This window comes from Sander vitreus, chromosome 8 (assembly GCF_031162955.1).
Source record: "Sander vitreus isolate 19-12246 chromosome 8, sanVit1, whole genome shotgun sequence".
NCBI lineage: Eukaryota > Metazoa > Chordata > Actinopteri > Perciformes > Percidae > Sander > Sander vitreus.
Genome location: NC_135862.1, coordinates 15,159,381 through 15,271,960, shown reverse-complemented (window position 1 = coordinate 15,271,960; position 112,580 = coordinate 15,159,381). Strand labels below are relative to the sequence as shown.

Below are 112,580 nucleotides of genomic sequence, written 5' to 3'. Positions count from 1 at the left end.
CAACTGAGTGATGTTGAATTTAGCTTGTGATTATGTACTCGACTCTACATGCATGATAGTCGTCACTTTCACGTCATAGGATAGAGTAGTTGTCCTGAGAAGGCTCTTATGCCTTCAAATTATGCAATAATTCAACATGTTCTATCAATGAGTGTTGGGTAGCCCTCTGTTCCGTGGTGGTGTGCTGGTGAGGCAGCACCAAGGCGGGGGAGGCAGGCAGGATTAACATACTGGTGAAAAAGGCTGCCTCTGTTGTGTGACTGAACATGGACAGCCTGGAGGCACAGGCAGAGGGAGGATGACGATTAAATTGAACTCCAGTTTAAACAACATCTCCTACCCTTCTGTGAACTGATGCAGCAACCCCCCCTTACAGCCTCCACCCTCTTTCTGCAAGGTGCCTTACAGAGCACCTTTTAGTGCTCTTTTGTACCAACAGACTTTACAAAAGCTGTTTTCCCCCAAGCAGTCCGATTCAGTTCACTTTACTTCGTTAGAACAGTTATTTTTGCATTTCCATTGTAAAGAATTGTGGCTGGTACGAATAGAACTGCTCCGCTCTGTCCTGTTTTTCGACGAGGTACCTACATTGACATATATATAATGGACCTACAGATCCCGTTGCTCTGGACGGACACCAGTGAAGGATATTAGAAGCACTTTTCCGGTGATGGCTGAGCATTACTGCGCAGCCTCCAACTGAGAGAGACGAAGTAAATGTGATGTGAGCAACCTGTCTGAAAGTTGTAAGTCTTCTGGTAGCTGTGCCAAGAGAAATCTCAATCATTCCCAATCTTGCAGAGGCGGAGAGCGTAGGTATATGTAAGGAGATAACATAGGCACAGGCTAATTATTGCTAACTAAAATGCTAGTTAACATTAGCAATTACACTTAAACAGCTAATGTGAGTCGAAACTGCTGCTTGCGCACTTCTCCTGTACTGTACGGTAATTTCTCTATTGTGCGACAGTAAGTCGCGTGGTTATGACACAATCGTTAGCCAATTTTTACAAAAACGTCTGCTACGGAGCCATAACATGACATACAAGGTAATGGAGCCTTTTATACATTGTCATATCTCTTTAGAAATAAACAATGGACAAATAGAGTCTTTAAACGCTTCAGATGTAAAGTTATTCGCAGTCAAAGTGGCGCCAAAATGAATGGCAGTCAATGGAATGCTAACGGGAGGTGATGGCTTGGTAGCATCAAAATGGCGCCATAGGAGCTACGCGGTCCGAGGAGAAGCTTACCCCCTTAATATATAAGGGTACCTAGCACACTAATCCAATACTAAAAGGTAGAGCTAGAAACACTGCAGTCCGTTGATTGGTGCAGACATTCCTCTGCATCATCGGTGAAGAGGAAATACAGCGAGACATGAATGGAGCAGTGAGGAATAAAAACGTTTTTTCAGCCCGTTTCACAGCGTAAGGCTGTCCATGTTTTCCATTGCACAACCAAGCAATGCAGGAGGAAATATAAAAGCTGAAAACAACACGCTACTTACGTGACTGATGCAGCAATTACCATCCGGTAACAACCCCGCCTACCCTTAAAGGAGAATTCTGGCCAACTTTTACCTGAATCTTGATCGCTATATGTCTGCGAGTACTGTCGATAGGAAAAAAAACTACCACAATCGGTGCTAGTAAACTGGAGTTGCTGCAGCTACGTCCAGAGCTCCCAGTTAGCTAAAATGCCAGTTGTCGGGGCATCTTATAAAGAGTGCCTTTGTGCCTCTTAACAGACACAAATGAAATTAAAATGTCTGTGCAACATGAACAGGGCCCTTACGTGACAACAAGATGCGTTTTCAACTCAAACATTGTGAAGAAACCGTTTAAATTCAAAGTTTGTACTGTCACCTAGCCTACCTTGTCTTGATCCTGCCGGTAGCTAGCTCAGCCTAGAAAACAATGGCGTCATTTTGTCCACTTATTTAACTGTCTATGATGTTTCCTCGTCTTCCTTCCAGTCTAAACTTACTTGTTGAGGACAGCTGCATGGCACAATTTATACAAATTGTCCTGGACTGCATGGGTAAATCTGTATATTATTATTTATATTTAAAATAGTTTGTGGCCCAAAAAGTAAATAAATACAATTTAAAAAAAACTTCCATTTAGGCAATGTCACCACAGTGTTGCATGACAAGGGAGATTACTGTTGGAACTTCGATTTTGAATTTGTTTTCCAGTCCAGAGAAGCGTAACTGACTCTCGATCAATATTGAACCACAGCAGTGCAATTGGGATCTAAATATTTTGGGATGCCATTTTTCTTTGGGCCCTCTCTGCAGTCTATTCAGTGATTAGATTGAATAGGTTCAAACTGTAATTTGACAGTCAGTGCATAGTATGTTCAGCTCATATTCCCTGATTCAGTTCCAAAAGTGCTAACCCTAGATTAACCTTCTATTTATATTGTGAAGTTTTAAGATTAGCTTTGCTAAAGCTGAAGCATGCCTATTAATTCCAGCTTGTTTCCATTACTGTACACTTGACACTGAAACATGAACCAGTTCCTATTCAAATCTGCACACATTTTGATGCTAAGCTTCCAGGTTAATTTAACAATTTGTCCCTTTGTCTCTTTCTGTCCTTTCAATTGTCAATTGTCTGGTTAAACCGTTGTACAGCATTTTGTTCTCCATGTACAAAACAAATCTTCATTCTTTAAAATAACATTTCTTTGTAAAGAGTATAAAATGCATGGAATACCATTCACAAATAGTCCTCTCAACCATCTTACTGTATCTAATCAAGGTTTTGTCGCAGGAGATTCCAAACTTTTGAACTACAGTGTATGTGATTCCTCACATAAACAGCTTGTACATGTATGTACATATCTGAAAATACAAGCTGTTCTCACAAAGACATTAGTAAACTGAGCATAAATCACCTGCACTTCTTAATGTTCATTTTTTATATCTAAAGCTACCGTAGGCAGAACAAGATTTAGTTACTACTACTACATTACTACTTAAAGGCACTAACATTTTGGGAAATATGCTTATTCACTTTCTTGCTGAGAGTAAGATGAGAAGATCCATGCCACTCTTATATTTGTCTGTGAAATATGCATACAGCCAGGGGAAAGTTAGCTTAGCTTAGCATGAAAACTTGATGCAAAAGTAACAAAATCACCAGCAACTCTAAAGCTCATTAAGTACATTGTCTGTGTAAACATCACAGTTTGTGGTTTTATGAGGAGTTATGTGCCAGACTATTTCTTGGCCGGGCGCTATGACTTCTTGGAGTCTTGTAATCACTGTAAGGTTGCCAGGCAACCAACGGAGTATCCCGGAAATCACAGTGCACCACTAAGAATTAGTCTTACACAAAACCCCACGTAGTATAATTGATATTTTTTGATGAAACGAACAAGATATATAAAATGTAAATTAGGGAGCCCCAGATGTGTTTTAAGGTGGATTTTGACCTTCAGACTGAGACAGTCCCCCTATTTCCAGTCTTTGTGCTAAGCTAAGATAACTGTCTGTAGCCTTATATTTATCATACAGACATAATAATTGTATTTGATGTCAGAAAGACAATGTGTTTTTCCGAAAATGTTAACCATTTCTATTAAAAAATAAGGCTCCACTCAACATACCACTGATAATGACAATGACAAAATGAAAACTTCAAGAATAAATTAATCAGCAAACAGCATTTTTAATGGTAGAAACCAAACTAAAATGTGTTGAGTTCATGTTCATTGCATCATCTTATCATTCACCTAAAAAAGAACAACCTGTTCTTTTTGGGCTAAAACTAAATAGCCAACATTAACCTTTCACAGTAAAATAATTGTTTTGACTGAATAAAGCTGGATGATTTTTGAGACTATTATGTAACAGGACCAGGGACATGTGATCTTATCTGTACATGTCCCAGGTAATTATTTGACTTTCACTCTTTTCCTGAACAGCCAGTATCATTTGTCCTGTCTCATGTTTGCACTCTGTAGCCTATGTCTGAGGGAAATGTTATGACATTAGAGTCTTGATGATAAGAACCCAATAACACTGTAACAAGTATATCCTGCTCAACAGCAGCCAGGTCACACTTTGTAACAATAACAGGCAGTTTGGACTTGTTTACTTGTCTCAGCTACGCCTGACTGACTCATTTGACCTCATGTGATTACTGCATTCATACATGCTGTACTTGTTCTTTGCCCTCTTCAGTCAAAGCAAAGAAACAAGGAACAATATTTAACCTGCAGCCTATTGTAACACCAGCACATGTGAGCCACATTGTTAAAGAGAGTGGGTGTTAGGTGTCCCTGTTGTATTACTTGAACATGTTTGCTCTTTAACACCTGTGTCTTCTGTCTGACTAATCCTCTTTTTTTCTATACAGGTGAAATTGCAACCTGTTTTTTCATCATTAGTCATTGGGCCCAACTGTTGATTTGTCATCGAGGATGAGTAAGCTTTGTAGATCAAAAAAAATAAATCATACTACTGATAAGTGACCACACTATAGCACCATTTGACCACACTATAACACCATTTATTCTGTAGTACTCAAATAACTTGAGTTTATTTTAATCAGTGAATAAGTGTCTCTGATTTACATGAAACCACAAGTTGAATCTGTATTATTATCTTATAAGACAATAACAGATAAACACATGGCATTTCCAGTAATACTGGCTCCACAGTAAAACACCCTGATGTGGTTTATTACGTCTTCAGTTCTGATAAGCATTTTCGTTTCACGGCAGTTTTACAAGTCATGCCCTTGCAACGTCAGCACTAGATTAAATGAATCCCAGAAGGAAGTTCTTAGTCAATTAATATGTAAGAGAATAGAAAATAGGTCTGGTTTGAATGAGTAAAGTTGCATTTTAATGTTCTCAGTCATGCTAACAGTGATCCCTTAACTTTCAATCTAGAGTCATTATCAGGTCAAAATTTAAATTTGTTAAATAATTTAGATAATGACCAAATACCTTCAAAACTAATGACACTCTTTTCAAACTCAGCTGTACTTTGTGTTTAGTGCTAATTAGCAAATGTTAGCATGCTTACACATCAGATGATGAACATGATAAACATTAAGCCTGTTATACATCAGCATGTTGTCATTGTGGCTAATTAGCATCTAGCTCAAAGCACCATTTTGCCTATAAAGCCTCACAGAGCTGCTAGCATGTCTGTAACGTTATGTTTTAGTCATAGCTACTTAAAAAAGTAGTTGCACATTTTTATGAAATACGCCTTTTTACTTTCTTGCCGAGAATTAGATGAAAATAAATATCACTCTGATGTCTATTGTCTATATTGTAAATATGAAGCTACAGCCAGCAGGCGCAAAGCTTAACTCAAAGAATGGAAACAGTTAGCCTGGATCTGTCCAAAAGTCTACAAAATATGTTTACCACCACCTGCAAATGGCTGCAAAACTCACGACATATCAAACTCAGCTGTACATTGTGTTTAGTGCTATTTAGCAAGTGTTGACAAAAAGTCTTGTTAAAATATGGGTTTGTTAGCTTGTTTGTTTTTTACCTTTGCAAAACTCAAACTAGGATTTTGTTTTGAATATGAAAGGAAGTCTAGTCCTGCGAGTGTGTGGGTAACATTACAAAAACAAAACAATAAACTGCTCTGCCAAGTTGACAGCCCTGTGTCTGACTCAATGTTTTAGCCAAATGTGGGGATCAAACTCAGGTCATAATCCAGAGGTCAGCGCCCTCCACAGAACATCACCACCTGCTGCAGAAAAGAGAAAACTGCCAAAAATCTAAATCCACTTGTGGTTTCATGCTTTTATAGTTCTTTGTTTTGTACTCTTTTCTGCCTTGAGAGCCTGGCCTTGACACAACAGCCCTGCCAGATTGTTATAGTGGTCAGGCTGTCCTGTGCTTAAAGAGGATCTCTCCCATTACAAACAAAAGTGAAGAGGCCAATCACACTGCTGTTCCTGCCTGAGAACGTTATGTCAGTGCCAGACAGTGTGCCGTTTGGAAACTGGGGGTTGGTGCTGGGATTTGGGAACATACAAAAGGTCTCTTGAATCATCACATTGCTGCTGGAGCAACAGAGAGTGAGATTTTTTTTTTTTTTTTTTAAATGATCACTTCTACAGCTGCTTATTACCTTTGGAGAGATTCAGTTGTATAAGCTGCAGCTGATTTCCTCACTGTCTCTTTTGGCCTTCTTGTTCTTGACGCCCAGTTGGAGTTGATAAACACTTGCAATTTCTACACAGCTCTGGGAAATAACACTGTGAAAGAGGAACCATGCCCTCTTGTTGTGCTCTTGTTAGAAAAGATGGCCAAAGCACCACATGAAACATAAGAACACCATGTTTTTGTTGTGAAAGAATATGTAAAATAATACAGCCAGATGGCCTTCTGAATGTCACATTGCCTTGCTCACACGGAACACTGGGAACTTTCTAGTGTGTGCTTTTGTGCACAATGCTGAAAGTGTGCATTCATTCTCACAGGAGAGCATCAGCTGCAGCAGGAAAGCAGGTCTGATCCTGTATCGGCAGAGTGCAAGTTTGTTCTTATTGTAAATAAATTTGCTTATTTTTGTTAATTGGGCTTGGTTGGATAAATAGATGAAAAGCTGCAGTGTAGCAGACACTGATCTCAGGAAACATTTTGTTTTGTTCCTAATCTGACACAAATGTATCCAGAAAACTTCTTCTGTTTTCTTCCTGGAAACAGTGGGGTTAACAGGGACATTCAAGCATGTCCTTTGCTATACTAATCAATAACATCAGCCGATTTGTAAGCCAGGACTTTGTAGCTGGCGACATGCTATTTTACACACCCAAAATGGCTTATGTGTTTGGAAATCTTTGGAAATGAATGACAAGTTTTATGGGTTTAATTCCAGGTATCTGATTATATGTTTACACTGACCAGCTGTAAAACTAGCACCACAATACATAATTGTCTAATAATGACAACAAACTTCATATCACACAGTTTTGACTCTTTCCTCCCAATAATGTTGTCACTCGCCTCTTTGCTGGAGGATAAATTGAAGAAGACATAGATTTCAACTGGCAGAGACTACAGAGTTGCTCAGAGGAAGGTTTTTGAGGTAAATTGCTAGTTTACTGAAAGGAAGCCGCCATCGTCTAAAAAAAAGTTGATGTTACATTGAGCAGAATATTTCCCTTGAAAATGGGCCATAATCACAAAGCATATCAACTCCTGCATGCCTTTTTGAGTTGTCAAAAATGTAGACTTTCGTTTTCTCTCGTCATATATGCATGTGTACATTAAAAATAAAAGTGCATTAGAAAAAAAATAGTGCACTCAGGTAAGACTGCAATACAGTAAAAAGTAGAAGCTCTAATTAACAAGTTAGAACAAATGTATCAATTATTACCTTGTCATGTTGTCACCGCTATCCCTTGTTGGACTAGAATATAATTAAAAGCAGGCTAAACCAATAATTTGGCAGTTGGGGGCATTCAAGCTCTTTGCTGGTGCATGGACTCATTGGCCTGAGGTCCCCAGAGTGAGCTGAGCGCTCCTAGAAGGTGACATAATAATATTCAAAGTATCAGGGAAATCTTTCTGATGATAAACTGCAGCCCATTTTTGCAGAATAGACACCTCACTTACCACAGAAAAGTTATTTTGTGACGTGTGCTTTTTCTTTATCATTTTGTTATTAGTGATTGATTATATGTAATGGTAAGTCAATATGGCTTTTATTGAAGTTCATCTTTTCAGATTAGTTTGTGAAAAATAATTTGCACATTCAGTGTATAAAGGAGAAATTGCTCAATTTAGTACTTTAACACTGACTTCCCATCAACTAATAACTTTAGAAGGCCAGACTTGCTTTTTTTTCTTTAACCAATAGAATGACTGAACCAATTGGTCAATTAATCACGTCGTGGATCTAAAAAAAATTATTCTGCAGCCGTTTTGATTAATTGAAATGTTTTATATATTTTTTATATTAAGTATTTATATTAAGAGGATTTGTAACCTTTTTTAAAAATCATTGTAAAGTGAATAACTTTATGATTGTTTATGATTAATCAACTAATAAGCAGAATAATAAGAAATTAATCGTTAGTTGCAACCCTAACCAATAGTATCCAATATATGTTTTCAACAAATATTACAAAAGATCTCAGTGTATTCAGGCTTGACAGGATGCTGCAGAATTACCCTCCTCCAACCCCAAAATATTGCATGTATTCTTCCTAAAGGTCTCTGCAGCGCATACCTGTGTCGCCTGTGAGATACATCATCTGAATGCATGGAGGCAACCTGTGGTGAAACTTCCAAGTAACTCGTGTTATTCGGTGTATTTGGGGACAAGCAGCACCCAATGAATGAACGGCTACTCTGACGGTGCTGCTGAGCGCTGCCGGTCGACACGCCCCCAGCATGGATAGAACCAGCAGGAACAGACGCTCGGGAGACACACTCACTATGCTGGAGAGTGGTTGAAGCCGCGATGGGAGTTAACACATCCAAGTTTGTAGAGGTCCTGTCACCAGTGTCGTTGCACTAAACAAAGACTTTGGGTTTCCTTATTTTTTCTCACTGAGGGGCTTGCCTGCATTTTTGTCCGAGGCGTTTCTCTCACAGGATGGTGATGATATTGGAAAGCCGGGTAAGATCATAAAGTCAGTTCTCTCTGATGAGAACGACCTCCTCCTCACGACCACACAAAGGGAACCACGGAACAAGTTTTTCTCACGCCATCATTTTTATTTTTTGAATGTCATTAAGAAGCAGAGGGGGCTGTTTCAAAGACAAAATGGATCACTTTGCTGCAGAGTGCCTTGTTTCAATGTCCAGTCGTGCAATTGTTCACGCTCAAGGGAATAGGGAGATTAAACCAGAAACCCCGTCCTCCTCAAAGAACGGAGAGGAAATGAAAGAACCTTTGGTGAAAGATAACTCCTCTATTTTTGTGGTGGCGCGGATTTTGGCGGATTTTAACCAGCAGACTCCCAACAATGTTGCCGAGCAGGCAAAAATAAAGGATGAGAGCATGCCGAACCACATAGATGATGGAAACTCTGCCACACCTACCACCATCTCCGATCCTACGCTCAAACAAAGAGGCAAAAGATCGCGAGGTCGAACTGAGCCAGAATCGCCTCAGAAAAAGCACAAATGCCACTATTCAGGTTGTGAAAAAGTTTATGGCAAATCATCGCACCTCAAAGCCCATCTAAGGACACATACAGGTCAGTTTCATTGGATGCAAATGTGTGTTGCTGTGAACATGAGTTCCCTTGCCTATGAGAACGAATGATTAAAACTGAGAATAGCATACTGATAAGAAGTGTGGTTTCGCTTACATTCAAACCGATAATTTGTACAGAGGAGGGTCACTGACTGATGTGTTTCCTCGAGTCAAAAAACATTCACGGATCCACCCTAATTGGAAATAATCGGCACACACAGTAGGCTACAGAAAAAGACAGACTTTGTGCATAGTTTAATAATTGCATTGTTCCTTAAGTTGTATAAACTTCGATTTCCCTTTAATTTCGGGGAAGGGAGGGAGTCATAAATAGTGCCACTCCCACTCAAGTCTCCGAGCTTTGTCACTGCTTTCCTCTTGTTACCCCCACCCCCCGCATTGGACAGTATGTAGCCAACAAACCGAAACTGCAGTGCAAATGCAGAACAACATGACACAGATCGGGTTTCCAGTTTTCTTCTGCGCGCATTAATTAAAGTCAACTTTGGTGACATGAGAAAGAAAAAACAAAAACATGTAGGCCTAATGCGCACATCATATCATGATCATCAATCCAAGTAGGCCTTTGCACTCACATTGGCATGCAAAAAGTTTACAAGATCAATCCAGTGAGTGTACCTTTACCCTGCAGAGTAACTGGCTATCAAATGAGCTCCAGATCAGCAGAATTCTACGTTTGACTTATCATATATCTCCATATTTGCTCATTGCATTCCGCAGGGTAGGCCATTGAGAGAGAGGGGGGGGGGGCAAATATGTAGATCGACTCAAATTGAGGGGGTTGATAAGAGCTGTGCAGTCGCCTTTCTGCCCAAAGCTCTTTGTTGTGATGTGCCACACCCCCGCTAGACAGACTGCCAGCTGATCTGGCCAGCAACAGACTCTGCTAGCTGAGCCTCGACTGAGGAGCCTCTCCTTCCCTCTGCTCTGTAGACTGCAGCTCACACTCCCTCTTCCCACCGCTATCCTCCATTCTTTACAACACACACACACACACACACACACACACACACACACACACAATAAACGCCTGGTGTGAACTTGACCCATATTTGAGTCATGTTGAAATTGAATTCCACAGAAATATGTGCAAGAAAAACCCAGAATTCAAAATATGTAGAATACCTCTTGAAATTGAGCCCCCCCTCATAAATTAAATGATCTATGACCCATCCTTACAGGGGGAAATTCTTGTCTTGTTCTATTCTTTTCGCCTGCCTTTGTACCAGGACACACTCCCCTGTCTGGGCTTGTGACTGGTTTGTGTCCTTATATCACTAATTTATTAGCATTTAGAATAATGCCATAGTGATTAAAGAAAAACAAAGCATAACTATAAAACTGTAAGTACACCTTGTAGATGGTGGATAATCCTGTATTGATATTGTTGTATTTTATTCAATTTGTATTCATTTTTATTGTGCATTACATAAACACTGCCTTTTATTTATCAGCTGCAGCTTGGTGCAGTGGTGTATACTCAGTGTCTGTCAAGAAGAGGAATGAGACTGATTTGACTTATGCATGTACATAAAATAGGGTTCCATAATATTCCATCATTACTTGAATGGCTTCCAAAAGGGAATAAAATGCCTGTGTCTCATACACCATGCATTTTAGTGCTGTTTTATTACTATCATCCATGCCCTTGTCTCTTTGCCTATTAAGCTTTTCCTTTCTTTTGTAGTACACTCCTGCGTATGGCTTTGTGATTGGTTTGTGTACTATGATTTCTGATAATGAGGACAGTTTCTGCTTATTTGATTGGATAGTAACCGAACGTGAGTCATCACAGTTCCACTGCCTTGTCTTAGCCAAACTTGCAGCAGAGAGCCAGCCTCCAGCGCTCACTGTGCTTCCCTTCAGCCCCAACCATGTGTTTTTAGTGCAGTTTTATTGCTCCGTATAAGCCCTGCCCTTGTCTCTTTGCCTATTTAGCGTTTCCTTTCGCCTGCCTCTCTGTTTGGATATGCTCTGGCGTCTGGCTTCACGATTGGTTTGTGTCCCATAAATTCTGATAATAATGTCTCTTTCTGCTTATTTGATTGGATAGTCCCAGAATGTGGGTCATCTGAGTTCAGCCAGGCTGCCTCAGCCAACCTTGCAGTGCTTTCATAGAGCCAGACTCACGCAGTGTGCTTCCCTTCAGCCCCTACTAGCAGAGTCATGAGAGAATGGATTCCAGCCCAGTCATTCCCAGCCAAACACCACTATCTAATTGAGGGGGGGGAATCACAGTTATAGACTCTAAACAAAGAGCCAGGGACTAGGTGTCCTCACTTCACTTCTGTAACGCCCAAAGCCTCATTATCCCAGCTTTTGCAATCTGTGTGTGTGTGATTTGTCAGAGTGTAAAAGGAGGTGGAACCTGAGCTACATTTTATTTCTTATGCAATGTCTATACACAAGAAAATCAATCCCGTTACTAGCTCAAAATGAACTTCACCCACTAGTAATGTCTCATGAGAGGCATCATCATTTTTATTTTAAGCCATAGAATAATTATTTTTAGGTTGATGTTATGATGCTGATGGTGACATTAGCTATTAAGGAGGATTTTTTTGTTAGATTCAGAATCACTATATTGTATATGATCTTTTGCGAACTACTGAAACATTTTAAGGGTCAGTTTTCCTTAATTACAAATAATCTTAGCCATGAAGACAGTTTCAGCTTCATTTGTCTAGGATCCTCTGATGAAATTTGTCCTGCTACTCCAGCATAATGGAAGTGAATAATGTATGCAGGATAACTCACAGACCCGGCTGTAATGAACAATTTTCATTAGAAAAAAAATGAACAAGGCCTGTGGATAATCCAGTGTAACTGGGAATTTTCTCTTTAAATGTATTAAAACATTCCTGGTTTAGGGTCCCCTTAGTGGAGACTAAGTGGTTTCATTTAAGGTTTCTTCTCACAGCTGTCTTCTCCGACATAGTGTAAGAGGGACACCAGGATGTAGCAGACATGAGGGACCACGCTGAATTTAAATTGCTCATTATACTTTATTGAGTTTGATGGCGAAGAATCCTTCACAGTTTAGGGGTCTAAGGTTACCAGACAGCTTTTGTCTGACCTCCTGGTGTGGGAGGTGGGGCTTCTCTCTTTGACACATATACTTATCTTACATTATGGCAAATCCAGTCATGTAACGCAGGTCAACTCAGTTTTAAATGGTCCAGGTCATATAAATTAAACTGCTTTTGATTCTTTCTAAGGACCTTTCCCAGCACCAGCTGGTTTCTTTTCATTTATTCTTTGTTTGTCTTAAGAAGCATAACCCACTCTAACGATGAAGACCCACTTTCCCAAGAGGAGTCTTGTGGTCATGAAGTACATGGTGTTCTCTGTGAAGCCTCATTACTCTGCATTGGTCGTGTCATGCAAACTGCGATCTCTAAAGGAGAGATGGCCCCTGACAAGCTCATTACAAGTCGTGTCTTCTTCAGAAAGAACAGCCTGGGCCTTCTGTGCCCCCCACAGTTGGGCCTCACAAAAGGCCATCTTGTCAGTGTCCGAGACCTATTTGAAAACTATTTGAATCACCGGGACGAACAGGGTAAATATTTCACAAAGACAAAGAGCCTAATGACATATTTTACAGTTGGTTTGATGTTTTGTCTGGACATCTTTTGTGTTCTGCTGGGGGTACCTCTAATACTGTGAGATGGCTGTAAACCCCTCTTCTGTCTGTCCTAAAAAATAAGTGGTACCACCTGGCAGCACAGTTCCACTGCCATGTAGATCCAGCTATTCATGCATTCTATTTTCAGCCGAATAACTGTGGTTAATGACACTTTTTTTAACATTAAATTATCCCAAATTCCACATGGAAAAAAGAAGCAGGAGTCTCTGATTATATACATATACTGCATCTCTGCCAGTGGTTTTATATTTGGCTGCACTGCTACACACAGTGCACAGTGTTCCTGTGTGGCTGGTGGCAGTGATGAGGTAGCAGGGTAGAGATGGGGTTTTCCTGCTCTTGCTTGAGCATGACCTTGGCACAGCAATGGGTGTAAATTCTGCTGGGGCACAAGAGGTCAGTTTGTCTACCTGCCACACGGCAGGATTTCCACCATCCCACCCAGTTGAGCCATATTTTTCCTGATGTGTAATAAAACGATGACTCCTCTGTTAGGAGATGCTCACAGTTTCCATTTGTCCCCATTCTGGTGACACAATGTTTTAGCCCTGCTAACAGGGTGTCGGTCAGGCAGTCCACACTGTGGCGCAGAGAGAAATATGTTAACAAATATTTGGATTGCCATGATTTTTTTTTGTTTTATTTTTGTTTGTTTTTTACAGACGTTCATGATTCACAGAAGATGAATCTCACTGACTTTGGTGAGCCACTCACTTTTCTTCTAGTGCCACTAGCAAATCAGTTTTTACTTATCCAGGTGAATCACCTAATAGATGCATCATCACAAAAACTGGGATGGGATAGTGATGTTTGGTCGGTTAATATTTTGTACATGCATGGTTCCCAGATGATGAATCCTAAAGACTTTGGTGATCCCCTGACTTTTCATATTGTGCCACTATGAGGTTGATATTTGCTGTTTTGAGTGAAATGTCTCAACAACTAATTGATGGATTACCATAAAAATTGGTACAGAAATCGGGTACATGTTTCCTTCTGAATGAATTGTAATAACTTTGGGGATCCTCTGACTTTTCATTAAGCGCCATCATCAGTTCAAAAATGTAATTTGTCCAGTACTTTGGTTTATGACAATTCCATCAACATCAACTGCACTTTGTGTTCAGTGGTAATAAGCAAATGTTAAAAAAATAATAAAATAAGCCAGTGTCAAATTCCTTGTATGTGTTTACTTGGCCATTAAAACTGATTCTGCTATTAGCGTGCTAACACGCTAAACTTTGATGGCAAGGTGGGTAAACACCGCCATGTTAACATTGTCATTGTGAGCATGTTAGCATGCTGAGATTAGCAATTAGCTCAAAGCAACACTGACCGTAAGTACATCCTCACAGAGCTCTCAATCTTTATGTTGTTATAAATCAATTTACTGATGTATTTTCTTCTGCTGTAAGATAAGACGTTTTCCTTGTGAATGAAATCCGGTTGGCCGTGAAGGCAACGTGTAGCAGTACAGTATGTATCCAATGGAAACAAGGTATTAGTTAAATCTACTTGATCCATGGGTTGTAAATAAAACCAAAGTGGAGCCACCATCTTGCCTGTTCTAATCCTTTGGTGCAGTGTTCCTGCTCCATGAAAGACATCTCTGAGGCGTGTGCTGGTGCACATGCTGTCCATATGCTATCCTATATGGCCATGTAAAGCTCACAGTGGGATAGTTCCTCACTAATGCTGGAATGTAAATGTGATTTAACTGTGATTAAGCAGCCAAGCATGCATGGTGGATACTCCTGACACTGAAAGGCCCCTGTCAGGCAGTTCCCTGGCTGTGTTGCTTTCAGTGGCCCACAGGGCTCATGTATTCTTCTCAGCTCAGCTCAGGAGTAGTTTTATAAAAGCTGCTCTGTCTATTTCCCCCCACCAGCCCCTCCCATACTTCTTCAGCCTGCATAGCAAAATAGGTGCTGAAGCGTGTTGTGTTGCGAGGCCGAGCCCCGGCCATGGCTTGTGGCGTGGTGTTGATTACCGTACGGCAGGAAGAGAGAGATACAGACCTGTGGAACATTGTGCATTTTTTCACATCTCCTGTTCAAAAACCACCAACCGCATCTCGCATGCAAGGGAGGGATCTGCAGTACAAAGACGGAGAATATACAGTGCAGTAGCCAGGGTGGGGGTGGGGTTAGATACCGGGATATTCACTGTCAATGCCCTCCATTGATGTAGGTCATTTATTCAGCTGTATCTGCAGCTAATCTGATTATCGTTTGAAGGGCTGCATGTTTGACCTCTGCAGCAGTGAACACCCCTGTCAGCCCAGCACTCACAGCATCCCATCTAACAGTTAGACTCTGACTGTGTCCACTGTGTTGTGTTCAGCTCAGCTTGAATAAGAGAAGAATAGCCGTGGGGCTAATGTCAGAGGGAGTGTTTTGTCTATGGCTGGGCTGTTTATGTTCCCTACGGTATGTAAGGTGTGTCTGCGTGATAAATCAGACTGTGGCAGACCACGACACACAGGGGTGTGGCCCTCGGCACAAGATGAGGAGTATTTTGTGGAGTCTTGGGGGAAGGAGGGCATAATAATTTTCTCTGTGAGACATGAAAACATTTCTCTCCCGGAGAATGAGGTTTAACATTGGACAGCTGGCACTATCTCCAGCCTGTACCTCCTCTTATCACAGTGTGGTGAGGTCTCTCATGATCTGGCAAGGCTATGGTTCTTTGTTTGGTTCTGGTTAGTAAGGATGTCTGTCATATTAGAGCTATAGTGTCAGGACTCCATCATTTGAATGAGCTGGCATTGTACTGCGGGAGTGAGAGTCATGGATGATGGGGCATCCCTGCCCCCACCTGCTTTTGCGGACCAACTGTAAACACCCATTAATGGCTGCAGCTGTTTGCATGTCCTTAGTTAACCAGGGTTTAAAAGATACAGAGACACATCAAGGCAGGTTGTTTTAGCATGCACTCAAGGCTGAAAGAGAGTGCCCACTCAAACTAATTGAGGCAAATGTGATGAGCTGGTCAATGCAGGCGAGCTACCCGTACCTTTCCCTTAAAGAGTTAAGGGGATGAAGTAATGTATGGCTAAGTGTGTGCAGGAATCAGACGGTCACACTCGATCCCGCTGCATGTATCCGGGTGAATGTCAATAGCCCTGTGCAGTGCAGACCAAGGGGAGTGAGTTACGGTTAGTACGCACAGCCGGTCTGATTGAAATGCATTACAGGAGTGCCTCTCCTGCTGTGAGCGAAGCTGCTGCTATTGTTCACAACTTGACAGCTATAGGCCTACAAGGGGAGGCATGCTATTCAACGCCAAGCAAGGTCCCTCTCAGTATAGACAAAAGATGATAATAGATCAAATCCTCCCTGTTTTCAGAGCTTTCTCATGACAAGTTTGAGCCGGTCATCAACACGAGCAACTGACCCATCCAAGGCTCCTTTATTATTCCTGCATATACAACTTATTCTTGTTTCTAACAAACTCTGAATGGACTCTGAGTGATTTTCTTTGTAATTTGACTCCTCTCCCACTAAGTACATTTTTCATAGACGAGCAGCCACGTAAACCGTTCTGATCTCAGATATGTTTCAAATCAAGCAGTGTCTTTTTTCCTTTTTACAGACCGCAGAACTTTGTAAGCCTTTGTTGTTATTTTTCCACAAGCGAAGCTTGCATGCACTGCTGTGTGAACAACGAAAAGAGGAGCTGCAAACGCCTTAATGTATATTCATTTTCTGCACACACATGTTAGTGTTCAGATCATCTTGGCACGTGATGGTGAGTTTAGAGGGAAAGGCTGGGTACGGTTGGGTTAACCCTGTCTGCTCCAGTGGTTAATGCTGATGAGGGACTCAGCAGTCATTTTAGTATTACCCCAAATCCCATGGATTGGATGGTTGTCTGCTGGCTCCTGGTTGGTTACAGGTCATAGTCTGTTGTAAACATGCAACCAAATTACAGGATTGTACTGAGCCCTACCACTGGAGTTAGTGGTGTCCCTCTCATTTCATGTTGCCAAGCTGACTGTGCCACCAGGCCAGTGCTGAAGTAATGAGCTGTGATTAGTCTTTTACTTTCCCTGCTCGAACTGTTTGCTTTTAAAAGTCCATGCAGGTTTATTGTGCCCCTTCGTTCTGAGCTCTGTAAAATATATTTCCTGTTCTGGTTCTCACTGTGTAGGCAGAGCAAAGTCAACTTCAAGGTGACTATCTGTTTTTTCTCCCCTCCTAAACCTGCAGATATATTTACTCTAGCTCTCTTATGGCAGGCTCACATGAATGTTTCAGCTGCACACTGTGTGAGTTTGACCCATGTCTGAGGACACACCAGGAATGTTATCTACTCTTGTTTAAAATGCTGGTAGCTGTTGTTGGAGCAGGTGACTGAGTTGAGTTCCTATGCCGCTGCTCACGTCAAAACGAGTTTTGATCTCCCTTTTGCAGACAGCATCCCTCACACCAAGGAGATGAACTCAGATTCTATTTCTCATAACCATTTCTGCAGAAACCGAGGAGCCAAAGATTCTTAGATATGAATGAGAGAAGGATGGTGGGAGAGGAGCAGAGATGAATGCTGTTTATTACTGACCCAGGTAGAACAGTTATATAACAAGAGTACCTGTGACATAATCACATCGCACACTAGTGCTTAGTAGAGATAAAGTTTACGTGCATGATGTAATTCACTTTACGGGTAACTGGGTCACTGTGTTCGTTAGGGAAAAGCTTCCCTCAATCCCCCTGCTTCACCCTCTGCATCTGACACATTCTAAGAAACACAAACCACACCCTGGATGTGGATGCTGCCAGAGATGGGATAACCAACCGGTGGGGCCTCATGTCACGATCGCCGCGGTGCCCTGCTGTGACGACACTGGAACTAGATGGGAGTTAGAGCAGAATAAGGGGAGTAGCTTGCAGCTTTCTTCTTTCAACCGAGATGCTGAATAATATCTGCAGTCTATTGAGATATCTTGAAGAGTGACACCCTATTTCTACAGAGGGTAATAACCCCTATCATCATTTCCACTCAGGATCAAAGCGTTTTTTTCCCTAAACCTCCTCATTGTTACCAGAAAATTGGTTTTTACTGCCCTCATGGAAATCTCAATTCTCATGTTACGAAAGAAGCACAATTAATTGGGGCTTAGCATGTTTTTCCCTTCATGTAAGTGAACCTTTCAATGCTGACATTAAAGCAGCAGGGCTTTTGATGCATATTCATGTCGTTGACCCAAATGCCAAAGGCAGTTTAGCATTTTCTAAGAAGTCATGGAGCTCTGCATAATTTGATGCATCTTGGTGAGTTGCTGTTAGCTACCTGATGCTTCCACGATGGCTGCATTACTGTATCAGGGCAGTTAGACTGGATATCTCAGCCTAGCTCTCTGGTGTCTGGTTAAATATTAATGCAGCTGGATCCGTTACACTGGTTATTGAGCCTTAAGCAGTCCACAGAGCTTAACTCATTTTGCAGTGCCAGGTGGCAGCTGCTTCTCTTGCTAATAAGGTATGAAATCAGACTATCATGAGTCTTGTCAATGAGAGACAAACAACCACAGCCTCCTAGTTTTTATGAATTATAACTCATCCAGGGAAGATTGTTTCTTTGTGTGTTAACTCTTGCAGCAGAGTGAGAACATTATAGATGTTTTGGGAAAAAGGAGACAAGGCTGTGTGCAGTGTGTGTATATACAAATATCTATATGTCAGTTACAGAGTTTACATACACTGAGCCTGCAGGAACTGTAGTGGGAAGGGCTGACTGAGTTCAGTCTGGAGCTGAGGTGAGGCGTCAGAGGCATGAAAACAGACCAGGCTGTCTAGACTTGCTCTGTCTGTCTGCATGTTTTGTAACCATGCAGTATAGTTGGGGGGAGGGACCGAGACTAGTAGTGCACCGAGTTCTTGTTTTTGAGACTCACTGGCATCAGGTAGCATATGACTGTTTGATGCTCAACAGCACTGATTCCATTGTGGCCCTGAGGGAAACCACGGAACAAAGAAAGCGTTTGGCAGGCCTGTTCTTATGTACTTTTGTCGTGCCATCTATAAACATTCACGCATCTCACCGTCCATTCCTTTTCATACTTCAAATCCCTGGCGTAGGCATGCACATAATGATTGAATATTTTTATTCTCAGGAAAGAACCATAACATTAAAAGACGTGCCGCCCTTTTCCTATAGCACTGCATGGTCAGACTGCTGCATGTAGCTATTGTCATGCAGAAACTCACTGAAATAAAACTAAATGGAATACAGTATTTTACATATTGACCAGTGGATGCACAACGCTGCATTTAGGTGCCAAGCACACTGTTTCCACATTAGAATGGAAGGAAACCACAACATATATAGTACCATCTGGCTTTGGGTAGATTTGTTTCAAAGCCCACTTTTATTGCATGATGGAGGGGGGAAGGGTGTAATTTCCCATGTGCCGATTCACAGATAGTTGCATGTTGGAAAATGGGCTGGGTAACCATTGTGAGTGTGATTAGAATATATAGCTTAAATAAAAAACTGTGTCTGCTCCTCTAGCACAGCTCCAATTTTTAAGTGATTTACCCCAAGTCCCACATCTCACTACAGCCTTTTTTGTCTCTAGTTTACATTTTGAAGATCTCTTGGGTGGTTTTGATATCCTTCCTTTTACTGACCTATCAGACCTAGCAATAACCTTGCGATCATTATTCCTTGAGTTCCTTGATTATTCCAGAGCCTACTACGTACAGGAAACCACACAGTCTTGTTCAGCAGGCCTGAAAAAAATGTCTGTGCTTGTTAACCTGTAAACACCTTATAATGAGTCACTACTCTCACTGTGGAGAGCCATTTTCACTGAGTTTTATTTGTTTCATGTTGCACTCACTGACACTATCAGTATTGGGAAATGCTTATTGTATATAAGGGATTGCCATTGTAAACAGTCCTTCAACCTAAAGCACATAATGGCTGATTTTGCATGTTGCACATTTACTACAAATCACACATACTTAGTGTGAAAATTCCAAACTTTCTTCAACCACGGGCTCCCATTCATCTCAGTACAGTGTTAAAGTCAACTTGCAGACACTTAGAGTTAGTTTGAGATAAGTAACTCATTATAGTGAACTCGGGTCTATTTTTATTTCTCTGAAAGTCACAATGTTACTATTGCATGTTAAAGCCTGGATAGATTTGAAATGTCTGCACTGCAATACCACACAACAATCATGTAACTTTGGCAAAAATAACTGCAGACATGATGTTCACTGAATAGCCTACCTCACAGTAGCCACCTCACCTCAGGTTTCACATCTTTGCAAGTAGATTTTCATATGAAACTGAAATAAGTGGAAATCACTGGCTACTTGGAATGTAACAAAAGTGTGGTGTATTATTTTTGTGTGAAAGAAGGTCAACGCTATATGGCCTAAAACATACAAAACATGGAGAACATTATGCAAAGACATGTGGAATATGGTCAGCAATAAGGCAATGATCAAAACTAAATTAGCTCAAATAAAGGCTTGTTCTTAATGCCATGTTGCTATCTTCTTGTGTGATTTAACACTGGTGTCTCTCCTTCCCTCTGTGTGTTACAGGAGAACGACCTTTCCCATGTACCTGGCCTGACTGCAGTAAGAAGTTCGCTCGCTCTGATGAGCTGGCCCGCCACTATCGCACCCACACGGGGGAGAAGAAGTTTGGGTGCCCGCTTTGTGACAAGCGCTTCATGCGCAGCGATCACCTCATGAAGCACGCCCGGCGCCACTCAGATTTCCAGCCCGGCATGCTGAAGAGGCCCCATGGCAGCAGCAGCTCCACACGTCCCAGCTCCCTCAGCGACTACAGCCGCTCGGATGCCTCCAGCCCCACCCTCAGCCCCGCCCTCAGCCCAGCCAACTCGCCTTAAACTGAAACCCAGTCGCACTTTCTGTCTCTGACCTGCGAGGCCTGTGTTTTTGTCATAACACTTGTGTTGCACGGTTGTCAGCAACCCCCCCCTCCCTTTGCTATTCCTGCGCTTGCTGTGGTGTACCATACTGTACATAACTGCTTATTGTAGTGCAATTACTCGTGTGATCCTAAAAAAAGGTAATGCCTTTCCCAGATGGCAATATTTACATTCTGTACCATATGTCTGTATTTTTTTAGCTTCTGGTCATGGCTAGTTGTCCAATGTATGTTCACAGTCAGCTAAACAAGGTTTAGAAGAAGAAAAACAGACACCCTGACAAGTCTTATCAAAAATGGGACTTTCTTTGTTGTTTTTTTTTGAAAGGGTGAGGAGAAGGGGTACACACACACACACACACACCTCAGGATTGAAGACAGTTGCTATTTCTGTAATACCACAGTACTTCAGAGTACTCACATTGACTGCACAATATACTCATCACTTTACTCTGAAATTCAACAGGGGTTGAATTTTACGCCCTGCTCAGGGATGGCCTTGTTAGCTTGAAAGAATGAACACGAGGAAGAGAAACATACAGTACATATATAGCAGCCTTTACACTCAACACAATTTGCACTCTTTGTTTTTTTTTGTTGGTTTTCACATTTTGAGGAAACTAGCTCAACGGTCATACAGTCTACAAAATACAGTACACAGAACTCATGTACTCGTGTTCTCGGGGGGGTTCACATGTATTGTAATTGCTATGTGTTAACAAAACGATCCCCAAACCTCCACCTCAGTAAACAAAATACATCATTTCCTCCACTGCAACATTAATATGCAGTTGCCATTACACTGGGTTAAATATGTACTTCATTAAACAGCTGTGTGCAGTATATACTGTGTAAATCTGCATTGTGGGAGGATCAGGGTTATATTGGGTTAACAGTTTTTAAAAGTATACTCAGTTGAAGAAACTTTAGAACCTTTAAATAGAGTTAAGTTAAGTTTCAAAGCAGCTGTTCATGTTTTTTTCTTTTTTAAAGTGCTGTATCATCAGGCAGTATTTCACACAAAATGGACACAAAGGGACTTTAGTTGAAACAATGTTTATCCCTCTCTGAAGCACATAGGAAAAAGTACCAAAGAGAGTGAATGAAAGCTTTCTATTCAGTCTTGTAAGCTGCCCTTCATTGAGGCCTGGGGCTGGTGGTTGGCAGTATCACAGGTAGAACCAGACAGCCTGCACACTTCCCTCCTCCTGGCTTTGCCTTTTGTGGCCTCCCTTGAGGAAACAGCTGCATCCCACAAGAAGCTATTCACAGCCCGCAGGAGGAGTGCTAACATGCCATTCCTGGGGAGTCCTCCTTCGCCCATCTGGCTCTACCTGTCCAGTGGTGAAGCTCCAACTCTGCCAAATAGCTTAAGGTGGCCTAACTTGGGAGGGGGGGGTGAAATGTAGGCCAGAGTGTTGGGCAGAACCGGGCTTGGCTGCAACATGGTGGAGCACAGAGCGAATAAAGCAGCTATCTGCAATAGCCAGGCAAGGGAGGGCAGGTCCTGATAAAAGAGGAGAGGTTTATCATGAGCTGAGCAGCACAGAGGAGGAGACACCTGGTCGCAGACACCCCCGTCTCCTCCTCCTTCCCCAACACACTTCAACTGTAGAAACCATGAGCAGTAACATGTCTGTAATTAGTGGGTTGATCCAACCTGTAGGATAAGAGTAGAAAGAGAAGTGTATAAACAACAGTACTACCTAGATAACGCTAGCAGTGTGGGTGGGACGTACCCAACTCCATCCTAAGCACAGGGAGAAATCCTCTACTGCTGGAGAGTCAAATTACAAAATGCCAAGGAAAATGTCGCTCCAAATTCATACTGATAAACCAGAGCGCTCAAACAGCTGCTTTCAAACTTCTCTCTTGCAACAATGGGGGGGGCTTTTAAACTGTTGTAAAAACATTTGAACCAAAACGAACATATCAGCAAAGTGCAATGCTCACCAGCCTCACGTCGTCCTCCCTGTGAAGCTCAGATGTCCTGTGAGAAAGCTGACTTGTGTTTCTAGACAGACATGCCTCAATAAGTCAGGCAAAAGGCACAGTAAACCTTCCATGGAAGCGGGCACCACTATCAAAACTGCTGCAGCACCGCCAGTCTGTGTTATGCCTACATTTTCTTTGAATGCTTCAGCACTACGGCCGAAAATAGTTTCATCCATGTATTCGGTCCTGTCAGACCCCTCCAGACTGTTGTCACCATGAATTGCATTTGCTAGCTTCATTCTACCAGCGAGTCTTGCCCTGCAGTCCCGTGCTTCACACTATATGCATGTTAACAACTGCGCCTTGGAAGCGTAGAGGGTTTTTTGAGGCGGTCTGGCAGGTGTAAGTTCATGAATGACTGGCCTTGTCCCTCGTTCTCCACAGCAGCCATCTCTCTTTAAAGTTGTGAAGAATCAGCTCACATCAGTCACATCCTCCAGAAAGAAAACATCCCTTATTTAGATCCAATGCAGTAGTTTCCTCAAAACACCACGTTTAAGAAAACAACCCTCTGTAAGATGGTAAAATAGTTTCCAGACTGCAAGATGACACTTTGAATGCCACTGATCAGCAGCTCTTTATGAAAGAAGCATCGAGAGGGTTTAACTTTTAGCATTTCTAGAAAAAACAACTTTGATTTTCACTAACAAATTCTTGGAACAGCTGTTTTTGTGGTATCTATCCATTTGTTTAGTTATAGTCAGTTTTTGACTTGGTTTGTAGTTTAACTTTCTCTTGCAAACCCGCCCCATTTCTGATTAGCTCACCCTCAAGCAGGTTTCATGAATCACTTTTTAATCCATATTCTGCACATTTACCTCAGGGTCGACATCCGCAAAGCAGATATGGGACAGTTTGTGGATTTTGTTGTAACATCAGTTGCTGCACAGAAATGTCTGCCAGCCTCCCCACGGTGTTCCTGGGTGCTTTGTGCTCACTGCTGGTCAGTGTCCGACCACACTGGAAACAGGAACGCCGCCATACGGGGCCCAGCTCCTGCCTATAATGTCTTCATAACATCCTGCAGTCCTGCTGTGCGCCTTAGTAAGCACGGGGCACTCTGGAGCTCTTTTCAGTGAAATGCCCCTTTAAACACCTTTGACCCTTAGTGTCAGTGGACTTACAGTAGGCAACAGGAAGCTCTATACCACCTGAAAATAAACCAACTGTGACAGTGTAAACATCCCAGTCTATCCATCCATCCAGACTGCACCGGTGACATATATAGGCCTCCACAGGCATAACTTTTATTCTCACTGTACCAAATTTACTTGAATAATTCAACACAAAAGGCCATTGAACACAGTTTTGTACATGTCCATTTTTACTGTACTTGTGTTTGTTGTCAAATGATTATTAACCTTACTGGAGAAAGGTGTATAGTCTGTTTCAATTTATTTTGTTTTGTTTTTTTCTGGTCATTCTTCAGGTCATTTCAGCAACTCTTTCGAATATATCACAGCATTAAGGTTGACTGTTTTTGTCGGATTGTTTAAAGGAACCATATTTTGTTAAAAAGCATAGTTTGATCCCTGTTAATGGGGGTTACCCCTTTAATTAAAAACACTTAATACTCTGTTGATGTCAGGATGCAGGTTATTCCAGTTAGCCTGTTATCCAAAAATTCATGTCAGAAAACAAAAGGATTGTTTGGGGTGACAGAAAATGTAAACCTCCTGACCTCTGTGTTCGGCTATTTCAAATGGAGTGACTCATTTTTTTTCTTTATTATATAGATTATTTTGAAAGTTTTCCATAAGAATAGAGACCACAGCATTGTGAGTTAGCAATGTAGTCATACTTTTTATTATTGCTTATTACTTATATTTGTCTCATATGAAATGTTTGTATATTTTTCAGAAATCATACCTCTTGAAATATTTGACTTTTGTTCTACTTTCATATCTTTTTAAAACATCCATCATGTAGCTTTGTTTGCTTGATGAGTAGCACAAATAATTGGTTGTTTTATTTGTCCCTACTTGAATGAAGAAGGAAAGAAAGAGACTTTTTTTCTGTAAAAAAAACAACAAAAACAAAAAACACTGGGCTACATTTTATATAATCATCCCATGTTTTCAGGGTCCTCAAAAAGTAATCTTTCCAGGAAATAATGAAACCTTATTTTTTATTATTTTATGTTACAAAAAATATTTAAAAAGAACCCGTTCTCTACTGAGCTCCATATATTTGTCTGAGTTTAAACATTTTCTATATGTGAGGGATGATGTCAGCTGCAAATTACTATGAAACTCCACTTCAGCATTTTTTTATCAAATCTTTCAATTGTAATCCCACAGAGATTACAGTTATTGACATCTGTCAGAGAAAAAAGGAATTTAAACACTGACAAAATGGAAATACAAGGTTTCAACAAGATGCTAACAGTGTACCAGTTAATATTTTGTTCTGCTTACTGTAAAAATATATTAAAGTAGATTGGTTGTTGCTTAGTATGTAAAGAACTAACATTAACCTTATTTAAAAAAGAATCATATTAATAACATGAATATATCACTGATATCGTCTCATCTTCATGGTCTCAGCGTACAAGCATGAGAAATGCAATTGTGTGCCAAAACTATAATGGTAACTTCTTAAAGATAACAAAAGTTGAGGGTAAAAAAAGAACCTGGCTACTATCAGACATTTAACAAACTTGTACAGTTTTATAAAGTGTGACATGTTTTTTTTTAATGTAAAGTACAGGATTAAATGAAGCAGCTCTGCATATTTGATATGCAAGTGCTCCAAGTTAAATATTGCTTTTCTGCTTTATGTAAACATTTTGATTGTGTAGCTTTGTTTTCATTTGGTTCTTGTTATTTAATTTGTACTTCTTTTTTTTTTGCTGTACAATACTCAAGCAATGTATAATGGCTTATTACAGGTATTTTTTTGACATAAACAATCTTAACGATGATAAACGCCCAACCATTCCAAAGGATTGATAATTGCATTTGCTATAAATGTGCTGCTTACATGGACCCAGTGCATTTTTGTAGGTTATGAATAGAAGTCTGTCTTGACTGTGAGATTTTACACGTTGTGAGTTGTGCACAAGGTACGTTTATCATTGTCAACATTTCCCAGGTTTAATCTCTCCTTTCTCCTCTGCGGGCTCTATGTGTAGGCTAAGCCAATTCGAATAAACAACATACATGCAATATTTTAAAGTATTATAAATATATAATATTTAAAAGATCAGGACATACTGTGCATGTCTTCCCTCATGACAAAAGCCTGAGGCTTGGGGGATAATGTTTGAAGAGGGAGCCATAGATAGGAGAGAGCAGTTCTTGAGCAGTGAGAAGAAGCTTTGAGTTCATCAGAGACTCCACAGTTACAAGTTGTTACCAAAGGCTTTGAAGGGAAAGATGAATGTTGCAGTAATTTTGAACCCAACCCAGTTTGGACCCCTGGGTTCAACTTTATATGCTCTTAAGTGTTGATCAATGGATGTCGTGCTTGATATGGACCTTTTTCTACATCTCACATAAGCAATTTTCATTTTGAAAATCACTTGAATGAACAAAACCTGTTTGATTATTCGAGCAAACTAATTCTGACTGAGTAAAAAGACGAGAAACAAAAGAGACTGAGTGAGTAGGAACATGCAGTGTAGCAGACCACATCTGTCTGTACCCTTCACTGACCATGTGGTCCCGCTTGACTGCCTGAACTGACACTGGGCGGCATTTTCTCTTTACTGTTGAAATGCACGCTGACTAAAAGTCTTTTGCTCAAGCTTTGGATATGTTTGCCCTTAAAGAATTAGTGTGTTCCCGGTTATGCAGCACTAAGTGCTGTGAATGACCTCCCTTTAATTACAAAGAGAGAGCCTCTTACCAGCCTTTTGGTTGTTTCCCGTACCTGTTTGTCCACAGTGTATTGTTGCTCTCTTGATACCTCTCCTCTGTTTCTCCTCTGCCCATCACCATCAGTTGCCTGTTGTAGTGACTCCATGGTGCTGCTTCCCCTTTCAGCACCAGTATAATCTAATCTGTAAATAACTCGACTCAGCTATGGCCAGTACATTCTCTTGTGACCTCACTCTAACCTTCAGGTGTCATTTTGTTTTTTTCTCTCTCAGCAAACCAAAATCACTACATACAAGTATTACAGTTGTACAGTTCCTCTGATTCTACACACATTTAATGTGCTGGTCTTAGCTGCTCTGCTGTACCTTTTTATGGCATTATTTTGTACATGTTAGACAATATATTGTGACCATGTCCTATGCAAATATGAAAAATAACAGATTGTTGAATAATGTATGTTGTCATAACTTGTATGCATGAAATAGTGAAGTTTACATTTGGAAATAAATTCATAAAATAAGCAGCTACAATTGGTTTTGTGCTCATTTCCTTCACTTCATCCACCTTCTGTTTAAGTGACACTGGGACTTTTGCTCAACAGCCGCCACTGTGGCCACAATGAACACATTATGTGGTTGTGATAAATGCTAGGCAAGTAGCAAAAGAAGAGAGGAGTCATTAAAGCATTTTCTACAAAGTAGACAAATGAAATGATGCATAAATGGTAAACAACTGGTAGGAAAATGTTGTTAGCTTTGGACAGAGCCATGCTAGCTGTTTCCCCGTTTCCAGTCTTTATGCTAAGCTAAGCTAACCAGCTGCTAGCTGTAGCCTTAAAGTTATAGATACCATACAGACGTGAGAGTGGTATTGAGTGTTTTATTGATACATTTTAATTTTAAGACGAAGAGTGTGTTTTTCTGTTGTTTTTTTGTCTCTTTAATGTCTGATTTGTATCAGTCGTTTATAGGGAAGTTCCTCGTTTATGAATGTAAAGTATTTTAAACATTAATGCAGAATTCCAGCTGAGAACAGTATAAATGGGTGATATTCCTCAGTTAGACAGCCTTTCCTCACAATCATGTGCTTCAGTATTATTCTTGCAACAGGAAGTACACCTTGTTCCCTCATTTCACCCATGCAAATAGTTACAGTAACTGCTGGGGTATCAACAATGGGTGGAGCACCGAATGCTGGGGACTCCTTCCTTCCTTATTGTATTTCAGGCAGAATAGACTGATAAATTGTGTGAAGTTTCCTGTATATACCCAGTGTACTTGCAACTTCAGAAGAACAGATGATTCACTACAGACTGCAGCCGCCCCCTGAGCAAAGTTTACTTTTAACTTCATGTGACACACAAAAGCAGAGTTTCTCACTCCATCTGCATGTGCTGTTCTGCAAAATCACCGGTAACATGCCTTTATTCCTATCTTAAGCTGAGTGTGCCCACCAACACCAGCAGCAATCTCCTGCTTCACAATAAATCATGCAATGTGGAGTGAGAAAGGAAGGAAGACAAATAAAGAACGAAGCAATTACAATTCTTGATGAGGAGCCTGGTGTTCTCCCTGCTCAATCTGTACACCTCCTGTCTCCAGGCAGGTTGGAACTACCAGCACACCATGCTACACAAACAGACAAGCTGCCACCCCTGGCACTACCACACAACTTGGTGTGCCATCACAGCCGGCATGTTCCCAGAGCTTGTTTTTTCATATTTGTGTGGCAACATGAGGGACTTCTGCATAGTTATTTTTCATGTGTTAATATTTAACTAATTTTTTTAATTATGCTTGGAATGTTGGCAGGGAGCTGAAAATTGGGCTCCTAAATATACAAATCCTGTGTCTTTCCTCGGCATGATAGTGGATAGTGGAGTGGTCATGCAACAGCAGAGTCTCAGTAGTGTCCCTCTGCAGATCACTGACCGTGCTAATTCACACATATCTCGTCGTATTCCAAGAAATATCTGGTTTTGCTGGTTGTGTGGGTGAGGCACATATTCAGTCTGGGTTGCACGTCTTTCAATCACGTGTTTATTCTCAGGGTGACACATTTTCTCCTCTGTAGTGAATTATATTGCTGCAGATGCGGGACAAAGTGTAGAGAGTTATATGAGCAGTGAGTGCACATCTCTACCGGTATCACCCTGCATACAGGATGTGGGGGCGGAGGAGGTGGTTTTGGTTTGACTGATCATCTTCAGTCACACCTTTCCTTTGGATTATCAGCTCTTGAGCACCCAGTCTTAAAGTGAAATTGCACGCAGAATAAACTCAGGTAAATTTACAGTGTGGCGAGAACCTCAACCATGAGTTATTTAGAATGCATTGTCTGAGGGAAAGTACAGTACATTGTATAAGAGAGATTGAAGATGAGGATGAGGAGATAGGTGGGTGGTGATACCCGCTGCTGATTGGTGCACCCAACCTAGACACACTCAAAGTCGAGAGCGTGGGAGGCTTTGTGGGCTGGAAAGGGTCTATGCTCCACTGAGGTGTGTGGGCATCACTGACTTTGAGACTCAGTGGAATAAATCCACATAAAAAGAGGGAGAGATGTGGTCAGCAGCAGCAGCAGCAGTAGCAGCAGTGGTCTTAATCACACAGAGGCCTGTGTGTGTGTGTGTCCCTCTTCCTCTATGCCAAGCCCCAGAAGGCAGGCTGAAGGGCCATGTGATGCCACCCACTCTTGAGTGCAGTGCATGGCAGGGCTGGCGCTAGATCCTGCAGAGCGGGTGGGATGAGCTCAGATATGGGAGGCTGGCACCAGCTGAGAACAAGGCTTAGCTAAGGGAGGTGGTGGCATCACTGCAGCAGAGACATCAAAGGCACCAACCTGCTTAAAACACAACAGCACTTTAAATACTGTCAGGTAGAGTGCCTTCCAATCTAGTAAACAAAAATAGTGCTAAGAGGAACTAAATATTCAGTTCATATACCCGTGGATATGCATAATCGTCCAACATTTTAATTTCACCATCTTAATGAGACAACTGCTTACCATCAAAATCAATATTTATGAACTATTGTGTTGCATTAAGGCCTCTAATGGTTTCTTAATATGTGAGGAAAGAGACAGATGCATCTGAAAGGAAAATAATAAAAAATAAAACAATACTGTATCCTGGTGTTTTGTTTTGCATTAGTCTTGGTTTAAACTGAGTTGAGTGAATGTGACTACATGGAGACTGTGTTGAGAGGATGAGAGGCCTGCCAAAAGACTGCTGTATGCCTGATAGAGGTCTTTGTTGCTTTGAAAAGCAAAGGGAGGTCCTTCATGCAAAGTCAAAGGAAATTCTGAGAAAAGGGGATCCAAGAAAGAAGACAATACACTCTGTCTCATTCAGTACTTATTATGGAGGACGCAGGATTTAAGAGCTCGGATACATTTCTGGGAAGAAAGGGGCCCTCTTGTGCCATTGGTTGACAAACATTAGACATCATGTGGAGATGTAATTCATCTTCAAAACTTAACAAGTCATTCCATATTATTAGCAGCTGCAGTCCACAGACGTGACTTGAAGTATGGGGCAACAGTTGGAGAAGTGAGTCTAACCCACTTTGTAGTCTCTAGTCACGAGACTATACTCACAGTCAAAAGTATGCAATTCATCCCACACAGGACAGGCTGGTGCCCACGAAGCAACCTTTTCCTCACTCTCACTCCACCAACTCATCCAGCTTTTACTGTACAGACTGTGGCTTCTCGAAAAAAAAGAAAAGGCTAATTTTATCTTAAACTTTTTTATTGAAAAATATGTATTTTTTTAAACCCTCATGAGTTTTGTGTTTTTTTGAGAGTTCAGACAGACAGGGGATTGGGGGATTGATCTGTTTACACTTGTGTTTACTGTACATCTCCTCACGTTTTAAAATCTGTAGCTGCATAATATAATAGTCTATCAAGACCTTAGAGTCCTCAGCCATGCTAGCAGCTCTGTGAGGCTGTATTTCGGCACATTGTTGCTTTGAGCTTAATGACACTAACATGCTAAAACGTTTAAAATATTCATTAGCTAAATGTTAGCGTGTTAGCATGCTAATATTGGCTAATTAGCACTGAACACAAGTACAGGTGACGCTGATGGGACTGCTATTAGTTTTGCTTTCGTTATTTAGTCATAAAGTATTGGACAAATTCATATTTTGACCTGATTATAACACTAGAGGAAACACCAAAATTATTACAATTCATCCTGAGGGGATTTACCAAATCTAAGGGCAATCCATTCAATTGTTGTCGAGACATATCACTCAAAACCACAATGTGAATCTTGTGGCTACAGGAGAAGTCAGAGGATTGCCAAATGTTTGTACAAAATGTTTGTTGAAATCTTTGACCAGCTGGTTGCGCTAGATGTAAAGTCGAAGGATCACTAAAGTCATCAGGATTCATCCTCTGGGAACCATAAATGTCTGTCCAAAATTCCAAGACAAATTTGAGATATTTAAGTCTGGACCAAAGTGGTGGACCAACTGATCGACTGACTAACATTGACGAGACTAGAGCCATGCCGCAAAGACATTCTATATTTTCTTAATCATTACTGCTTGTGTAAATCCAATAATGATAATCTGGTGGAAGTCTTTGGTAACACTGTTTAACGTGCTAGAATGAAACCCTTCTTACTGTCATTCTCACAAGCTGATTTTCTCTTCATTTGAAGATTAAATTAGGCTCTAATTAAATTCATTCTTACATATCTACAATGACACATAAATGATCAACCATCTCTTTGAATTTCCTCCGAGTCATTCTTATGTAGTGTTTAATACCGTTTGTATTGCTCTGTGACTTATGCTCACATGCTTACAGCATGTCTCACCAGATTTAACCATGGCAGAGGACACTCTCGCATGAATGCACTTGCAGATTTACTGCTGCTTTTCAAAGGCCTATTTCGCTGCGTGGCATCTCTGGAGGAATATGGCAGTTACAGCTCTCAGTCTGGAATGCTGCCCTTCTTGGCAGTTCACTCCCAAGAATCTCAACTCTATAACCTCAGAATGATTTTGGTGGAAATGTTCACCTCATTCTGTTTAGTTTGACTCATTCCAAAAGCAGACACAAGATTAATTACCTTTTTCCATTAATGCTGAGTCTTTTAAATAACCATCTAAAGAGCCTATTCCAGAAATCTCAAACAACCTCTTAAAGGAGCATTGCACTGATTTTACACATGATGAGCAGTTCATGGGGAGTACAGTAGGTACATTTCACTTCCCTTAAATTGCATCTGCGGCTCCTCCACTTGCCTCCCTTCCTCGCGTCTTAGTCCGTCCCACCAAGGAAGCACGGGAGAGGCGCGAGGAAATTATGGGAGGAGAGAGGAAACAAGGAATGGTGTTTTAGAGGGATGAGACGTCTTTTCCTCGGAAGCGTCACATGAATTGGTCAACTGTATGGGCGGAGTTAGCAACGGCTTTCAGTGGCAAGGCTTCTGGGAAGGCTGCTCTCGTGTATCCTCACTTATAGAAATAAGAGCTTTGAGACGGCCTTCATGAAGGAGGGACAGAACAACTTCCGGTTCAGCCGAGGACCAAGGAGCTATTAAATAAGGGAAGTGAGATGTACCTTATATAATGTCTCCTGAGGCTCTGAAGAACCTTTGTCAAGTCTGAGAAATTAACCCTGGTAACGTCATTGTGATGTAATGTAAGAGTACCCCTTTAAGGATGCTGCTAAACTCTTCTAATCACAAATTCCACTTTGCAGGAAATAGTGGCACTTCAAATACAAATACATTATTGATTCGTTTTAGTACACTAATACAGTAATTTCAACCTGTTATCTATGTCTGCTTTTAGGCCTCACTAGAAAACAGAAAAGATGAAAGCAAACGGATAGTACAAAGTGTATTGTAGTGTATGTGGATCATCGTCCATCATTTCTTATAAAATAACTGAAAACTGTCAGAACATTGTATTGATTAAAAAGATCCTCAACCTTAAATCTATAATCTCTACGGTTCTCATGATCACCTCCTTGAAGTGAAGAAATGACGCAGACACACCATGTTTGTAACAATAAACTATTTTTTTCATATTTACATCTGTACCTAATGTGCAAATTAATAATTTAAAGTAGTGTAAAACTCTTAAATTAATACAAAATCATATCTTACAGTCCTAACATGGTGAAAGTCCATGAACCTGTCACATAGAAACAAAGAGGAGCAACACTGCAGTGTGTACAGGAGAGACAGAAGCGAACCCAGGGAGCAGTGGACATCCTTGGCCAGGACACACTTAGTTAAGGACAGCATGGTACATTATCCAAGCATCACCAGAACAAACAGCAACACAAACACTGCGTCTTTACAGTAGTTATGTCGAATGAGCAGAAAGCACTTGGAGGCCCGGGGTTTTACAAACCCACTGATTGGTTAAAGCACTGATGATCACAAAGGCTTGAGGTGCTCTTAGCAGCAGGTGCTTCTTTTAACGTAATGGCCTCTAGATATGGAAGAAGAACAGACAATCTCACACTGGACCGGTGACACATCTACACTGCAGGTCACCACATAGTGCTAATAGCATGATTGCACATCGTATTTTGTGTTTAGAGGGGAAGAGACACGTAATCACACTTCAAACAAATATGCATCAGCCTGCTCTCACTACCCACAATTCTTCTCATCTAACACATTGACCGAATAGAGTAGTTAACAGGCGACACACCATAAACACTGCATATTTGAAAAGCAATGCATCCTATGCACATTGTTTGGTGTTTGCCACAGCAAACATTTGGGAAATTTGAATTGTATATATTTTTTTAAAGGAAGCCAGTTTGGCAGTGCTTGTGGTCTTTAGAAGGTCGACTACGGGCAAAAATGTGATATGATATCTTACACATTATTTTGAGTCCAATTCTGACACAGGAAACCCTTGCACCGTGGTAAGGACAAAGGTACACTTAACAAATGAGATAGTTTTACATTGTCATCCTAATCTGACATTACAATCTATAATGCTTACACATTTTAATTCCTGTAATTCAAATTTGTTTACAAAAGCACAACGTGACAATCCTTACAATTTACAAGACACAGTTAACCTACAGTAACTATATTATTGGTGCATAGACAAAATTGGGAGAGGGTGTAGCAAAAATCACCAATTTATTGCTTTAAAGTCTAATATTAATCTCCCATTCAATTTCTTTTGATTGCAAAACAACTACAAATATTCCACAGAGATTTTGAAGAACCAAGCAGAGGTATTGCATTCAAACTGATTAAAAGAGCTAAAATGTTCCCTCATGATGCGATGCAAATCTTTTGTACTTTAAAAAATAAAGAACTTTCCCTCACATACAGAAAGTTACATCACAGAGAGATGACTTTTACTCTAAAACAAGTAAAAGACTAACTTCAATGAGACAGAAAAAAAACAAAACAGCACAATTTCTGGCCAAAGCTGCTCACTGTTTCAATTCTGCTTCCCCCTTCATAAAGTAATGCTCTTTACTAACAAGGGAAGGGTGACAGAAATACAAGAGCATTCTTCAACAAAACAGGAAACTGTTTGCCATCATGTTATTCTAAATGCAGAGTGCGAATGGTGTTGTTCCCTCAAGTCTCCTGTGGCCTTGCTGACAAGTGGCTGAAGTGGCTGTGATGGCTATGCAGGCCTCTGCACTTTGCTTTCCCTCTCCCTGCGTTTCAGCTCCTCTCTGTAGCAGTAGGAGCAGTAGTTCTCTGTCTCTGGCCTGCCGTAGAAGGAGCAGTTCTCCCTCTTGCAGCGGCGCTGCTGAAAGCAGTACAAAGGGCTTCCAGAGCTCCGCCCTTTGGTTTTATCTTGGTTGAGCCAGGTGTGAGACGAGTTGTCCTCATCAGCAAACTCCAGGCAGTCCTGAATGTCTCCCGCATCGAATCCATTGGTGTAGGTGTGGGACTTGTGTTCGCCGGGCATGTTGTAGGACAGGGTCTCTATGGTGTTAACAGTGCGGACCCCTGACAGGCGAGCAGGGCTGTAACTCTGGGATGAGAGTGTGCGGTTCTGCTGGGGGTAGGTGGCGCATGTCTTTAGGGTGCCCACCACAGGCTTATAGGGATCATCTTGGAAGATGGAGGATTGCATGTTGACATCTTGTAAGTGAATCACACTGTGCCGCTGGATGGGCGGTGTATGGCTGTAGTGGGCAGACACAGGAACAGGCCCAGGTCTCTTAGCACCAATACTGGGGGAGGAGTAAGGCGCAGGGGTTGGGGCTGGGTGGGAGACATGGTGGGAGGCAGTTGGCGGGGTGAGAGGCGGAACTGGGACAAGAGGGGCTGCAGGAGTGGGACTGTTCCTGCCCTGCATCTTGAGACCCAGCGGGGGCTGTGAGTTGTGGTTGTAGGTGTGGGTGTGGTGGGGCAGGATGGGAGAGCAGCTCTCCGGAGGCGAGCTGTCCGATCTCTCCCTCTGGAAGACACTCTCATGCTCAGGCTTCTTCGCGGCCACATCATTAGTGGCAGGGGGCTTCTTCTCGGCCTCCTTCCTCTTCTGCTCCTGCTCCTGGCTGAAGCGCTCCTGGGCATTCGTCAGGTAGTAGTTGATCATCTCCTCGTGGAACTGGTGTCGATGGCTGGTGAGCAGGAGGCCTGCAAAAATGAACTTGCGCTCCCCCTGCATGGCAGCCCGCAGGATGTTGAGGCTGAGCTTGACATCGGTGCTGTATTTCCAGTTTTCCAGGGTCTTATCTCTCCCTGCACTGTCCTGTCTCTCGGTGGGGGAAGAGCTGGAGGGTCTGTCTCTGTCTGTAGGGGATGGACTAGTGGCCTTCTCAGAAGATGTTGAGCTGGCAGACTGGCCCGACTCCTCCTTGCTTCCCTTGGTTTTAGACTCCTTCTTCTTTGCCTTTTCCCCTCCATTGTCCCCACTACGACCTGAGCCAGAGTTAGATTTGTTCATTTTGCCGTGCACAAGGCCACCCAGACCACCCATGTTCTTTTTCAGCTTGATTCCCAAGGTTTTGCTGAAGCTACCTAGTTTGTTGGCTACAGAATCAGCCCGGCTCTTGTCTTTGTCCTTGCGCTGCTTGTCTTTGTCCTTCTCCTTGCTGGGCTTGCCGTTGTTTACGTTAGAGTTGCTGCCGACAGATTCGCGGTCAGAGTCCATGGACTCAGCTAGAGACTGGACGTCCTCACCTGCAGAGGCAGTGGGAGACTCTGGCTGAGCCAGGGGAGCCTGCACAGAGATACACACAAACACATACAGCAATGAAGAAACAATAATATAACACAAGCAATGGTGTCCCAGGGACATTTCTCAGGGACTCCCAATGTAATCCAGAAAAATTACTCAAAATTACTAAATTAACTTTTGCCTGATTTTTGGTGATTTATAATCTGTACAAACACATGAAAGCCTAGGATTATTGCATTCTGACAGTAAATAAAACTGATTTAACTATGTGGTTTCAAGAACCTCTGGAATGGTGGAGTCTCTCTAAGACTAAATTAACCATGACAAACCAGAAACACGTGTGAGAAGAAGTTACCCTTGTTTCAGATGGAATTCGGATCCATGTTACATTCATGTAGTTGTGCAGCAGGTTGAGTTTGGCCTCCAGAGACAAGATGAGACTGTGGGAGAACATGTATTCACATTTAACAACAGTGGTACAACATATTTACTAGAACATATGGCATTATATACTGTATAGCTTATCTATGGGTCTGAGTATGACATTTATAAGAACCTTTTGACATCTATGAATGCCTGCAATGCATTAAGGGTAATATAAAAAGGTGGTATTAGGCAGTGGCTTGAGCATCCTCTTTCTGTATATATGCATTGTTCACACTGCAGCTCGTTAAAGATAAGCTAACCCCCTGAACGGCAGGAATGTGAAACAGAAACCCTTACATAAACTCTTCTCTAAACTCAGAGAGGGTGTTGCTGCTTTAGTGAGGCCATTCCTGGGAAACCCTATGTATGACTGACGTGACTCACAATTTGTTCTCTCTCTGCTCACTCTTTGAAGTGACCTGAACCCAGAGCCCATAATCAGAGTTAAATCCCCCACATGCAGACTTGTAGGTAGACCACCAGAACTGCCTTGGCCTGCAGTTTTTACTCTCTCACCCTTCATGGGGCTGCTTTCATAGTCAGCGCCTCTGTGTGCTTTGTTGATAAGCATCAACACCCTGTGATAGCCTATACAGGACTTACTTGGCCAGCTTGGTATTATCGTTGTCGTCCCTCCCCCACTCCCAGTCCCTGCCAGGGTCCACAGCAAAATGGAGTGCCAGCAGCTTGTGCTCTGAGTCAGTCAGAGGGATAACAGCTGGAAGAGATGAGATTATCAGGTTAGTTTTGTCTAGCTTTACCATTGGAGACAACGCTGCACACCACCCATTTTCTCACATGGCCACCGTGGTGTCAAAGCTAAGTGACCCCATAATGACAGACTAGAATAATGTCATGTTAATTATCCCAGATGCCTATCAGCGTGGGGTAAAGTATACTGTGGGTGCATTCTATCTGCCATCCATTTTTTAGGCAGAGAAGTGACCGTGACCAGTGAGTGTCACTCATGCTGGCTCATCCAGACGGAGAAGGGCCTCAGTTGGCGGCTTTAACTTGGTTGCTCCTCTTATTACACAGACTAGTCCCTATTCTGGTTCTTTGAGCTACTGTACTAGCCTTTCTCGTCTAGTGCAACCACGGAAATTAAAGGAATAATGTGGTTTATTACAACTTGCGTTGGAGCTGTTCTGGAGCTTTTAATTGAAATCATATGGTAACAAGCAAAATCTCCAAAACAGCTAATAAATGGACCACGTTCCAAGATTTTGCTTGTTTTGTTTGAATCCTAACTTTTGAACCAACATGGATGAACATACAATTCTGACAACTCCATCCACTGAGGAAGACGGTGTGATAAAATTGAAAGCTAAAGAATGGCTACTAAATGGACCTTTTGATGAGACCGTTTTGTTTCCGAGGTCTAGAATGAACTTTCAATCCTTACTTTTAAACACAAATGAGATGTCCTTAAAGTCCTTCTGGTGAGACTAGTAGACTAGGTTTTGACAAGTACTGTTTCCAAGGTCAATGATTAATTATTAATTCTCAAACTGGGTCTTATTCTCATCTCTCATCTTTAGTATCAGCAATAATACCACTACACTCACCAGAGATATTACTGAGATCTGGGACATTGCTACAGCAAAGTCCAGTGGGGAAAGACAAACGAGCATTTAAATGATATGACAAGCCAACAGTTTAACCAGATTATCTAAACCTTTTTATTATTATTATTATTAATTATTATTATTATTATTATTATTATTATTATATATTAATATGATTATCTAATGATCCCTTAAAGCTGTGCGTAGTTTCTGTTGCTCCCATGAGGAATTCTAAGTAATGATACAACACTGTTGGCGCGTCCACACGATACAAGCCTTTCGTGATCGTGCACTGCCCTCACCTTTCCTCCAAGCAGTTACTAGTAGCCAAGGAGGACACGGAGGATTAAAAAAAACATGATGGACTCTTCAGAAGAGGTAATTATGTTCACATGAGTTTCTGCACAAGAAAGTCACCGGATGACACAATCTTCTGAACATTACAGAGAGAGTTGTGTAGCGCTAATAGTCTTAATTAATAGTACTTTGTAGCAACTCATTTGGCAATGGCTTGAATGTAACGGACGTTCATTAATATAAAAAAGTTACGCACTAAAGCTTCAATTAACAGCAATACTGTGTGTGCACAACTATGGTTAGTATGTTAGGTCAAAGTTGAACTAGGAAGTCAGTCTATAAACTGTGATGATTGTTACAACTGACAGCTTGTCTTTGTTTTCTCTTCCAGATAAGTTTGGCTAACCTGGGTGTCTGTCCCATGACTTCTTTTTTAGCTATCCCAGACCTCTGCTGTCACTTCGCTGAGTACAGTGTTACCATTACCAACAGTAGGAGTGATGAAAACTATGATAATAGGACCCAGATTGTGACAAACTGGAACCATCCCTTAGCTAATACTAGAGGAAATGGTGGCCTGAACTTGGCATGATGATTTACATCGAACTGAGTAGCTCCACAGTTGATCTGGACTGTATAAGATCATTTAGTTTAGTAATAGAGTGCAATCAGACACAGGAGTACAGAAAAGAGAAGGAGCGCCAAAATAATTTAATTCATATCCCGCTGATAGGATCAGCTACTTACAAGCAGGAAGAGGTTTTCAACACTAATCACTGGACGGAGCACATAAAACAGACACCCACCCGGGCTTCCTCTCGTGGGAGGTGTGCTTACAGTATGTGCACAGTGCGGGTGTGTTCGTGTTTGTGTGTGAGTGCATGGCTGCATTTCAAAACAAGAGTGTGAGGAGGACTAGCTAGACCACTGGCCCACATGACAGCTCTCCTCAGGCTACCTAGTGCGGGGGCTGTCAGCAGAGAGAGACAGGCTGTTCAGGCTGAGGACATTCCAGCATTCACTGTCAGCCCCAGATGGAAGATACAGTCTCCTCCCTCCCTCATCAATTCTTCCACTGCCAATGTGCTGCTCTGCAGGCTTTATAGAGACATAGACACCAGCAGCAGCAACGGCCCCTCCTGTGTCCCTGATGAAACTGCAGGTCAAATACTCACTCTTTCCCCCTTGTGTCTCTTTCTGAGTGCCTATGCGTAGGTGCAAAGTACACTATTAATCATGATAAGTGTCAAAATAGTGGTGGTGGTACATGTATAGTGATGATGCCTTAAGTTCTTGAAACAGAATTAGTGCGGCTACACCCATGCTAGCACATTCACCACTACAAACATGATCACTTATTTGTATTTGACACCATTAGTTGCTAAGCAAACAAATTCCATCAGCTGAGCAAATACATCACTAATAACTCTGCTGACAAACTAGGCTTGTCCAGAGACCTGTCCTAAAATGTCAAGGTTGCCTTTACATCATACCTGCAAATTGCAATGCATTTTACACCATCTATCTAAAAAAAAAAAGAAGAGGCATAACTAATGCCTGTAGCCACAGAGACAAACAGTAATGAGAGAAGTGGCCTGGCAGCCCTGAAAACTGGGAGGAAAAAAGAGAAGAAGGGTCTTTCCTCGAACACTCTTGCCCAGAAAAATTCTGTCATAATCACAAACACACACAGACAGACAGAAGGCAGCAAACCAGCTCCCACTCAGTTCCCACTCGGGTCATGCAGCAGGCAGCGGAGGTCTGTGAGGTGGCGTCCTGGCTCCCACCATGCAGCTGTCCTCCTTTCTCGCCATTCCAAAGTGCTGTGTGTGTTGTTGTTCCCTCTTGGGCCTGGTCCAGATTCAGAGATTCAACACTGCCAATTGAGCTCTGGGGGACTAAAGTGTGCTGTAATGTATTTACTCTCCCTGTTGGCAGCCTTGTTTTGTTGTCCTTGAATGACCGAGTCCCATAGCTTATGTATGAATGACATCATAGCCCTCCATGGTATGCGAGCTGTGTACTCAGCAACATAGCTGCTAGCCTGCCTCGCCTTGCTCAGTTTGCATCTTTAGTTCTACGAGTGGGGGGATACAGGGAGAAGGAGGAGGAAACTTGGGTGTAACCTGTGAGGAAACCTGTTGGAAATGAGGTAGATAACCTTTCTAAGCATGTAATCACATGATTTAATTGGACCTAAATATCTTTGCTTTGTCTTTTTTTAGTTTGTGCAAAGTGAACACGTCAAGCATATCATGTCTTGTGTCGCGAGAGCAGAAAAAGAGAGGATCCTCTCTCCTCTTTCACCCCCTTCAGTGGACAAAGTCACCCATTACAAGCTTTGATTCACAGCAGGAACACTGAGCCAATGTTTCCTCTGTTTGCGATTCAAGAACAATTTGTACTGTCTTGAAACTGCACAAATTTGAATTCCTGACTTTAGTCACTCCGCACAGCTGCAGATTTAAAGGGCTCAATTCACCAGAGTAAACAGCAGTTATGCATATAAACAAGCCTGAGCTTTTTTGCCACAGATTTTAACAGCATAACTATTGTGGTAATTACAAGAGCATCACATTTGAAGCAACACACAAACCACAACAAATGGCATTTTAATTTGGACTGCCATATTGATGTAATTACGCTGACTGCATGGGGAGTAATACACTGGGTGTCTTTAATAGATAGAGAAGTGAAACCTGGCCAGAGCTGGATGGTTACACAGCATGTTATGTAGGTGGTCTTTGTGTAAAATACAACCATTTACTTTATTCAAATGGGTGTTAGGGGGTTGATGATGTGATGCCAAAGACAACCTGGAAGTGTTTTGGTACTAGGACCAGAGCTTGAAATAGCTCCAGAGTTTTTTTTTAAAGGGCCAGTTCCACTCATACATAGTTTAACCACAGGAGCACAAACAAGCTGATAAAGGACATGACCAATGGCATCTACTGAGGAGCCAATCATTATCACACAGCAGGTGAGCAGCAGTGAGTTGACAGAAGATATACCTGTGCACAGGACTCTGGGTTCACCTGACTACCTTACCTAGAAAAACCACTTGATTGCTCTTTTGGGATATGCTCAGAGAAAACAAAGGAAATAAAGAAAGTTTTGATCCTTAGCAGTAATCTCTGATGTCAGACACCCCTCCCTTGTTGTTGTTTTTCACTATGCACCATCAATAGAGCCCCAGCAGCCATAGAAGGGTCAGTTGCGTGATGTGTCAGTGTGATTTAGAATCAGGTTACTGGGGGGGGGGCTGACTGTCAGGAGAGAGGATTGGTTTGTTGGGGCCCCAGCCCGGGACCCTGCCCATATGTGGGTATGTGGTGAGGGCTTAGGGGCCGGCTAGGGCTACTCTGCCCTAATTGGCAGTAGAAAATTAGGTCTACCTGTCTGTCTGACCCCTCTGCCTGTCTGTCTGGCATCTGTTCAGAGATATAGTGTGGCAGCACTGTACCATTTCTTTAAACTTAAAGATAAGAAAATGCAAACACCCATTACTTATAAAATCATGCAAAAACATAAAACTATACCTCTTACATACATAACAATAAAGAAAACATAACAGGAGCAGCACATATTTGTATCATTGCTGTGTTATATGATTCATCGCATGACATACATACTGTATGCACCAAGCTAAGTGTACGTGTAAGTGTTTTCATAACATCCTGGAGAGAGAGACTGCAGACTGATCCTATCACAGGACACAGTGTACCAGAATGAAAAGTAGAGTCATGCAGTGGTGTTGTGATACAGCGGGTTCTTTGGACATATGCACCATCTGGTGGACAAAAAGAGAACCCCCTCCATACTCTGCCACACTAAAACACCCAAATAAAAGTGGGAGTGCTGAATAGTTATGTGCTGTGGAGTAGGCTGGCTTTGATGTGCTGCTGTCATTAAAGGGAATGACTTCAGGGCAGGGACTGCAGGTTAGTAATCATGTCTGTCTGCTAGTCTGCAGTGGTCGTACCCAGACTTAATAACTAGGTTGGTGTTTACATGCCGAGAATAGGAAACTTACATGCTCAGAAAAGCACAAGAGTAGGAGGAAGATGGAGAGAGGAAAAAAGAAACAGTTTGCGTAAGTGTATCTGTGTTTGAGTGTGAGAACAAGAGGCAGAGAAGAGGAAGACAGAGAGAGGAAGAAAGAAACAGTTTGCGTAAGTGTATCTGTGTTAGAGAGTGAGAAAACGAGGCAGAGAGAGAGTTGGCCGGCAGCCCACGCAAATGACAAGTGAGTTCCACCCACTGAGTCAAATACAGTAGAGTTCCGTGACTAAGACTGGTTGTCAAGGAGATCCACTCTATTTGTCAATTAAAGGAACTCCTTGTGAGGATTACTCTGACCTCAAGAATAAGCAACACATCCGGAGTGGGAGCACTGGCATCTGAACGGGCAAAACAAGACAAAAACAAGAGTCACCCAAACTAAACAGAAAATCAACACTCCCTCGCCAGAACATAACACAATCAATATGCTCCATACAGCACCATATCACAGATTCCTGTGAAAGAGGCAAACTCATAAACAGACACACCTACTGTAACAAACTAAATTCAAACGGTGACTTCGGAGTGAAAAATGTAGACACACAATAACATACAGGCTTGAATGATTTCAATGCTCAGTAAGTCAGCTAAAGGGGCCTGCTGTCCACTTTCCCTGCATGTTGGCCACTCCCTGGATCCTGCTGCCAACTGGCCTGTTTTAATAATGGATCACAGGTAATTAGACTGCTGTCTCATACATTATTCACCTCTTGCAGGACAGGCAGACCACTCGCCCTCATTCTCGCAATCTACACTCTTAAAGTTAAAGCAAAGACTGGCTAACTATTGCCTAACTTAACTAATGCACATTACAGCAGGCGACACTTGGATTTTTAAGAACGGGAGGTCAAGAAAAGGTTGATGTCCCACAGCTCAATCTGCGGATGCCACCAGATTTTCTTTCCAGAATATCTAAGTGGTTTTATGATGATGCACAGGTTGCTTACCTTGCTCTCGCTGCTGGTCTCTCTGCTCCATGGACACCAGTGCAGAGAAGTGAGCCTGATCGTAGGCTAAGACCAGAGGGGAGCAGTGACAGCGGCTCGGGGGCACCTCCAGAGGCAGATAGAGGCCTCCAAACGGGATGGGGGCAAACGCTGGAACACCATATCTAGTGTCAGTCCATTGCTTATCCAACTGTTTTGTAGAAGATCAAGGCAAGATGCAGTCAGCCTACCTTCTCCTCCTGAGTCTCTGAGCATCGTGTCAGCCACCACTACAATTGGCCTGCGTAACACGTGGGCCAGCACAAACACATGGAACTCCTCCAGACTCTCATAGACCGGATCCTCAGAGTTATCCACCCTGCAAAAAAAACACAACCATGTAACACAGTGGGATTATGGGATACTATGACAATTTCCTGAATTGGTATTGACTGATGCAAAAACATCTGCCAAAAAAGTAAATGTTCGTGCTAATAATGTGCCTACATAATCTAATCTGATCCATTTGGATCCATATTGCCCTCTGACTACCTTTAACAGACATTTACAAAGATCCATCTGTTCGTACATGTGTTTTAATGAAAGAGGAGGGGAGGAGAGAGAAAGAGGGAGGGAGGGTGAGACGGGGAGAAAAAGCAGAGGCAGAGCTCTCAGGCATGCAACCACCAGGGAACCAGAGGATGTGCAACAATTAAGTTGTCAGCCACACAAACTGCTACGCTGCCAAATTCTGTCTAATAAAGAGCCTCTTAATATGTGAATCCCACTCATCCCATTTAGGGGCTCATCTCACACTAGGACCATCAAACATCCCTAACCTGATTACTGTATTACAGTCAAACTCAATGAGAGGTTAAAATTACCAGAGTGAATGAGTAAATTATGTTCTTTAATGGGATATTTTCAGTGATAGAGGGCTTTCGTACTGGACAAGTCAATGCTGGGAAATTAATGTAAAACGACGATGCAGAGACATGGGTTGTTTTCAGATGCTGCTGTCAAACAAAAGACTGTCTGTGTATGATTTGTTATGAGGTTTTTGCATTTATCTTTTAATCAGCGCTGAGTGCAGGCAACCACAACCTGCTTAAATCACATTTTATGTAATTAAATGAAATTTCAAGCAGAAACCTCAATGAGTTTTTTTTCTGTTCATCATAGTTGTTTTTTCTCCACCAGATGACTGTACATGTGAAAGTATGTATGTTTATTTTCAAAATGGAAACAAGAGACAAACCACAAGGTTTTGTGCATAGGAGGAGGAAACCAGAGTTAGTTTCCAAACTGCCTCTGTAGCCTGAGATAAACCCACTCTTAAGCTTGTTTATGCAAAAGAAGGGGGGTGGGGTGCTGTAGCTAAAAGCAACCCACAGCTTAGTCACGAGAGGGTGTTTCAGAAATGATTAATACTAATGGCAGCCAGTAGATGGCACAGTCTCACACACGAGAGGGGGGGGGATAAATGTGAGTCGAACAGCTTACCCTCCACTGGTGTTGCCGTTTTTGCTGAGGTGAGTGCGAGGCTCACTGGAGGCCAACTTCAGCAGTTCGTTCCACTCTCTCTCCCACTCCTTCTCAGTGTACACCAACCCCGACTGCACAAACACACACACAAATGGAAATTCTGTCAAGCACGTGCTTATTATTATTCATTTTCACAATTTTCATCTGCATCTTCAAGGTTATCTCCTGAAGCTTTATGCATCTACAAATGTGGGTAGTTTTTTTTCATATGTTCTGCTGTTAATCGATAGCTAGTTAAAAGAGGCAGACAGGCATTATGGGTAATTAGAGAAAGGTGGATGACATGCAACAAACCAGGACGTTGCATTTACATGGGATGTGTCTTAGATCACTGGGCCACCAGGATGCCCTAGGCATTTATTAAAACATAAGCATCTGGACTACTTCTTTGCCTGAGCTATCTTTGGTGACATAATTTTTCTAATAGATTGGCAATTACTTTAATCCATGAACATCAAGGGAAAAGTGAGAGGAAGTGCAGAGGATTTGACAGTATTAACACGGCTACTTATGCACACTTGGTATCATATAGAAAGACTATTTTCATCCCAGAAAAAATCCAAATGTGCGATCCAGCAAGGAAGCTAAAATCAGCGCCTCGCTTGCTCTTATTGATTTCTTAATGTGTCATTCGTGAAAGAGGATGTGATGCATTTACTCTCCCAACCTCCTTGTTCTGTTGGGTTTGCTGCCATCTCCACCTCCTCTTCAGAGCGTCTCTCTCCGCTCCACTCTTCATCATGGTATACAGGGATTTCCTTAGCATCAGGTCTCTGTCATGGAAGCCCCACATCCCTGATCAACACAGATGCACAACACTGTTACTGCATGTTAAGATTGAGGACATAAAACAGCAACAAAGCCATTGCACCAAACTATATAATCATTCTGAGATAACCTCAGCTTTTTAACTTCCTGTCTAAAAATGTCTTTCATCACTCATCAAAGGGCCCTAGTTGTCCGACTGTCAGTGTAGATTACATTAGCTCTGGTGCCTCTAACCCTGACAGCTCCTGCTCCAGCAGTCCTCGCACTAGGGAGTCAACAATCTCCTTCGGCACGGACCTGAATACGCTGTCCCTGAATCCTGCAGCTGACAGTTTCCTGAAATGTATAGGTCAGTTATCTCCCTTCCTTGCTTCCTTCGCTCTCTCACTCACTCCCTCCTCTGGATTCAGCAGCTGTGGCGCAGCACTGACACTGTTAATACACACCGACTTGCACAGTTGTTATGGATGATATGGTCATATCGTATGTTAGATATACTGTAGTGTACATGAGTAGCTCACCTAAAGAGGCAGCATGCAGAAGGCAGTTCCCGTCCCCTGTGGTGGCCAGAGGAAGCAGCTTCTTACAGCTGGTGCACATGGTGGACCACCAGTTCAGACGACCTGCACACACATACAATATGATATGACCATGAATTCTGTAGAATTCTCTACAAAACTGAGAAACAGAAGGGAGCAAACACATTCAGTTTAAATCCATTTTCAATTCAATATTTTCTTAATTTACTCAAATTGAAACAGACACACAAATGGTAAAGATCCCTGAGTCAGATTTATCGGGATACTCCAATATAATGTCTCAATGGGCTTTACAGGCCCACAGCAACATGTATTCCATTGCTCTGTCTACTCTGACAGATATTTACAGGAGCCTTCAATTGTGCGTCTAAAGAGTTTGTTACCTCGATTCAAATGTAGCTTAAAGGGGTGATAGAATGATTATATAGGGTATTTCACACTGTTCCTTAAGGTCTCCTAATAGGGTATGTAACATTGGTTGGGCTGAAAATTGCTTGAATGCTATTTAAGGGTCCTTAACTACCCTGTGAATATGGCTCTATTTATAACAAGAGCTTTTCTTCCAAATATTTAGTTGAGCTGCGCGCCGATTGGTTTGAGCGAACCACATACATATCCATTGGAGACTAGACAGCAGGTCTCATATTTCAGATACTGCAAAGTTATATATTTATATACAAAATATACAGTTTGTCTGCTATTTCGTTATTAAATTCACTTCTGAGACTTTTTTATGCGAGAAATCAACTATATAAAGCTCAAATATGGGCCGTTTTACGAAAATCTATGGCAAATTTGGTAAGACGTGTCGGACTTCAGGAGCTCCACACAGTCTGACGAGAAAACGGCAACCTCCATACCCAGTGAAAGTCACCGTTTCTCGGTTACTGGACTACCGGGGCTCGGGGCTGGCTGGCTGCCAGCTGCCGGCATAACTAGAGTATATTTACAGTTTGAATTTCGTCACGCAACTTATATAACATCTACCCCAAGGTCTTATAAAGCTAACAATGATGTCCGATTTCAATTTAATGCATTTTTGTGAACATTAGGGATTTCGTTAGCTGCTACTGTCCCTTCAATCCTATGGGTAAAGATCGCGGCTAGCTGCAGGCCCTGGAACCCTCCATCAGGGCCTCGGCATTTTGTAGTCCAGTAACCCAAAAACGGTGATTTTGCTCATCGGGTATGGAGTGCCGCGGGCTTCCCTTCGTGACGGAGATCCAGCTAGCTCACAGTGAGCCCGAGTCTATGAAGTAGGACACGCCGGGCGGCGAGGCAGCACCGGCCGCTGTCACGTAGCCTGCTGAGCTCCTGCTGAACTGCGACACACAGTCGGACAAAATTTGCAATTAGCCATCAATTTTCGTAAAACGGCCCATATTTGACCTCTACATAGTTGATTTCTCACATAAAAAAAATCTCAGAAGTGAATTTAGTAATTAAATAGCGGACCATCTGCATGACCTAGCTAGATTCAGAAGACTAAGCTGACCTCAGGTCAGTGGTGTAGCCTATGCAAATGTTGGGGCCTGACAAAGACTAGGAGTTGGGATGCTTACGTCAACTTTTAGTTTTGTTCAGATTCGCCCCTTTTCAGCGGCAGTTTCAAAATGTGAGATTTGCATAGTAAAGGGGTATCAATGGGATTTTGAGCTTCTATGTATGTCCTATTTACCCACCGAACTGTCGTTATTCAACTATGACAAGGTAAAATCGGTTTTGCATTCTATCACCCCTTTAATGTTTTTCAGTCTCACAGTACTGTAGCAGGTACCAGTGACGGCCCATTGAGAACAATTAGCCAACAAGCATAATTTGCCTCAATAGCTACACTTTGAAGGCAATGATTAGCGCAGGCCATATGCTTTGCCCACACCCTCAAATACCCAGCAGTCTTTCAGAGAAAAAAACAAAAACACTCTGAATATTTTCCTCCTCAGCCTGACTTTTACAGTATCTCCAGTTTCTGCTCCATCACCGCCCTGCCGGTGTCCCTGAGGGAGAGACGACTGCTTCACAGCCCTGGGCATAGCACACTGCTTTACTGCAGGCAGCCTCACCGCTCTGAGCCTGGGCTGATCTGACTGCATCATTTATTAAAACAACAGTAAACACAGATGAGGCTCTGAATGATTACCCCATTTTTTTTACATGTTAGATGTCGAAGGTAATTTTCTGGAATCATGCCATGGACTACTACATCTCAGTGTGTTCAATGCTGTTATAAAATATATTTATATTTATGATATTATAATGTTATATCCAAGAATGATTAATATGCTGGTGGAGATTTAATCACCCATATTAAGTTAAGCTAATACACAGCTGCTTGTTGTACTTTATTTTACATGTGCTTAATTGCAGAGATACATATTTAACAGGAAGAGTTGTGATGCATAATTTGGCTTAAATTAATGACAGTGCTAAGATAAATCCTCCACTTATCAATTGAGAACAGATACCATCTTCTGGTTGGTTAAGTCACTTTTAGAAATGTTCTTCTTTGATGACTGTTCCCAGATTTTGAACAGCATGAGGCGAGAAAAGCTTTACAATCTCTGTGTGGGAAAATCTGCAGAAAGATTTGAAACTTCACTAACTAGTTTCTCTCCGTTAATTCAAAGCTTCAGCTGGGAGATGAATCCTTTGGGGTCCTGGATGCTTTAAATTAGTTGTTGTTGTCGTCCTGCTTCCAGATGATGCTGCTTCTCTGATCTGCTCTGTCTCTCCACTCTCAGTCTCACCCTCCAAGTCTCTGTCTACATTACTGACTTTTAGTGGCAGCACCAATACGAAATTGGTGCTGCTTTGTGGGCCTCCTGCATTGCAGTGTAATCTAAATAAAGAATACACTGACATGCATAGGATTCCTTTTACATATCTCATATCCGTAGTAGCAGAAGCACTAAAAGAGAATGTATCATATTATATAATATTCTGTAGTACTCACCGGCCTGCTCCAGAGCCATCATGGTGGACTGCTCGATCAGGTCTCTCTCTATGAAGCACCTAAAATCCTCGCTGTACACGCTGAGGTCTGGTAGCTGGAATGTGTAGATGGGCATGTCAAGAGGGAACTGCTCGCTGGTACAGTCGTTGGCCACCTGCAGCCGCGCCAGGGAGACGATAGCAGAGCTGGCGTGGGAGATGCCGCGGGACAGACGCTTCTCTAGAGGAAAAAAGGAGCGAGAATTGAATGGATGAGTGGGAAGAAAGTAAAGAAAGACACAACTAGTGAAGTCATTTGTGGTGGCAATATGATGTTGAGGTGGCCCTCGTACCTTGTGCATTGTCCTCCTGCTTCTGTGCACACGGCTTGTCAATCTTGCTGACATGGGTGGGCGTGTCACGCGTCTCTGGATGCTTGTAGTAGCGGCCCTCGTTGAAGACCTGCGGCAGGTTGGCAGTGTGGACCTGCCTGAGCTCTTCGTAATCATTTAGAGCAGCACTGAGGTCCCAATTTTTACCTGCCGGACACAAACAAAAGGTCTGGTTAATTATACATCAACACTGATTATAAACACAAGTATAAATGTTGCTCACAGTGTACGGCTGTAATTGCCTTGATTTTTTTCAGATTTTCATTAAAATTCCAAAATGTCTGAATTGCTGAGCTGCGGATGAGGGTCTGGCTAGTCCACACAACATTCTGGTACGGGAGAAAAACATGCTCTGGTTTATTGGCATTTCTTTAAATCAATCACAATCGTCATGGGTGGCGCTAAGCTCCCCACGGGGCCACAGTGCAAGCAAAATAGCCTCAGGAAGGAACTTGTTTTGGTGGAGCGTGTACGTTCAAATGTTGTTTTAGTCGCACAAGAGAAAACTCAGATTGGACAGATAGTCTAGCTAGCTGTCTGGATTTACCCTGCAGAGATCTGAGGAGCAGTTAACAATAGTCATAAAACAACCGGAGTTTAGAATGCCAACACAAAGAAAGCGGAAAGTGACAGACATCAGGCCGAAAATGAGGGACATCCGGCACAACCTCTGGCGGCACCGGAAGAATCCCATAAATGAAAGTCGATATAGAATATCTCATGGTGAATAACACACAATATGCTACCAATAGGAAAAAGGGAAGAGGAAAATGGGGGTAAAATGCAAAAGATCTTTGCATCTGCAGATTTATGGATTACTGTCTTATTTTAAATACTGATAAATTCCCAGCTTTAAGTATTTTAAATAATGAGCCCCAACAATAATGGTTTATATTGCCCATATGGAGCAATGCCATACAGTGTGTTTGTCTTTAACAGAGTGAAAGCAATATCCTGATGTGCAGGAGGGACCCACACACTGATAACACATACACGACATGGCATGAACGCACACACGCACGCACGCACACACACACACACACACACACACACACACACACACACACACACACACACACACACACACACACACACACACACACACACACACACACAGTCTCCTCTGGGTGCTGTGTCTCTAACAGAAATACCTTCCAGGTTTAAGAGACACAAGTCAAGCACAGTCTTCTTATAACTCAGTGCCTTCTCATGATGCCACAGGAACTGTCTGCAAAACAGTCTTTATAAAACTCACATCAGTGCCTGCATGTGATCTGAGCATGTTTGCGCAGACAGGGTCAATTAATGGACTCCCTGTGTTAAGAGACCTAGAGGAAGTTGTCTTCTTCCTGACTTCCAGACATGATGATTCTCGGCAGTCTGAACATGAAACCTGGCACCACTAATCGTCTCTCACACCGATCAATGCTAAACTGATTCTACTTTATTGAGCTACACAAATCCAGGAATACAACTTAAGGTCCAGCAACATAGCCACTCAGCACCTAATGCATGGCCTTTAAATGCTTCTACATCAGCCTATTAATACTGTAGCATGGAAGGCATTGTTTTAGCTCCCTCATTTGTAATGGCTGTCGTCAGCAAAAGGAACACTCATAAATTCACCTGCAATATGAACATGCATTATCCCCATCTATTATAAACACAGCAGCTTTACCTTTTTAAATAAAGGACTGAATTAAACCAGGTAGATAGGAGGATTTCACTACTACGTGTCTGGAGAAAGGTCCTTGTGACCGAAATGTCGACCAAACAAATAAACCAATGCAGAGGTTACAAGTGTGTGCAGAATTTTTCTTTATTTAATTTCTTTAATTAAAAAAAATAATTACTAAAATTAGGTTATTAGCCTCATTTTCTTTTCTGTGGAAATTTAAAACCCTAAGCCCAGAACTGGTCCTGGTTCCAAAAGAATGTGACCACATAGGTCAAAAGAAATTCTTCAGTACATGAACCGGCCTCTAGGGGGAAGCACCACATGTGGCACTGTCATATTTCTGCTCCTCACACCATCCTGAGTCAGACCAGAGGGTCACAGAGCCCCTGATTGATGCCATGGATGCATTAGGAGAACGGATTGATGCAGGTCTGGAAAGCTAAGCTAACACCAGAAAGAAGCAGCAGGCATTTCACTGAAATAGGACATCCAGGCCCACGTCTGTCTTGTCTGAGTGCAGTGTCTTGTTTGGTGTAACAAGAATGCCCCTGTGGATTTGTGCCAAAGCAGAATCAGAGGAGAAAAAATGACTGAGGGGGAGACAGCACTAATTATTTTATCAGACTAGACACCAGTTGCATAATATACACGCAGCAACAAAAAACATTTCCAGGACACACTCGACAAGAAGTTCATCTCTTAATGGAAGTCTTATTTGTGTGGAGCATGCTTTTATTCCTGTAAAGTAGACAAAACTAAATCTGCATTTAGAGTTCAGCATTTCTTTACTGCAGTTTGAGCAGATGCTGGAATGCAATGTGAAACTGTTCAAGACACACTTGTGAAAAAAATGAAAATAAAAACACACTTTTACTGTCTCTAGATATCAAAGCCAATTAAACTCATCATCAACTGGATTTCTGTTGGCGTGTGCACTTTGTACCCCCCACCCGAAGTGGCCCTGTATGTAAGCTATACAAGTGCCAGTAGCACTCTGCCCCTCAATGAGTTCCGATGAATGGGCACAAAGCTCTCCCTGGGGAGTGCACTCGTAAAACCGTCACACTGGCCTCTAAATCAGCGAGCTTGCTCACTGTTGCAGGCCCCATTTCTCTCCTTCCCTCCTCTGTTTCCTTTCTTTTATTTTCCCCTCATTTCCTCTCCTCTTCTGTTCTTTCCTGTCCTCTGCTCGCTTGCGTGCAACCGCAGCGCAACAGGGAGCTGATCAAAACACAACTTCCCACATATTGAGTCCTCTACATATAACAGTTTGGATGATAGCCTCTAATTTCAGAGGTGCAGGACAGTGTTGGTCTCTTACCTTCCAGCAGGTCTCTTGCCAGACCCGGTTCTGCCCCTGTGGACCGAACAAAGTCTGACAGGACCGCGTCCATATCCAGAGTCATGTGATCATGTGTGTGCGCTGCCCAAGGTGCAGCGGTGGCCTTGGTGGACGCCAGCCTTCACGTTTTCATCTGGAAAAACACAACATTTTACAGTAAATCCATTTCAGACACACTTTTAAAAACCCACTCACTCACTGACCTCTCTCTTATTCTAATCCCAGCCAGCAGTCTAGACCTGCTTGTACTGATGTGCAATGCTTCATAGAGCTGATAGTTATGGTACTGTGACCAGCACTCCACTCCCAGCGCTCCTCCCAGCTCTAGCTAACAGTCATAACATAACATATTATCCAGCAGCACAGATGGGGTCGTATCCAGGACACACCTGCCTGTCTCCAAAGCCTTTGGCCCACCGCCCATGATCATAACAATACTAACCCTCTTTCTAACCCTGAGTGTCAACCAGGGTGTGATCCAGTAGCTTAAACCACACCAGGACTCTGAGCTGGACAGCAAGGAAGAATGCAACTGTTTTTGGAGTGATTCAGTGTCATGTTATTTAGTACGATCCTAGCTCAGAACATGTTAGCATCAGGGCTCTAATGAACAACAAGGGCTGCCTTGTTAGGTCATAAACAACACTTGATCTAAGATGCACAAGTGTTCCCTCCCTTGGCCCATGGAATGAATGAGCTCATGCATAGCTTTCATTCCACTTGAGGCTGTGTGGGTGACACAGGAACGGAGTTCAGAGCATTGTCAGTGAAGAAACAAACACCCACAGGTATGCAGCTCTGACACCGGGCCCCTGTGTGCGGACGGGAGGTTCGAAGGCTGCTAGAGGTCTGTGGCTATGACCTAAAGAGGAGTGAGCACATGCTGGAGACATTCAGATACTCTGCCCACGTCTCTGAGCAGAAAGCCGAGGCTCCAACTCTGTGTGCCACATGACATAAGCGTCTATCAGGTTTTGGCTCTGTGTTGTGAACCAACAGACACTTTGATCTGGAAATAGAGCTAAAGCTAAACAAATGCTGTTGTTTCTTGCTTTTAAAGCTGAGGAATATAAGTGGCTAGGACATCATGGCATATCTTTTCCTGACCATGATAGAACAAGCTCAGAAATGTCCTCCCAGTCAGTATTATCATCACATGAAAATTAAAAGCTCACAACAAAAAAGAGGCCGCTGAGCACTGCTTGATTGTTGGAATCAGAGAGAAAAATATCTTTGTTCAAGACCCAGCAAATTTTGTCTTTATCGTATGCATTATTAATGAGTCAAAGCTGCACTTAAGCTGTAGTTTAGCTGACCTACTTACTGTCAGCCATTTGCATTGTGTTGCATGAGCATTATTGTACTGTAACAATCTAAGCACATGTAAATGACAGAAAACAGGATGGTCAGCTGGAGCAGTTACAACCAAAGGTTTGTCAAAGATCACGAGAGTATGGTTGATGCATATTATGTTCAGATTGAAGATGACCCAAAATGTATAGCTGGAGAAGATTGTTTTCTCTTCACTGCCACTTCAGATATCAACTAAATATTTATATATCAAAAGGCGTGGAAATTTAAAAGGCTTGAAAGTCTGTCTGTGAGGTATAAAGAGACAACCTATGTGTGCATAATTACACATCTAGAGGTAGACACTTAACTCAATACAGAATAATAGGCTGCCCATCAAATTAGAATCACAGTATTGCTTTGCAGGGCAAAAAGCCTTGAGTCGTGAAGTGGTATAGAGCGAGACACAGAAATAGCTGATTATTATAAGTCATGACCTCGTCTTTTTCCCTTAAGACGTTTTTTCAGATCGCTTTCCCTGTGGGAGGTAGTTATGACTCAGAAACACCCTAATACATGTTTTTCTATCTGACATAAATCCTGGAACTGTCCAGCTTCCCTTTAGTCATAACGTAAATTTGCATATTTGTCAAACGCATCATGTACATGGCAAAATATGAAGGCATTATAGCAGCACAGTGAACTAAAAAAAGATCTACTTTAAAAGACAAGGCTGATGTGTTTCTATATTTTTCTTATTTTTAACAAATACCATGAAAAGACCAGAACCAACAATGCCTTAGTCTATGTATTAAAACTTTCCGTTCTGTCTATTTGTTCCAACTAAATATAAATCTTTTTAAAATGGCTCAATACTATATAGTTTATTTTTTTTACAAAAGGCAAAGTCATCTCCTAAAACAACTGGGCAATTTAGTTTTCCGCAAATGTTACTCAAACTGGAGTAAATAGGGACTATCCTCAATCGCGGATAAACACACATTCGGTGTACTAGTAGAGCTGGTTAGGTACTATCGGTACTCAATACTGTATCTTTAAGTTATAGACCAAAATAACCCTGTGCTGAGATGTATTGAAACTTCTCCAGTTATATGATACACCGCATTTAATTTTTTTTTTTTTAAATATGACTATATGTATGGCTTTGCTTGCAGGCATCACCCAGGCAATCACTGCAAGCGTGACATGTGATTGGCCCATTACCACTGCAGCTTACTTAACTTAATGCTTTGCTTCACATGATGGGTATCAAACGAAGTAGAAAAAAGATATCAAATGTAGTACTCTTTTGGTATTGGTATCACTTTAAGGGTGCGTGATATTTCTTTTCCTAGGATGGCGAAGGCACGACCAGCCCAACAGTACTCTGCCTCTGATTGGCTCATTCTGGTATTCTTAACTGAACCCTAACCAATCTCACTCCTCGTGCCTAAACATAACCAATCCAACCAACGAAAGCAACGAGTACTAGCCAATCAGAGGCACAGCAGGGCATGTCAATAATCTGACCAGGATGTATGTGGGATTGACTCAGTGCATGTTCCATCATTGTAAAGCAACATGTTACCCAGTGCAGCTGTGTGGCTCATTTGTGTGTTTTTAATAGTTTTTGGAAAAGAATGGCGGTCCATGGCACAAAGTTATAGATCAGTCTTTGCCTACACAAGCAACACTTAATAATCAAATCAATTCATTGTTTGTTTTGGTCTTTTTATGTGATTTGTTGTTTATCAGAAAAATATAGAATATCTCCAGCCTTATCCTTTTAATGTTGTTTAGTAGCTGTCAGTGAAAATGTGGATGACTGTGATTCAACTTCCTTCAGTTAGTTATCACACATACTTTCTGTATTTTCGCTGAGGGTTGTTGAGAAGCCATCTGATGACCATGGGACTGTCAGGACCAGACGCAGCTCTAGTCCATGGCTTCAGAGGCAGCAGAGGAGAGGATGCAGAGAACCCTGAACAACATACATACATATTAAAAGTTATCATCCTGAAATAGAAAGTTATGGCCCTTAGTTCTGACTGACTGATTTCAATTAGAAACTCAACCGACAGACACCTGGGACTGCATCAGGGTTAATATGCAAATTCATAAATTACCCCTCAAGCTATTACTTTCATCATGTGTCATTTAGAAACCACTTGGTCTACTGACTACTCATAGAACTGACAGATAGTATTACTCTTGAACAGCCAACATTAAATTACTGATTGAAAATTAAAGACTAATTTCTTGATTTCACATAATTTTCACTAAAATGTGAAATTGCCTTACTTGATGACATGCTTGAGTATTTTTAGAGCAGGGTTTTAATCTGCCTTGTAATGTGTGTGACTACAACTGTCAGCTACTGTATAAAGCTGCTTCATTTCTTCTTCATAAACATTTCCCTAAACAGCTCAAAAAGTTTAGGTATCAGCAGCACTTAAAGGTGCACTATGAGTTCACTTCACAAGTAAATTCCAAACAAAGCAGAGCAAGCTCGCCCCTCCCCCCATGTTTCCGTAACTGTCATGACTAACTGACTGTCACTAATCCCCACCCCCTCCCCCAACCATCTTGTCGGTGATTGGCTGGAATGTGGTTTGTTGTATTTTGGTGCACAGCCTGTGCCTCTAGTGTTTGTTTGACGTTTACGACCCCTGTGTTGTCTCCCGAGACCAGGCTTTTTCACAGTGTATTCAGGGGGTAGGCAGCTAGCGGATCAAGGAGAGATGCCTACGATTTGAGACAAAAATGAAATTGCGCTGAAACCATGCAGGAACTCGTAGTGCACCTTTAAAAGCAGCACCATTTTTTGAAAGACCCCACCTTCTGAAAGCGTAATCACATTTTCAGTTTCTCACACTAAGACGCAGGTGTTTATGTGACACCAACACTGACGTGATAAAGAAAGTGCAGCGCTAGCCTCACAATCTTTGTTTTTATGTAACCAAACGCAAACATGCTGATGCCGGTAAAGGCGGAGAAGGTCACTGCTGGAGTTATTGTGTTCTAGGATGATGCTGCGTGATACAGCAGACAGAGAGACAAACACACATGGAAACAGTAAGAGAAGAGTGTGAGAGCAGCCACATAGAGCAACCGAGGAAACTCAAGAGGATATTCTGCAACTGTCCCCGGTGGATCACACCGGCCGACGCCTCTCTCCACCCTTTCAGCCGAACACTGGCTGGCTTGTGCTGAGGAGTAAGCCTCCAAGCCCTCCTAAGTGGGACTGAAATATCCTTCAGTGTCATGCATAATTCACATGAACAGTAACAATATTAATATACTGTATGTGTCCTCTGTTTATTTGAACTTTAACCAAAGCACTATGGGTTCACTTTGAAACCAGAGCAACTACTCACTACTTAAAACGCCAGCAAACCAGTGGACATTGACTCTTGACCATAAATTATATGGAGTTTGATGGATTGATTGTTAATATTATTTGGCCTGAACCATCACCAACAAGGGTGGAACAACTACGACTAGTTCAATCATTGCTGCAAGGCCAACATGTCAGTGATGACAATAACAAAAGTAATTTGAAGGGCTGGAAATAACACAAGAATATCACACTCAAGCAGAAGTTACTTGACTAATGTTGTCCTCAAGTAAAAGTGAGATTACTTGTGTTGTAGCTCTGCAACTATACTATACTGTCGGCTTCTGTCATTCTTTTAGTATTAGTATTCTTTTGGTAAGTACCTAAGTACATTTACCCAATCCTGAAGTATTTGTACTTTACCTGCGAATATCTATTTTATGCTACTTACATATACTTTTACTTCACCACATTTCAAAGAGGAAACTTTAATTTTTACTACACTAAATGTATCTAACAGCTGTAGTTACTTTTCTTATTCAGATTTTACATGTAAAACATGTGAACCGTTTTATAAGTAGCATTGTTACAGATTAAACTATAACTATCCAATAATATAACTATATAACACTGACGGGGGTTATTGTGAAAAAAAAATGCACTTTTACCTTTGCTACTTGTCTTTAGGTACATTTTATTGCCAATACCGGCAAGACTACTACTTAATGGAGTATGTTTACACTGTGTTATTGCCACTATTACTTGAGAGATTACAAAAACCTATGAGTAAAAGGAGTATAACAGATTTTAGAGTTTACCAAAAAGCACTTGAAAATGCTGCTCAAATACAATATTGAGAGTACACACTATGTTTCCACACTCGGTTAATAGTCAGAGTGTGGCTGCTAGTATATTTGGGTCAGAGATGAACACACAATGTTCACTATAGGCTGCATCTTTGATCTTGTGCTGTCAATACAAACGCTTAAGCTTTAAGGCCACGGGGGAAAACGTGTGGCCTTGCATTGCAACCAGCTACTGCCTCATTTCCCCTCAGCTGCTGAGCAGCAGACGTATTAGTAACAGAGCAGAGTCAAGTTTTGTATTCTCCTTATTGTATTCACAATAGCACTTACACACACTGCATCATTTGCCTCCTATGGTCCTCCTATGGACCTGCCCGCAGGCCCTTCATATTTACAAGGGCCTGTTTGTAGACAGTAAAAACAAAGATGATTGTTTCTTAATCATCTGCCTGGTCAAACACAAGAGCATGGGCCACGGAATTCTCCTCCGGCATCAGTTTACACAACAGCACTGGTCCACAGACACTATACAATCAGATGTAGCCTTTAGCATCATGGCATAAATGAAACACCTACAAAGTACTTAGTTCAAATACATTTCTTTCATAAATTACAGCTATAATTTGGATGCAAGCACTAAAGCAGAACCGACTTTTATAAATGAGCCACCTGGGGGGCTGTTGGATGTACCCCGCTGCGAGCCGTACGCTGCTGATGTTTTTAATTTAAGGACCAAAAGACAAGCTGCTTTTTTATTAAGTGACATTTAAAATGTAGTATCTGTGCCATGTGTATATTTAACAACTATTATCACTATACTCAATCAATCATTAGCAACTGTCAATCAAGTTTTATAAGTACACTTTACAACACAAGACAATAAACTTACCTGTGCGAATTCTTCAGCTGCAGGGTGTTTAAATCTAATTAACCTTTTGTCAGAAATCTCTTGTGAACTTGTGAAACAATAAAAAAAGCTTACCGTTTTGACTCAAAAATAATTAAATGCAACAAAAAAACTACTCTATGCATACTGAATGATGCTGTACAACAGCACCCCAACTACTACTTCCTTTTTTAATGTTTAACACTATTTGAAGTCTCTTAACTTGAAACCACAAGTAAACCAGTTGGCTGATTTAAATGTGTGAAAACATTCTTTTCCATGATGTGAGTGTATATACGTAGTCATTCTACAATAATAGGATGCATTATAGCTGAGATAATTGTCTCCATAGTGAGCTGTGATCGCCCACATGCAAGGCAGATACACACAGCAGGTGGGAGGTGAACATACTGTACAAACACTTAGATACCACTCTTTGCACTGCATCTCTTCCGTACCTGAGTCCTATACATGCACACCAATGTTAAGCAGTGTATACCTTTGCATTTATTCTCTTAAAATAAGCTTTTTAAATGGCAGCTTCTATTTTACAGCTATTATATTTTATGTATATGTCAGAGTAGACTGAGTGCCCCAAATGTACTGTATAAATACTGATGCTGTAAAGGACAAATTATGTTTATTGCATTACAAAAGTCTTATAATTGATGTTTTTTTTCTTTCCATAAACCTGCTTAAACAAGTGAGCTTAAAAAACATTTGCAAAATTCTATGAGTTTATAAAAACAAACAAAATGGCATGAACACAAAGTGAATCCTGTCATCACACCCTCATGAACTGTACCTTTTTATAAAGGCTGGATGTCACACATTGACGAGCTGCTTCTGAACCTGCCAGTGGCAGAACATCTGGTGTCAGACTGTGACCCACCTCCAGGAGGGTTCTCCAGATTGTATCATTCTTAAATAGGCCTATGTGTATAAAAACGATTAGTTGATTGACAGAAAATTGATCTACAACAAATATGCTCTGCTTTCTCTCTTTCTTTCTATTATATAATTTTTATACATGTTTTATTTATTTTGGTTGCTTACTTGTTATTTAGTTTTACACACAGATATTGTTATGTTTATTTTCTTTTCTGTATGTGTCATGAAATGCTTTAATATTGTCTGATTAAATGTTGTTTTGGACCCTAGGGAGACTAGCTGCTCATCTAGACGCCAGGTAATGGGGATCCTTATAATACAATTACAAAAAAATTGGATATCTTTGGGTTTTGAAGACATCACTTAGGCTAGGGCATAGGGAGCTAGTAATAGGCATTCTTTAATATACTGTATATGTATAGTCTTTTGACATTTATTTGTTTGTTTTAATTGCTTTGGAAGTTAATCAGTAATTCTTCTAGCCCTATATGTCTTGGATTGATTGTGCCATATGATCTGATCCAAGCAATTTGTTAATATTAAATACATCAAACGTTTTATCTTCAGATTAAATCATTTCTCTGCCGATTTTTGATTGTATGATGCATCCTAAAAAAGAAAACCCACAGATGACACACGATGATCTCTAATAAAGGCTTCATACAGAAACAACACATTTGTCAGCTTGTAGTTGTAAATCAAAATGACCACAGAATGTGTTTGAGAAAAAAGGAACAATATCAAAACAAAAGAAAACATTTATGAAAGATACAGTTGATCTGAGTGACTGATTCAATGCATTATTCTTGTGGAGGACTAGCTCACTCCAGCTTCTGAGTCTAATAGGTGGCACTAGTCCAGACAGTCAAAAGGACTGTTAAAACCTGAAACCTGAGCCCAATTTACAAAATAGTGGCAGGGGACTCTTGTCCAGCAAGGGTCGGACATAAGATGCTGGCTTGTCGGTTAAACACAAACTAAGTTAGCACCAACAGGCTAAAACTGCTGTGCTCAACACTGGTAGATAAAACACCCTATGATCGCCCTCTCTGGAGTGCATGAGTGTGTGAGTACACAAATGTGTGTGAATGTGCATCAGTACTGAATAATCGACACAATACATTAGCGTGCTTCATAACAACGTGCACGTAAGTGGCATGGAAAATTCATGTAATGGGATATTACAATGTCTCACCAAACTACAAACTAAGCATTTCCTCTCTATTTCTCAGTCCTTGCTTGAGAGCACAATATTCAATCAGTGAATTTAAATGCAGACTAGAAGCACCACTTGCTATTCAGCCTTCATATCAGTCAGTCAGCTTCAATCTCTGTCCCTCCTCCTCCTCCTGCAGCCACAACGGCAAGCTTGTACTTGTGGTGGTTGTGTATGTGCCTCACTAGTGCTCAGGGCAGCATATGTGTGCGTGTACATGTTTATACGCCGCCATCTAGACGATATTATATGCGGGCATGTGGAATGTATGACGTGTTTTAATCAGTGCCTGGGATGATGTATTCAAGCGAGGGCTCTTCACCTTGCACTGGCTCATCAAGTTAAGCCATTTTGATTTTTGAGAGCTCCATCTACGTGTCTGTCTTTCTCTCCAGTCACCACCTGGGAGTGTGCCGAGTCCCTCCTTATGCCTCCATTATGCTCTATTACTAGTGGGACTTCCCCTGCCTTCAGGACCCACAGACAGCATGTATTTGCTGTGACACCCTGAGAAATCAACTGCTGATCCCCCCCTTCTAGTGGCAATAAGATTAAGAAGCAAACAGTGAGAAAGCCAAGAAGGTGGTGGAACAGACACAGTTACATGTCAGTCAAACACTAACCACCCTTTGACACGAAGCAGGAGAGTGTACCACCCTAAACTCTTGACCTCTAGAGAGAGTGTGTGGTAACTGCACAGAAACCTTCTTTCTTAATCCTTCTCTGGACTTAAAGAAAAGCCAGACGTCTGGGCAGCCCCCCCCCCCACATACTGCAAGAAAGATGCTGCTGGAAGCAATAATGTCACTTTGCATCTCATTGCTGCGCTGCACACTGCCAGCACAGCATATGCATGGAGGGAAGAGTTGTTGTCAATTTGCACTAAATGCATCATCACATTAATATTTGAGGTAAATTTCAATTAATGCTGCAGTGGGCAGCATGAGCTCTGCACTGTGTATCTACCTAAGGGACATGAGTGTTCCGAGAAAACCTTTCAGTTTTTGTAAGACAGTTTAGAAGCTCAGGGAATTAATTTGCAATCAAAATGACACATATTACAGCTTCATCTGTGTTTGATTATTTACAGATACAAAAACAACAGAATGCACATCATATTTCCTAAAAAGCATTGTTTAGTATTTACACTACAAGCAATAAATCCATGTAACAGAGCAACTGATCATTCTTCTGTCTGACCTCAAACCTTCAGTTCTAACAGAGCTGCAGCACAGCTGTGTGTGCAGCGTGCACCCAAACAAAGAGATGGTTGCGGAGGGGCACAGAACAAGATCGTAACCCCTTAAAATGTCAGTCCCCCCCAGCCCCCCTACCACAGTGGCCAATACCTCTTTTCCAGACTGGGCCCTTTTCGACAGAATGCCACAAGCAGACAGCTGTGACTAGAGACCAAAGGCTCACCAAAGAAAAAGATTTCAGCCTTTCTGTTGATTTGAGAAGATGCCAAAGAAAGGTAAAAAAGCACGATGTCTGTGTGTGCTAAATTACACAATTACAATACACAGTGTCAGGTGTATTAATGATAAGATAAAAAGGGGGATTCAAGCATGGAAGCTGGTAGGGGTGCACGATTCAGAAAATGTCACGATTCAATATTGATTTTTAGGCTCAAGATTCGATTCATAAACGATTCTCGATTCAAAAAAACGATTCACAGGATGTAAATATAGTTACCTTTCCCATGTGATTGCAGTAAACATAAAAAAAAGAAAAAATGATATGTATCGATTCTTGAATCAGTAGAGCTTGAATCGCGATACGAATGTGAATCGATTTTTTTTTGCACACCCCTAGAAGCTGGGATGTTGCATATACACAGAAGAAACATAAAGAACTTCTTGCTTTCCAAATTCTTATCTTCTAATCCCACATAGGATTCTGGCTAAAGCCAGCTGGTGTTTCCTATCTGAGTTTGTGCTGAGGGAGGGTGTCCTCTCAAGTGTTGAACACACACAAATCTTTTGCTTGCTTCGCCTTCCACCGTCCTCGCCCGCCACCTCAATGACCTACATGAAGCTTGAAGATAGTAGATTCAATCAGAATCATGGCACTTGATTTTAATGGCCAAGTACACACACACACACACACACACACACACACACACACACACACACACACACACACACATATAGCTTGGCTAAGCAGCTATACAGTACCTCATGTTCTCTTGTCAACCTGATTATTTCATCTTGATACCATGAAAAAACAACAACTGTAAAACTGCATTTACTGCAAAGCAGAGCACAATGTGTCAGGTTGGCTAGATCACTTACAGTGGTAGCTTTTTTTAAACAAGCATCTGAGATGAACAGAGATATCAAGGAGCTAATTGTATTCAGCTGAAACTCTGCTTCAATCATAGGGTGACTACGATGCCCTACAATGACCCCCCAAATATAATAATTATATTATCTCCACAGATCCAATAAGAAAGGAAACGCTGGAAGAGATTGTTTTGACACCTGTTATATCTCGGCTCTACATCTCACAATACCTGTATTGTTCAGTGTTGGATTAACTGTATGCGTGGGTATACTCTGGTAGGTGGTGAGGGCAAAATCACATAACCTTGTTCTTAATTTAGTATCTGAAGAAAAAGACATGAAAACCCATAAACCCGTAGGTTCCTGAATAGAAAAAAAGAGTTTTCTGGCTTTACCACAAGAATGCTGTGGTGATCTTTCACCACTTAGTTACCAATTAAAACAAATACTAAATGGGTGTAGCTCTTCCTTCAGTCTGCAACTGCTTTCGGTTTGTCTTTCAGCAAGATACTTAAACCCACTAGCAGTGGTGGAATGTAACTAAGTACATTTACTCAAGTACTAGTACTTAAGTACACATTTGAGGTACTTTACTTGAGTCTTTTCTTTTCATGATACTTTCTACTTCTACTCCACTACAATTCACAAGGAAATATTGTACTTTTTACTACACTACATTAATCTGACAGCTTTAGTTACTAGTTACTTAACAAATTAAGATTTTTGCACATAAAACACAAGTAGTTTATAAAATATGTTTTATCAGAAATTAAACAACTCAACAATATTACATTACATTACATTACATGTTATTTAGCCGACGCTTTTTTCCAAAGCGACTTACAATTGCTATATATGTCAGAGGTCGCACACCTCTGGAGCAACTAGGGGTTAAGTGTCTTGCTCAGGGACACATTGGTTGATGTATCGCAGTGGGAATCGAAACCCAGGTCTCTCACACCAAAGTGTCATATCCACTGCGCCATCACCACTACCACAATATATAGGCCTACAAGTACAGCTGAACTGATTAGACAATTAAACACTTGATGTTTTGATCGTTTTCAGTTTCTAAAATGTGAGTCTTTTTCTGCATGGAGTACTTTTCCTTTAAGTACATTTTCCTAATAATACATACTTTTACTTAAGTAACATTTTCAATGCAGGACTTTTACTTGTAACAGAGTATTTTATTTTTTAAGATCAATTTTTTATTATTTTTATATTTTTGAACATACAACATACAGAACAAACAAATACAACTGAACAAGAACAAAAACCCTCTCCCACCCCCCACCCTCTGCGGTCTCGAGGAAAACCAAACAAACCGAAAGAGAGTATTTTTACAGTGTGGTATTAGTACTTTTACTTAAAGTGCTCATATTATGCTCATTTTCAGGTTCATAATTGTATTTAGAGGTTGTACCAGAATAGGTTTATGTGGTTTAATTTTCAGAAAACACCATATATTTGTTGTACTGCACATTGCTGCAGCTCCTCTTTTCACCCTGTGTGTTGAGCTCTCTGTTTTAGCTACAGAGTGAGACATCTCACTTCTGTACCATCTTTGTTGGGAGTCGCACATGCACAGTAAGTACTGCTAGCTTGTCAGTTGCAGAGCATGAGGGTGTGCCATACTAGCAGCTAGGCGAGCATTATAACTTGTGTTACAAAGTGACGCACATTTGTCACAGAAGTAAAGGCTGGACTACAATAGAGCTGTTTGGAGCAGTTTGTGAACAGGGTTTTCTCTGGAAGATGGTAAGACTTTGGTCTTTTTCACTTTGTAAACCTATAATGTGCACAAAAAGATATATAACACAATAAAGAAAAGGTGAAAAGCCAAAAAGCACAATATGAGCACTTTAAGTAAAGGATCTGAATACTTCTTCCACCACTGCCCACTAGAGATCTACATAGCAAAAGGGGAAGGCAAGTCTGAAGGATCCCAACACCTCTGGTGCAATTTGTAGTTGGGTGAAGTCACTTTAAGGTAATTTAGGTAAAATATATTTTATATATATATATATAAAATAGTCCTCGTTGCTGAAAAAAAAAATATTCTGAACCTGAATCTGAATTACAACACATAATTTAAATCTAATAATGGCCACAGGCCACTTTATTCTCATCAGAGGTAATAGAAAAATGCTCTTAGGCTAAAAGATTTTTAAGACTCAAACAATCTAGCCAGTAAATAAAACTTTGCTCAAACAGACAGACTGGAATTCAAACAATGTTTTGAGCACTGTGCTACAATATTAACATACTTTTACCAAGCAGAGGAACAGGACTGAATGCACTTCTTACTCTACCTAATCTACTAATTACTTAACTGCAATAGTCAATTTTATGACAACCAAACTGTGCCTGTCGATGATACTTGATTAGAGAACAGTTAATGTGGGTAATCCACAAAATCTTTTATATAAACTTTTACGTTGGCCACTTGGATGAAAAAAAAATTGCCGTGTGTTCTCCAAACCAGCCATAAGTGCATCCACAAAGAGAGCATTTAGTGGGTGTGGCTGCATTGTGGAGGAAAGATGTCATACTCAGACCAGTATCAGTAATTTAGACCAAACCAGAATCAAACTTAGAAGTTTCCAATAACACAATCTACATGTCAAGTGACCTTACACGGGGTCCAGACCCCACAGTTGAGAAATTACAGTATGTGGGTGGGGGGATGGCCGATAAGTTTATGAGAGTGCTTGGGAGAGGCATTCAAAAAGCAGTGGGAGGAAAGTAGTTCTAGGGTAAATAATCTGAGCAGACCTCCACCACATATTCTTGTGAAATGAATACAACTCTGAATGCATGTACAGTATTTGTAACTGTATGACTGTTAACAAAGGTTGACATCAAAATAACTTCCCTAAAAACCTTTATAAGATAACTATATTGTACAAAAACATAAGCCTGACCCTCTTAAGTCATCTCAGATCTCTTCTTCATCCTCTCATAAGTAAGGAGACAACAAAAATGGGCAAAATATTACTACAGCTGAGAAAGGGCGAATTTTCTCCCCAACATTCTGTGAATGAGTTTTGTCAAATGCTTGTTGAGATGTGCTGCATCTTATGGAGATGAAAGAAAGGGCAGTGACAGTGACAGACAGCAGAGCATATGTTTTATCTACTTAAGAAAATGAATGACGCAAGCTGAACAAGTGCACTATTGCTCTTCTCAGGGTGGCGCGTAACCTGCATTTCACTTTTAATATCTCCTTCAACGGAAATAAACTGTGAGACAAAATGGAGATACACTCAGAATCCAACAAATGCAGCGGGGTTTTTCAGAGAGGCCTGACCTCTTTTTCTGAATGAATGAAAATGACCTACGCTGTGGGCTTGCATGAATCTAAATTGAGTCACCAAGGGTATCCTGTGCAACAGCATTCTTTTTGATTTAGAAACTGCTCCCTTGCTGATTCGAGGCAGGGCATGGGATGGCTGTGCCCATTGGGCCTTGTGGAGAGAATGTTAGAATGGCAGACGTCTCCAGCAGCCAGCCTGCTCCCAGACTCAGAACCAGACAAGTGAAGCAACACAAATGCAATTAGCTGAAGGAGGCGCAGACACATGCATACACAAGCTATGTCTGTCACAGAAGATATCTTCTTGGCAAAACATAACATTCAACTCCTGTTGCTGCCTGTGTCACATTTGGATAAAGACTAAGAAAAAGCTCTGTCTGTCACACATAAACACACAACCTGTGGTCTCTTTCTGTTAGAGGTTGTCACTCTCTCAGTCTTGATGACAACACCTTGTCATCAGTGATGACAGTTCAATCTCAGACAATGTGTGCAACTGTAAAAAATATTTATATGCCAAATCAACTCAAATCACCAAACTTTGGTTGCCATAAAAATGTTCAACAGAAACATCATCTATTGCAAAACTTTTAACTGAAACTTCAGCTATCACTATGTCTGTTACACCATAATAGCCATAATCACACATGCTACATGGTGTCTTCAGGGGTAATACATTGTGATACATATTATAATAAACCTTTCTATTATATCACAATCAAAAGTGAAATGTGCACATAGGCGGTGAGAGTTCATGGAGCTCTATGGTGAAGCATCATCTTAAATGTAAGTTAAATGTATCAAACAGCATTTCATTTAGGGACTTGTGTGCTCAACAGGTAGGTTTTGGTTTCAGCATATGGAAGTGTCAGATAAAAAAATTACTAGATTATGTTCTGAAAGGTTCATTCCCACTTTTAGAAATCAAACAGCGGCCATTATGATTGAATTCTGATGCCAATGCACCTTAAAAGTGCCTTAAAACAGACTTCCTCTAATGACTATTAGTTAGATTAAGGAAAACTTCATTAAATGATTCATTGGAAAGACTCCTAATTCTACATTATAATATATAAATATATTTTATTCTAAAGAGGATTGTGCCTTAAAAGCTAATGTCACTTTCTTTCATGGTTTAAAATAAGTGTTCATTAGGACAATGTTATATCCTGAAAGAGAACTATGCCCAATCCAGATTTCCTCATTCTAGCTCTAGGCTCTGGTACCTTACAAAGATGACAACAAGCTAAAGTCCAGGCATTCAAACATCCTTTCAGAAACCTATTAGGTCCCTTTGATTATGGTTACAAGACATGTATGATCCCCTATCTACCCTTCAGCAATTTAGACATAAAAAAACACAAGCTCTGACCTTGCAAACATTGCCAAATCTAGATTTATAGAAAGTCCATAAATCCTGATTGAACGGTTTCTGCAGTAAACGTATTACAACACTTCTGTGGTTGAAACATTTAGCCTACCACAGCATGGCAGGATATACTGGTGTAAGGATTTATTACAGCTTTATGGCACAAGGCTTACAACTTAATGTGTCTGTGATTTGGAGGTATATTTTATGTTGCCACATATTCACAAAACTCTTTGAGAAAGGCTTGGAGACAAATTTCCCCAATACGATCTGTCCAACATCAAGGCCTGCGTACAGACTCACATATGACCACAGTGCAGTGACTCTGGGACCCCCCCCCCCCCTAATTTTGAGCCCCTGTGCCTGTCTCTGTGGCCTCTAGCTGACCTCCCTCTGCCTGCAGACAGAACACTTAACATTGCTACCCCACCTGTAGAGATGACTGAAGAACAGGCCCCACTTCAAAGCCCTGCAGTGATTGGGTCATGATTACTATGGGCACTTGACTCATGTCATGCCCACTGAAGGACTAAACTTTAGGGGAATCAGGCATAGAGACATGGAATTTTTTGCAGGTGCTTTTCAGGGTCCACAAGATGATTTATTTTGATCGTTCTTTTAGATTCCTGCCTAATGATACCAGCGGAAAAACACAAGTCTTATTCGTATAATGCAACCAATGTTTTTTTTTCTCCATAATAGCTAATGAGTGTAATGTTTTTGTCTTAGTTTTTTAAATCGGTAGTGGGCAACTGGCACAGATGTTTGCAAAGGAATGTCATTTTGTATCAGTCGAGAAGCACTTTGATACAGCGGCACTGCCACAGTGACATGAAAGCCTTCTGGGTTCACCAACAACCGTCATCTCTGCTCTGCTTTTCTGGAGCTAAATGCCAGTGACAGGAACAGAATTCACTGTGGTAACTGATCAGGTGCCAAGCGCCCTCTCCCCAGTGCCCTGCTGCACCGAAGCCCTCTGTGGAGCTGGCATGGCCTGGCTTGGCTTGGCCTGGCAGCTACGGGCCCTGCTTTGTATCTCTGCCCCGTCTATACAAACTGTCTCCAAATCAGATAGACTATTGTCAGCGGCCCGTCTCGCATGCCCAAGTGAAGCATTCGGACAGGGTTAATAGGTAGCAGTCAGAATAAGTTGTAATGGTAAGACAGCAAACAACAAGTTGGTTTGATGTAAATCATCCTCTGCCAAATAACCAGGAGGAAAGTGTTAATTTCACTAGTGTACCCATGCAGCTCAAATATAATCTGATATTAATGATAGATTAAAGGTTTTCTTATGTAGCCTAGGTCTTTGTCAGGGGACATGAATATGCTTTTAATACCATAGCAAATAATTGTCCTCAATATCTTTACAGGCAGGCGTAGTTGGTAGATATTGTGAACCAGGCCAACAAGAAATTTAACGTATATGGGCATCAGAATTAAACCAGACAGTGGTAGGCTATTTGCAGTTATTGTAAGGCTATGTTTTTAATGGACAGTGAAAATGCTGTGATTTACTATATCAACAGCTGTTATGAAGGCTATTTCAACACTATTTACATGTTAAGCCATCTGGCCCAAAATACACTGTGATGATTAATATTCCATCTGTAAAAAGGAACCAAAGCCTTTAAGGCTTTATAGCCTCAATAGGCTAATATGCTATTTGTTTTAGGATAAGCCACCATTACAAAATACACTCAGCTGTCTCATATATATATTACATTGCTACTGTATGTTCCTACATCACAAAAGGTCTGTGACTAAGCATACAAATTGAAGACCACATCCATGTTTACAGCATTAAACTGTCAGACTCGTGTCATCCCAAACCGCCGATGAGATTTGTGGCCTCGATGCATTCGCCTTCGACCTAAAATAAAAGGTATTCGCACGGAACCTAAAGTTGAATGCATCGAAGCACGTACTCGCATAAAGACAGGTGCACCTGTCTGCAGTGATAGCCTATTGTGTTCACTATCAAATGAGCCATGAATCGGCCCTGTCGCGCTGAATGTGGAGAATAAAACGAAAACAGGTCTGTCTCTTACCGTTCTGTTTTCAGTCATTACTCCCCATCCTAACGTTTTCAGTCCAGACCTCTGACGAACCGTTAATTCCTATCGGGCAGTCTCACTCTCTCCCTCTCGCTCATCCCCATGTCATATTTCTCCGCTGCAGCAGAACAAAGCCACGCCTCCTCCGACAGCCGCTGCCGCGTGACGTCAGCCGCTGAAGACGTTTGGCTCACGCCCTCGGATACACATCCGGGAAGGAGCCGCGAGAGGCCGCTGTGCCTTGACAAAAACAAAACACTTCAGTTCTTTTTTTTTTTTCTTTTTTTTTTACCAAAGTCTGAGGTAAGTGTTTTAAGACTTTATAATAATAAATTGGAAAAGAGATAAAAAAAAAAAGATAATAATAATAATAAGAAGAAGAAGAAGAAGAATAATAAGAATAATATTTACATAAATTTACAATTTACATAAATCAGGCCATATCTACCTAAATTAACGTTAACGTCATATAGCCATAACGTTAGACATTTTATAGTAATTGTAGTGGCAGTTGTTTGTCAGGTATTTTGGGTTGACTGGTGTCATGTTTTTAGGTTAAACACATGCATCAAAAGCTTTGCAAACAGACTGACACTGGGAAATGATATGGTGTGATGGTTTTAGCCCATTACGTTAAATGAATCTATCTATCTATTGTTACACAGAAATGGGTTGCTCTCTCCTTTTCTTCTAGGATCATTTACTTAATGCTGACCGCAGTCCACGCTCATTGTCCAGTGCTTCACTTGAGCGAACTGGTCCTGCAAGTTATATGTGGGCTGTGTGTCACAGAGCTCCATATCGATCTGCCAGCGTAGGCTACCTGCTGCACGGACACTGCGTCTTTGGAGACACCTGGCTGATTGTTGTGTTCTTACTTCCAGTGAAAGTCCTCGGGAACAGCCATGAGGTCCGTCACCGCGTTTCTGCTCTTTCTCTACTGTGTCGGATTTATTGGGTGTAAACCCTCAACGGCCTGCCCGAGCGGACAGTTTATGCTGAAGAACCAGTGTGTCCTCTGCCATCCCTCCTGCTCTGAGTGCGATGGGCATGAGCTGTTTGAATGCACTACCTGTGGAGTTGGTGAGTAGAATTTTCTGTACACGGACTTTTAACAAAGCATAATCCTGGATGGCTTTTCCAAAGGAAAAAGGCGAATTCTAGGCTATATTATATTATTTTATTTTCCTTATAGGCTACTACGATGCACTTGATTTACCCAAAGAGGGATTTAAAAAATAATGTTTTGTACAGCCTAGTTTTGCAAGAACAACAAATAAATCACCGCCACCGCTTCATCAAAGTCATCAAATGTCCTTACCATCAAATGACATATTTCACGTCTGCATTTCGAATACTTTCTGCATGAGCTGTGCAAATATGATCAGTAAATTACTTGCCATTAGCCAATATCATTTCTCTGTTTGGATTTTGTTTGGCTCCACAGATGCCTGATTAAACTCAAAGCCATGTCACAGACTCATTCATCCAGTTGAAAGGGAGGTGGAGATTTTATTTTAAAGCAGCACTATTTAATGGTTACCAAAGCAAAGTTGTTTAAAGGCTTTTGAATTAGAGGAGGAGCATTCCTCTCTGGTTTATCATTTACCCTTGTTAAACAGTCAGAGACTCCTGTAGAACTTGTTGGTTTTTCTGTCACACAGGCACTTTTCAAATAAGTAAGAAATGAAGGTGTGATCATTTGTCTGCCAAGTGTTCACAGTGTAATCTGATCATTTCAGAATGGGACCTTTGTTAATCAGAGGGAAAGAAAAAAATATCCCCTTGGGCTAGAAGTATTAGGCTACTGTTGTAGTTCAATGGGCTTAACCTGCAAACCCTGCAAGTCTCTCTTTCTCTTTCCCTCACACACCCCCCTTTCTTTTAATATATGCATTTCGACATTGCCACAATAATGAATTTCAATTTTCACTAACTGTATTTCAATGTGCATTGCTGTTATGATGATATATTTTCTTGTGTAAACTTTAGTATACAGTAGCATTTGATCCCAGTGTGTATTTGGGTGATGTTCTTTTTGAATGAACATCAAAAGCCAAAAGTCTCTACCCTTTTCCTCATGCTATGTGGTTTGTTGTCATGTAGAAGTCACATTTCTCTGTGCGTGCTGAGGTTGAGTCTCTGGGAAGAGGAAGTGGAAAGACAGCAGCAGCAGCAGCTTGTGGCACCCTCCTCCCTGTCTCACACATGTTGTGTGCAGCACTGAGCAGATGAGACAATGCAGTAACTCAGCTGCTTCCAGAGATGCCTCAGGTGCCACAGCTAGGCTAGTGGCAGGTGGCAGAGTATTAATCATTAGGGCCAACAGAAGACTGTGTCTCTGCCCACAGCTCTGATCTCTCCTCTGCCTCTGATTGCCCTTGTTTACATTAGTTGGAGCATCATCAGTCATGAAGTGATCTCAGACTGTGATCTGTCTGTTATTTGCAGGCCTACAGCCAACATCCTGGGCTGCAGCCATCAGTTCATGATGTTTTTCATGGTGTTGACATCCATTTGTTCTGCCACTATTTTCTGTTTTTAATAAATATGTATGTGTAATGAAATGTATGAATCCTCAGTTTCCAGATAATTGCCTCTGAATTACTCATTGAGACACATGACATCTCTCTCCTTTTTAATCAAACAGTTTTGATGTCTGCAATATGTGGTAATGCTGTTATCTACTGAAGGCAGTGAACTTTCACACAGTTGGCAGCATGCCCTTTAATCTTTCCTTCATCCCATGTAATTGTCGAGCCCATTTGGCTCTACTGCTGTATTTATTATGAGAAGCTCATTGATTTTCACTTTTAGAAAGTCCAGATTTTTGGAAAAGGTGTTTCCTGGCAGGAGTTCTGTATGGCTAATGGCATCTTCCTCAGAGGAGAAAATAGAGTAAGCTTTATGTTAACAGGTCCCCTGTGTCCTCCTCCTCAGATGAAGATGGACAGGAACGTTTCCTCCACCAAGGTCGCTGTCGGACACACTGCCCCCGGGGACTATATCCTGACAGGGGTCACTATGCCTGTCTGCCCTGCATAGCCAACTGTGAACTCTGCGCTGATGGCAACATATGTGCCAAATGTCGGGAACACTACAAACTTCAGAATGGGGTCTGCCAAACGGCATCCTGTGACATAGGTAAATGTAAAGCAGAGTTTCTGAGTTGGCTGCAGGTTGAGAGAAAGACATTCAGTCTCATTATGCTGTGTGTCTGTGTTTCAGGGCAGGTGCAGGACCCTGATACAGGAGAGTGCATTGACTGTGAGATGGGCTGCAAAACATGTTCCACAGGTAAATCACATATGCATGCTGTATTAGGCTAACAACACCATACTGTTCCCTCCCTAATGGAAGGTGAATCAGCAATGTATTTTATAACCCTGGTTATAATGGTACACAATGCATTTTGCTTCTCCCTTTGAATTCTAATAAATCACATGTTGTCATTTTTACAGAGGACCCTGAGATCTGCAACAGCTGTGTGGAAGGTTACTTTCTGTGAGTTTTTTTTCCTAGTTAGTTATGTTTTATTTCTGTGTCATGCCAAACATTTTGGCCCATCCCACATGGGATTACAAGACACCACAAATTTACTTATTTAACAAACATCTTCCTGTCGCATATACAAATCATTCGGAGAAATACATGAATACAAATATACACATATACACACATATACACATACATATATGTATATACACATACACACACACACCACACACAAACAACAAATTCTCATCTACAATTCATCTCGATAAAGAGCCTTTTTCCTCTGCTCCCAAGCTTTATCTAGATAATTGGCTAATTTATATTGTTCTATTATTATGTTTTAATAAGTGGACTTTTCTGACTTCTCATATTTTCTGCGATAAAATCAAATGCATTCTCAGGTATTATTTTAGCTGGATAACATTTAATATTAAGGCTGCCACTAATGATTATTTATTATTAACTGTTATATTCTTAATTATTGACAAAAATATGACAATGACCTTAACTCACTGCAATGTCCCAGAGACCAGTTTGACATTAAATTCACTTGTTTGTCTGACCTTCAGTCCAATATCCTAAGATTTTCATTTTTACAATCATGAAGGCTAATAAAACCAGCAAATGGTCAAATTTCAGAAGCCAGATCCAAAGAAATGTGAATTTCATACAATATTAATTAGGGCTCGGTACCGAATTCAATACTTTTTAGGTACCGACCAAACTGCCTCTAAAGAATCAGAATCAGAATCAGAAAGGGTTTTATTGCCATGTACGTTTTTTAACACACACTAGGAATTTGTTTTGGTGTTGTTGGTGCACATCACACATTCTCTAGATGGAATATTAAACAATATAAGTATAGGTATAAACAGTATAAGTATATGTACACAGTATGTATTAAATTAAATAAAAAAATAAAGATAGAAATAAAAAAATAAAGAGCAAAGAGCATTACAGCAGAGAGAGAACAGTGGCATGAAGGGGTGGAGAGTCAGGGTGGTTTCCGGGCCTTGTTAATAAGGCTAGTGGCGGAGGGGAAAAAAGTATTGAGTTACGAAAAATGCCTCGTCATTCAATACCCAATTCTCAATACCTAATGAGTAAATCTCATAAGCGTCAGTGAGCCAATAAGCTCCCAGCATGCTTCTACCAAGATCTAATAATTTTTGTTGTTTACACGTCATAGAGACATGCAGGAAAAACTTTATGTTACACAGAGACAGGCTCACCTAGTTCAGGAACCGGTATTGAAGTTATGGTATTGGTATCGGTATCGAACATTTTTTAACGATACCCAGCCCTAATAGTAATCTATTATCAAAAGTTTTGCTGATTAATAGTTAATAGATAACTTTGTAAGTGTACAGACAGTTTATTAAAAAGATAGTTTATAAAGACAATACTTGTCCCATCTTGGGAAAGCAGTCACGACCAGTCGAACGACGAATGCCGTGCAACCAGTAACCAGTAGCATAGCTCAAGCACGGCGTTCGTCATTCTACTGGTCGTGACTGCGTTCCCAAGATGGATGATGGGCATTAAATATGCTGCCAAGAAATAATTAACCTCAAAATTACCTTGGAATTGTTTTTGTTAGCATTACCATTGGCATGCTGCATAAAGAGTTGCAGTATGTGGGGTGATATACCGTACCTTTCCATACATTTTGTTAATTATTTTTCACCCCACAAGAAACTACATTTCACCTGTATATCTGTTTACACTCAGACGCACTGTGTAACAGGTTACAGAGGTAGAACAGACATTCAATTGTGTACTTCTCCCCCAGGTTTAGGCCTCCTGGTATTGTGTGTGTCGGGTTACCTTCCATTCCGAGTGATACACTGTTACCTAAGCCTTTGAGCACAGAAGAGTGGTCTGCTTCACAGAGATACTTAACAGTGTGTTTTTATGTTATGTGTGTGAAGGAGAGGAGAAGAGAGAAAAAGAGAGCAAGTATAAGTGGAAAGCAGAGCCAGTATCAGGTGATTATATAGGGTGCACCATCTTGACTTCACTGACTGCTTGCGTGAATCACAGCGGAGGAGGGTTGAAGGAAAATCCAACGCTTCACTGCACTCACCTCCTCTTACTGGCATTACATAGGATCAGTAAGATACGTCTTCTTCTGTGAATCAACTTGTGAAACTTTTACTTTAACAGTTATGGTTTTAGAGATTTAAAACTGCAAGTCGTCTAAGACATTTCTGTGGCGCAGTACTAATTACATCTACCATGTGAGGCAAACACCAATAAAAGAAAGCCAATAGAGCATGGGCGATCGTGAACTGCAGGAAGAGCCTCACTGTGATAGATTGTGACAGTTTCCAACACTTCAAGAAATTCCACTACTGAGGTTTTGCTGGTGTAATAAAAACTGTTTAATTCTAATCACTTTGGCATAACTGTGAATCTGTAGAGCCAATGTTATTCTCGCATAAAACACTGCCTATTGAAAAGAGTTACAGCATGATGGATGCTTGGTATTTATTGACATTTATCTTCCTCTCTATGGAACTACGTGCAGCTAAACCAATAAATTGCTGTGGTTCACTTACGATATAATTTTTTTTTTTTGCCATTTATATATTCAAGCTTTCTTAGCTTCAGGGACTACCTAGAGCATATTTGTACTGTTTCCTAACTAATTCAAGGAGTAAAAGCCCTAAACAAAAGTTGCTTCGGAAATGCTGATGTGCTATCCTGGAATGGATAGTCTAATATTTGCACAGAGGGATTCTTAAACATCCCGCAGATTCTTAAGTAGTGTACTGTTTCCAGGCCAGAGACAGGGCCTGGTCTGCACCAGCTGCTATTGTGAGTGAGTTGATGGATGCAGTGTGGCGCCTCCAGCTGTTCCTTCTCAAACAACCACCGCATCTTAGCACCAAATCCCCGGCAACGCAGCAGGAAGTGTAGTTTAGGCTGTCAGTAGTCAGATTCTCTTATGTAGGGAGGTGGCAGCAGAGGATGCTGAACTATATGTTGGTGGCTTATTGCTGTTTAGCTTGTTTTATTTAGAGTGTTAAGTCTCTAAAGTAAGAGTCAGTCTTGCTTCAATGTTTCATGTGTGACATCTTTGCAACTCCATATCTCAGCTCCTTTAGGCTAGATTATTTTTTAGGACAGCCGTCTCATGTTTAATAGCTCAGTTAAGCCCCGAAGGACTAATAGGACAGGTTAATGACAGAAATCTCCCCACGCCTCTGGGCTACAAATAAAACACCAATTAACTTTCTGCCTTAAGAAGAGAATAGAACTATGATACAGTAAGCTAGGAGAAAAGCAGCCAACATTATATTTTAGTCTCTGTTTGCCATCCTTTCTGATGTTTGACTGAGTGCACCTTTTGGCCAAGGACTGCTGAAGTCAACAATACAGCTGCAGGTGTGCTGTGGACTGCATGTGGTGTGTTTTGTCTTTTCTCTGGTTTCAGCTCATCTAGCCTCAGACTCATCCATGTGGGCAAAAGCTGCCTGCAGCAACGTCATTCTTCAGTCACTGTAAAGCTTTGAAAGGGCCATTAAATCACAATAGTTTTCATCAGCTCTTTGATATTTCAATAGCTTTGTTCTGCATGCTTGCTTTAGAAAAAAAGAGCCTCCTTTTGTTTAACAGCTGTGACGGCCAGTTTTAGTCAACCATTTATTAGGCAAATTCACACACATACACCAAGCCTAAATTGTTTGTTAATTGTTACATATTATCAGTAATAATTAGGATGGTATTTGAAATAACCTTTTATTTTACAGTTTCAGACACCAGTGTCGCAGGCATTGTCCCCAGAGCACCTATGAGGACTGGGGCAGGGGTGTGTGTCTGTCCTGTCCAGCACCATGCACAGATTGCAGGAGTAACACACGCTGCCTTGCCTGCCAGCCTGGTTACTTCCTCAATGGTACCAGTAGCAAAGAATCATCAATTTGGTGTATATTTTGTTTACTACTAGCATACTAAAGGATTCAGGTGCCCCTTTTGTACTACATAGTACTAGTAGAGTTTTGGTTTTACAAACCCCAATTCCAATGAAGTTGGGACATTGTGTAAAACGTAAATAAAAACAGAATACAATGATTTGCAAATCCTTTTCAACCTATATTAAATTGAATACACTGCAAAGACAAGATATTTCATGTTAAACTGATACACTTTATTGTTTTTTTCAATGTTGGTTATCGGCCTTGCCGCTTACATGCAGATATTTCTCCAGATTCTCTGAATCTTTTGATGATATTATGGACTGTAGATGATGAAATCCCTAAATTCCTTGCAATTGTACGTAAACTTCAAAAAGTGGTGAAATTTGCCCCATCCTTGCTTGTGAACAACTGAGCCTTTTAGGGATGCTCCTTTTATACCCAATCATGACCAATTAACCTGTTCACCTGTGAAATGTTACAAACAGGTGTTTTTTGAGCATTCCTCAACTGTCCCAGCTTTTTTGGAAAGTGTTGCAGGCATCAAATTCAAAAGTGAGTGAATATTTGCAAAAAAACAATACAGTTTATCAGTTTGAACATTAAATATCTTTGTAATGTATTCAATTGAATATAGGTTGAAAGGATTTGCAAATCATTGTATTCTGTTTTTATTTACGTTTTACACAACGTCCCAACTTCATTGGAATGGGGGTTTGTAATATACTCATTATGTATGTGAGAGTGATCAATCATTCTGCTCAACGAAAAATGATGGCACTCTTGAGTCTTCATTTGGATTGCAAATCATGTCTGTGTTAGTAAATCTGTACCATGATATATGCAAATGTATGGTTTATGCAAACAAGGAAAATTAGGATTGTGTTGTCAGGTTGTGTTCCCTATGGGCATCTACTGTAAGTAAATGATTTGATATTGTAAGTAAAGCCTGTAGCTATTAAAAAAAACACATGGTATATATTTTCATGGGCATGTGATAGACATTGTGTCAGACAGCATCTGTCACAGGTAATCAGCTTATTCCCTCTTCTTCAGCCGCAAGATCCAGTTTAAAAAAAGATCTAGGTCATGAGAGAGAGAGAGAGAGAATTGTGAAATAAATAAATAAATAAAGAGATTAGCAGATCTTTCTGAGACCACATCAGTGCCACTTTGCTATTTTCTTTATGCCATGTTTGTACTAATTCTAAACATTGTGTTTTGAAAAATAGAATGCCTTTTTAGTGTTGACCTCCTGAAATAATTAATGTTATATTATAATGAATGTTATATTTATACTCAGAAACATATAGTGACCGGGCGTTCTCTGCATAAGACAGCCAGGCTCTCTGTGAAACTTCACTCAATAAATACAGTTTTAAAATAGTGAAATGGTAAATTATATATTATCTGCTATATTGCCTCTGCTAAGTTTAGCAAGACCACTATTTGCTGATACAGATGAAATGCTGTACTAGAAAATAATGTCACTTCCTCTGTACTGCTCTGCCCTGTCAGGAGGTGATTGTATTAAACAGTGCCCACCACAAACCTTCAGTGACTCCAGTGGGTGGCTCTGCCAGTCTTGCCACAGCTCCTGCCAGACATGCCATGGACCTCGGTCAACTGACTGTGACCTGTGTCTTGGTGGGAACACCCCTCTACATGGCCAGTGCCCTCTGGTTAACTGCCCATTGGGACAATATTTTGCAGGTAAGAGGAACAACCATAATACGGCTTAATTGTTTGATGGTAATGTTTGTGATCTTTCTCTAAGGGCAACTGTTTCGACTTATTAGAGACAAGAAGGTGGAAGCAAGTGATTAATGGACAGCATGACATATGAGTAACAGGTGACAGTGGAGTCAGAGTTTATACTGAACAACATGATACTTGACTGGTTGAATCCCTGATGGAATTAATTGCTTTTCTTCTATGGACGGTCAGAGCAGAGGTCAGTACAGTGTCCCAGGAATTTGTAGGGATTCAGTGTCTTGCTCAAGGATACGTTAGCATCGTGCTTGCCGCTGAGACAGGGGCTTGAACCCTGTTGAAGGACGATCTCCAACTCACTATGTCACCCTGCCGCACTTGTACTGCGTCACCTTTCATTCTAGAGCCATTTTAGCGGAGAGATTTTACTTCTCTGCCTTAAGCACAGGGATCTTCAACTGATTCCCTTTGGTGTCTGTGTACGGCATTAGAATATAACATTACATTGTTATCAACCATACAGGGTAATCGGGCTTATCTTACATTTCTGCCTCATTGGTTTGATCATTTACATCCCTGTGTGGATCATGCCCATGTGACGTACATTGTCAGGAACAGTAATTTTCCAGTATTTTTCTAAACTAAATACTGCTGATCATTGCGAGTAAATCAACTATTTATATTTTAAATGCAATTTTTGCATTGCATATTATCATTGAGTTTTATGTTTGTAATACAGAGTGTTTTTTTCAAACGTTATACCCTGTATAGTTTTAGCCATATACAGGGCATACGGATTCCACATAAACATCAGGAGTTTATATGCATTAATAGATCACTCAGTGTGAAAAATGTTTTTCTTTTATGTTAGCAGTAAGCTCTCTTAAACATAGTGTGTCATATTTTTGTCTAACTGACTATCAGAAAATATCAACCACATCCATCTTTTGTGCCTCAACACTACTTACATCTTATTATGCTCCCCTCTAGTGGTAAAAGTGGGTGAAGCAGACAATTCTCAAGTTTCTTAGCTCAAGTGCTCAGGTCAACAGGATGTGATACATCTGTCTGTGTTCTGTCAAATGTTATTGTGTGTTGTTAAAGTATGATATATTATAATCACTCTACTCTCCGTCTTTTTATTCTTTTTATTTTAGGGAAATATAGTGAATGCCATGAATGTGATGCATCCTGTAAGACCTGCTTTGGCCCACAAGCACTGGATTGTTCTTCTTGTTTCAAAGGTACAAATATTTACTGTCTTGGGTCATGATGATAATGAACTGAAACATTATCCCAGTTCTTTTTTGAGCATTGTGTGTGCATTTGTTTGTCACAGGATATTTCTTGGGTCAGGACAGTTCTTGTGTAGTGCAGTGTCCATCTGGCTCCTACGCAAACACTGCCACTCAGTTGTGTGAGGACTGCTCGCCAAACTGTGAGGCCTGCGTGGACACCAGTGATACCTGCATCAGTTGTTCCAAAGGCAGCTATAAACTTTTTCTCCACCAGGGGAGGTGCTGGTCAAATTGCCCAGAGTAAGCAGTTGGATGAGCTAAGCAGTAGAATGAAGAAAAACCTTTGTAATGATGGTGTGTTCCCGTTTACTGCATTTCCCTCTTTTTAAATCTCCTCACTCATTTCAGAGGTTTCTTTGAGACAGCAGAGGGATCGTGTGAAGCCTGTGATAGCTCCTGTTTGTCATGTGATGGGATCAAGTCCCAGTGTCTATCTTGTGCTGATGGCCACTACTTGGAGAGTGGTATGTGCAGACTCAACTGTTCACTGCGGACATACCCTGCAGATGATGGTACCTGCAGACGCTGTTCTCCCCACTGTGACGTTTGCTCAGATGACAGGACCTGTTTCAGTGAGTTGTTGACCATGTGGGCAGCTAAACTTACCAAAATATACCAAGTGGATGACATTTTAAAATGAATTGTGAGACGGAAAGCTCTTGTTACAACTTTAACACCCCTCCTCAATACCATTACAGAATGCAGTTTCCTCTACCTGATGCTGAATGGTGTGTGTAAGGCAAGTTGTCCCATTGGCTATTATGAGGACATGGAGGAGGGCCGCTGTGGTCAGTGCCACCCGACTTGTAGCAGCTGTTCGGGGCCCCTGGCAGATGACTGCGAGACCTGCTCGACGTTTAGCCCAAAACTCTATAAGGGTGTATGCTCCAAAGACTGCCCCACTGGTACTTACTATGACACTGAAGCTATGGAATGTCAAGGTGGGCCTCTCAATATATAGATGTGACTTGATTAGATTTTTAAGCAGTGTTGAATATGCAGGCTAACATAGTTTTCTGACAATGTACTATCTAGCACTGCCATTTAAAATTATTAACCATGTCTCATTGTTTATGTCTCCCCTATGGGAACTTTATTAACTTTATTTAATAAAATAGTGAATGTATCACGTTTTTAAGATATAGAAGAAGTGGTTTCTATTGCTCATAACACAACAGAAATAACACAAAACCCTAGGTTGGAAAAGTGCAGATGGTTAAACAGATAAACCAATGTCTAACTAATGTATTTGTCTCTGAAGTGAAAAATATTAAAGGAGAGTACACTGAGATTTTGACAGCCAGTTTTGTGAAATGGAAATCCAACATAACGGGAAGATTGTGTTTTGGCTTATTTAATATACAGGATCTAGAACCGCAACACTGCCATGTATTATCTGAAAAGGCTGTCTCGGCTTAGTGATAATGAAAAACAGTATTTATTTTTATATTAAGATGGTGGTGGTGATTACACACTCTTTTGTGAATACATTTATATGACATTCAACTCACTCAGTCTGATTTGTTTGACTATGTGCAGAGTGCCACCAGACTTGTATGAGCTGTTCTGGCCCAGATGCAAACCAGTGCACACAGTGCGAGAAGGGACTCGTGCTGGATCCAAACACATTGTTGTGTGGCGTGACGGGTGATACAGACTGCCCACCAAGGACCTACCTACACGACGACCAGTTCACCTGCATGGGTTGCCACCAGCACTGTTACTCTTGTGAGGGGCCGGGCAATGATGAATGCCAGACCTGTGCCATCCCCAAATACCTTCATAGTGAGCATTTTCCACTAATGTTCAGCTGCATACTAAAGTGGTTCAGGGTGTAAAATAAATTAAAATCAGCAGAGAAGCTGATTTTTTTTTTTTTAAAGTGTATGTATAATGCCAGAATATTTTTCAAAGCTAAACCACATATCTCCAAACGTTCAGCTCTTCAGGGACTTGATAAAAGTTTTATTTTTAACTTTGATGACTGATGGAATTTGAGCTTGAGTCATATATTTTGTTAATGAGAGTTGCTGCCCTCAGTGCACCTTGAAAATACTGCGTAACGACGGCTTTCCTGAGAATATTTCACAATTTTAGTGTCGCTTAAACAGCTGCATGTAATTGATCAACAGTTAACAACAGCTGGATAGACTGATGATGGCAATGTACACGTAAGGCTAAATTTATATGTGCTCACTTGTGTGGAAAATCGTATTTGAAAATATCGTAGCACTTTCAATTTCAATTATTTGGAGCCTTCAAAATGTTTTTTTTTTTAATATGAATAACTATGGATTTTGAAGTGTAAGCACTGCAATGAGTCCAGTTTCAGTTGCGTCAACTTAAAGGTATTAACTAAAGTAAATGCAAAAACAGATTTTTTGGGGGATTTTTTTTAATCGATTCTGAATCGTAGAACAAAAGAACTGGGATTTTTCTCAGGTGCCATAAAAGTGTCCAGATGAACAGGACAGAAAAAAGGAAGTAAAAAACAAACAAAAAGAGCATGAGTGTGTACTAACCTGGTAATATAACCTTGCTTTTTTCCAGACAGCACCTGTGTGAGTGAGTGTCCGGCTGGTACATACGACACAAACCAGGATGCTGACGGAACAGAGCTGGGTCTCTGTTTGCCTTGTGATAACGCCTGTTGCACCTGCAATGGAGCATCGCCTAAAGATTGCCTCACTTGCTCTCCAGGATACCTGCGTCTCCTTCAACTCTGTGTCACTCATTGTCCTACAGGGTACAACACAGAAGGCTCCATTATTGTCTCGAAATATTTACTTTGTGATGTCTGCAAATCCCAAAAAATCTACGTATGTGTCTGACTTGTTAGTATTGATAATGCCATGCATTTCTTCAGGTATTACAAAGAGGGCTCCCACTGTGAGAAATGTGACCAGTCCTGTGAGCTGTGTACAGGGCCAGGGCCTGAGTCCTGCAGGGCCTGTCCAACTCCTCTTTTGGAGCTGCAAGGCACCAAGCTGTGTGTTGAGCATTGCCCACACCGCTTCTATCAGCTCAGTGATATCTGCAAACAGTGCCACACCAGTTGTCAGACCTGTACAGGTACAGATGAGGGAACTATTAACTACAGCTCTGCAATACAAATTTCTCAATAATTTAGTCTCTTCCACCTACTGTAAATATCCTTCCAATGTGTCAATATTGGACATTCCCGCAGATGGAATTATGACAGATGTTCTAGATCATGAGTATATGTGTTTGCAGATGCCTCGCCTCAGGGATGTGTGACGTGCGACTGGGGCAGCACTTTAAAGAACAAAGTTTGCTATCCCCGTTGTAAGGAGGGACAATACTTTTCGGAAAAGGTGCGCTCCTTGGCTACTAGCCATATACCATATTGCTTGAGTTATTACTGTATAATATTTAAAGGCAAAAGATAAGGGCTTCCGACTTATTTTACTAAAAGTGCAGAGCAGTCCCATTAATTTCTCGCATAATCAGTGCACTGCTATACAATGCAATAGTGGGTGTACTGTACTGTTTTTGTCTGGGCTCTTCGTACTGGTTTAGATTCAGCTGGAAAAATGTAATGTCACATACTTCTGTGCACCAATCAGGATGTAGCAATTTTTTATGACACAATGTGGACGTGGTGTTTGCTTAAGTTGGCCACAACCACACAGTTCTCAGGATAGAGTGTTAAATACGTCATCAACATCAACTAATATTTCTTTCACCTTTTGATTGTTGCTCAATTAATGATGCATATGTAATGCTATAAAGCAATCTGTAAGATTTGAAAGTGTTTTACTTTATGGAGAAAATATGTTTTCACTCTCTGTTCCAAACAGTCCACATTGCTACAACTGGCATGTTTTTATTTTATATGCCCAGTACAATAATTTGTGAAATTGTACCATTATAGGAAACCTGTGAGCCATGTAACGGCTCGTGTAGGCATTGCACTGGCCCCAGACCTGACCAGTGTCTGACTTGTCACCGTGATGCTGCTCTTCATGCTGTGGAGAACCGCTGTGCGCGCTGCTGTCAAGCTGGAGGGAATGACACCGATTGCTGTGTTTGTGACAGCCGCTCAGGTAAGGACCCTGCCTATCATAAGAAACATAGACTTCTTTAGATGCGACCATCTACTAAAATCTGTTTTTTGTTCTAGCTCTGTGTGTGGAGGCCCCCCGACCCAAGTCAGGAGACAATCAGGTAACAGACCTGAATATGTCTAAAGCTCTGAAGCACACCTCGGCTGGCTTGCCTATTGCCTTGCTGCTAGCACTGGGGTTGGCTCTGGCTGTGTTTGCCTTGGTCAAGGCTCATGCCAGGAAGAGGCTTTGCTGGGGCCAAAGCTATGAGAGGCTGAGTGGCAGCGCCAGCATCAACATGCCCCACGGTGTTCCCGAGCCGGACAGTGGAGACGAGGTGGATGTGGTGTACACCAGTAGAGGTGGATCAGTTTATCGACGCTACAGCTTTATCCATGAGCAGGACACAGATTCAGACCAGGGTGTGGATGAGAGCATTTGTCTCAATCAATCTTAGATACATTCGTACCAGAGCCTACAGTATCTAAGGAATGTGTTGTGGATGCTCACAATATCAAGACTGACAGGTGAATTCAAAATAGTTTAGTTAATGTTTAGAAGAGAATGTACAGTAGTGGTATTATGCTTTGGAATGTTGCTTTTTGAGTTCTGGTGTTTATTCTACTTTACAAAGTGCCTGTACCTGTATAATGCACATTCTTAGTTGAGGCATTTGTGAGTAAACCGTGAAAAAATACATATATGTATTACTTTTTCTTTTCTTTTTTTACTTAATATTAAAGAGATATTTCTGAAACAGTGAAATGATCATGGATAATAATTGAAATCTGCATGATTTGTTGTAAATAGAAATGTAAATGAAATAAAACCATTTCTACTTGATGCCCTTAGTGCACCTTGAAAACTGGCGACATTATGATAATAACTGAGAATATTTGTATATTTAGTATCGTAAAATAGTATTGAAAATGTGCTAGTGTAAGCTGATCGTGTAAATTCCTTCCACGCCTTAGTTTGACACACCTACTTAGCAGGCTGATTCATCTTGTGTTCATTAACTGAAGCCGTGCTGCACTGATCACACTTACACTTAAGACAAGGTCACCTGTGTTGTAGTTACCTCAAGCAAGAAAAATGTGTTTTTCAAGGTTGTTGAGGAGCCAGATGTTGAGGACCCTCTCGCTCTTCCTCATGGGTACGTTCCTTTCTTTTGTCCTTTGGGAAGCTGGCTTGAACAGGCAGTCATCGTCTGATCTCATAATACCGCAGCAGTTCTCTATTGATCTGCCTGGCTGCTTGGCTATCATCAGTGGAGACGTCGAGGGCAAGCAAGGCGAATTAGAAGTTCTTCTGGCATCCAGGAAAATACAGCATCGTTTATCTGAGGACTTCTACCTTAATGTGACAAAGGACTGTCCATCTTACATTAAAAACAGAGGTTTCATTACAGCGCCTCTGAGTCAAGAGGAGAAGGATTTTCCCATTGCCTATTCCATGGTGATCCATGAGAAGATTGAGATGTTTGAGCGACTTCTACGAGCTGTTTACACTCCTCAGAACATCTACTGTGTGCATGTGGACCAGAAATCATCTAAAGAATTTCTGAAGGCTGTGGAGGCAATTGTTTCCTGCTTTTCTAATGTGTTTGTAGCCAGTAAATTAGAAAGAATAGTATATGCCTCATGGTTCCGAGTGCAGGCAGATCTGAACTGCATGAAAGATCTGCTGAACTCACCTGTCCAGTGGAGATACCTGCTTAACACCTGCGGGACAGACTTCCCCATCAAAACCAATGGAGAGATGGTTCAGGCACTGAAGGCCCTGCATGGGAGAAACAGCATGGAGTCTGAGGCCACCAATGACTACAAGAAAAGCCGTTGGCAGTATCATTTCAATGTAACTAACACTGTCATCAAGACAAATGTGAGGAAAAGTCCCCCACCTATTAGCAGCCCAATGTTCACAGGAAATGCTTACTTTGTGGTCACAAGAGCCTTTGTGAAACATGTGATGCAGGACAGAGAGGTTCAGCAACTTCTGAAGTGGGAGAGGGACACATACAGCCCTGATGAGCACTTGTGGGCCACTCTACAAAGGATGCCCTCTGTTCCTGGATCAATGCCTGCCAACATCAAGTATGATATGTCAGACATGCAAGCCCTCGCTCGTGTGGTGAAGTGGAGCTATTTAGCAGGAGATATGAAATATGGAGCCCCGTACTATCCTTGCACTGGCACTTACAGAAGAGCAGTTTGTGTGTACGGAGTTGGTGACATCCCATGGCTCCTGAAACAACAACAACTCTTTGCAAATAAGTTTGATCCTGAGGTTGATGATATTGCTATTAGATGTTTGGAGTCAGTTTTGCATTTCAAAGCTTTAAGTCCATGAGCCACTGTTAACAGATCAACATTCCATCATTTTGTAAAGCTTGCAATCATTTGAAACATAAAATATAATGTATTAAGGCAACAGTTCGTAGTTAGAACAGGTAAATATTGTCAGGGATTTTCTATTGAAATGTCTTAATATTTATATATCTTTTACTTTATATTATCCATTTTAAAATGGAATGTAAAAAATATTCTGTTAATGTCAGTATATTATGCTCTTATGTAATTTCTTATTTTCTGTGCATTTTTAGATTATTAAGATGCTGATGGATGGATCTTGCTGTCATTTCTTTCTAGAATATTCTTTTTATTTATATTTCAATGAAATCTGTATTTGTGGTGCCATCTAGTGGATTCTAGGTGAAAGAGACGTACATTACAACAACAAAAAACTACATTACCTATAGCAATTTGAATTATTTGAACTTTGTAGAACATACTATACACTTTAAGTGCTGCTGTATATATATATATATATATGTATATATATATATATATATATATATATATATATATATATATATATATATATATATATATATATATATACTATATATATATATATATATATATATATATATATAGTTACCACTGCAAAACTGGTACTAAATGGAATAAAAAAAATACAAAACAATGATGTGCGTCCATGACTTTACTTGGAGGAAATGTTACATTAAGACCTACATCTTTGCTTTAGATTGTTGCTTTCACAAATGTTCTCCCTCTACAAGTCAGAGGGCACATTCAAGTGAGGGGCAAAAAAGACAACTTTATTTTTCCCCAGGCAGGACTTTGATAGAAACTAAGCGGTGAACAGTGAAAAAGGTGCTGTCAAAACTTGTTCTATAAAATGCAACTCGATGGGTCAGAGAACCTAAAATGCAGTTTAAAATCAGAGCAACCATAAAAATATATTAATTTCTCTCCATAGTCACCTTTTGAATATAAATATATATTTAAATGTAATAAAGCAGAACATGCATCAACCATTTGTAACAGAGTGCCTTAATGTGTAGATACACCAATAACTAGGAAACACCATTAACTAGGAAACCCCAACAAGCTAAGTTTGACATGATATATCGGCAGTACATAAAAAAAGAAAAGTTTAAAAACATTTCAGACAGCATGTGGAAAAACGCTGAAGATCAAGCTGTGAAAAGTTCCACGATGTAACAGGCAGCATAGTTTCAAAAAGGCACTTTCTTGAGCTAAGTCTTCAATCACGTTGTCCAGAACATAAACATAAGAGTGGCTGTTCGAAACATTCTCCTCCTCCACATCTTGCAGTGCGAGCAGGGTCACTCTGGAACAGCAGCAGTTGCGATCTCCAGTTTGCCGTGCATGTCCTGGTCGATTCTGCAAACAAATTCAACCGTCAGACATCTATGTGACTAGGATGGGATGTCATCTAACCACGCAGACAATAACAGGCTAGTACACTTCCCGTAAACACACTTTTTACTTACCAGACTTGTTTTCAGCATACAACTGAATGCCTAATATTACCTATGCTCTTTCTACTGAAAGCACTTTAACTATCTGGGCAATACAAACCACTATTATCAGTTATATTATTAGGTTACAAGGTTCTTACTTCCCTTGACACCTTGCAAGACAAATGCACTAATGTGAACTTGTAATATGTACTGCATAAGACCAAAATCTATGTTAGGACGCAGACGGCTTTTATTATCTGCAGCACACGCTGCAAATAGTCGAAGATGTCGTGCAATAAGAAAATGCATATGCATACAGGTTATGCAATCTTCGCAAACCTGTGAACAATGTTACAACCCATAGCCATGTGATGAGTGCAACCTCTGTGCATAAAATGTGCAATTTTTGTTGACACTGTCAGAAAGAACTCCATGGCAATGTGTGATGTTTCACTGCATCCGTCTTGCAAGTTTGCCAATCAACTTAAGAACTAACGCCCCTAATGACAGAAGAGGAACTAAAAGAGTCTCTTCTACAACCCCACAATTATGACTTTTCTAATGTTCTAACATGCCATGATATATCTGCAAATTAATAACCTCACACCTACTACTTATTAGTATGGAGCAGAACATGTCTGTGTGCACGAGAAAGGCTGACCAAGGTTTGTGGCAATTCCTAAACATCAGCAGTGAGCGGGTATGCAGTGAGTCATGCAGAGCTGTGAGAGTGGACAAGCCGAGTGAGGACGAGTTACTGAGGGGACCATGTGAGGACATGGTTACAGTGCAACCACAAAACCACAGTGACTAAGACAAGCTAATTCCTTGTAGTTCCACACCATTGAGTTGTACAAAAATGAACAAACTTACCCAACATCAACCATATCAAATTCTAAACCTGTTTTTAAAAAGACATGCAAGTAAGAGCTACCTGATGCCCCAACTTTAATATCAGAAAGCAGCAACACAATCATTTACCTCAAAACTATTCTAACTTGTTCTTGACATAAATCAATAATTCAGCATCACAGTGGAGACAGTACTTTGGGTATAAAATGGGCTACAAAAGGTATATGGTACGTTTGAAACCACATACAGATAGCTGATATTATTTTGAGGCAATAGAGAACAAATTTAACAAGAATCAACTTTGAAATGAACTTCACAGAATTGGCTCAGAAATGGGTTTTAGTTGGTTAAACAATCACCAAGCCACCTATTTTTGGAAATCAAACTGGCTTCTCAGCCTGCTTTTAAGGGAACGTCCTAAATCTACTGAGAGGTAAATGTGGGACATTTGAGGGAGGGGTGTGGGGGGTGGGGAGGGGGGTGGGGGGTAGTTGTTGATTTTGGCCAGAAGGTAACTGCAAATCATCCAACTACAAACACGCGGGACAGAATGAGGTGTATTGGTGCATTTCTGAAAGCCAACAGATCATTTCGTTATTAGTTTTGTGAAATGCAAAAGAATTGCTGAGGCTGACCCTGGGTGAAAGTGCATATACCTTTTACGGCTTTTCCTATTTTTTTCGTCGTCAAACCTTAAGAGGGGGCAGGGAAATGGAGTTAAGGAAAGGAGAATTACACAGCCAACAGCAACCAGACATCCAAAAGAGCAAAAACATTTGATAAAATGAGATGTATTTGCGCTGAAGTCTTTTCAAATGCCAGGTGGATACAAGACCTGCCTCAGGTTAAGCCCAAACAAGGACAAATACTGCATGAGCAATCTCTCAACATGAGCTCAATAGTTATGTATATCAACAAAGGTTAACATGAGGATATGACCAATGCATTCTTTAATAGCCGTTTCTAAGACAAAATGATCTAGATGCGATTTTCAGTAACACTTGTTGAAATGTTAAAAGAACTCGTATAGTGCGAGGCTATACTAGGCTCTTAATGTATATTCTAAAAAATAAAATGTTTAGATATTTATAGTTTGCATTTGAATCGTTTCTCCATCAGAATACATATAGTGTAAGCAGGGTGGGAAATTTACTTTTTTGCCCAAAAAAGTAAAAAGATGCTCAATTTTACCAGCCACTTATATTTTTTACCAGCCACTTTCCCCAGAATTCAAATTATAGAGCATATTTTGAATTGCTTCAATACATCATTTTTTATTATTAATACATATTTTATTAATATAGGCAAATAAAAAGTGATGTGAAAAAAAGCCTGCGAGACCATGGTAAAATTGTGTTTGGTCATATTTTACAGTAATTGTAGGCCTACATGTTTAATGAACAAAAAAATATTGACTCATCTCTCAGTGACAGCATTAAACAGTTCCTCCAGGATGTGTGGTGTGGGTGTGTGTGGGTGTGTGGGGGTGTGTGGGTGTAACTGAGCAGCAGAGAGCCGACAGGATTAAAACAGCAGCAGCTTTCAGCGACTGAAAAATCGTTACAGTGTACATTGATGTTTAATACAGGTTGGCAGGACGATCTGAAAAACCTAAATCCTGCTCGGGAATATTAGGGCTTTGAACGAAGAAGAATTGTGCAAAATTTCAACTGAGTCAGACTCATAACTACTGACATCTTGTCTACACTGGCCACACAGGAAAAGCAGAATGATGCTGTAGCACCACCTACAGATGAAATGTAACCAAAGTTTGCAGGATCAGTCAGAGCTGATACTGCGTATGCACAAAACATTACTCGAATACCTACTAGAATTTGGGAACCAATTAAAGCCAAAACATCAAGGCACATCAAAGAGTAACTTTTTTTTAAAACTGTTTTAAATTATAATTTGTACCAAGTTTGGTGGGTATTGGATGAAATTTGTAGAAAGGAAGAAATGGAAGGTGACCTCTACTCATGTAGTCATGGTTTATTTATTGACTAATTCAAGTAAGCAGCCATGCATTGCTCCACGGCACAGCTGTTAAATCTGCAATCACCAGGTCCACTTCGCTACCTTTAACCGAGAACCACTCTGAGATGTAAACGTATAACATGTGAATGCTTACTCAAGCGTTAGACTTGACCCCGAACACCTTTTCATCACTCAAGTATAAAAATCAGAAGGGAAAGAATCACGGATTTTCTGACATGGCCTCGGATTTATATTTATTAGCTTGCAGACACCTAAATATTTTGTCTTTTAACAGGACCTTTGTCTTGTTTTAAACAGATCTGATGTGTTTGAGTGGACAATACTTACTGTTTGATACAATCTGGTATGGACACATACTCCATTGGGACCAGTTCTGCAAGGTCTGTCAAACTGAACACATACTTGATTTTCTGACTAAATTTGGAGCTGTGAAAAAAAAAAAAAAAGCAGGAAATGTCAGAATCTACAGGTTACCGGAGAAGATTTTCAGTTCATCATTCTAGCAGCCTAAACATTACAACACATTACCTTATAAACGGTTTTGTGATTGCCAGCAGGGTGCGAATAAACCAAGAGGGATGGACAATTATCAAAGACTTCAAGTTCTTCCTTAACCTGTCAAAATGAGAGAACCCGTCAACAATTGAATCACATATCGCACATGATGCAGCTGTTCTTACGACTGGCCTGGTGCCTCTGCATTTGTTGTAAGAACTACTACTTTTTGAGTGTAGTGGCCACTCAGACTCACCTCCTATCAATCTGCTGATAACACTTTCTGAGCCAGCCGACAGTTGGCATCTTTTTCCGAGAGGTCGCCCCATTCAAATACACAATCATATAGTTCTCAGCAACCAAAAGCTCCAGCGTGCCAATGACGTACCTGCAGGACACAGGAAAATTCCATCAGCGCTGGTTCTGAAATGAAATGTTCACTCACAAGGCCAGACAAAATCAAATAAACACTCACTTGAATAAATTGTCCATGATGTATCTGTAATTTGGTTGATTGCTCTCCGGCATGAAGCACACAGCAAACACAATTATGGCATTCAAACCATCTCCATAGTAACCTGCAGTGAAAAATCAAACATGAAAATTTGATTGATGACTATTTTCATTGTTTCATTTTTTTTCCCATACTATGAATAAACACAGACTGATCAACTTCTTTCAAACACAAATGCAATATAGCGTGTTCATCAAGGAACAGAGACATACTTAAAATGATGCATTTATGTGTGTACACGTGCCACTGACCTCCGTGGCTGATAACCTTCTTGTACGGCTCGATGGCCTTCATGTCCACTCTGTGTTCCTGGTCTCCGAAACGAAACACCCTCCAGCGTCGACCCTCCTCCCTCTCCTCCGAGGAGGAGTACTCCTGGACCGACTCCACGCCCTTCTGCAGGAGTTCTGTGGTTTTCGGCTTGGGGAGATCGTCTAAAGGAGAGGAGGTATTTTAAAGCCACAGCTTGGATGCTTCAGCCACAATGAATGTGAGGGCTGTCTGATGAAATGTTTAGATCACTCAATAATTCATGATTGAACTTCTCAATCACATGCATTTTAATCAACGTTACATTGCATTTTTTTTGCTTTTATCTTTTGTATTTGGACGGCATGCTTTCTCTCTGAATCAACACCAACAATCACATCTCAACTTCCCTTTCGCTTGATCTCAGCATTTACAAATACCTGATACAGTTTCCTGGAGGAAACCCTGCTAATGTTCCCTGCATGGGAAATAAATGTGTCCAACAAACACTGCTGAAAGGATAGCTGCATGATGTGCACAATGTGTAATTCTGAGCATCATGTAGACATCAAATGTTAAAATGATCGTGTAGGTCAAGCATGCAACAAGCGGAATCAAAAATGAGTGAATAGTGCAACCAAATCACATCAACACACTTTTCTGAGGATCTGTCTGCGAGCGTCCCATTTCCGCAATATACCGAATTAAACAGAAAGCTCTCCGTTTCTTCTTTAGAGCACTGTGTGATCCATATGTACAGATTTAGCATGGACATGACTGGTAAGGTGTTTATGAAATAATCTACCAAATGAATCATTTAAACCCCCATTATTTAAGCTCTAAGTGGTAAAATGCCAAAGCAAGCATGTCCAATTAAAAAGGCCACATATGTATATGCTATAAATGGATTCATCGATTGATGTGTGATATCTTGTAAAATATAACACACTGAATGACTATTAACTAAACCGCACCTTAGCAAATGTTAAAATGGCTAATATCCAATAACTGTGATCAGACAGAGCGTGTTTTAGCAGCCTGGGGCGACTTTTTGTAAGAGTGTTTTCAAAGAGAGTAAAGTGTTGCGACATGCAAAGGCTCTCTGTCTGATCGCGGCCTTACTGTGCAGATTAAACCACTTCTTAACCAACAGGTTGCTACTGATTGTTTCCTCAAACGTAGGAACATTTCAAGGAAAGGAAAATGACATGCATAATAAAAACATTAACTGAAAATGAAGAGTACGAAAAAACAAACAAAACCTCCCCATGATTTGTTTAAACAACTGAAGACAGAACATCATTTGGACAATAGGAGTTGATTGACTCATGGCTGGCAGAACAAAATGGGGGCTGTCCAAGAGACCTTACCACATGGAAGATAGAAACCTGTTGCTGGCCTGCAGCCTGTTTCCAGGCTGAGAATGGAAACAATTCTTCCAAGTGAAAAAGAGGAAGGCAGCAGTGTGGAAACACAGAAACAACAAAGCACATTTTAACTACACTTAAGGCTATTAGCTGCCTGCCCAAACCTGTACAATCAAGAAAGGGGGAAAAAAAAGACAATGGATCCAAGAACCAGGAAATAAAAGACTGAGGTCTGGTAACACATCTGCTTGTGTTACAAGCCAAGAAGGGTAAATCTTTTCATAAATAAATTACACAACCGTGGACTTTAACTAGGTCCAATTTGAAAACATCTTTGTACCTCCCACCTCATCAAGTCAATCTATACTTTATTTTTTGAACTTTCAGTATTAATAAAACAAACTGCAACAAACAGGGTTAAAAGATACTAAGTACTGAAACTGTTATCATTGTCATTGCATGATATAACGTTCTTACCTTCCCATTCAAACTCATTACTGTTGTCTGAAGGTGTGTCTAAGTCATCGAGGTCCAGCTCTGTACTATCATCCAGCTCATCAGAGAGAAGAGAACCTTCACTGTGGTCCAGTGTAAGACTGATGTCTGGAGCTGCAAGCTTCTTCTTTGCCTTCTTGCCATGGTTCATTGCATAGCCTAGGGTAGATGCCAGATCATCAGTGGTTATACGGTTTGTAAAAACTATTAAAAGTGTAGGTCCTGGGTTTTCAAATCTATTATAATACAATACTCAGTAAGTTCTGCCAAAGCTAATATGAGGCTTCTTTTTAGCCAGAGTTACAAAAATCAAGTGGTATCTTCCTATGTTACAGTCTTTTACTACAAAATTTTTTGCATGAAATATAATAAACTAGAATGATTACAGCGTCCAATAACTCTCTCAACGTACATACGGTCACGTGAGTTTTAAAACAGACTTAAAAAAAATGTGAACATGTTCTTTAATATTGCAAAGCAACGCATGTTATTCTTTTTTCATTACCGGGGTCCATCTCTTCCGAGGTTCCAAAAAGATCATCTTCAAGCTCCTCTTCCTCCGGTAGGGGCCTAACAACCAAACAGCAGGTGATCATGCCTTCAGCAGACTTATTTGCATGTGACTTTCAACACACAAACATGTGAAACAAAACTGTGTTATGAGGGATCAACAATACCGTGGAAAGTCCTCATCCTGCCACTCTTCCTTAAGTTCAACTCCTTCCATTCTCAGGCGAGCTTCTGTTGTGGCGACTGACTCTTGGCGCTCCAGGCTGGGAATGAAAACACAAAAAAGGTTATGCCATCTTTTATGTTTAATGCTATCCAATTGTTAACAGGCCCTCTTGTACTGCAGATGTATTAAAATCAAGAGCAGGGCCAGCAGAGATTATCCGCAACAACCAAAACCCAAACACATAACTAGTTGTCTGACAACGGCTTCTTGTGACTTGAACAATCCTCAAAGGATTATGGGGGAAACGTAGACCAGGAGTGAAAGGCAATATTTTTCTTGGATTAATACGTCAGCAACTAAAACAAAGTTAGCTGATATGGATAGGGACAGTGATGGAATGCTGTAGCATAATACACTTGACTAAAGCTGCACATGATTATACAATCTGCAAACAAGGGTGAGAATATGTATGTTCTGAATAGGATAGGCTATGTTGAGAAAATACAACACGTTACTGGAAAAGGTTGATGTGATTTTGAAGAAGTCAACGGAGCAAAACAAAAGAATAAAATATAATTCCTAAAACTGTCTAAATATATGATTTATATAAGTTCTACTGATGTGTAATGTTCATACTGGTGGGCCAACAGCAGCCTCTACTGACCGTCTCAATGAACCTTTACATGTTTGTAGATCAACATTTGAAATCTGTTGTAACAATTCTTTTTGGCTTCTAATATTCCAAGAGCTACTTAATGTAAACAGAGTCAGTACTTTAATCTCAATATATGTATTCATTTGTCTACAGAAGTATTGACAGAAGTATTAGTCTAAGAAGATCAGTTTCAGTCATTAGTAAGAGATTGTGTGCCATTTATTGTCAATTTGTTCATATGAATTGCTTAATAACTTCACTGACCAATTTTTTTCACTAACACCCAAAATCAATACAGCTAAACTTACTCCTCAGTTTGCATCACCTAAGATTTTTATTTTTATATGCCAAGTATTATGTTCTTCAGTGATGATGTGGGCGTATTCCCTTTTTCAACTAACCAAATACTTTGATTTGATATGTTGTACCAGCTATTGGCTGCTTTGTGTTGCTGTGCTAATCAATACATCATTCACAGTCCTGCATGTTGAACTCTTCCTCAAGAGTTTCAGCTTGCAACTGGCCACGTAATCAGATCACTGGCTACTTGAAAGCTTACAACCTTGTGTTAAGGTCTTAGTTTATAAACCATAAGGCCACTCACTAATGCTGATCATGGTACTGTATCTGTATCTTTGCTGTACAGAGCTCCCCTTGATGCATTAATCACATACACAACTGCATTTGTGCTCCCAGATACAAAAACATTCTGGGCATTCTTGGTACTCAACATTTCAAAAAAGTTTAGACCCTAGCTGTTTGCTCACGTACGTAAAGTGCTAATCCCCACATTACATTTGAAATCCAACTGAGAGAGGTAGAAGTGCCACAGCCAATTTGGTTTCCTGAAACCAAGACCAAGCTGCGTGTAAGTGGAATCGGTCACATTAGGGAGTCAAATGGAAAAATGAATGACAGTTATATAATAATAATAATAATAATAATAATAATAATAGAGTACTTAGTTGTGAGTTTAATTAAGCAGCAGATCAGACTGGAAGTTTTGACCAAAATGTTAAATAAGAAGTTATTTTTCATGCTCATGATTTCATCAATCTTGACAGGAATATTATTTGATGCTCACATCATTGCAGTGTCTACCCATATAAACGCTTCATATGTCCCATCTTTATGACGAAAATGGTGGGGAACCATGCTTTATTTGAATTTAGTTACCTTATGGAAGAAAGCCTTAAATTTGCCTGGCATGGTCCTGTTTACAACAGTCTCTAAGCTAATTTGTCTCTGTCAGTTAAAGATCCGAGGGGTCCATTTTAAATTTCTAATTCTTTTGTCAATAAAACTGCTGGTTATTCTATGTGAAGATTAAAAAGGCAGAAGCACAATACATAACAGTACACCTTATCCTTTTAAACACAGATCAACACAGTGCGCATTTCCAGACGATTAATAAGTTTGCCGAAGATCAGCTAAATTATGCTCTGTGCATGTAATGTTGCTCAGCTGTCCACTGATGTTGCTTACTATAACCTACAGAGGTTTGAGGCAGACAGTTACACCTGTACAATATCATGCGGACCAAAAAAATAGCCATTTTCCCAAAGCTTATAGTTTTGGTTTAGATTGTGCCAGAGATAGGGCTGGGACGATTCGTCGACACAAATAATTTGCGTCGACGCGTCACTAAATAACATAAATAAATAAAACTTGAGTGCAAATTAATTAATGTAATGCGGAACTAATGTAATGCAGAACTACTGTAAGATACGCAGGTTCTAGGGACACCTAATCTGTAACACCGCCTTAGCTCTGAAGCTAGCCGAGCTCTCTGCCTACATGCAGTTTTTTGTCAGGTCGACAGTCCAGTGAATGAGTCAGAGATAGCAGCACAAAAGGACGAGTATGGCGAGTAGTGGCGACCCACAAGAGTTAGAGGACCCGCCGGCCTCTTTAAGATCGCAAGTTTGGGAAAACTGACTGCAGCCTGGAGCCTCCCGTGTCATGCCCTCTCGTCTCATGCCCTCCCGGCCTCAAAAACTTCGGTCTTCGGGTCAGTTACAGTAGTACATGTGAGAGAGTGGTGGATAAGACGAGGACTGTGTGTCGACGTTGTTCAGCAGTTGCTGGGTATGTGAGTGGAAATACATCTAACATGCTACCGCATATCCAACGCCATCACCCAGATTGCCAATCACTGGAACAAGACAAAAAAAACTGTCCAATTTCTCCTCCCTACAGTGCTTAACCAGCCTTTAGATACAAATAATTAAAGTTAAATTAAAGGGAGAAGAGCGAGGATGTTAAACAAGAGCTTATTCATTATTTTGACACAAATGTGTCCAAAAAGTTACACAAGTTGGACTACAGTTACAAAATGCAACATGTGTCATGCGCGGAGTCTCCTCCTCTCGCACACATCACACCGGGACTGCTGGGCTGTAGGCCCTATGGTGTAGCTTAAGTGCAACATGGAGCTTGAGGATGTAAAGAAAAAAAGAAAAACAGGTTAAAAACATTTGGTGACATATCCCGGGTGTTAAGAGGCCCGCCGCGGAATCAGCATTAGCTATGAATGTACTCTGTTGAGGGCGAGGTAAAGAAAAAGAGAAGGTAGCCTACTTTTCGAACAAGTGGCGCATTGACAAAACGTACAGAGAAAGACCATGCAAAACATTTCAGATCGTCCTGCCAACCTGTATTAAACATCAATGTACGCTGTAACAATTTTTCAGTCGCTGAAAGCTGCTGCTGTTTTAATCCTGTCGGCTCTCTGCTGCTTAGTTCCACACCCACCCACACCCACACCCACACACACGGTGGATGCAGGAAAAAACAAAGATGAGACGTACACGATGACCTAAATTGAGGGCAGCTACGGTCGTTATTGTAAGTGCAATGCTAAGTTAAAGTCCAATAAGTACTTGATCAAACCGTATGAATGTGTGTCCCAGGCCAGGTTAGGAAATTAACTAACAATGTAAAGATCAACAAGCCACTGACAGAAATGTTCAAATTTGATTCATTCAATAAATTATCATTTTTTGTCTTAAATCCACCAGCCATTTTCATATTCTACCAACATTTGCAGCATCCTGAGCCTTTTTGGAAAGGTTTCTAGGAAAACTCAGCCCAGAGCAATTTGATTCTCCCCAAAATAAGTTTCCTTTTTATTTTTTAAAGAACTATACAAAAAAGCAACTTTCACTGTCTCTCGCAACTTCATTTCAACAAAAATACAAAAGACATCGCAACTTTTATCGCAATTTTTTACAAAAGCTCCCGCAAAATCAGGCATTTTGGGCCGCAACAATCATGTAAACATGTAGGCCTACAATTACTGTAGAATATGACCAAACACAATTTTACCATGGTCTCGCAGGCTTTTTTTCACTTTTTATTTGCCTATATTAATAAAATATGTATTAATAATTTAAAAAAAATATAATGTATTGAAGCAATTCAAAATATGCTAGTGCACTTTCTTTTATAAATTTGAATTCCGGAAAAAGTGGCTGGTAAAAAATATAAGTGGCTGGTAAAATTGAGCATCCACCAGCCACAGTGGCTGGTGGGCAGCCATCTGGCTCAGGTGCTGGAGTCTGGGAGAACAGCATCCTTACAATGGAGAGTTGAAACCAAACTAGCTTCTATTTTTTATGTTGCCAAACTTGCCAACATGTAGGCCAAGCATAAAAATGTAACGTTACATATACAGACCTTCCAATGGGTCCAGGTGGCGAGCGTGGCTGGGGAAGGCTCACTGGGGTCGAGCTTCTTGCTCCCGGCTGTTTCTGTTCATTGTCTGGAGTTTTCCTTTCCTGTGGCGTACCTCTTGTTTTGGTTAGACTCTCTTGAAGTGCCTCTTCGCCATTTTCGACTGTTGAAGCTGTGCTATTTTCTAATTCGTCTAAGTCCTCCTCGTCACCTTCTCCCGACACTCCAGAAGATGAGGGACTAGACGTCTGTCTGTGACCCAGCTCTTCATGAGTCCTCCTGGGTGTGACAAAATCTGGGCTGCTATTGTTCAAATTCATATCACTTACACCCTTCAGCACCGCTTCACTCTCAATCACATCCGATGCCATGAGTTTCTCCTCTCGCCCTAGTATTAGAGCGGATCAGAGGGAAAGAGTCCGACAATGAAACGTTAAAACACAGGTTTGCCAGTTAACCAGTCAGAGAGCTGGACCTCACTTAGCTAGCGTTACACAATTTATTTCAAAGTTTGTGGCTAGCGTGCTAGCCCTCGTCCGCTACACAGCTAGCCAAGAGGACTGTTGTTGTTGACAGCTAGCTAGCTGTGCGAATTATCAGCAATCGTATTAACCAAATAGTGTTAAATGTCGCACAGTGTGCACAGATCAGAACGTTTCTAAATGCGTCACAGTGGGTCAAGGTCCTACGTATTAATTTCCTCCCTTCCTTCAAGGTAACTTTTTCTACTTTCCTTGCCTTCCTTCCTCCAAGTCAGAATGTTCCCTTGCGGACGTAACGTCAGTCACGCTAGTTTATGAGCTAACGTTACAGTTAGCTAGCTAAGTAGCACCAGCAAAAGACAAGCGAATGTTGTCCACAATCCATACAATCAAGCTAGTTCTCAACTAGCTACGACATAACGTTAGGACAACCGTTCCATTGATCCATGTAACGTATAAAGTCAGTATCCGCTGATTTAACTAGCCGGGTCCACCGAAATCAATCTCCGTAACGTAACAGTAGAAGACGGTTCGGTTGTTTGCTAACAACACTAGCTATCGTATCCGGAACATTTTTTTTTTTTTTTAAATCTTTATTGAAAAATATATTCAAATACTGGTATACAACATTTCAGACACGTAGCCTATAATGATCCAGAGAAACAAAAATATGACTGATATTAGTTCTAATTAAAAAAAACTTCAAATAAAAAAACTTCAAAAAAAAAACAACGATTAGTTTTACACTAGTTAGTTTTATACAGTCTATGGTTTTACACAATATATAATGTGTCATTCGAGTCCAAAACGTAAGTAAATGTATGTGGTAAAAATAATAATAATAATAATAATAATAATTATTATTATTATTATTATTATTATTATTATATATATATATATATATATATATATATATATATATATATATATATATATATATAAAGAAAGAGAGAGAGAGAGAGAGAGAGAGAGAGAGAGAGAGAGAGAGAGAAAGAGAGAGAGCGAGAGCGAGAGTGGATTTTTAAAATATTCGAATGATATTCGAATTTCGGAATTCGTTCCAACAGCACTAGTCTCAAATATTTAAAAAATCAATACTATTCGAATGCTGAAGTTCGTATTCGAATATTGCTTTTTTATACAGTGTATCTTTTTTATTTTTTTATATGCAATCTTGCATTCTCACCACCTTGGCCTACACGCATGTGAAAATGGACCAACAGATCCCGTTGCTCTGGACGGAGACCAGTGATATGTCAATGCCAGTGAAGGATATTAGAAGCACTTTTCCGGTGATGGCTGAGCGTTACTGCACAGCCTCCAACTGAGAGAGACGACATAAATGTGACTTGAGCAACCAGTCTGAAAGTAGTAAGTCTTCTGGTAGCTGTGCCAAGAGAAATTTCAATCATTCCCAATCTTGCAGAGACGGAGAGCGTAGGTATATGTAAGGAGATAACATGGACACAGGCTAATTATTGCTAACTCAAATGCTAGTTAACATTAGTAATTAAACTTAAACAGCTAATGTAAGTCAAAACTGCCTGCGAGCTTCTCCTGTAGGCCACTATACAGTAATTCCTCTACTATGCGACAGTAAGTCGCGTGGTTATGACACAATCGTTAGCCTATTTTTATAAAAAGTCTGCTACGGAGCCATAACTTGAGGTACAAGGTAATTGAGCCTTTTATACATTGTCGTGTTTCTTTAGAAATAAACAATGGACAAATAGAGTCTTTAAACACTTCAGATGTATAGTTATTCGCTGTCAAAGTGACGTCAAAATGAATGTCAGTCAATGGCATGCTAACGGCGGGTGAGTGCTTGTTAGCATCAAAATGGGGCCATAGGATCTACGGGTTGTTGACAGACGCTTACCCACTTGGTATTAAGCAAGGGGGTAAGCGTCTCCTCACAACCCGAACCTCCTATGGCGCCATTTTTAGTGAAAAAAATCATATTCATTTTTTTCAACGTTTTTTACCCTATAGTGCTAATTTAACCATTGCTAACCATTGCTAAATGAAACAGAATGTGGGTGTTTTTTGACTGTTGCAAATTGACATGCCAACCAGAGTAATATCGCCCTGCCTCTGGCTAAACCATCGGCCAACCAATCTTTCCTCTTTTCTCCTTACCGGGTAGGCAGCCTGATTTTCCACAGGCAGGGAGAGATTTCAGCCATGCAGGGTGATTCTGCCTGTTCAAATGGTTGCTTTGACAAAAACAAGTTGATATTTCTGCCATGCAAAGAATTCTATCTCATTGACATGTTGTTTTGCCAGAGTCAGGCTTTTGACCTGGTCAGCAGGGTGAATATTCTGGCTTGTGTTGAATTATGTCTCATGCATGTTTTGTTTCACATTATTTACTCTAAATACCACAAAAAGACTCTCAAAACACAAAATAGATATGTATGTGACATCCTCATATTCAAAAACATAGGATTCAAAGGTAAAAACCTTGAAATATGTCCCATGAGTAAAAGTATGTGGCAAGATACGTGTTTTCCAATGCCGGAAATGGCGGCCACCTTGGATGGCCCTAGAGGGATAACCACACCAAATTTGGTGCTTGTATCCACGTGTGAATGATTTTCCCCCTTATCCACTATTGCAGGACAATTTTGCCAAGTCATTTTGGCGAAGGCCCTATTGAAATTAAAATCAAGACTTTTTGTTGAACTGTACTACTTGCACCTAGGTAAAAGTACTTCTTCTACGACTGGTCTATTTGCATTTGCATTGGTATCAATCTTAGTAAACCAATTAGTAGTCCTGTGTATTTTCTCAGCTTGCAGCTTCAATCCATAAACAACCCATGTTTTGTTGCTATATGCAAAGACATAAATGTTCTACACATGGTTGGAGTAATTACTCTGTTATTAACTGATTGATAAAACTTTTAAACTTTTAAATTGTTTAATGTAGCCTATGTAATATAAATTCAGTGTTGTTAATTATACTATTTCCTTTTGTTTCCACCAAAAGGATTCAAATCCTTTTGGTGGAAACAAAAGGATTCGAAACAGTTACAATATCACTTCAATAAGATTTACCCTCAGAGACTAATATTTGCCACTAGGTGGAGGCAGATGCTCACTTAAACACTTCAGTCTGGGAGGATGCCTTTATTGATAAAAATCTGTCATAACTCAAACCCTTGTGAAAAGCAAACTGGAGCAAAGTCGGAGATGTAATAGTAATTGAAAATATAATTGCATGAGCCAGCTTTTGACTTACATTTAGATGGTTCATGTATCTATAATTGACAATGACATGTTTCTTCTTCCCAATTCAGGTAAAATTACATGTTTTTTTAAATAGTGATAGTCTCAAATTAATAGGGTTGCAGTCACCCCTCAGGTATGGCCTTATCAATAAATAATTCTGGAGAGTATAGAACATGTCCATCTATTTAGTTTTAAGAGCTTTCAGCAACTCTCACTTCCACACTGAAGGGAGTCAACTACAACAAATGGGCTATAATTTCTCTTTTGGGGATAGTTATAATTGCCATTTTACTAACAGACCTCATACAGACAGCTATAGAGCTAATATAATGATGCTGCCTGGCTAAAACCTCCTCTGTGTGCAGCGGATCATTCAGTGTAATTTCTAATTAACATTGCTATTTACTCTGTTGGACCATTAGGCCTCATCACAAAAGGATAATCCAGTCAAATTGAGAGTTTATGCTTCCCTTCCACCTTCCACCATGGTGCTGTTTGCTAATGAGTCCTGTTGCAATTATCTAACAAATTAAGACAAATGTTGCCTGTTTAGCCATGATAAATGTATTGCGCCAGCCAGGCTATAACACATATGACACAGATAGAAGAATGTATCCTGTCACAGAAAATACTAAGAATTACAGTGGAATTTTGATTAATCATGACTTTTGATATCATTTTTACTTTGTCCTCCCTTTATTTTATTTTGTTAAAGTAATGAAATTGTGAAATGTGAAAATGCAAAATATGATTGGGAGCTTTTTAGCAAAAATCCTACCACAATACAATATTGTTATGACAGAAAAAGCCAGTGCAAAGTAGCGTTAGTGACTTTTACACTATTGTTATGTTCGTGTTGCATTGTTCATTACAGTAAACCTCTCTTGTCAATACACAATGAGTAAAGTAGCATTGTCTGATGCAGGATGTATCTCCTTTTAAAAGTAATACAAGAACTGCAGATCTCAACACAGATGCTGTGGCAGACCCCTCCTTTCATGATGAAAGGAGGGATGAACTTTAGGATCAGAGATGGAAGCTGTAACCTATTTGTGAAGCAGAATCATTAGGAAGGTTCTCCAACCAATTTCCATAAGTGGGGTAGCGGGATGTATTTAGGCTACTCGAAGTATATCACTAATGAGAAAAGACAAAAAGGATTCATGTGCATGTTTTATGCAATCTCTTTCTGGGTGTAGATGAATAATTATTTATGATTGCAAAGCCTAAAAGGGAGGCAAAAAGATAGCAACTGCAAAGAGACTGGTAAAAAATTGAAAGGGGAAGTTAAATGAATATTTAAGGGAAGATGAAATATTTAATGGAAACAAATGAGCAAAACATTTAAAACGGCATGATAAATAGTAGTGAGTGCCATTAAAATGACCCTCTTAATTTGTTCCATTTGCTGCAGTAGCCATAAGGTCTCACTCATAATGGTGCTTACTGAGGACTCCGACAACTGTTGTCAACATGCCAGTCATTACTGTATATGAGGACATTGTGTCTGTTACCCAGGGCTGACCTCATAGCTGAGAAATACTAGCCTTTGATTCAGTGGAGTTTGTGTTGATGCCACAAGGCAGAAACAATTCATGTTTTATTGACCTTCAAGTTGAGGTTAGGATTCTAAAAAAACACATAATGACATAAATTCTGAATATAGTTTATAATATAATTTCTCAAAAGATATTCTGCATAGTAGGGTTTACAATAACATCTGTGTTTCAGTCAGATACTCTACAGCACATTTTGTAAATGTTCACCTATCAAAATAAAAAAAAAAAAATCTGGAGTATGTACCAGCACAGTTCATTTGTTTTCCAAATGCGAAAATAATTAAATCAGCAAACAAATAATTATTCAAGTCAATGAGAACAATTATCTCAAAGACGCCTCTGAGACTTGGATGTGCATACTGAATTGATTAATTATCCTGCTAAAGATAATTGAGTGGAGCTAGATCTTTGACTGCTTCCTTTCAACACTCACACAACACACTTGTCTCCATTTTGATCTTGAAGGAATATCATCTTCACCATCAATTATAATATGTGGTCATCACGAACACTGCTCTTTGTGTTAAAAAAAAAATTGCCGTGGTGTGATGACATGTGAACGGACCAGAAATGTGGGAAAGAGCTATATTTTAATTTTGCAGTCATCTTGCTGTGCAGATCATAAGGAAAACATGTCCATGGCTAGAAATCAAGGGCTACTCATCTCTTCTTGAACCTTAGTCCACCTTGTCAGTGACGCTGTGTCATGCCCTTACTAAACCGTGGGCAGACTATTACTTACTTCTGAGCCAGACAGAGATCATTACCTCTGTGAATGATGGCAAGGTAGCCCGGGCCCAACAGCTTTATTTCCCAGCTCAACTTGGTGGACGCAAGCCATCACATCCTGTTAACAATTCCATGGCTCCACCATAAAGATAAGCTCTCTCAATCAGCTCCGTCTGTCTCATTCGCCACTGAAGGGCCATCAGTCATCACTAGGTAGGACAGGAGCCCTCCATATTCACTTGTGATTGCCACCGTTTAGATGATTCAGTCAGAATCACGGGCTGTTTATTTCGTTTGTGTACTGTTTTCTGATTAAGGGACTTCATGAAATATTTATTTTTTATATGAGCATTCAACTTCATGCAATCGGTCTTTTCACTCTGAGCAAATATTGGTGCATTTTATGTGGAATCTTTCAAATGGTGAGATGAATTAAGTCAGAGGCTTTGACATTTTGATCAGTGAACATAAGAAGCCAATTTTCACAGTCAAACCACATGAAGGTCATTTGAGTTGTTAAGCATCTGCTTGCCATAACATTTAATCGTTACATCCTAATGATTCGTTTACATGTGAGATCAGGTTGATATTTATGTATAAGCACACATTCTATTCAAGGCCTTTTATTCTATTAACCTGTCCTGTCTTTATTAGATCCTTTATAAGATAATTCCCATATGGCTTAGCCTTTGATAAATATGCTTTTAGGTCTCTCTAATTAATGCATTCGCTGTGATTTTCTTCACTTGTCACCCACTCTTTAACCTCATAGCGGAGGAACAGACTTTTTTTCAGACTTTTCAAATTAAAGGTCCTCTGAGACGCTGTACATGTGTGAGCTATAATGATGCAGTGCGCTGTACAACCTGATATCTTACCTTGAGGGCCTTGTTGAAATGTTTTGAGTAGAAATTAATTATATGACCTCACTATTATGGAGTGTGGATATATTCCAAGCAAACATGCTTTATTTGATTGTGTCTACTCTTAACTGATAATTCTGACTTTTTTCTGTTTGATTGCCTCATGAATTGAGTTTTTTTTAATAAAGGTTTGGTTGTGTTACGAAAAAATATTAAGTGGATATTTGCTTTGTAATTAGGTTCTCATGGTGGTTGAAATATGAAGTGTTTGTTGCTATATAACAGTTGAGTGTTGGATGATTTGTACCAAGAGACTGTAACTCTTTACATTAATTTGAATACTAGGGGAGAAATGTAATCAAACAAAGCTACATTTAGATTCATGGGCACAGACCAACAAAGCAATGGCCTGGTGTTGAGACAGCATTTCTGAAGGGACACAGGAGGATAGGCCTCCACTAGCTAAGTCTACTTTTTCCAAATTAATTAAACCAATTCAGCATTTTTAAATGTACTACTCAATTGTTCCTGCCATGTGACCAAGGGACCATAGGTATAATAAATGGGATAAGGTGGTGATCAGCATCCACTCTTGGGCATTTTTGTAACAAAATTTGCTTAACGAGAAAAAGGCCAGCTGTATTCTTAAAGCTGTAATCTTGAAGATTTTCATTAAAATAGATGTCTGTTAAGTCACTATCTATCGCTGAGGGTGGTAACACAATGGTGAGTGATTGATGAAAGTATTGCAATATTTATCTGTAGTATTACAAACTGTGTGTCTGGCATGAAATTTCCTGGGGAAGATTCTGTATTACAGTTTTTCTATACTGTATACAAACAAAAAATGTAACTATGCACACAGTTCTTAAAACTTGAAGCTTGTGTATCAACAACATAAGCTATGTCCCAATTCAGGGGTTGCAGCCTTCAGAGGCTCCAGACCATAGAAACAGAATCAGATTCTATACTCTAGACTGCTAAACTGCTAAATGTAATTGTTATCACTCAAATATGAATTCTAAATCAATTATGACTGGAATCTAAGGATTGCCATTTTAAGTTATTACAATAAAATATGTTGCATAAGGTATATATTTGCCATTATTTGCAATAAAACTATGTAAGCAACTCCAATGTTGTTTGATTATTTCAGCTGTCACCTGTTAAAATGTCGTGATGTGGCTAAACAGGAAAAATGACTTTACTATAGGATTTGTTGTCTGTTTCTGTGGTAACAAGGTCCAGGGTGTCTGGTGCTTGAGCAGAGTCTTTACAAATAGTAAACATAGTCTTCTCTACACATGCAGAGCAAAGGTTGTTAGGGAGGAACTACTCAGGTTCTTGGGTGGTCACTGAAAGCGTTGAATTCACTAACAAATAAGACAAATAAGTGAGCATTTATTGACTTTTATTCAGATCATCCAGAAAAAGCTGGACGACAGATTTTCTTTTCCTAAACAGCCACAAAGAATATGTAGTTTTTAATAAGTGTGTAGTTAACTTACCGTAGGTAATATTAATCGATAAATTAGTTAGCATCTTTAAGAATCCACTCTGTAATCAAACACCATTGGACTGCAGATGTGGGATATGATTATTTGATTTCTCAGTATTGCAGTCCCCAGTATTTCGGCAGTTACCTCTGTTTGCCTTGTGGGGCCCCCAACATGTGCAATTACCTAATGAAGTATCAAGTGCATTTATATCACAGTAGGAATGATGGATCGGTCGGGTTGAACCTTTCCACATCGCTGTCCAAAAGAGAGCCTGATAAAAACATTTAAAGGGGGTTTGTTTATAAGCTGTCATTTTAAAATGAAAATAAAACATAAACTGAAACTGTACATTTGTATGATGATGTCTTATGATTTTATTTTCACAAGATACATGATTTTCAGCATAACTACAGTGTAAATGTGTGGTATGGTTAGGTGAGGGTCATGTTATTCAGAGTTTAGAGTTCGGAGTCAGTTAAGGTAATAGAAAAATGTTGGTCATGTTTATTGTTACTGTTAAAATACAAAGTAATTGAATCCTGCCTAATTGAGTCCATGTGGACCACATTTGATTTGTATCGTATACATCAAGGTACAGCACTATTGATGCAATAACAGGGCATATTCCATTACATTACGGTCACTAAGGACACTCATCTTAAAAACTCAGTAAAGAGTTATCAAATTATTTCGGCAAACTAGAGTTTTGACACTTGACTGAGCTATCAAAACAACCTTTAGTACATCCATTGTCAAAATGCCAAGAATCTTTCAAAGTCAAAGATTGATCAACCCCTCAGCCAACATGAATCTCTTTGAAGTATATCCTTTTTATGTGTGTCAGAAAAGCCTACCGGTAACTGTCAGTGCATGCATCTTACATCCAGTGAGTGATGAGAAAAAGCAAAACTTATAATTACTCTTTCTGTCACTTTTTTATGAAAATGTTTAAGTTACCGTCTGCACAAAACAATAAATATCGTGCACAAAAGCTGCTATTTTCCCCGCTTTGGCTTCAAGCACTTTAAAGAATTTATTCACCATTACAGCCAAACATTGTAACTACAAAAATACTTTTCCTTGTCTTTTAAAAAGATGAAATATTTTCTCTGCTATGTAATTCTCCTCTCTGTATTTCGAGAGATACTGACCTAAAAAGGTTGATCAAAGACTGTTGGAACTCTACAGCCTGCAGCAACCAATAAATTGGTCCATTCGATGTTTTGCACTGACAAATTATTCTCCAGAGTACTAACATTCTTGGTAGCAACTCAATTAGCAAGAGACAGATGTAGCAAGAATTCACATTTATGTTTCATAGACCTTTCAATATTTTATTATTTCAGTGCATGTTAGCACGGACCCTTTTATGTCACAGAAATGATAACTATTTGCTAATTCTCACATAAAGTGATAGTTGTTTTGGTGCGTATTGCAAGATTTGTAGGGGAAAATTACACTGTGTATGAATCCCTTTAGGCTTTTACACAATGTTGGAATGGCCTTAAGCGTCTATATGCTTTAAAGTGGCTGTTAAAAGCCAATATTTCTTATTATAGCTGAGGGGAGACCGGTCCCGCTCACTCTCAATGTAAAGAGAAGTGTCGACAAAGGAAAGTGGAAAAATCATACCTAGGAGAAAAATCACTTATTAATGTAACCCTTTGTGAAGTTTATATATTTAAACTTTATGAGTTCAGTTTGTTTCAGTCTATCTTGTAACAAGATTGTTGTATGGTTGATAACTGATGGATGGACTGCAAAAATCCATCCCCATTATTGCCATTATTTTCAGCAAGCAGTTAAAAAAAGAATGCCTTTTTTTATCTCATCATATTAGTCTAATAGTTTGAATTGACTGTGATGAAGGTGCTCATCTATTAATTGTCTGTCAATGCACTGAAAACACTGTATATTCATTGTTGTCTTTTTAAATAAAACAATGATTTGCCATCTTCCTGGTTTTCTTTACACAAGGGAATATAGACTCACATAGACTGTCATTAATATGCATGGGTCCCTCTTGTCTATGTTTGGGCATTTGATATTAACCCTCAGAAACACTGGTGACCTTTTGCACCAAACCATATGGTTAACAGTAAGCCATCTCCCTGCTGTTCAAGCATAATTTACCTCAGAAAGACACGAAAACAGAGAGCACAACACAACTCAATGAAGATGCGTAAAAGCGAGGAATTCAATTCATTTAAGAAATTTAACGCATATATTTTTTATACATGCACATATGTTTGTATATGGAACATTATATACATAGTGGACATTCTTTAGTGTATTGTGTATTATGGATTACAGAGCATAAACAACATGAATATATGATTATACTCATGTTATGAAAATCAAACATTTGGGATTACCACCTTATGTCACAGGAACTGAATCCAGTGAGTTATGACGTACTGATACAAATAACACTAGCATTTTTCTAAAACATGCTGAGCCTTTGCATGTGGCAACAGCAACAAAACACATGGTGCACTTTCTGCTATGCAAATATGAAATGGAACCAGACCTTGATTGTCTCACTGTACACAGACACATTTCTGAAGAATAGGACAGTGTATTGTCTTCTTTACCTAAAAACATATGGTCATGATAAATTATATTTTCCTCATCAAATGTAAAGAATATGATCTAAAATATACTATACTTAGCCTAAATAACCCACACATTTACTACAAGGTAAGCCTACATTATTTCAGTGCAAGTGTATGACCTGTTTATTATTATAGGTGGGTATTATGTATTATGTACTGTATATTATGTAAACATAGGTGTTTATTATCATGTGTATTATGAAAATATAGATTAGTGTCATGATGGGCTATTTTGCTTCTATAATATATCTATCTATCTATATATATATATATATATATATATATATATATATATATATATATATATATATATATATATATATATATATATATATATATATATGTCACTGTTAGAATTGATGAAAATGTAATAGTATTAAATGGATTTCTTTTAAGAAGTAGAGCTAGTTGGTGATTCTTAAAAAAAAACATTTTTTATTTACATTTTTTGTTATATGTATGTACTGTATTTTAACATATTTCATAATGTGTGGAGCTGTGACATAAAGTTGTGAATATAGTGTTTTCACCACTTGTTATTGTTTGCTCGTCTGTAGCAGTTTGATTTCATATAGATGCACGCACAATTTAAGATAGTGTGGTAGAACAATACTGGACATATTATACTTTATTGAATGCAGTCTAGCTGCCTGCAATATATAAAGTCACTTCAATGGCATTTAAAATCTGATGTAGGGCTCCAACAGTTGCAGAAACGTAGTTGCAGTACTCATCACAGTTTGAGATGGAGTTGAAACTGTTTAATGATTTAGATCAAAGTTAAAGCTAAAAAACTGAAAGCAGAAGGTGTCGTTTGTGGCACCACATGAAAATGTCTCGCAGCATAGCTTAAAGAAGACAACCAAAGGGTTGACGAGCAGTTGTGAGGACATCAAACAGTTCTGCTTCCTATTGAAGAAATACTAGAGAATTGTGAGGCTGTCATTTTAGCTGGCAGAGATTTCAGAGCGGGTGTTGCACTTAGCAGCAGGGAGGCACCAGCGGAGAACTACCTGGATAGCTTTCCTAACCACAGACCTTTCCCAGAATGGATCATTAGCATTGTGCCAAAGATGGATGGCAACTTTATGCACGACTTGCTGGCCGCCAGTGTAAGAGCAGGGCGCTGGCTTTCCTCTGGTCCCTTGGCCTGCCTGCTGACCTGCTCCTGGGTCTTAGTTAACATTCAGGGGGCCCTGACCTGAAAAGCAGGCTTGGCAGCAGAACCAAGGTCCCATCCTCCCCAAAGAAATTAGAGATGGTAATCTTTCAGGAACAACTTGCTAACCTTCCCTGACCATGTTAATGCAATAGATGCAGCTGATTGCCCTGCTTCTGTTTTGCAGCCCCTCTGTGTGTCCCTGTCACTGGCCATGCCAGGTCGTGTCCAATTTATGTGTATTTGACAGCTCAGAGGTGACAAATGATGGCTAGGTGTAAAAGAAGGTTACATTTAAACACAGCACAGGTCAATGGGGTAGATGGCTGAATGCTAAATCATTGTCAGGGAAACTAATGATACGACATTATAAGACAACAGGGCACGGTAAAAGATAAAGTGCAGGATGTCATGCTGATGCTATAATCAACCAATGTCTGTTTCAACCGCACATTTATCTTGATTTTGCATAGACATTCACATATTCTAGTCATTGCTGAATGGACACACTGAGGAATGCCATACAAATAGCTATTTATGGAACTGGATCCTTTTGTGTGGCACAAGAATATTATGACAGTACGGTTCCCGGCTACATTTTTATGGCTGGAAATATAATGACCCTTTATACCCTTCTGCATGTAATACTACTGGGACTATTCCAGTTCCACTGTAATTAAAACACAAAATACACTTTGTGAAGCATTAGAAACAAATATTTAATTCTTTGTGTATAAGATCTGTTACACCTGCTGTAGCAATTTAAAAAACACACAGGAAGTGTGAATAACAAACACTGAAAGAGCCTGGGAACCGAAGCACGAGTTGTGGCATCTTGACAAGTCTTTAAGTAATTCTTACAAGAACAAACACCCCTAGGCTCATTTGCTTCATTGCTTAAGTCAAAACAGAGAGTACATACAGCCACTAGGCTGCCACGGAAATCAGATAAGTAATGCCCACTCTTTCAATAAGAAAATGTAAGTTATTAAATGGTCATCACTGAGCAAAGATATGGGCTACTATCTGTTATTGGAGGGTGTAAACTCAATATGAATCTGGTTATACTGACATCAAATTACAAAAGCATAATTGTGTAATTATTTGGATTTATTACTGGGAATGTAAACTAGACTTTTTGTTATCTTCATTTTATTTTATTTATTTTTTTTACAATTTTGTTTATGTGAAATGAATACACACCAAACATGTTATTTCAATATGTCTATATCTATGTTTTTGTTTTTTTATTAAAAGGAAAAGACATTGTGGCAGCTAATAATAACCAGTACCTAACTCCATGTAGCTGGAGGTTATGTGGACATGGAGTGTCCAGGATCTCAAGGACGGCTCACACTCCCAGATTAAACAACATTCACTCTCTGTCAAATGGCCAGCTCCCAAAACTGCCAAGCCAGAGGAAAATGAGCCCCCACGCGACCCTCGATGTGGATGACAGGATAAAACACAAGACAGTTGTGCCTGAAGGAGACTCTGGATAACGAAATAATCTTTAATC

The 112,580-nt window shown here is 40.4% G+C and overlaps 5 protein-coding genes across 8 annotated transcripts; 3 read left to right on the top strand and 2 right to left on the bottom strand.

The window, feature by feature from the left end:
* The first annotated feature begins 8,395 nt into the window (after positions 1-8,395).
* Positions 8,396-21,617, top strand: klf13 (Kruppel like factor 13). Its single transcript, XM_078257006.1, has 2 exons — positions 8,396-9,197; positions 20,423-21,617. The coding sequence occupies exons 1-2, from the start codon at positions 8,723-8,725 to the stop codon at positions 20,731-20,733; spliced, it is 786 nt and encodes a 261-aa protein (XP_078113132.1). The 5' UTR covers positions 8,396-8,722; the 3' UTR covers positions 20,734-21,617.
* Positions 21,618-32,613: 10,996 nt separating this feature from the next.
* Positions 32,614-69,776, bottom strand: otud7a (OTU deubiquitinase 7A). 2 transcript variants are annotated; one of them, XM_078257004.1, is made up of 13 exons: positions 69,655-69,776; positions 55,358-55,475; positions 52,184-52,337; positions 49,146-49,331; positions 48,815-49,033; positions 45,844-45,945; positions 45,222-45,349; positions 44,513-44,625; positions 43,261-43,388; positions 43,031-43,180; positions 36,760-36,874; positions 36,086-36,170; positions 32,614-35,772 (listed from the first exon to the last, which is right to left on the bottom strand). In XM_078257004.1, the coding sequence occupies exons 3-13, from the start codon at positions 52,266-52,268 to the stop codon at positions 34,222-34,224; spliced, it is 2,862 nt and encodes a 953-aa protein (XP_078113130.1). In that variant the 5' UTR covers positions 52,269-52,337; positions 55,358-55,475; positions 69,655-69,776; the 3' UTR covers positions 32,614-34,221. The 2 variants fall into 2 exon arrangements, with proteins under 2 accessions (XP_078113130.1, XP_078113131.1); XM_078257005.1 differs by lacking the exon at positions 55,358-55,475.
* Positions 69,777-70,288: 512 nt separating this feature from the next.
* Positions 70,289-85,010, top strand: LOC144522145 (uncharacterized). The gene is made up of 16 exons (XM_078257001.1): positions 70,289-70,743; positions 72,601-72,804; positions 72,889-72,957; positions 73,122-73,164; positions 76,911-77,056; positions 78,594-78,788; positions 79,946-80,032; positions 80,128-80,326; positions 80,435-80,658; positions 80,785-81,027; positions 81,626-81,871; positions 82,637-82,832; positions 82,953-83,158; positions 83,321-83,421; positions 83,982-84,153; positions 84,231-85,010. The coding sequence occupies exons 1-16, from the start codon at positions 70,566-70,568 to the stop codon at positions 84,608-84,610; spliced, it is 2,889 nt and encodes a 962-aa protein (XP_078113127.1). The 5' UTR covers positions 70,289-70,565; the 3' UTR covers positions 84,611-85,010.
* Positions 85,011-85,164: 154 nt separating this feature from the next.
* gcnt3 (glucosaminyl (N-acetyl) transferase 3, mucin type) lies at positions 85,165-86,963 on the top strand. The gene has a single exon (XM_078257002.1). It carries the CDS (start codon positions 85,249-85,251, stop codon positions 86,503-86,505), a length of 1,257 nt encoding a protein of 418 aa, XP_078113128.1. The 5' UTR covers positions 85,165-85,248; the 3' UTR covers positions 86,506-86,963.
* Positions 86,964-87,144: 181 nt separating this feature from the next.
* On the bottom strand, positions 87,145-99,990 carry bnip2 (BCL2 interacting protein 2). Of its 3 annotated transcripts, XM_078256999.1 has the most exons (11): positions 98,926-99,989; positions 94,594-94,689; positions 94,422-94,486; positions 93,899-94,075; positions 92,057-92,239; positions 91,767-91,869; positions 91,548-91,679; positions 91,325-91,411; positions 91,124-91,222; positions 89,455-89,490; positions 87,145-87,866 (listed from the first exon to the last, which is right to left on the bottom strand). In XM_078256999.1, the coding sequence occupies exons 1-11, from the start codon at positions 99,291-99,293 to the stop codon at positions 87,809-87,811; spliced, it is 1,404 nt and encodes a 467-aa protein (XP_078113125.1). In that variant the 5' UTR covers positions 99,294-99,989; the 3' UTR covers positions 87,145-87,808. The 3 variants fall into 3 exon arrangements, with proteins under 3 accessions (XP_078113125.1, XP_078113126.1, XP_078113124.1); XM_078257000.1 differs by lacking the exon at positions 89,455-89,490 and having other exon boundaries at positions 98,926-99,987; XM_078256998.1 differs by lacking the exon at positions 87,145-87,866 and having other exon boundaries at positions 87,966-89,490; positions 98,926-99,990.
* Positions 99,991-112,580: the final 12,590 nt, after the last annotated feature.

Excerpts from the sequence above, each read along its gene's own strand:
- klf13 (XM_078257006.1), top strand. The coding sequence starts at position 8,723 with ATGTCATTAAGAAGCAGAGGGGGCTGTTTCAAAGACAAAATGGATCAC. Across the intron at positions 9,198-20,422 it reads CCATCTAAGGACACATACAG|GAGAACGACCTTTCCCATGT; the intron begins GTCAGTTTCATT and ends TGTGTGTTACAG.
- otud7a (XM_078257004.1), bottom strand. The coding sequence starts at position 52,268 with ATGACTCTGGATATGGACGCGGTCCTGTCAGACTTTGTTCGGTCCACA. Across the intron at positions 45,946-48,814 it reads GATGGCTCTGGAGCAGGCCG|GTCGTCTGAACTGGTGGTCC; the intron begins GTGAGTACTACA and ends ATGTGTGTGCAG. Across the intron at positions 43,389-44,512 it reads AACGGCAACACCAGTGGAGG|GGTGGATAACTCTGAGGATC; the intron begins GTAAGCTGTTCG and ends TTTTTTTTGCAG.
- LOC144522145 (XM_078257001.1), top strand. The coding sequence starts at position 70,566 with ATGAGGTCCGTCACCGCGTTTCTGCTCTTTCTCTACTGTGTCGGATTT. Across the intron at positions 80,327-80,434 it reads TGCTGGTCAAATTGCCCAGA|AGGTTTCTTTGAGACAGCAG; the intron begins GTAAGCAGTTGG and ends CACTCATTTCAG. Across the intron at positions 81,028-81,625 it reads TGAAGCTATGGAATGTCAAG|AGTGCCACCAGACTTGTATG; the intron begins GTGGGCCTCTCA and ends GACTATGTGCAG.
- gcnt3 (XM_078257002.1), top strand. The coding sequence starts at position 85,249 with ATGTGTTTTTCAAGGTTGTTGAGGAGCCAGATGTTGAGGACCCTCTCG.
- bnip2 (XM_078256998.1), bottom strand. The coding sequence starts at position 99,293 with ATGGCATCGGATGTGATTGAGAGTGAAGCGGTGCTGAAGGGTGTAAGT. Across the intron at positions 91,870-92,056 it reads GAAGGTTATCAGCCACGGAG|GTTACTATGGAGATGGTTTG; the intron begins GTCAGTGGCACG and ends TTTTCACTGCAG. Across the intron at positions 91,223-91,324 it reads ATCACAAAACCGTTTATAAG|CTCCAAATTTAGTCAGAAAA; the intron begins GTAATGTGTTGT and ends TTTTTTTCACAG.